Here is a 144,179-nt window from a genome sequence, read left to right as displayed (position 1 = left end):
ATACGGTGTGCAGTTACTGGGTGCATCAGATGAGATCAGAGCCTGCCCGGAGGCTTACGGATCTTCATGTTGAGAGTTCATGGTGTATGTTTGCAGAATCAATGAATGAGTGGCTGTAGCCATCAGCGGTCACTGGTACGGTGAGACGAGGTGGTTACTGGGGCCCCAAGGAGTCACTGTCCAGTGGGGAGAAGGAAAGGAACCTGACTGCAGTGCAGACGACCAGATCCAAGGGAAGCAGCACCTGGAGCTTGACAGAGCAGGGAGCAGGATACCAGGAAGTTCCCCAAAGGAGAAGATGCCTTGCGTGGATTCCCTGGGCAGACAATGGGGAAGGGCATCCTGTGCCGAGCCTGTGCCGTGCGGTGTTCATCTTGGGACTCTGTGCAATCTGATCCTCACCGGCTTCGCCTGTGTCCTGAGCACGAGACATGGACTGGGCCACCTGACATCTGTCTCCTTCACGGACTGTGCCCAGGACAGAGAGCTGGTCGTCTTTGTCTCGCTTTGTTAGCACTCACCACCCAGCCCGGCAGAGCGAATGACCAGGCCAGAGTGAAGGCATGGCTAAATTGACTTAGTGGCTATTCTTGCTACTCAGAGATTAAGACACAAGCCCATCAAGAAACCCACACAGTGCAGCACACATTGGCTCCTGGCATGCTGGACACAGGCAGGTCTGGGGAGCCCCTGGTGGAGCCCTGCACGCACACGTGTTCTGTTCCCAAAGGTCTCCTGTACCTCCCACCCCACTCTGCAGCCCCTTCTCTGGCCCCTCCAGTGGCTCCTTCATCAGCCTGCTGCTCCAAATGCTAAAAATGTAGGCATGAATTTTCCCACAAATCAAATAAGGCTTTTGTCTTCCCTCAAAGGTCTCTCCTGGCCCCTTTAGTGTCTTAGACAGGGCATGGACCCCATCGTGGTGGGGCACCCTGTTATGCCAGGAGAGCCGAGCAGTCAGAGCTAACGAGTGGGTGAATGTCTCTCAGTTACACATCAGCCATTGTCTTTGGACAGATCCTTCATTCACTCGCCAGACACATATCTATTTTTTGAGGGTCTCCAGTGTGCCAGGCACTGAGATGGGTGATTAAACAGTAGACGATAGAGATGGCATTGCTGTCCCACAGGGGAGCATGAGTGCGATTAACACACCGGGTAGGTGGTGTGATGGCAAAGTCCTGGTGTTTCCAAAACCCAAAACCTGTCTCTGGCAGCTGCTTCATCTCAGGTGAGACCTGGGAGTGGAGGCATGCAGCGGGGAAGCTGCGTAAACATAAAGGGTGCACGCGACTGCATGTGAAAGAGAGAGAGAGAGAGACTGCAAGATGCCATGCTGCTGGCTTTAAGGATGGAGAATGAGGCCAGCAGCCACGGAATGCAGGAGGCCTCTAGAAGCTGAAAATGCAAAGGAAGATTCTCCCCTAGAGCCTCCAAAAAGGAATGCAGCTCTGCCAGCACCTGGTTGGCCCAGCGAGACCCGAGACTCATGCTGGCTTCTGATCCCCAGAACTGCAGGATCCTGAATTCATGTTGTTTTGAGCCACTCGGTTTATGGAGATTTGTTAACAGCAGCAATAGGAAGCTAATACACCAACCATCTCTCGGGTTCAGCAAAATGACAGAAATTAAGGTTGGAGTAAATCTTAGAAATTATATAGATCAACCTGCCTGATATTTATGCTTCCTTTACAGCCTCCCTGTCAAATGCTCATCCACAGTCTGCTTGTATACCTCCCTGCATGGGGAACTCATTACCCTTTAAGGCTGCCCTCCAGTTTCTGGGAAGTTCTGACTAATGCAAATTCTTCCCAAGGTGAGGTGAGATGTGATGGCATGATTTTGCATGTGTCATCCTTGACCTAAAACTCCTGAACCTTCTTACACAGGACAGCCCTGTGTTGATAGTAAGCCTACTCTCATTCCTCAGTCTGTCTCTCTGTCCTCTCGTCCCAGCCCTCAAAACAGGGTCAACTCTTTCAGAGCAAACATCACCCGTTCTTTGAACCCTTTGTAATGGGAAGTGGCTGCAGGACCCTACAACTGCATCATGACTGATGTCTCTCTGCCCGGAGCCCTTTCTCCCAGTAGCCATTCCTAAAGCAGACATTCAGTTTTGCCACTCCCTGTTTCAGATTCTCCCTTGGCTCCCTGACGCCTAGAAGATAAAGGCTGAGAATTCAGCCTGGTCCCAGCCCAGCTGCCTAACCCCTGTCTTCTAGACCTTTCTTGTACTTTGTACTCAGGTAATAGTGTTGATGATGATGCCAATAGTAAACTCTCAAAGTGCTGCCCTATTCCAAGTCCTTTACAATTATTAATTCATTTATTCTACTACCATCATTTCACAATTGAGGATACTAAGGCACAGACAGGTTCAGTGACTTGCTCCAAATCACACAGCATTAGCAATCCCTAGCCTTTGTACGTGGCTAGGGCAGGCACGTGGCCTTTGACCTGTGCATATGCCAGTCCCTCTTCTTGGAACATCTTGCCCCGACCTAGTTAGTCTTCCTGGTTTGTTCCTTCTCATTCTTCCAGACTGAGCTTTAATGTCACTGCCTCCAGGAACACTACCTTGATCTACAGAGGCTAAATCAGGTCCTCTCCATCCCGATGGGCTCCCAGGTCCCCTGTGCTCTCCTCTGCTCCACCACAGCACTGCCCACTCTGGCCGTTGTCTATTTGCGTGTCTGTCCGTCACAGGCAGAGAAAGTGTCCTCTGTGTTCACAGCAGAGTCCAGGTCCGACACAGCGTGGGGGCTCAGTAAGCGACTCCCTACTGAGTGGGAGTGACCACCCCACATCCACCCTGTTGTGTGTCTGCGTCTCACCCTACGTGGGGCCCAGCCTGAAATGCAGCCCTCCTTGGGGGGTCCGGTCAGAATAAGACTGTCACCTCCTTGTTGGGGTCCTTCCTATGTCAGTTGCATGTTACAGAAAGCCCAGCATGAGATACCAAAGAGTGGATTTTCTAGAAAGTGCAATTTGAAAGTACAGAGGTAGTATGGCGCTCAGGAACGGTTGGGTCTAGGAAGCCAATGAAGTCACCAAGAAATTATCTTTCTCTCCATCTATTCCATATTGCGACAGTCTTTTGGTGTGTCTCTTGACTAGCCACAGTCCCCCATTATTCAGATATTACAGTGACAGTATTTACAGATGTAATTAGAGTCCTTATTCAGTTGATTCTAAGTAAGGGAGATCGTCTCAGATATTCTGGGTGGGCCTGATCCAATCAGTTGGAAAGTCTTAAGAGCAGAGCTGGGGCTTCCCTGAGGATGATGAAATTCTGCCTGTGGAGCAGTTCTGGCCTGTTCCAGAGAGTTCCAGCCTTTTCTTCCTAACGGCTTCCCTACGGTGCCGAACGTCCTTGGCCATCTCCACAATTGTGTAGGCCAATTCCTGGCAGTAAATCTCTTAACATGTCTCTGTTGCTGGTTCTGCTTCTTTAGTTCAGCTGGAAATGTCACAGGAACCGTCAGCCCCATCCCTAAGCTGGGTCCCTGTCTAGAGAGGCAGCACCTCCCCCAGACCGCTGCGGAACGTCCTGGGCTTTGCACCGCAGGCAGCCCCTGATGTGCGCTGCCCCAGCCCCCAGGCCCAGCTCTCAGGACAGGCAGCTGGACTTGCCTGCCACACTGGCTTCCTGCCTCTGGCCTCCCCTTGGCCGTAGGTGCCACTTTGCCACGGCCAGAATCGCGGGACTGTTCGTGCCCAGGAGCAGCCCTCCAGCGCCGGCTGGTGGAAGTTGGGAGCTGTCTGGCTCCTTCTTGCAAACCTACCTGTGGGTTTTCAGGCCTGACCACAGCGGCGACAAAGGCTTTACCTGGCAGGCCCCACGGGGGCAGGGGAGCTGCCCTGCCCAGCCCAGACCTGGCATGGCCGGAGGTGTCAGGCAGTCTCTGGAGCGCTCGGGCTGGCAGGCTTTTCATGTTCACCTGGCGCCTCCATTCCTGGGCGTGTCCTCTCCACATGGGGAGAGGAGGGGACCTTGAAGGTACTCCCCACCTCTGACTCAGGACCCAGCACCTTCCGCTCCGATCCTCCTTCGTCCCTCCCTCCCCCCTCACCCTTCTGTTTGGGCTCCCTCAACAGAGACGACCCCACCCCACGTCTGTGCTGGTCCCCTGATCCTCTGCATGATGTCCAGGCCCAGGCGGAGGGCGGGACGGGGGAGTGGGGCTTCCTCCCCCTCAGCCTCCTGCGCCCACTGCAGGAGCCCTCCGAGGCGCCGCGCTCCTTCATGCACGTCAACCTGGCTGCTGGGACGCTGTGGCTCTGCGCACCAGTGCGGTGCCCGGTCCTTTGCTTGGTGGCGGCATCTCTGAGGGTTCTGCAGAGCCCCCGGAGTGCCCCAGTGGGATTCAGCCGGGCCCTGCGGGAACCAGCCAGACAGCACCCGATGGAGTCTTGGCGCCTCCTGTCCCTGTCTCGCTTCCCCATCTGCAACCTCGAATAAACCGCTTGCACTCTCAGTCTCGCCTCAGAGTCTGCCTTTGGGAAAACCCAAACTGAAACGACGGGACTGGCGCAGCAGAGGTGTCCGCCCCAAGCTGTAGCGGGTCAGATGGGAGCACACGAGCTGGCACCGTCCAGTCTTAGTCCGAGTCGGCCATGGAGCTGGGACACCTCAGGGTGGTGCAGGTGCAGTGGAGGTTGGGAGGTCGCCACATCGCCCACTATGCTCGTCCTTCTCAGACACTGCCATGATGGTCCAGGGGCTGCTCGTCCTGTGGCCGAGGCCTCTCTAAGTCCCCCTTCCAGGCTGCTGCAAGTCCCCAGCACAGGCCTATCTGCAGAAAATGAAAATCCCTCTGGCAAATACCAGATCTCAGCAGCCTATGACTTAATTCCTGTGTTTCCTGTTTTGTGACCTAGTATTTTCACATACTGAGACTTTTTTTTTAAGCATTTCTGGAGAAAATGCATGTAACCTTTTCCTTCTGACTGTTCAGATGGGTGTATTTCAGTAAGTGACGAGGGTCACCAGGAAAATTGTCTTGGTTCTTAGCCCTGAGGGTCTATGGGACATCCCTGAGCTGACCATAAGGGACAGGAACTCACAGCTGGCTCTGGCCTCTTGAGACTTGGCGGGAACACAGACTAAGCCTCTCCGCCTGCTCCTTGTGCTCCTGTCCTGGGCCCACTTATGACGGCAGCCAAGGCTGAAATGGCCAGTCTCAGATCCCCTCTGTCACCCAACCTCCAGCCAATAGCTATTGCTGCCGGAGACTGGAAGAGTCCGTGGCGGCTTCCACCCTATAGAGAGCATAGCACTGGTCACACGAAGAGTCTGAGTGCTAGTGTCAGAGCCTAGACTGAAGATGTCAATGCTGGCAACGGGGCCACCTAGGGGTCTCCCCGCTCCTGCCTGCATTTGAGGTCAGAAACCAGGAGCCAGTGCCACCTGGACCGCCCTGACCCAGCAGTGACAACCAGGAGGTATTGAGCGGGAGGCGTAGGTAGAGCATCCAGCCAGCGTGTGGCCTCCAGTGTTGCTGTTGACATCGGTATCCGTTTGGTGAAAAGCAGTATATCTCCTCCTGTTTATAGGATGTGTTTTTGAGTTTACTTTTGCTCTTGGCCAACCCAAGTGGAAAGTTGGCTCATACTGTCCAGAGTGAAGAAATAAAGACAAACAGCAAGGTTGAGCTTCGCTTTGGGGCAGGAATTATGAAAAGAGTCCCATGTTTTAGAACAGAGATCTCTCCATAAATAAGCCCCCAAAAGTAGATTCAAGCTTTAATGGGAACCAGCATTTGGGAGGAGCTCTGTCCCAAACATTCCCCTGGGCCTGTTTATGCAGAAAGGACTCACAAAAAGCTGTTTCAAAGAGAACCCCAGCTCGGCTTAGCTGGAAGAGCACAGGCGTTGGAGGGACACAGACTTTGGCTTAGATCTCACTTGTTATGCGCTGGTATAAGTCTCCCTCATGCATGGGGCTTTATAGCATTTATTGCAGAGTTTTTGAGAAGATGATGTAAACATGAAACAGCTGCAGTGACTGTGGTGCTTGCTTTCTTTCTTTCTGACAGCAGACCCTGTGCCTGCACTCCGTCCTGGGCCCGTTCTTGTCTCCTGCTGTGGGAATGGTGAGGACACCTGGCCTAGGATGGGCCAACCAGATCCTTCCCTGGGCTTAATAGATGGGCACAGGACCCGAGCTGCCTTTCATCCCACTAATATTAAGTCTCCTGACCTGGGATGGGCCTCTCTGCAGGGGAGCAGCAAGGGCAGGAGGTACAGGGCGGCTGGGAAGTGGGTGGAGGAAGAGAATCCGACCAGGCTGCAGCCAGACCTAGAGGCCAAGCCCACCCCGCAACTCTTCCTCCGACTCCATCAGCTGCCCCAGGGCCATTTCTAGCTTGGAGCCAACACAGAGTTCCTTTGGCCTGACCTGGTTTCAGTGAAGTTTCACTCTGTCACTTGCAAATGAAAGTCTGACCAGTGCTGCACACAGCAGAATGCCTGGCCCTGAGCTGGAGCTCATAGCAGTTACTTTCTTTCTGACAATTCCCAATTAGTGCCAATCCTCAGTGCGGGTCAGCAAATATATTCAGTCCTCTCTCTCCTGGACTCAGGCCAGGATTGAGCTTCTCTGTCCCATGGAAGTCACCTACAGTCCTATGGGTTATTTTACACAGTGACTCATAAGGGCAGTGATGGGTTTTACTTCTAGGCAGAAGCCTTAAGAGGCTGTGCATCTTTCCTAAATGCTCTGTCATGCTGTTGCTTTCTCTCTACCAGGGGACCATCAAGCCAGAGACAGTGGCTGCTCTATCAGCCTCCGCTGAGGTGGAGAATACCCTGAGTGATGCCCCAGCCAACCTGTGGTGTGGACGAGGGGTTGTTTGTTACTGCAGCATAACCTAGCCCCTCCTGACCATGGGAGACACAATTCTGTGGTGACCCCCAGTGATCCTTGTGGAACCCATCCCCTGAGTGTGGGTGGAGACTGTGCATAGGATGAGATATCCCTCCTAAGGTTAGGCTAGTTACATGGCCACAGGGATCTTGCAGTCATAGTAAAAGGCACAAATCTATTGACATCAAGTTAACTGAAAGAGAGATTATACAGGTGATCCTGACCCAATCACATGGACCCTTTAAAAGCAGGCGGCTTTTGCAGGCTGGTGCCAGGTGAGGGAGTCAGAGAGATTCCAGGTGCGAAGGAGACTTGGCCTGCTGTTCTGGCTTGACGTGGAGGGAGGAGCGGGAGGAGGGCTGGAAGCAGATAGTGGTCCCTGGCTGAGAACCAGCGAGGAATTGGGAACCTCACACCTACAGCTGTGAGCAGCTGAGCTCTGTTAACAATCTGAACCTGGAAGCAGCTTCCCCCGCAGAGCTCCCAGATATGAGCCAGGCCAGCAACACCTTTGATTTTGGCCTTGTCAAGAGCTAGAGCAGAGGACCCAGCTGACGCCACCCAGAAGTTGGTCTCCAGAGCTGCCAGCAAATAAATTGGTGTTGTTTTTAAGCATTCATGTTTGTGGTGATTTTTTTTATTTCAGCATATTATGGGGCTACAAATGTTTAGGTTACATGTGTTGCCTACCCCCCTTCCTTCCCCCCTGGAGTCAGAGCTTCAAGCGTGTCCATCCCCAGATGGTGCCCATTGCACTCATTATGTATGTATGTACCATACCCTCCTCCCCTCCCACCTGGCCGATGCTTGATGAATGTTTGTGGTGATTTGTTACACAGACACTAATTAGAAAATAAATATGCTGCCAATATGTCATTATTTGATGATAATGATTTTTCAAGCTAGTAACATACGTGCCGTATTCCCCATAACTGCCTTCCAAGGGATTGCCCATTTCTTTATCAGATTTGAGATTTCTTGATGGCAGGAGCTACACTGATCATCTCGGGGGAGCCTGGCACGGAGCCCGAATGGGTGCTCTGGGAAGACGTAAGGTGGGCATCTGGCAACACTGTGGCATCGACGAACCTTTTCTGCCAGGCTCCCACATTCGTCCCATCCATGGTTTGGGTACCAGGGAACAGTGGCTGATATGGATGCTCTGTGAGTTGGGTACCCGAGGTCTGGAGGTCTGAGGTTCCCAATTCCTCGCTGGTTCTCAGCCAGGGACCACTATCTGCTTCTAGCAGCCACCAGCACCCTCCTCCTGTGCCTCCCTCCACGTCAAGCCAGAACAGCAGGCCGAGTCTCCTTCATACCTGGAATCTCTCTGACTTCCTCACCTGGCACTGGCCTGCAAAACCTTTCTGGTTTTAAAGGGTTCGTGTGATTGGGTTAGGGTTGCCTGGATAATCTCCCTTTTGATTAACTCGAAGTCTTTTCTTAGGTCATTAGACACTTTAATCAAGGCAATCCTCATAAAAACCCTACCAGGTATGTGCTGGTATTATCACAGCCCCACCTGACAAAAGAGGAACCGGAGGGCGAGACGTTAAGTCAGTTGCTCAGGGTCACCCAGTTGACAGTGGAGCCCAGGTACAAACCCAGATAGCCAGGCTCAATCTGTGTCTCTAACCATGACACTATCCTGCTACTAAAGACAAGGGACTCAATATATTTTCATTGAAGGCAGACAGAAGGCAAGAGGAAAGACCCAATTTACACAGAGGCCAACAAGCTGGTGTATTAGGTTCTCCAGAGAAACAGAACCAATGGAATGTGTGTGTGTGTCTGTGATTAGATGGATAGACAGACAGATAGATAGATGGATGGATGAGAGTTGCAGCTCTACTCTGAAGGCTGTCTGGAGGTAGAATTCTCTTATTCTTAGTGGGTCCCAGTCTTTTTCTGAGCCTTCAACTGATTAGGTGAGGCCCATCCACATTATGGACTATAATATGCTTTGCTCGAAACCTACTCATTTAAATGTTAAAAGCATCTAAAAGTGCCTTCACAGAAACACTTTGAATAATGTTCGATCAAATATCTGTGTACCATGACCCAGTCAAGTTGACAGATGAAGTTAACTATCACACTGTGTGACCCTGGCTGGGCAAGTCCTACCTCTCTTTGACCTTCACTTTCCTTGGAAATGAGGGGTGACTTTGTTTGCAGTGAGGCTTTGGGTCTGTTCTCCATTCTAAATGGGATGATCTGCTGCTTTTAACAGGCCAGTGATTGGAACGCTGAGCCCCCTTTCCCAGGGGACGGGCGCATAAAGGCGCAGGTGCAATGGCCAGAGTATGAGCTCATGGCCAGGTCGGGCTCCACTGGTGCCACCACTTGCCAGGCCTGTGATGTCTAGAAGGTGACCCCAGGGCCTCCGGTCCTCCCCCTGGGCTATGGTGGTGAGGGTCTAAGTGGCTCCCATTTTAGGCAGGGGGATGCTCACTAAAGGCTAGTCTCCCTTCCCAGACCTGTGTCTCCAGCGTGCTTAGAAAACTCCCCAGCTGGTAGTAGATACCACCTTCTATTAGAGATTGCATTTAAAGAGACTATTTTTTTGCCCTTGTTTTTTTCATAGGATGCTGAGGATTCACTCAACAGATTCTTTCCAACAAATTAACAGAATCGATTTAGCTGAACAAAAGTTCGTTGTATCCATATCATGCATATACAACCATATATAGTTTTTTTAAGTAGAATCTGAGACCAGTAGCCTCCTGAGCTACAAACACCCCCCAAACAAACAAACCAAGCCCCAAACTTCAGTCTCCATCTTTGATGATTTCTGTTATAATGAAAGATGGTCCATTTCTAGAGCTATACTATATTCCCAGGTACCTAAGAAAAAAATTTTTACTGCAATAAAATACGAATAACATAAAATTTATCATTTTAACCATTTTTACAATTCAGTGGCATTAACTTTCAGATTGTTGTAAAACCATCACCACTATCCATCTCCAGAACTTTCTCATCTTCCCAAACTGAAATCGGTCCCCAGTAAACACTAGCTCTCTGCTCCCCCCGGCGGCTGCCATTCTGTTTCTCAGAGGCCCAGTTTGATTTAAAGGTTTGAAGTCAACCAGAGAGCCAAGCTGTCTGGGCTCACAGGCCAGCTCTGTCGCTTCCTACCTGTGTGACTTTATCTCTTTGTCTGTAAAATGGAGATGACAGTTTTACCTTCCACACAGGGCTGAGAGTATCGAGTGGTCACTACGTACGAAGTCCCGAGACCGGTGCGTGGTGCGGGGTAAGCACTGGGGACTGACGACCACGGCGTGTGGCGATTCCAGCGCCACCGACACAGCGCCCAGGCCGCAAGCGCACATGCGCACTGGACCCCAGGGGGGCCAGGTCGCGCGCACATGCGCACTGGACCCCGAGGCCCCAGGTCGCGCGCACATGCGCACTGGACCCCGAGGGCCCAGGTCGCGCGCACATGCGCACTGGACCCCAGGGCCCAGGTCACGCGCACATGCGCACTGGACCCCAGGGCCCAGGTCGCGCCGCCCAGGATGGGCGGCCTTGCAGCGGGAGAGAACACTGGCAGCGAGAGTGAACAAATGGCGCCTTTTGCTGCCTTTCTGCTGATGAACAGAGGGCGACCTGCGTCCACAGCTGAGGCTCAGCCACCACACACAGGTGTTCCCCAGCCGGGCCGAACGCTGGAGCCCTCCTTCCCCCAGGCTCCCGTGGACGGGCTCCTGGAAGCGAAGGCTCCCTCCCTTGGGGAGCACTCTGAGTGCTCTGGCCTGTGTCGTCCAGGAAGGCCCGCAGCCTCCCTCCCTTGGGGAGCACTCTGAGTGCTCTGGCCTGTGTCGTCCAGGAAGGCCCGCAGCCTCCCTCCCTTGGGGAGCACTCTGAGTGCTCTGGCCTGTGTCGTCCAGGAAGGCCCGCAGCCTCCCTCCCTTGGGGAGCACTCTGAGTGCTCTGGCCTGAGTCGTCCAGGAAGGCCCGCAGCCGCACGCCGGAGCAGAAGTGGGCGAGAGAGCCTAAGCCTTGGACCAGAGACAGTTCAGAATCTTTCCGTGATGCTGGCACGAGAAGCTGTGTGAAGTGTGATGTCCCTTTCGTTTTGTTTTGTTTTTATCGGAATGGTTCCTCTTTCCCGTCACGAGGAGGCCATGGTTGCTGAGAGCAGGGCTTGCTGTGCGTCGCGCAGGGCAGGCAGGAAGGGCAGAGACGTTCCTGAGCTGCAGCCGCCACCCCGGCCCGCTTTCTCTTGGCAGCCACCCTGAGAGACCAGGATGAAACCTGAGCTTTTGTGAAGCTCTGAGGCTGGAAGAGGCAACAGGACGTGCTGGAGTCACACTGTGGTGACTGAGGGCTGGCCTACAGGCCCAAAGGCTGAGGTTCTTTGTGGGATGCGAAGTCTCTAAACCGTCTTCACATGCTTCACTGAGGATCCCAATGTGTGAAAACTCACACGGGTGTGATGAGTATATCACAAACTTTCAAAAGCTATTTTGTGGGTTGAGCTAAATTCGCTACTGCACGGAAGATGTAAGGCCCTAAACACATTATAAAATTCAACCATGGAAACATTTCAAAACAAAGAAGAAAGGGGGGGAAGCAGATTGAGGAATTTGCACAGGTTTCCAGGCGGGGCACGTAGACGTCACGCTCGCTCTGCAGCTCGTTCTGATTCTATTTCACCCTTGTGGAGCTTCGGGCTTTTATGTAGTTGCTTATTCATTTGTTTAGCAGAGATATTTTTAAGCAGCCACTGCAACTCTTATTACTACAGAATTAGTTTTTAGATAAATGAGCTAGAAAACGTATGGAAATGAATCCTGTCTTTACCACCACTCACACTGTAATGGTGACCGCAGTATGATGCTGATGTCCTTGTGGAGCAGGGACTGGCCATCGTGCACTTGGCCGTGGGGTCTCAGAAGTGCTCTTGGAGCAGGGGAGCACTCCGCACTTTGTCAGTGTTGGGGTCAGGCTGGGGCTGCCTTCCGGCTGAGGAGCCGGCGAGATGAACCTGGGGGCTGGGGAGTCCACGTGGCAGCAAAGTGGCAGCAGGCATTCCAGCAGAGATGCACACTCATCTTCAGTGAGCCCGACACCCTTTTAAAATACTTATATTCAAAGTCTACGGAGTTAGACTGTATTTTCATCAGAAATGCAAATAAGGTAATTGTAAAATAATTTTTAAAATGGTTCTTCATATGTTTTCAAAAATGCAACATTTCACCTGTAACAAATGTCACTCCTGTGTGTCTCCGTTTGTGTGCAACAGTGTGGTGACAGACGCTGAAGCTGTCTGAAAGCTGCAGGGCGCAAGAAGCAAAGGGACCATGGTTGTTTTATTCCCCACCGAGTACCCAGCACTCAGCACAGCCCTGACATACAGTAGGTGTTCAGTGAATATTGGCTGAAAAAATAGTGCTGTGAGCATCACAATTTACACCGGAAATCATCATCATCATCCTCATCTCACTGCTCAATATAGTGGCCCCTTTGCGTTCTGATTGTGCAAATTGGGTCCAGGTGTCTCAGGGCCAGACTGGAAACAGGTGATGTTTCTTGATGAGTAGTCAAGTAGACCCGAGAAATTAGGCTTAGGTTCTCCCAGCAACGATTCATATATGGATGGAAGGGACTAAATATGCTGGTATTTTGATGCAAAAGCTTCCAAAAATCCAATTGACAATCACAGAAATACTGTTTTATAATTATATATTAAATACTAAGGCAAGGGTGGCATTTAAAATTGCACACAACAGATCTCTATCAAGCATTTGAGTGTATCATGTTGAAATTGGCATTTTTGACGGGCTAGAATAGGGTTTCTCAGCACTGACCTACTGGCATTTGGGGAGAGACATTTCTCTGACGTGGGTGGCTGTCCTGTGCACTGTCTGGATGCTGAGCCGTGCCCCTGCTCTCTGCGCACTAGATGCCAGTAGCACTGCCCCCTGCCCTAGTCCACCACACTGGTCACGGCAGTCACAAATGTTACCAGACATTGCCAAGTGTTCCCTGGGTGGGAGATCACCCCTGTTGAGAACTACCAGGCTAAAACAGTATTTCTCATGCTACCAAATCAGCATCAATATATATTTATTGGGCCCTTTGTAGGCAGCAGGCACCCTGTTGGTTATTTTGAATCAAGGTTCACAATAACACTGTGAGATAAGAAAAATTATCCCCGTTTTACAAATGAAGAAAGGAAGTGACTTGTTCAAGCTGAATCACTGAATAAATGAATGAATGTCCAACAGCCAGTGTGGGCTTCAGATTATAACCCACTCTTCCGATTCCCTGGCTGGAACTGGGACCACGCAGAGCCCTGGTCTGTTGTCAGTAAGTGTTGGTTGCTTGCAAACACAGGAAGTGGGTGTGGGCTGAGGACCCCTGGGGGACTCTGAGAAGGCTCTGAGAGACCAACTTCTCCAAAGCAGACCAAGCGCTCCCAGCCCTGTGACAGTCAGTGAAGAAAAAGGTGTTTCTTCCCTAGAGAGCAGCTCTGGGGAGACTGAAAGATTAAAATGTCACTGTGCTTCAGCCTCAGTTTCCACTTAGTGATGGCACTGCTTTTATTTATCATTGCACTGTTTTATTCATTTGTTTGTGAGTGTTGTTGGCATTGAGACCTGTCATTCATTTGTGCCCACTGGTGCCTGGCGTGTAACGGGTAGGTGAGTGTGACCCCTCTTCGCTCCCTCTAAGGCCACCCCAGCTTCTGTTCTCTCTTTGGAAGAAACTTGGCTAAGACAACTCCAGCTGACTCTGTTTTCTCAAGGGACCCCCAGTTCTGAGAAAGCAAATGGCAGAACTTTAGAACTGGAAGAATAGTTAGACATGACCTCATCCATATCCAAGCTGGTTCCTGGGTCATTCCCAGTATTCCTGACATGCCAGTTACAGCCCTTCTGTGGGTCATTTGCTCATTTATTCTTTCAGTTTGCTGAACACCTGCCCTGTGCCTGCCTGCGTTGCTCTGGATGTGAGGGAGGATGGTGCTGATGGCTGTGGCCTCACCTGTCGATGTTAGTTTAGGTGTGGACGACGCTGTGGAACTGCAGGAATCTGCAGATTAAAGCTACAGCCACACGTCACTGAATGACAGGGACATGTTCTGAGAAATGTGCCGTCAGGTGATTTCCTATGTGGACAGCGTAAATTGCACAGACACAAAATGGGGTGGGACAGCCTGCTGCACACCCAGGCTCTGTGGGATGGCCTGTGGCCCCTGGGCTACAAGCCTGTGAAGCACGCACTGCACTGAACACTGGGCCACTGTGACATGATGGTAAGCATCTGTGTGTCTAAACGAGGAAAGGTACAGCACAAACACAGGATAGAAGACAAGCAGTGGTGCAGATGTGTAGGGCATTTACCTTGAATGGAGCTTGCAGGACTGGACGTTTCTCCGGGTGAGTCAGTGAGTGGTGAGTGATGTGCAGGCATAGGATGTTACTGTCACTACTATAGACTTTATAAACACTGGACACTTATGCTACACTAAATGTAGTTTTTAAAATTTTCTTTTTTAAAAAATAAAACTTAGCTTACTGTGACTTTTTAAATTTATAGACTTTTCAATCTTTTTTAACTTTTTGACCCTTGTAATAACACAGCTTAAAACACAAACACATTGTACACCTGTACGAAATAATTTCTTTCTTTATGTCCTTATTCTATTATGTTAGCTTTTTTCTATTAAAGATTTATTTTACCTTATAAACATTTTGGCTAAAAACACAAAAGACACAAACACACACATTAGCCTAGACCTGCCTACGCAGGGTCAAGACCGTCAACTTCACTGTCCTCCACCTCCACGTCGAGCCCCACTGGAAGGTCTCAGGGCCAGGGACACCCTGGAGCCGCTGTCTCCTGTGCTGACGGGGCCTTCTGGGTGCCTCCTGGAGCACCTGCCTGAGGCTGCTTTATAGTTCACTTTTTTTTCATAAGTAGGACCACATGCTAAAATAATGATAAAAAGTATAAGCATAAAAAGCATAAACCAATAACATAGTTGTTTACTATCATTATCAAGTATTATATACTGTACACAATTTCATGTGCTAGGCTTTTACACCACTGGCAATGTAGTAGGTGTGTTTACACCATGTCACCATGGACACGTGAGCAATGTGTGGCACTATGATGTCATGACAGCTGTGGCTCCGCAAGACAATAGCAATTTTTCAGCTCCGTTATCCTCACTGTTGTATATGGGGACCGAAATGTCATGATGTGGTACATGACTGTGGAGTGTCATAACCAAGATAATCAATTATTCTTTTTAAAGAGTCCAGAGGTAGGTGGGTGGTCCAAGCCAGGTAGGGCATTCGGCTCCTTGTGTTTGTCCTGGACCACAGCTGCCTGTCTGATTGCTGTTACTCCCCAGGGTGCTGTCCTCTCTGGCCGGGCTGAATCAGGCTCACCTGGTCCTGTAAGCACCAAAGCCTACAGGAGGGGGAGGTAAGCACCCTCCATGTGCACATCACTTCACAACCTATTGTTGGGAACTTAGTCACATGGCCACTCCTGCCTGCAAAGGAAGCTGGGAAATGTAGTCTCCAGCTGGGTGGCCAAGTGCTCAGCTAAGACTCTGTGTGTGTGTGTGTGTGTGTGTGTGTGTGTGTGTGTGTGTGTGTGTGTGTTGTTTGTAAAAAGAAAGAAGGGGACATAGATACCTAGGAACATGGAGGAGTCTCTGCCATACAGCTTAACTCCTCCATTTTTTCTGTTTGTGGATTGGAAAACTGAGGCCCAGAGAGGGGAAGCAACTTATCTGAGGTCACACAATGAGGCAGTGGCAGTAGAACTTTTAAGTCTTGTCCCTTGCTTCCTGGGCCACACACTTGCCACCTCAATACAGTCATGCATTGCTCAAGAACAGGGATATGTTCTGAGAAGTGCATCATGAGGTGATTTTGTCATCGTTTAAGCATTGCAGAGTGCACTTATTCAAACCTAGATGGTGGAGCCTACTCCACACCCAGGCTGCATGGGAAGTATTTGTGTCTCTAAACATATCTAAACATAGAAAAGCGACAAGAAAAATACAGTATTATAATCTAATGGGACCACCGTCCACATGAAGTCCATCCTGGATGGAAATGTTATGCCGCACATGGCTGTATACAGTGTCTTTTAGTAGATCATTATTATTACTTCTGCTACATGTGGCTCCTGTCTTCCAAGAGAAGAATCTCTTCTCTCTGACAGGGGTTATTATTCTCATCCGTGCTTCTGAGTCCTTCCCTTCAGGGGGCGAGGTAGGTTCATGGAACTGTGAAAGATTTTGACTCTTTTCCCATAAAAATATTCAAGTACATGCACATACACAGCACACACACACACACACACACACGCACACATGCACACTCACAAGTTCAAGTTCAGTTTCAGAGTGTTCATGATGACTCCCTTAAGTCCCTAAGAATCCCTATAAACCCCGGCCAGAGTACAGTGAAACACATCACATGGATGTTGCATCTGGCAGCTGCGGAGCCTTTCTTCTGCTCCAGCCTGACTCACATTACAGCTAGAATTCTCCACAAACACTTAATTTGAGGTCACCATGGAGCTACTATGCAAATTGTTTTAATGTAAGAACAAGAAGTGCAGGATTGCTGGGCTACCAAGTTCTCAGCTATGAAAATGCCTCTAGGGAACTTTTATAATGCCAAGAAATGCAGAAACACCACATCAGCAGCAATTTATGGATCCTAATTTTGAGTGAGCACTCACATGCACACACACACACACACACAAAGACTTAACAATAAAAAGATTGAGCTTGAAATTATCATTTTTTAATCACTAGGGATAATTTGCTGAGTGTGATGATTTTCAACAACACAACTGGATGTGCAAACTATTTCTTAGGTTGGTGTGCCAGAAAACAGCCTGTATCATTTTTTTTCTTTACAATGGTCAATGCTGCCAAACAGAACATATTGAAATAGGGTACAAGCAGATGGTATTTACTCTAAGCAAACCAGACTCAAGTTTTAAATAAAATAGGCTTAACACAAACGATAACAAATCCTGACACAGCAGACTCTAAAATATGGCTTGGCACAGAGACACCCTGCTCCAGGAATCACATCAGCCTCTTACATAAAATTAAATGTTACAGCCATTGGGGTTTACAGCTCCAAACCTCCAAACGCAAGTATGATAACTACTTGATCGTGTTCTCAGCAATAGGAATAGTAGTCACAAGACTCTACTCACGTAAATTTAAGTCAGGAAAATAATTCCAGTTCATATTTATGTACCTACATTTGGGATTTGAAAAGTAACACAGAATCTTGTGCTCAGTCCCTTGTCAGTTTCACAGAGCCTCCAGCCATCACTTCCGCAGAGTCCCTCAGTCACCATTCCAGGAAAGCTAAGCAGACTCAGTGCAGGGAAGTAGATGGTTTCTATTTTATGTTTTGCATAGTGAGAATGCACTATGTTACAAAACACACAGAGTTTTATGCACAAAGTTACAAAACTTTGCTAGCGTGTGAGCCAGGCAAGAGGGCAAGACCTGGAGCTGGCTTCGCCTGGAACACAGCTGACGCCAAGTTCGGCCACTCTCTCTTGAGGAGACTGGATAGCACACAACATTGTGCAGGATATAGAAAGGGAAGGTGCCTACTTCCAAATAATTCATCCATCCTTGTTCCTTCCACATACAAAGGTTTTAAAGGAATCGCCTTCCTTTGAAGAATTTGTTTATTTCTTTTGGTCAGTGAGATGCTTTGAACTTGCTCTGTGACTAACCACTGGTTTCCACTTTGATAGATCTATTCTTGGATAGAATATATGACTGAGAGGTATCCTGATACAGTTTAAAAAATCCAGTTGGATCCTCATTTAGAAGCATCCACTTTATGTTTCAAAGGTATGTTGTAGGGAGAGTCATTGATCTTTCAACTTGAGGGGAGGAATTAATTCTTCAGTGGTGCTTATTAAAACTTGTTTTTTTATTCTTTCAGTTCTGGAAATATTTTTATTACAAATGGTCCTAAACTTTAGTATACAGCTATTTAAAGGTTGGTGATTTACCTTAAAATGTTTTCCTTTAATAATGTGGTGTTGATCTAACAGGGGAAACCCAGCTCTCGAATCAACTCTGTCTCTGTTTATGTGACATCAGATAAGCCATTCAACTTTCCTGGGCTCTGCGCCCGCCTGCATAAAATGAAGGACGTGGTCTAGATTATTTTTCTGGTCCCTGTTTTATTTACACCAACGCCACTTCTGATTGACTTAGTCCAAAAATAAAGAAAAAAAAGGAAGGAAAGAAGGAATGAAAAAAGGAAGGAAGGAAAAAAGGAAGGGAGGGAGGGAGGGAAGGAAGGAAAGAAGGAAAGAAGGAAAGAGGGAAGGAAGGGAGTTATTTGACAAACACTGATACAGCTTTTCTTGTTAATTTTTTTAATTGTACATAATGATAGTACATGTGAGGGGACTTCAGAAAGTCCATGGAAAAATGGAATTAAAAGATAAAAATAAAAACATTATTCAACTCACATCCAGATTGTGTCAGTGTTACATGACCAACTCCTTCAGCCATGAGTGGACATGCTGGGGTTTCCAGACTCCTGCACCCTCGGCTGTCTGCTACAGGGACCCGAGGTGGGAGAGGTGGAGACCCACCTGTCATCCACCGCCTCTGCATAGCTGGAGACTTCCCCATGGAAAATGAACCTTGATGTGGAGAGGAGCCCAGCTTAGGGTGGCCAAGTTAAATGTGTGACCCCATGCCCCTGACGAAAAACGTCTTCACCCAGGCACCAGCAGGAGAATGGAGTTCTTGCCCGTCTTCTCTGGGCAGCAGGCTTTGGACTCTGAAGACCTATTGAGTCTCCTTTGTCTCGGTTTGTCCCAACAATACTTGGAACATTTCTTTCTGTGGATATTTTCTAGACTTCTAAGTAGGAACAGTTAAAAACTAAACCCTCTATTTGGAATGAAAATACATACTGGTACTTAGCTTTCAAGCATATTTACTATGTATCATGGTTTTATTTCTATCTCTCATAATTCTAGAGCTTTGCATTCATGCAGTTCATGCAACAAGTGATGATGTCACGTATGATTAGACACAGAGAAGCATTACCCAGCTCCTTCTCTGCTCCCATGACATGGAGCAACCTTCTGTCATGGAGGTGGTGCGTATATTTATTTATCTCTCTCCTTGGGGCTCCCAGCCCCATACCTGCCTCAAATACAAGCTCAGGGCATGTTGGCCAAAGGAAGAAATGACAGTGAGGATGTCTTTTGCCAGAAACAGTCTAGACATCACCCCCTTTTATCAAGTGCACTTCTTGTGCTGTCCTCAAGGCCGATGACCACCACGTGTTGATGGCCTGCAACAGTGCATGCGCCGCAGCTCTGCGCACTTCCTGGGGTCAGCGCGTCCCGTCCCCACAAGCGGTAGGCACTCCTTTTGGTGTAGTCCATCCTCCTCAAGTGCTGCCCTGCTCAGCCCCGGCGCATCTCAGACTTGGGCTTCCTCTTCTGTCCTGGCTGGCTGCCTTCTCCACCTCTGCAAACTTTCTGATGAGGGTCCTGGGTTTGGCGCTTGTGTCTCCAAGATGGTCTCCCCCAGTCTCAGGCCTTACTCATCGTACGTGCTCCGGACTCCCAAGTTTAAATTTTCAGCTTCAACTTCCCCCCTAAACCCCAGACACTGTGCAGGGGATGGATGCTACTATGCACTCACAACAGACCTCTTAAATTGAGCATGTCCCACAGGGAACTCCCGATTGCCAGCTGTCCTCTCCCGGCCCCATCACGCCAAAACTCAGGGCTCTTGCCCCACCCTCAGCCATCCCCGTCTTTATTCTTCCAGTCGTTCAAGCCAAAACTGAGTCATCTTCCACTCCTCTTTTTCTCTCCTCCTTCAACCAATCCATCAGGAAATCCCATTTGCTCTATCTCCATCCAAAAATGTCCGGGACCTATGGCTTCTCGCTACCAACTGTGCCCCTGTGGACCGGCCACCACCGCATCTCTTACCCGGATGACTGTAGTAGCCACACAGGGGTGCACCAGCCAGTGCCTTAGCCTTGCTTCAGTCTGTCTCAACAGAGCAGCAGGGGCCTGTTAAAAGGTGTCAGTCACACCATATTTCTGTTCAAATCCTCTGATGTTTCCCCATTGAATTCAAAAGAAAGCCTCAGGTCTTCAAAGCTACCTGCCGGGCTCTGCCTGCTAGGGGTCCGCGCGTCTCTGTTTCACTCCTGCTTCCTGCTCGCCAGTCCCCACCACCCTCCCAGCTCCTGGACAAGCCAGGCGCGCTCCTGCCTTGGCTTCATGCTGGCTGTTTCCTCTGCCTGCTATTCCTTCCTCCCTGCCCCCAGCAATGCCACTGCCCCGCCATCTCCCACTCTCCTCTGTGGTCCATCAGCCTTCCCCGATGACCCTGCTTGAAGTCCAGAGGCCTGAGTGGAGACGGATCTCATCACCCACACTGGGGCTTATCAGAGTCTCCATGTCAGTACAGCTGAAACCATCCTCTTTCAGTCATTTTGTCAACAAATATTTGTGGAACAGCAACTCTGCCAGGTATTGAGCAAGACCCTGGGGGCACCCAGCCCTGGCCACCTGGGGGCTCTGTGTAGCAGGCAGGGGTCAACACCCTGTGTGTGTTAGGGTACAGTGCGAGGTAGCCGGTCAATGCATAGCCTGGAGACAGACAGGTTTGCTAGCGGGTAGCTGTGAGGTGTTGAATAGTGCACCCAATAAGAAGTGTCCAAGTCCCAACCTCCAGAATCTGTAAATATGACCTCGTTTGGAAAAAGGATCTTTGCAGGTAGTTAAGGAGATTGTCCTCAAGTATCCAGGTGGGTTCTGAATTCAGCACACATCTTTATAAGAGACAGAGTAGGAAATGACACAAGGAGACAGTAAGAAACAGCCACGTGAAGACAAAGGCGGCGGAACCTGAAGTTCTGCAGCCACAACCCAAGGAGAACCAATCCTCCTTCAGACCCCAGCAGTAACCAACCCTGCCGGCAACTTGACTTTGCCTTCTGATCTCCAGAACAGGGAGAGAATAATTTGTTTATGGTTTTAAGCTGTCAAGTTTGGGGTAATGTGTGACACCAGCCCTAGGAAACAAATGCAATAATTGTGGCATTAGGCACAAGCCATTTGACTTCTAAGACTCCCTTTTCCATCTGTAAAATGGGGACTATTGGCTGGGCACAGTAGCTCACTCCTGTAATCCTAGCATTCCGGTAGGCCGAGGACGAAGGACTGCTTGAGCTCAGGAGTTTGAGATCAGCCTGAGCAAGAGTGAGACCCCATCTCTACCAAAAATAGAAAAATTAGCTGGGCATGGTGCTGCGCGCCTATAGTTCCAGGTACTCGGGAGGCTGAGGCAGGAGGATTGCTTGAGCCCAGGAATTTGAGGTTGCGGTGAGCTGTGAAGATGCCACAGCACTCTACTTGGGGCGATAGGGTGAGATTGTGTCTCAAAATAAATAAATAAATAAATACATAAATAAAATTGAAACTATCGTACCAACACCCTATGCTATATAGCAATTGTAGTGATAAACTGTGAAACAAGCATGTCTCACACAATCAGGTGTATGTATTTTAGTGTTTGTAAAATATTTTTTTCAAAATAAAAATGCTTATCATTGTTTTTAATGATTACTAAAATAATATGTAAAATAATCAGAAATCACTTAAAAAGAGAATAAAAATAATCTGAATTTCGCAACTCCCAACATAGCCACTCTTCTGTTTTGAATTATCACACATATCCTTTATTTCATATTTGATATCTATGTTTAATTTCTGGATTTAAATCTGGCCCATGCTTGCCTCAGCCATTTGACCTTGGCTTAGCCTCTTGGTGCCTTCGTCTGCCTTGGTGCGGGGGTGGTGGCAGCCTTACTTGGCAGGGCTGCTGTGAAGGTAAAAGGGGCGACCCACGGAAACACCAGGGACTGGCCCGTTCTCTGTGAACGGGGAGAGGACGTGGGATTGCCAGGGTCCACACACCCCATGAAGCCTCGGCACAGAGCCGCCATGCACAGAGCTCTCCAACGTGGGCACGCTGTTCCCCACCCTTCTGCACCCCACACTGAGTCTAGTGGGTGGAGCTTCTCCCAGCTTCTGCACAGTGTCCTTCTCCCTCAGCCTGGGGCTGTGCACAGGCCTCTCCTCTTCCCTGCCTGCCTTCCCACTCGGCTCACGCACCTCCCTCGGGGATGCCGCCTGTGACGCTGAGTGTGGTTCAGGTGCTGCCACTCGGCCCTCAGAGGCTGGGGTCCCCCTGCTGCTACGCCCGTCAAAGCCATCCCACACCCTGATAGACTAAACTAAGCTTCAAACTCCACGAAAGCACAGCCTGTCATACCTACCTCTGCAGCCCCAGCGCCTAGCTCAGGGCCTGGCCCTGAGTGTCCAGAAAATGTCTGCTGAGCAAAGGCCAAAAGGGAAGGAACACGGCTCATGACTCAGAGCTCTCAGGGCTGCTGCAAAAGCCTGCTCTGTTCCCAAGCCCTCTGGGATGCCCCCACTGCACACGCCACAGCCATAGCCTTTGTTGGCATGTGTGCCTGTTAAGTTCATATCTATCTATCTATCTATCTATCTATCTATCTATCTATCTATCTATCATCTATCTATCATCTATCATCTATCTATCATATATATCTCATAGATCATAGCGTATCTCATATATATGTATGTATTAGTCAGCTATTTCTGTGACGCTGCTGCAAAACAAACAACTCCTAAACCTCAGTGGCTCAGAAGAGCACACATTTTTCTTGCTCTAGGCCTGTAGCTGCTCCTCTCATTCTGAGAACAGAGGCTACCCAAGGCCAGCTCTGTTCAGGGGCAGCAGAAACACCAGGGAGATGAAATGATGTCTCTTAAGGGCTCACTCAGAACTGGCGCACTGTTAACTTCTTCCCATACACCACGGAGAGGACAGGGAGAGAAATAAGAATTGTGAGCAAACAGTAAATTTACATAACAGCTTGTCACTGAGGATCACAGCTAACACGTGTGTTGTGTCTGCTATGATTCGGGACCAACACCATTCATTTATTCCTCATAACAACTTAGAGACGAAGGTACTATTATTAGCCTCATTTTAAGATGAAGGACATGAGGCCAGAGCGGGCCCAGAGCCCGTGCCTGTCCACCTTTGTCCTGCCCCTACGCGGGGCTGGTAGACTTTCACCCCATCAATGCCTGCAGGCACAATGAAATGCAAGTAATATTTATTGATTATTTATTACATGCCAGACAGTGTTGTCTGCTTTTATAACTATTTCCTGATGCCGTCCTCGCAGCGAGCCTGCGAGCTCACACCAGCCGCCCGCTTCACAGGCGAGAGCTCCCAGGCGGCGCACAGCCGGGCGCGGCAGAGCAGCTCTGGGAATTAGGTGGCTCGGGCCGTAAGCATTTGTTGGGCCATGCGGCTGGGCCTGGCTCCGATCTTCCCAGCGCTTTCCCGCCGGCCCTGCGAGGTGTGCGTGTGTGAGGCAGAGATGCCGGCCCACTCCGCGAGAGGAAGAAAGCGAAGGGGAGAGAGCGTGGGGGACGGGTGTGGGCGAGATAGGACAAGGCTCCGGAGGCACGGCTGCTTGCCGCCCAAGCGCGGGCAGAGTTTCCCGGCGCCGGCAGATGGCAGGATGTGGCCACGGATGCCCGCGCCGGCGAGCGGGGCGACGGGGCTGCGCGGCTTGGTGCCCCCGACCCTGGGGGCGCGCGGTGGCCGCGCTCGCCCCACGCCCGAGTGGCGCGTATCGCCCACCCGGCTCCCCAGGTCCCCGCGGGAGCCCGGGGACCCACAGGCGGACCCTCGCCCCTAAAGCGGACGCTGGTGCTGCAGAGTTTGAGGGAATCCCGAGGCCCACGCCCCGCCATTCCCAGGGAGAACGGTTTTGGGCAAAGCCCTGCTCTCTCGGGCTTCAGTTTCTCCAAGTACAATGACGGGGTCAGATGTGGCCCCAAAGGGTTGACTTTCATTCATCAAACATTCAGAAACACTAACAGGAAGAGCGTCTGTTGGAGAACTGGTCGACACCCCACTGCCCGGTCCCAGTGCGAACAGGCGAACAGGGCCCACGGTGCGTCCTGGGCTCCCTTGGGGCGCTTGCCCTCGGACCTCAGTGCACCGCCTTCTGGGATGGGGACCGTGACTTCCCGCTGTTGGAGTGGGGCCGGAGGCCGCCCCTCAGGCGCCGAAGGTGCTCACCACCCGCCAGCGCCCCGCCGTCCTGGCTGAGCCACGCTGGGGTCGCGGCTCCTCGGGGCGGGTCCCTCGCTCAGCGCAGAGCGTGTGGCCGAGCGGTGGCCCGCGGCACCCCGCCCGGCCGCCTTAGGCCTGCGCTCGCCCGCCGCGCCCCTCGCGCGGCCCTCGCCCGCCCCTTCCTCCCTCCTCCTCCCCCCGCGCCGCCTCCCGCTCCCGCCCGCTCGCTGCAGCCGGCGGGGCGCGCGGCACGCTGGCCCGGCGCGGAGCTCCGGGTTCCCGGGCGGGCACCGGCTGGAGGCGCGGCGGCCGGGCGAGCGCAGCCAGGGTCGCCCGGGAGGAGAGGCGCCCTGCCCGCCCCGCTTGCGCGGCTACAGCCCGGGCTGGGGGCGCTCTCCGCGCCCGCGCCCGCACCCGGCGGCCGGGCGAGTAGCGGCGGCGGCCGCGGCGGAATATGGGCGGGAACCACTCCCACAAGCTCGGCGCGTTTGACGAGAACCAGGAAGGTAAGGGGCCAGGGCGCCGCCGCCCCCCGCTCGGCACGGCCGGGCACCCCTCCTTCGCGCGTCCTCTGCCGCGCCCGCTGCGTGCTCCACCGTGGGCACCCAGGCACAGCCGCGTCGCCGCTCGGCGAGTCCCGACCCCTGCCGGGCGCGGCGCTTTCACCGCGGCAGCTGCTCCGTGTCTGTGCCCTTTAGGGCGGGGCGGATTCCGAGAGGAGAGTTGAACCCAGAGCCTTCTCCGGGGGTGTGGAAGGGGGAGCAAGGGGTGGCCTGGGGGCCGATTGCACTGTGCGCGTGTCCACGACGCGTTTAGGTCCGTGCAGGGCAGGTTGGGTGCATCTCTCCTTCCTCACCCGGGACGGCGGCCTAGGGAAACTTTTCCTGGCCAAACTCCTTGGCTCCGAGGAGGGCGCGGCTAGCGGCGGGAGGAGTGGTGGAGGCCCCAGCCTCACTAGACTCCGGGCCCGAGTCCCTGCTGCTCCGGTCGCTAGAGCTCGGCGTTTAGACCAGCAGAACCCCGTCCCAGTGCTGTGTGTCAGCGGCAACTTTCTGAAACCTTAGTTCGCTCTCCCTCGAGGTGAGAACTACGGCACCACTATCACCTTACGGCGTTGGGTGAAGCTTAGCCGCTCGCGAGTGGAAAGCGCCTCACACATGCAAGCTGTGCAGAGCTGCAGATGCTGCGCGCTCTGCCACCCGCCCCTAAAAGCCGGCTTCCGGCGACGCTGCCTCTGCAGTCTCCACTGTGCCCCGCTAAGGGCTGAGACGATCTGAGCACTGCGTGCCGGCACTGTGCTACGTGTCCGTTGGATCCTCTTAGCACCCGTGAGGCAAGTCCTTTTGTTGTCCCCGTTTTATAGCTGAAGAAGAGACCTGTCCTCGTCACAGCTAGTAAGAAGCAGAGCTGGCCCTGAGGCTGGGCAGTCTGCCTTGCAAACTGCCATCGCCACCCAGGGCGTAGGCCTGCGCGCACAAATCCTGGCTTCTAGAACTCCCAAGGCTGTGGGTGCTGCTCAGATGCCGCCGGGACAGCCCTTCTCGAGAGGATAGATGAAAACAGTGAATGTAAAGCTAAGCGGCACCTGCTGTGTCAGGCTCGCCACCTTCCTTAGAGGACTTCCTGCTCTAGCGGCACTGGACGGCCATCCTTGATGAGCGCGGTAAAGGGCCAGTGCAGGGCTCTGGGGGTTCTGGGGGCCCCAGCTCTTCCTGGTCTTTAGTAAGGAGCACAGGAAGGTGGGGAGTCAGCTGTGGACAGAGGGGAGGTAGGCAGGGAAGTTTAACAGGTTCTTGTGTGTCCCAGTAATGGTTTGAACACCATGTAGCATCACTCCCAATTTTGGGAGTTTGTGGTTCTAGCCTGGGTCCAAGGTTATGCTTTTGGTAATTTTCTTAGCATCTTTCCCTTTTATTTGCAGAGGAAATTCATCACCCTTATATCGACAACTGTTTCTATCCTTTATCGAAGAAAATGTGCTTTATAATATTCATAGGCAAAATAGTTATCTCATTCTGAAAGCAGATCGGGCCTAAGGTTAATGGTCGCTTCAGTGCTTGTTGAAATGCAAGGTTGAGGCTTTCCTCGTGTTGCCGGCTTGCAGCCTAGTGACACATTAACTTGTTTGATTTTGCCAGCACATTTCTCATTTCCTTATGCAGGCAAAACAATGTTATTTGCCACCAACAGATTCATTTATTTCATAGGCGTTTATGGGTCATGTTTCTGTGCCCACCCTGTGCTGGGCACCAGGAATGTGGGGAGGGTGAAGGCGAAGCTCCAGGGCACGCACAGCACCTGGACAGTGCAGGGTGTTTAAGGGCCTTGATGTGGGTGAGTTCAGGGGGCTGGGGTGTCCCAGAGAAGGGCCCCTAACCCTGGGAGCAGGGAGGAGGGATCTGAGAAGACTCCCTTTTAGACTTGAATTCTGCAGAAATGGCAGGAGGAGAAGTGGTGGGTTGGGTGGGGGGAGACATTTCAGGGGGAGGCAAATCGTGAAGAGTAGGCATGGCTCATTTAGGGGGGCGGAGGAACTCAGTATTCCATTAATACATGTGAGGTATGAGGCTGCAAGGTGCAAGAGATTAACCCTGAATACCAGGCTGGTCTTAAAGGCCCAGTGGCCATGTTAAGGTGCTTGGACTTGATCTTACATGCATTCTGGAGTCACTGAAGGATTTTAAGCAGGGAGTGATATGGTCCAGTGAACAAACATGGTTCTCCAAACCACAGTTATTGGGTAGTAGAAGATGCAAACACCTACCTGACCAGAATAAGTCTGATTTCTAAGTACTTCAATGCTCAACTACACCTGAAAATTTGCCATTGCATAATTGTGCCACAATCATCCACATTCGTAGGGCAAAAGTTTAACTTATTGTGGGCAGGTGGCCATAAGCTGTTGATGTTAACATGGAAGTCAAGTGAGAACCATGTCACAGGTTAATTGGCAGATTTCTTTCTTCTTCGTGATACCTAAAATAATGGTGTTTTTACTGTGGGTGGAATCTGAGGTTAGGTGCAATAGGGCCCGTTAGCTGTGCCTCCTCCAGCTGCAAATGAAGGAAAAGCAACACGAAATGCTTTTAAGGGAACCGGTTGGCTCTGGCCATTTCTCACCTTCTCTGTCACTACCACGTGGTCCAAGCAAAGCGGGGGTCACAACTCTCGCTTAGATTATTACAACAGCCTCTTTAACTGGTCTCCTCACTCTGTCTGCTCTTATCCCACTTCAGGGTCACCTCAGGGCAGCAGCCAGAATTACCCTGTCAAAATGTGCAAAGAGCCTGTCAGTCCTCTGCTCAGTCCCTGCCCCCCCAGCTGCAGCTACAACCCGCACCTTGAGAGACTCAAAGCCGAATTCCTTACAGACGCCTGTCAGGCCCCACCCTCTGGGACCACACATGCCTCCTTCACTCCCAGCCCACTTGCCTCCCTCCTGCTTCTCAGACATGCCTGGCACCCTCACACCCTAGCCCTGGCAGCTGCTCTTCTAGCCTGAGGCCACCTCCCCCACGGCCCACAGCACCTCCTTAAGTCTCCATGAAGGTGTCACTGTCTCATGAGACCTTCACTGACGATCCATCTCAAAATGTCACTCCCAACCCCCTTCCTGGCTTTATTTTTCTTTGTGGCAATTATCACTAACATACTATTCATTTTACTTATATTCTTAGTTATGTCTTCTTCTATTCAGTTGAAACTATCTTAAAAGCAGGGATTTTATATGATTGACTCCTCTTAAGGTGTTACAAGCTCCTTAAAAGTAGGGATTTTGCATGACTTATTCACTTCATATCCTCAAGGCCTAAAACAATACCTGGAACACAATAGGTGCCTGATAAATTTTGGGTGAATAAATGAATGAGTGAATGTGTCAACCTCATCAGGTGCAGCTGGAAACAGGTTCCCAAATAATATTGGGGATCTTCCTTCTTGGATTCTCCACTATCCTCTGTGTGACCTTCTTGGGCAGGCTCTCTTCTCAGGGGGCTCCCACCACCTCTGCGTTCACAGCCTCTCAACTCTAGTCTGGAACAGAGAGGATCGGCTCACCATAGTTGCAAATAAGGTGCCAGCTGGGGCTATTCTGATTGGTTCTGACCAAGTCTTGGGCTTTTCTTGGGCCCAAGATTGTGAGCAGGGAGAGAAAAGGCTCTAATTGGCCAGGCTGGATCACATGACCACCCTTGGATTCAGGGTGTGGAGCTGGCTCCAGGTGAAGCACTTGGACTGAGGGTGTATGTGAAAAGTCTTCCCGAGGACATTGGAGTATCAACAAAAGAAGGGCAAGTGGATGCTGGGCAGGTAGGTGAAAACAAACAAAAACCATTCACTCCAGCACCCATTATCACTGTGTCCTTGGAACACAGGTTGGGACACTTAACTCATTTGACTGATTCCATGTCCATCTTCTGCACTAGGGTATGGAGTCTCGAAGAGCAGCAGTCACTGCTTCATGTATCTACACGTGTGGACACATAGCAGCTCTTTGCTGAATGAAAGATGGAAGCAATCACTTATTGGAGGTCAATTTCTTGCATTCCTCTGGGTTCTGAAGCTATTAAGAAAAAAACCACAGGAATTTCAGATTTATTTCCAGTAAAGATGGTTTGGAGATCATTCCTTAGACTTGAGATCAGAATGGCCTCCCTGCTCCTGTCCCTTGAGACTTGCTTGGGCTGAGAATTAGATCTGCAGAATGGACCCTGCACTGCCAGCAGCTTGGTCACTCCCAATCATGGCACACTGATAACTTATGAGAAATTCCTGAAAAGAGTTATGACATGTGTAAATGACAACCTGTAATGATTCGTGGATATCACACTCTTGTGTCTCATGACTTTGGACAGGGGTGGGGAACTTTTTCATGTTGGAAGGTGGGCCACATTAATTTAGCTAAAATAAGGCCACATTCAAGAAACTTCCATTAGATGTACTTAAAATGTACATTATTTTGTAAAAATCTAACTACTATGTACTTAATAATTTCAAAAAATGAAAACTATTTGTTAATTTTAAAGTTAACTAGCCTTTTCATGACTGTGCTGTGTCTGCTTTCTGCTGGAAAGCATTTGAATGTTTGGTTGCAGCAAGGAGGTTTGCAGCTTCAGTTGGTCCTCTAGATGAGTATCATCAGTCTTGATTTGGGTTAGGTAGGAGAATGTATAATAGATTTCCAACAATAAGTAGTTCAAAAGCAAGAAAACATTTTTAGGGCATGTTGCCAAAGGCGTGGGTATTCTATCTCATTTTTCCATATTTCAGTTGGATCTTACCACCAACCAATGACGTTAATATTTCCTTTACTGAGAGCTCAATCAAATCCATCTGTAGTTATTTAGGTGCCTTGATGAACCAACCAGGTAAGGCCAAAATGCTAATTTGAGCGTGATGTCATGAATCTCCAAGTCAGTGAACCTTTCACTGTATTCTCCAATTAATAGGTCTGTAACAGCTGCGTATTCTTCAAATGATTCACATATGCCATCCTACTGATCAATAACCTCTGCTAATGGGGGAAAATGTTCATCCGAAATTTCCTTTTGAAGAATAAGTGTTTTGACAAAAGATAGCTTTTTTTTTGAAATGCTTGAATATTTTGCCACAAATCATACATAGACTTAGTTTTACTTTGCAAAGAAATGTTCGAGTCATTTTGATTTGACATGACATCACACAGAAAAGCTGCATTCCTATAGAAATCTTCTTTCAATAATTCACATTGCCGATTCTCTTCTTCATAAAATTTAACTATTTGTCCTCGCAGAGATAAATTTGGCTAACACCTGTCCCAACAATAGCCAATGCACTTTAGAATGAGGGCAAATCCACACTGAATACCTGATGTTCAACTTTAGCACGTGACGATGCTCTGTTGCGTTTGTACAAATACAGTTAATAATACTTATAACTTGTTGCAAAGTGTCACTTAAAATAGTACCTTTAGCACAGAGATTTTGCTAATGCAAGATAAATGAAAAGAAATGAGAGCATCTGGATCTGTTAATACTTTTTATTCTGTGCAGTAAACCCTTCATGTTTTCCTGTCACAGAAGGTACACCACCTGTACACACACTAAATTTACCAAATTCAGTCCAACTTCATGTCGTTTATCTTGGAAGTTGTTGAAGATATCTATTCCTCTTGTTCTGTTTGCAAGAGTGCCCAACAGGAGTAACTCTTCATGGCAAAGAAAATCTCTGTTATGACCTGAACGAAGAATAAAACCTGTGCCAAGTCAGTAGTATCAGTTGATTCATCCAAAGTGATTGAATAATATATATTTTTTCGTTTTGAAGTATTGCATGAAGTTTGTTCTGTTAGGTCAAAGGTTAATTCATGCTGTCAATGGTTCTCCTTGAGGGGGTAATTGTTTGTACTTTGAAACGTTATCAGGGTCTAAAGCATCCTGCAACTTTCACAACACATTCTTTCACAATTTCTACATCACTGACTGGCTTCCCTTTTTACCTAGTATGGAAGCTACTTTATAAGTTGCTTCAGTGGCATTATTTCTAGGTCTTATTGCTGCTTGAAATGATTGCCTTTGCTTTTGCTTTTCATCCTTTAATTTCTGCAATACAATCTTTTACGCTTCTCCCTCTAATTTAAAATATTTGTGGTCCTTATGAGTGTTATAGTGCTGATGAGCATTGAATTTCTTTAATGTTGATATTGCAGTACCACAAAGCAAGGAAATTATCTTCTCTTTAGTGGAAGCAAGATAATATTGTAATTCCCAATCCTCACTAAAAAAATCTGTTTTCTTCCTTCAGCCTTCTCTTGGTCTTCTTTGACATCATGGGCTGTTAAGCAAACAGAATTAAAAAATATTGTTGAACTGTGCAATTATTCACAAATTCCACTTCAAACAGAAACACAGTGCACTGTTGTCAAAAGCTGATAACAGACTGGAGTACTTGACCTCCATAAATTCTCATCAGCCAGCCACATGCAGTAGTGGTGCCAGTCAGGTTAGTAGTTAGAACTAAATCCTGAGTGTAACAGTTGTCAGTTTAGTTTATTGTGCTGGTCAATCTGGGAGGATTATTTCATTGGAACTTATTTTGTTCTTTGATATTTTAAATATTTTCATTTTAAAAATAAAATGAAAATATAAAAGATGAACAAAAATATATTAATAAAAATAAAATGATTTGTTCTGTAAAGTTGGATTTAGTCAAGGCCACACTTCAGGAACTAGAAGGCCACATGTTCCCCACCCTTTACTTAGGACATCTCTCCTCTTCCCATTGAGAGAGAAGTTTTTCTCTTGTTTTCTGGATGAGATAGAATTCCAGGTCTATAGGACAGCAAAAAGAGAGAGGGGAGGATGGCTCTACCACGATATGGGCTGGAGTGAGTAAGTGGTAGGATGCAGGCAGGATTTAAGTTGAGTCTCGAGGGAAGGGTTTAAATGCCTCAAGAGATAAAGAATCAGTATTTTAGGAGGATCAAACAGCATAAGCTATCATTGAGCTTATGCGTTTTCCTGAGAGAATTGAAAGGAAAAAATATTCTCAGCAGTACAGAATTATCTAAAATCTGGGCTTTGAGAAAGGCAAAGAGAGATGAAGAAACTGTTCTACAAAGAGAATTGAGGGTCCTGACACTCTAAAGGGATACTCTAGTTCACACAAGCATGAGGACAAATAGTTTAGGGTACCAGAAGAGACTTCCCAGTTCAGGCATACTTGAACTACCCAAGAAAAGAAAAACTGTATTAGGCTGTTAAAGGAGGCCATTCCCTTAGCCAGAGCCACCAGGAAATACTTGGAGGTCAATGTTTTTACCAACCCTGGAATCTTTGTCCTTTCAGTCCTTGGTTTTTGTGACGTCCCTGGAGTGTCCTTATTCATTAAAGATTTTGGCCTCTGATTCATCTTCCAGAAGCATTCCACCTGTGAAGTCCTTTATATAAATGTCCCATTCCTTTGGTTTGTGACATTATCACTGTTCATCAATATCCTGTTCCTTTCTTTCATGCATACAAAAAAATTACACCTCTTTGTTCCCTTGGAGTTACATGGGGCTATGTGATGTGTTTTGGTCAATGTGAGCAGAGCTGATATGTATCACATCTTGAAGGAAGTATTTAAGAACTAGTGGGTATCACTTCATATCTCTCTATGTTAGAGCAACCACAGTGATTTAAATCATAGAACTTGTTTCAGCCTGGTTCCCAGAGTGAGAACAAAATGGATCAGACGTCATATCAACTACCCGACAGCCTGCAGTGACATGTGGCTTGAGTGTGACAGACACCTTTTCTGTCCTAAACCACTGAGATTTAGGGTTGGTCATTACCAAAGAATAACCCAGCCTATCCTGACTTGCACACTTACCAAAATCAGCCCTCCCTCAAGCATAAAGCATTCTCTATTTTATAATTAAATTTTATATTATGTCAGCTGTATTGTTATTGTAGAGACCCTTTCTCATATTGAAGACATTTCCTTCTATTCTGATTTGCTGAGAGTTTTTATTATGAATGGGAACTGAATTTAAGCAAATGCTTTTTCTGCATCCAATGACATGCTATATGGCTTTCCTCCTTTTTCTGATCAGGTGAAGAACTATACTGATTGATTTTTAAATGTTGGGTCAACTTTTCATTCTTGGGATAAACCGCACTTCATGAAGTGATATATACTGGGATTTGATTTGATAACACTTTGTTGATAACTTTTTCATAAGATATTATAAGCATTAAGCAAATATATTTGAAACAGATAAAATAACTACCTGTAAAAGTGCAACTTACCAATATTAACACAGGGAAAATTTAAATATCAGAATAACTCTGTATCTATTAAAGAACTGAATATGTAATAAAACTTTCTTGTGAGAAATAGTCTAGATGTTTCATAAGTGAATTCTTCCAAACTTTAGAAATAATATTAATCCTCTGCAAACTCTTCTAGAGAATAGGGAGAGAGAGTATAATTTTAATGGTTCTATGAGGTTTTTGTATTGAGGTTGTACTGGTCTCATTAAAAGAATTGGGAAATATGTCAAGCTGTGGAAGAATCTGTGAAGGACTATTATTATCTCTAAGTTTCATGTGTATTGGCATAATATCATTTTATTGTCTTTCCCAATGTCTGTAGGATCTGTAGTGATGTCTTCTTTTACAATTCTGAGTTTGGTAATTTGTGCTTTCCCTCTCATTTATATTCCTTGATTGGTCTTGCTTGATTTATCCATATTTAAAATTTAAAAATAGCTTTTAACTTTAATTTTTATTGTTTTTGCTTTTTGATTCACTGATTTATATTCTCCTTTTAATTGTTTTCTTCTGTATACTTTTTGGTTTAATTTACTGTTCCTTTTCTAGGTTTCTGAGACAGAGTCTTAGATCATTGATTATATTTACTGACATACTCTACTCTTTATTCTTTATTTCACTTAAGAGTTTTCATTGGAATTATTTTTCTTTGACTGAAGTATTTTATTTAGCATTTATTTTAGCGTATACCTTCTAGTGACAAATTTTCTCACTTTCTCTTTGTCTGAAAATGTCTTATAAATGATTATAAATGATAACTTTGATGGTTATCAAATTCTGTCAGCAGTTCTTTTCTTCAGCATTTTGAAGATATGATTTTCTTGTCTTTTGGCCTCCATTGTTTCTGATTAAAAGAAAGCTGTCATTACTATTTTTTACTCCTTTTAAGCTTATATGTTTTTCTCATCCAGCTGCTTTTAGGATGCTGTACTTCATTTTGAGAAATTTAACCATGATGTGTATGGGCACAATGTTCTGGCTATTTTCTGCTTGTGGCTAGTGCTTCTTGAATCTATGACTTAGTGGCTTTATCAGTTTTGGAAGATTTTTATTTTGTCTTCTGGCATTGCATCTGACATTTTCTCTTTCTCCTCACATTATCAACTCAGATTGCATTGTGTCCCACATAGCTCTGACAATATTTCATATTTTTTAATCCTTTTGTCTTTGTTTTTAGCCTGAATATTTTCTTCTGGCCTATTTCTTTTTTAATCTCTTCAGGTCTATTTTTCTGCTATTAAGTATGACTATTAAGTTCTTACTATATTGTCCTTTTAAGTTCTATAATTATCAATTAGTTTCTTTAATGGCTTTCAAATCTCAACCGAAATTCTCAAAGTGTAGCTTTTAATTTCTTAAACATTGATCAAGTTCATTTCTAAGATGTGTTTGATAATTCTATTTGGTGACCCTATGGGTCTATTTATATTGTCTATTATTTCCTTTTATACATATCTGTCTTCTAATTTGCCTGTTTTTTTATTAGATGCTGGACATTATATATAGGAAATAGTATAGAGATAATTGGAGGCTTTGAATAATATTGTATTTCCTCAGAAATATTTACCTTCATGCTCTTCGCAGGCTGAAGTGGTCAGAATCATGTTTTATCTTAAATCCTTACAGAGACTCAGCTAGTTTGAAATCCTGTATGGGCTGGTCTAAAACTGTTTGACACTTACTGTTAGAGTTTAACTCTTTGGTGTTCTTATAGAAGGCCTGGAGCATTTGCCAAGACTTCTCCTCTTTGGTAGGTTCTGGGTTTTAGTATTTGTCCCCACTCCCCAAACCTGTGAGTTCCTCCAAAGCCTGCCTGGCTTATCAGCCTCTGGGAAGCTGCTCTCAGATTTGACATGTGCCACTTGCTGAGCTGATTTCCTGGAGCTTCATTTTTTCCTGGATGTTTGGCCTCCAGTTCCTTCTTTTCTTTATAGCTCTATAATTCCTTCAAATGGGTTGTTCAAAAATATGTTTTATGTAGTTGTTATAATTCTTCTTAGCAGGAAGGTTGACCAAAAATTCTTCAGTCCACCAGAAGAAGAACTCCTCTCCTTGATATTCAAGAGCCTTCTATTTTAAAATCAAGTCCTCCCTGATACCCATGCCACCTTAGATCCACTACCCAAATCTCCTCACTTTCGTAAGAGCATTTCATGAAAAAACAGTCCTCACTTGGTATCTTGACTTTCTCAATGGTAACTCCTTCCTCAAGTCACTATACCTGCCTCTCTTTGTTGTTTTAGTTAAATAGCTCTGCTAGGGTTATTATGATCCTTCTGTTTTTGGAAAGAGCAGATAACTATAGGTTGTGTCTTTCTGGACACAAAAGAAAATAATTCATTCATGAACTCACCTCCCAGCAGAAGAATGGACATGCCTCCCCAACTCCATCCCCTTTCCTGTAAATTCTCATTCCTAAACAATACAATGTTTAGTTTTTATTGGCTTTGAAGTTTATAAAAATGGTAGCATATTTTACATATTCTTCTGTAGTTTTCTGTTTCCATTCAAGACTGAGTTTCTAAGGTTCATCTATGCTGCTGTGAACAGCTCTATTCTATTCATTTTCACTACTGTTCCCTATGTGACTATATCATAATTCATTTATCTTTTCTTCTGACACCGAACATTTGTATGGTTCCTAGTTTTTTATTATTACGAACAATGCTGCTATGAACAATTTTGCATATGTCTCCTGACACACAATTGCAAGACTTTTTCTGGGATATATTCCACAGGAGAACTGCTGGATCATAGAGTAGGAACATGTCCAACTTTATAAGATAATGGACAATTGTTTTCCAAAGTGATTGTATCAGTTTACACTCTGACAAGCCATGCACAGGCAATCCCATTGCTCTACATCAGCACTGTTGTAAACAAATATGATTTAGTTGACAAATGTGAGCCATATATATAATTTTGAATTTTCTAGTAGTGACATCACAAAAGTAGAAATAGGTGAACTTTATTTTAATGATACATTTTACTTAACCAAATATACCCTAAATATTATCATTTCAATGTGTAATCAATATAAAAATTACTAATGGGATATTTTACTTATTTTGTTCACACTAAGTATTTGAAATTGAGTGTGTATTCTACTCTTACAGCACATCTTAATTTGGGCTGACTGCATTTAAAATGTTCAAAAACCACATGTGCCTAGTAGATACCACATAAGGCATCAGATCTTTATTTCCTTGCCAATGTGAAGTATTACTGAGTTTTTTCATATTTTCCAATTAAATGAGCAGAAAATAATATTTCATTGTTATTTTAAATTGCATTTCTTCACTAATAAGGTTGAAGTTTCTTTCTATATTTATTTCCCAGTTATGGTTCTGCTTTTCTGAAGTGTCTGTTCATAGCTTTGTTAATTTTTTATTAGAAGTCTGTCTTTTTGATTTATTTGTAGTTCTTTATATATTTGTGATGGCACTTCTTTGTCATTTATATGTTACAAATTTTTCTCCTGTTTTGTGATTTCACTTTTTAAATCCTTTTTAAAATCTCTATTGACATCATAAATGTCTTCATTTTAATGCAGTCATAATTACCAACCTATGCCTGTGGTTTATATTTTTGTGTTTAAGAAAACCTACTCCACTTTACGACTTATGTTTATTATTTACTGAAGCAGTATTATCTTAGTTTCTATAATATTACACACTTCTTGGCTTCCTCTACTCTTCTGGCTGTTCCTACTGCGTCTCCTTTGCAAGGATGGCTTTCTCACACTTGCAATAAAGCTTGGAGTTTCTCAAGACTGAGCATTTGGACTTCTTACTTAGCTCTCTGCGCTATCTCCCTAGGTGATCTTGTCAAGCTCTGCATGTTCAACCATTCTGTACCAGCCAGAGTTCAGTCAGGAGCCAGTTTTCAAAAGGGGGAAATGTAATATGAAGAACTATCAATCAGTAGAAAGGTTAACTACTAAATGGAGTCAAAAAGGACTCCAGGAGGTAGAGAAGGTAGCAACTCCAGCAAAACGGCCACTCCATCTGGGGCTGAGGGAGAGTGAACAAAGAAAATAACTCAGAGACTTACAAGAAGGCTCCCCCTACACCAAGACTATGATTCAGATATCTTTGGAGAAGGCACTGTTGCCAGAATAGGCAGCCCACTGGGTGGCTAAGACACTTGCTAGAGGTACTGGCTGCACCTGATCCATGAGCACCAGTGAGGGCTAGCAGGCCCCCTGCACATCAGTCTACTGGATGCCAGTTGGAACACAACAGGTGGGAAGAACGAAGTCCCTTCCTCCCACTCTGTCTTGCAGTGTCTCTCCGGCGCCCTCTATTGGCAGTGCCTAACATGAAGCCAAGGGAAAAGGAGAAATGTCTGGGTCCAGCTCCAGTATCACAAATTTGATTTGGAGCTGAGAGACAACAAATTAATAACTGCCACATATTCCTATATGGCAGGGACTCAATAATTTATTACTTAATTCAGATTTTTCATTTGGTTTCCAAACTTCTGGTTTCCTATTTATAGTTCCTCTTGGATGTCTCGAAAGCATTAATATCTCAAATTCAACGTGACTTCACCAAACTCATTTTCTTCCAGACTTTCCCAATTTAATGTATACTGTCATTATCTATCCAGTTGCAGAAGCCAAAATATCTCTGGTTTTCCTTGACAAGTCCATCTCCTTCTTCCCCACAAATCCAATTAGGCACCTAGATGTGTTGACTTTATCTCCTAAATATTTTTCAAATATGTCCTATCTACGACACACTGCCATCACCTCAGTTTAAACCTCAGGCCTCATTTGGACTTCCACGGAGCTTCCTGGCTGGTCTCCCTTTACTCCCTTGTGCACTTTCAGAATATCTTCTGCCCAAGAGCCAGAAAATAGCTTTAAATCACAAATATGATCATGTCAATTGCTTGCTTAACATTTTTCAATGGCTTCCTTTGTCTTAGGACAAAGATCAGAATCTGTAATATGGTGTTCAAGGCTCTGTATGGTCTAAAACATGCCCACCTCTCCCATCTCATCTATGTTCTTCACTATATGAGTTAAAGTCGTCAGTGCACTTAACGTCCTTAGCCCAATCTCTGGCACATGGCAACCTTACCATAGTTAGCCATTTTCTTCCTCTTATGATCAATGTTATTACACTCTTCAACCACACAACCATTCTTCAAGATTACTTGAAGTTTCTTCAAGATTTCTTCCAGATTACTCCTGCCCCAGGGCATTACCACATGTTGTTCTCTCTGCCTGCATGCTGTTTTCACACTACCCCATTTGGCTTAGTCGTCTCCCATTCATTCCTCTTCAAGGTGCCTTACCTGGTTCCTAGACTGGGTCTAGTCCCCCAGGAGGCCCCCTCAAGTTGCCACATGCTCCTTCATTTCATTTATCACAGTTGTCATCCTTTATTTATTCTTGTGAATGTTTTGTTAATGTCCTTCTCCCCTGCAAGACGGTAGACTCTGTGGGGACAGGGCCTGCGGCTCTCGTGGTATCTAGTGTGGGTGCCACTGCTTTAGAAAGTGTCTCGTCATACCTTCTTGTTCTTGAACATTTGCCAGAAAAGACAAAGAAAAAGCATTCTGTAACCTTTGAAAAGTCACAGCTCCAGTATCTAAAGGAGAAAGGCTGGTGAAGAGAGGAGCAAAATTATATTTAATAAACACTGGTATGATGGGCCAAACATCGTTCATACCCAATGTTACCTGGTCTTCAGAATGACAGTGGAGGAGGGGTACTGTTAACACCATGTTACACCTGGGGACATTGGGGGAGTTCCAAGAGGTTAACTAAGTAGTCTTAGGCGATAAAATTGCGGTGCCTGATCTTACTTATTTCTGCATAACTGAAAAGCTTTTTACCACATCAGCCTTTCCCAAGACTCAATAATTTGCATCCCACTTGCAGAATTGTCTTTACCACAGCTATGTAACCTGTACTGTTATTTAATACTTTTCTCTATCTTGACTATTACATTAATAGAGCTTTTTACAGGGTAAATTTATATCTGTGTTAAATTGGACATGGTTTGCAACTTCTATAAATAGGAAGTAAGATAAAGTACAGATCAAGTAAGATGTATGCAAAACAACGATATTCAGTGCTTTGTCTAATTAACATATTCATCACATTACCGTGTGTGTGCTGAGAACAGAAAGTCTATCTCTCGGCAGATTTCAAGTATACAGACATTATTATTAGCTACAGTTATTAATGATATTGTTAACCTTTTTGTGAACTCTCAGTTTGCGACTTGTTCTATGGGTGATTTTGGGATGGATTTGTCAATGAGTGAATGACGGAGCAGCAGTACCGGATGGCAGGTGCACGGACGCAGGGGCGGAGCTGTGCAGAGCTCTGCGGGCATGCGCAGCTCGGGTGTTTATGTGTCAGTTCAAAGGAGCAGCGGGCTTTGAAGGCGCGTGTGCAGCACGCTTTCCTCCCGACATTACAGCTGCAGCACGAGGTTCTTTTACGCAGTTCCCTAAAACCACACCCCACCTTCCAGCCTAACTTAGAGACAGCTATTGGCCTTGGGCTTATGTGTATCTGGGATGTGCCAGGACTTCTGCTCAGCTCCGTCATGGACTCTTCCAGCAGGGATGCCCCTTAACCTGGCACAGTGGTTAAGGGCACAGGCCCTGGAGTCAATGCTGACTCTGCTCCTCGCCAGCTCAGGGACACCAAGTTGGGTTTCTTCACTTCTCTGACCCTTAGTCTCATCTGTAAAATAGGGGTTAAGTGGTACTTACTTCATAAATTGATGTGAGTAGTAAATTGAGTTAATATATGAAAATGCTTACACAGTCTGGCAGTAATAAGAGCTATATAAGCTTTATTGTGATTTTGTGACTGGAGGTCATTACACGGAGGTTAAAAGCATAGCTTTTGGAGTTGCACAGGTCTGGGCTCAAATCTTGCTTTTTCTCTGTATTGGCTGTGGCACCTTGGGCCAACTCGCAGCCTCCCTCTGGAGAATGGGGTGCGCTCTGACGCGGCCCTGGAGAGGAGGGGCGGGCAGCCACGCGTCCGCGGCTCCCTCGCGCAGTGCGGGCTCGCGACGGCGCGTCAAGGCCGAGGAAGGGCTGCCGCCTGTTCCGCAGGAGAAGAGGGTGGCTGTGCCTTCCCGCGGCTGATTCTCAGTCCCTGCTGTTGAGGTTCTCAGTCACGTCCGCTCTCCCGGGAGCAGCCTGTCCTGCGGACTCCGCGCTCAGTCGTCGCCGCGTCCTCATTCCGCCCTTGGCGGAGCTGGCTGCGGCTGGCGCGGGACCGCGGCCGGGAGACGGGCCTCGCGCGCATCGGCCGACTGGGGCGGCGGGCCGCGTTTCTTGGACTGTCGCGGGGCTCGGGGCAGGAGAGCGAGGCAGGAGAGTGGGACCGGGGCGCGGGGCAGGAGTGCGGGACCGGGGCGCGGGGCAGGAGAGCGGGACCGGGGCGCGGGGCAGGAGAGCGGGACCGGGGCGCGGGGCAGGAGAGCGGGACCGGGGCTTGGGGCAGGAGAGCGAGGCAGGAGTGCGGGACTGGGGCGCGGGGCAGGAGAGCGGGGCAGGAGAGTGGGACCGGGGCGCGGGGCAGGAGTGCGGGACCGGGGCGCGGGGAAGGAGAGCGGGACCGGGGCGCGGGGCAGGAGAGCGGGACCGGGGCGCGGGGCAGGAGAGCGGGACCGGGGCGCGGGGCAGGAGAGCGGGACAGGAGTGCGGGACCGGGGCACTCGGGGCAGGAGAGCGGGACTGGGGCGCGGGGCAGGAGTGCGGGACCGGGGCAGACACCGGGCCAGTCCTTAGCAAACGCCCCGCGTCTGACTGGGCCGAGGGGAGGTGCGCGCCGGGCTGACGGCCCTTGCCCTGCCCTGGGAGTGCGGCCTTGCGGGAGCCGCGAGGGAGCCCGGGTGACACGCGCGGTGGGCCCATACCGTGTGAGCCGCGTCCGCGCGGGGCGGCCCGGGCGCTGGGACCTCCGGCCCGTGCCAGTCGGTGCTGGCCGGGCCACAACGCGCAGTGCCCGGCCGCGCAGCCGTGCGCGAGACCCGTGCACCTGGCGCCGTCTCGGCGTGGCGCCGACCCCACACGTCGTGGTGCGCAGAACGCTGTGCTCCGGAGCACCGCAAAAGCACGTGACCGAAGATGGCAGCAGCACAGAGACCACGTGTGCCTCGCGTCTGCGCGTGCGCCATCGTCATTGCTCCCAGAGTGGAAGTGCAAAGGTCAAAGAGCAGCGGCGCCAGGCCCAGCCCAGGCCCGGCGGGCTGCCGGGGGGCGCACGGCCGCGCTCCCAGGGGGCCGCTGTGGGCAGAAGACGAGGGCGCACTCGTGCTTTCCCTCCGGGGCGCGGGGTGACCGGTCGTTTAGAATGACCGCGCTAGCGGCACACTAAGGGAAGGGCTGGCCGGGGGAAGCGGCGGCCAGGAGGGCGTTCCAGTCCACAAGGAAGGGAGGAGGTCGTAAAGTGCGTGCTGTCGCATGTGTCCCCATATGTCTGCAGTTCTTTGTAATCACTGTCCACTGATGTACGCGCGGGCACAGGCACACCTGCGCGCGCCTTACGGTCGTCCGGCGCCGAGTCCTGCGGGAGAGGCCGGCGAGTCCCCACTTAGGGCACTAGAGCTCATCGAGCCAACGGCGTCGTGCTGCGGCACAATGCTCCACCGTTCACTTAAGTGGTCTAAGATATTCATAAATTCCATTGAAAATGTAATTATTTTTAAGCACACTTTTCCAACAAAATCGAAAAGTCACTGCATGTCACATTTAATAAGTTTCAACACAGTTTCTTAACGCTCCTCTCCAGAGTATAATTACGCCATCAGTCTTCCCGGAGAATCAAAGGGGCTTAGTAGAACACACCTTTCATGCGTTACCAAGAATTATGCGTGCTTTGGATTTGCATTTGAAAATGATTTGCATTGGCATTTTATTTCTTCCAGAAAATAACAGATGTTTCTGATCTTTCTGAGGCATCATTATATTAAACTATGGTTATAAATTTTTCAGAAGTTCTCGTTTACTCATTCCTTTAATTTCTGTGATGTGATGGGTAGGGAGAGAAACAAAACTACAATTTATGATTATTTTTTTCTTTCTCAGCCAGTAAATAAAACACAAGGTAAGGCCCTGCTCTTCAGGCTGGCAGTTTGGTTTGTTTCTTGGCCCGTGCCTCTGGGTTACCCTTGTGGGAGATACCCCACCTCAATCTCTCTGCATGCATTTATCCAGTTGTAATTGATGGGAATACTGTGCTAGATTCCAATGTAAATTTATGGCTAAAGACTACAGGGAAAAGGTTCTCAACTAGGGTGCTAATTTGAGATGAGTTGAAAGTAATATGTGTTTAAAAAATCACTAGTGTGAATATGCCCACCCTCTCCTTCCCCCTCCCACCTGCCCCACACTTGATGAATGATGCTTCCATATGTGCATATAAACCCTGTGTTGAAACGAAACTGGACTTAATTCCCAGAAACTTTAGTTTCCTTCATAAATGCAATGTAATGCTTCTAAAACCCCCCCCACTGATGTGTTATATGCTGACGACCCTCTTTGTTGTTGTCATTTGTTTGCAGGCTCAACCTGTACCCTGCAGACTCAAATTCTTAACTGGAAATCCCAAGTTTTTACCTGAATAGCTATTAAAACTTCATATTCTGTGTCCTCCAATTGAATTCTTGCTTCTTTCCCCATTCCCAAATCTGCTCCTGCTCCAGTCCTCCTTACTTCAGCAAGTAGCAGTTCCATTCTTCCAGTCAGTCAGGATGACACTTTGGGGTCGTCCTTGACTTTTCTCTTCTTTGCCCATCGCACATACTCTTTTTTTTTTTTTTTTTTTTTTTTTTTGAGACAGAGTCTCACTTTTGTTGCCCAGGCTAGAGTGAGTGCCGTGGCGTCAGCCTAGCTCACAGCAACCTCAAACTCCTGGGCTCAAGCGATCCTCCTGCCTCAGCCTCCCAAGTAGCTGGGACTACAGGCATGCGCCACCATGCCCGGCTAATTTTTTGTATATATATTATTTGGCCAATTAATTTCTTTCTATTTTTAGTAGAGACGGGGTCTCGCTCAGGATGGTTTCGAACTCCCAACCTCGAGCAATCCGCCCGCCTCGGCCTCCCAGAGTGCTAGGATTAAAGGCGTGAGCCACCGCGCCCGGCCCCCATTGCACATACTCTTACCTGAGCTCCTCTGGGTCCTGTCCCTGTACTCTCACCTTTCACCCCTACCATTTCAATACCAAGACACTGAGAAATCTGGAGCAGGAATCCAAAAAGACTGACCTCTCTCTTGATCTCAATTCTGTTTACTTTCAATCCTTTGGAATTTATTGATGCTTGTGACTTAACATTTGATCTACATTGGTAGACATGCCATGTGTACTTGAGTCCTATAGTTATTGATGTAGTGTTCTATAAATGTCACCTGGGGGGGCTTAAGTCTCCTATGTCCCTTAGCGAGTTTTATTGCTTTTTAAAAAGTTAATTATCAAGAGACGATTGTTAACATCTTTATGTATGATTGTGAATTTTTCTTTTCTCTTTAGTTTTGGCAGTGATTATGTATTTTTGCATTATGTTAATAGTTATATGCACATTTAGGATAATTATATCTTCTCAAATTGACCATTTCATCATTGTAGCATATTCTCTTTATATCTAGAAACACAAGTTTTTTTGAATTCTCCATGGCTGCTATAAGTATGGTCACAGCAGCTTTTTAATTCAGTTGTATCTATAAATTTAAATATCACTTTAAACAGAATATAGTTGGATCTTCTTTTTGTACTTTGCCTGAAAAACTCTGCCTTTTAATTGCAGTATTTAGTTCATTTGTGTTTAGTACAATTATTGATGTAGTTGGGTTTAATTCTACCACCTTACTATATGTTTTCTACTTGTTTCCTCTGTTCTTTGCTCCTCCTTTGCTCCTTTTTGTATTTTTTTAGTCTAATATTTGTTTTTCATTCTCAACTATTGGCTTTTTAACTAAATCTCTTTGTATTTGTTAAGTGGCTGTTGTAGGGATTACAATATACATCCTTAATTTATCACAGTCTAACTTGCATTGTTATCCCACTGCATATGTAATGAAAGAAATTTACAACAGTGTAATTCCATTCCCCAATTTTTCATCCTATTTTGTTATATTTTTATTTCTATATGTGATACAAAATTTATGGTATGTGTTTATTATGTTTTCTTTAAATATCAGTTGTTTATAGGAAGAGAATACCCACGTATGTTTCTAGTGCTCTTAATTACTTCCTGTAGATTCAAAGTTTTATGATATGCTATTTTCCCTTCAGCTGGAAAAATGTCCTTTACCCTTTCTGATAGTGCAGTCTTGCTAAAAACAAATCATTTCAGCTTTCATTCAATTAAAATATCTTTATTTCACTTTTGTTTTTGAAAGGTATTTTCACTGGACATAGAATAATAAATTGACAAATATTTGTTAGTACATTAAAGATAAAATTCCATTATCTTCTTGACTTTTGGTTATCATTCAATAATTGTTCTTCTGTATGTAATGTGTCTTTTTATCCCTGGAAGTTTTGAGGGTTTTTCTTTACCTTTGACTTTTATCAGTTTGCCTATGATGTGTAAAGGTGTGGTTTTCTTCACTTTTATTCTTTGCTTTTATTCTTTGCAGAGCGTTTTTGGACTATGGATTGATGTTTTAAATAAAATTTAGAAAACTTTGGACCAATATTTTTTCTATTTTCTGCCATATTCTTTCTATCTTCTCTCCTTTCACCTCTCCTTTTCTCTCTCTCCTTGCTCCTTCTTCCACTCCAGTAACATGTTTTTCAGGCCAATTGATAGCATTCCACAGGTTATTGGAGATTCTGTTCATTTGTGTGTGTGTGTGTGTGTGTGTATCTGTGTGTTAAATATATTTTCTTTTCTTCAGTTGGGATACATTTCTATTGCTCTGTCTTCAAGTTCACAAACCCTTTCTTCTATATTATTTAGTCTGTTCTTTCCATTCAATGAATTTTAAAATTTAAGACATTATATTTTTTTAGTTCTGGGGCTTACATTTGTTTCTTTTTCAAATTTTCCTATCTATTCTGAAATGTCTCCTGTTTCTTTGTGACTATATTTATTTACTTTTCCTATAAGCTCTTTAACAGTTCTGCAAATTTCAACATATTAATCATGTTGGGTTTGTTTTCTTTACTATGGAACACATTCTTGTGTTTGTTCACATATTTAGTAATTTTCTTTAGACATTGTAGAAGATGGTAGGCACAAAGCACTAAACACATGCCTGACAATAAATATTAGCTAGCATTATTATTTCAGAATGTTTTTATGAATACTACACAATTTAATCCAGTGAACTTTTGAGTTCAGGTATTGCATTCTTCAGTTATAGGATTTCCAGTTGGTTGTCTTTCTCTGAAGAAAGTTGAATTTTATTCCACTGGGAAATTAAATTACTGGAAGTTTATTTTGATCTTTAGATCTTTGGTTTCAGACTTTGTTAGGATGGATCTATTTTGATTTTGATTTTCATTCTGGATTATAGGCTTTGCTTGGCACTTGCTCCTACTTGGTACTTACTCTTATTGGGACTTGTCACTTGTCACTTACTGGTCTTAATTTGAATTCCAAACTCTGTGACCCCAACACCAGGGAAGCTGCTGAAATCTCTGCTCAGCTCTTTCAGTCTTTCACCTGTTGTTTCACAGGGTGCCTTGGAGTCTCATCCCACTAGTGCCCATTTCGGGAGTCAGCCAAGGATTTGAGCAGAGTTGCATGCACATATGGGGGCACTAAAATTAATTCTTTTCCTTTTATTTCTTTAGTATTAATTCCAAACAATGTGATTATTGGAACAAAGGGAGTGTCTTTATAATTTATAACTCATGAGACATTGTCATTCCAAACATCTGTCTTAAGTTTTGTTGCCACCAAGCACAGCACAATTATAATAATTCTACCATATCTTCTCTTCGAAAAGTGTTAGCATTGTTGATTTTGTTTTCCTAATTTAGTGGATTTGAAATGAAACTTTCAAGTTTCATTGAACATCCCTGATATTAATTCCTGGACAATGTGACTTTTATTCAATTTTTTATATGTCCTTTGTGAAAATTGAACATTGCCTTTTTAATGTTTGCCCATTTTTTATGCTGTGGCTTTGATTTTTAAAAAATATGTTTAAGTGCTCTTTTAGGTCAGGTACAGTGGCTCACGCCTGCAATCCTAGCAATTTGGGAGGCTGAAGTGGGAGGATCACTTGAGGTCAGGAGTTCGAGACCAGCTTGAGCAAGAGCAAGACCTATCTCTACAAAAAATAGCAAAATTAGCCAGGTGTCTTGACACTTGCCTGTAGTCCCAGCTACTTGGGAGGCTGAGTCAAGAGGATCGCTTGAGCCCAGGAGTTTGAGGTTGCGGTGAGCTGTGATGAAACCATTGTACTCTAGTAGCCTGGCCAACAGAGTGAGACCCTGTCTCAATAAATAAATAAATAGGCTTTTAATTCATTTCAGCTATTTACCCTTGTGTTTGTCCTGTAACCAATTTTATTTTCTCCTCCTTTTAAGGTTAGTTTATCTATGGATAAATTGAATGTTAGCCAAATTCAGTTATGGTGTAATATTTTAATTGTTTATATTGTTAATAAATGCTTATTAAAACACTGAGAAATTTAGAAAACTTGAAAATTTTCTCAATGATCATCATTTTGATGGATTTCTTAGTATTTTCTTTTCAAGCACAGGTCTTCTTTACACTGCAAATACAATTTTTATTCTACTCTTCACTCAACAATGTCACATAAACATTCTCCTGTTCCTTTAATAAATATTTATGACTCTGTCTCTACCTTGCACAGTGCAAGGGCCATGTAGCCACACATTTCCCTAATTGTATCAGTCAGTTCTTGATGCATAACATACCAACCCAATACTCAGGGGCATACAACAATAAGTATTTATTCCTTGCTTGTGCATCTGTGGGACTGCAGCCCAGGCTGGAGATGCAGAAGAAACATGGACTAAGTCCTTCTCATGGCAGAAGTGCAAGAAGTAGAGCCTACCTGGACAGGCACATTTCACATTCTGCTTGTGTCATGTCTGTCCCCACCCCATTGTCTGCAGAAAATCGCATGACCAGGAGACTCCAAAGTGAATATACTCTGCTGACCAAGAGCCCATGACATCCATATGGATGCAGAGTACAGCTATAGGGGAGGGAAGAATTTGGATCAATAATCCAATCTACAACAGTAATAGACAAATGTTACATTTTAACAATTGCCTATTATTCCATCATAAGGATGTACTATAATTTTAAAAATTTGTCCCCTATTTTGTATTTAGCTTATTCCAATTTCCTTTTTCTCATAAATTATGCCAAATTGACCATATTTGCTTATAAAATTTTTACTCTGCATTCAGGATTATTTTCTTACAGTTGTTAATTCTCCAGAGTGGAATTACTGGGCCAAAGCATAGGGGCATTGTTAAATGTCTTCCGAGTCACAATTTGTTACTCTCTGTAGCTGACAAGCACTTTTCTCTTGTTTTTTTCATTGACTAGTAAATACTGCATATTTACAAGGCTGATCTATACTCACATAATTTGCATTTTGCATCTTTTCAGCTAATGCTGTGGAAAACATGCTAAAAAGATGTCAAATTTTAAGCTGGTGAACTGTGCATATGGTAATTGCAGGTTGCAAAATGGTAGTGATGATAAACTCTGCATGTGTAAATCTTCGCCATGGTTACAGTGGCCACAGTTATGGGAGGAGATACTGATATCATAGGGTACTTGGAACTATTTTGTTACTAAGTCTGGGTCAAAAGAGAAATCTTTATTATTTCATTGTAAAATTTTACCAGGCAGTGATCTTTCTTTGAATTGTTATGAGAAGGCTATGTCACTGGGGGAAAAGGCCGAGGAGAAGAGAGACGGGGTGCTTCCTTAGTTCAGGCCTCATCTTCTATAGTGATAGCCTCAGGCAGACTGCTCTCTCGTGCGGGAGGACTCCAGAATTTCTGGGCTGCATCCCTGAACTGTAAGCTCGATGTGAGCAGGGACCTTGTCTGCCACATTTCTCTCTGTACACTCATGAACTAGAACAGTGTGTGGCACAGAGTGGTCCTTCCATAATGTTTATTAAATGAATAAATGAGCCTGCGTCTTACATTTAGTATGATCTTCTCAATGTCAATTTACCAATGACAGAGGCAGAGTAGCAAAAACATTATATCTCATTATCTTGTCCTTCTCTCTGTTGCACAGAGGCACTTACTTTCACAGTCCAGCCTTCCTGTTAGTGCTTCCCTATCTCCCACCCCAGGCACTAAGATGTCGCTGCTGCGTGCCATGGTTTCCCCAGCTGGCTATGAGGGAAGACAGCACTGAATTCAGATCAGCTTCAGAACCCTTAAGACTCTTCTAGGCAGCTTCTTTGCAATGATCAGAGTGGGCACTTGAAGTGATGGCTCTCTCTGGCCCCCCGTTGCTTAGCTTTCCTGCAGGGGCACCCCCAGCCATCTTTCCAAGACCTCTTCCCTTCCCTCTTCTGCCCAAGCCAGGATGCTGGAAATACCTGTTGCTTACTTCCTAGCCTAAGACACCTGGAAGCAGTTTAAGACTACACATTGCAGACTAGTCAAAAATGTCGGACTAGGGGTGACCTCCTGGCTCTCTGCTCCCAGAGGAGGGGGTGAAGAAGGCAGACAGCTATACACGAGAGGATTGCTCTCCCACAGGATCAGCATCATGAATCTGCAGAGAAGCAGTGCGGGACTAGCAGCGCCAGAAAAAACAAAGGTGAATTGGAGAATCGACCGCAAAGTCTGGAGAGTGGGAGATACATAATAGGGAATAGAGTGTGGGTTGGCCATGCCCATCAGCTGGCCAGGGCAGTGTGATCTGACCCACAGGAGGACGACACTTCCTCCACTGACCTCCACATCCACCCAGGAGGGAAGTGCCTGAAATCAGTGCAAAGAGGTAGCATGGGATGACAGGCTGTGTGGAGCAGAGAGAGGAGCAGGAAGCGTTTTGAACTCTCCATTTGCTCTGTGCTGGGTCTGCTGTGGGCAGGGGAGGGACTTGTCCAAGTGGACACTTACCAGTTTTGTGGGAGGAAGCTTGGAGGCAGGCTTCTCACTTCTGGAGGCCGCCAAGATCAGAACAAGAGAGGCAAACGCCCAAAAGGAGGCTCTGCCCTTGGAAACCGCTGAAGATTCCGGTGTTGCAGGGTGGGACAGAGTACAGCTCCCTCATACTGAACGGTCATGAGTCAGCGAGTTAGGGAAGCAGTGGGCTCAGCAGGCAGGTCTTAGAGAAAGCAGGCCAAACCCAGCATCCACCCTCTCTTCACTGAGCAGTTGTCTCCAGTGCTGGCTCTCTGTGGGTGGGCAGCCACCATCTTGAGTGTCCATAGCCTAAAAATTCTATGGCATGTTTCCAAGGCAGTGGACTCAGGCCTGGAAGACCAGGTCTCACCCTTACTCCTGCCTGGAAGACCAGGTCTCACCCTTAGAGGAGGGGAGTAATGAGAGAAGCTGCTCCCAACCAAGCTGCTGGCCTCTTTGCACCGGCAGGTCAAGCCTCACCATTGAAGGGGCAGAATAACAAGAGAAACCACTTTCCTGGCTGAGTCACCAGGCAGTCTTGGGAGGCCCCATCCCACCCAGACACCTGCAGTTTTGTACCAAATGGACAGACCCTGTGTCTAGAAGGGCAGAGCAGCAAAGGAGGCCGCTTTTCACTGAGACCCACGGCCGCCTCCTTGCTCTTACTCGATTGCCAGTGCCCCTGGCCAAAGGGTCAGACCCCACCCTCAGAAGGTGGAGTAGCATAGGAAGCCGCCTTCTGGGCTTAGACCTGCTGTGGTGGTCAATGGCCCTTGGCTGCGACCAGGCCATTGGTATTTTGCACCAAAGGGACTAACCCTGCCCCTGGAAGGGAAGAGTAATGAGGCAGGCCACTTTCTGGCCTGAGACCCTCATTGGCCTTGGGCAGGGCTTCTCCGGCAGCCCTCAGGTGTGTACTTCATAGTACTAGATAAAACCCGCCCTTGGAGGGGCGGAGTAATGAGAGTAGCCACTTCCTGGGCTGAGACACCTGGTGACCCCAGGAAGTGGCCATGCCCCAGTCTGGTGGCTTATCTTCCCCTCTGCAGAGCAGACCCCGCCTTTGGAAGAGGGGAGAAACGAGAGAAGATTTTTCCAGGCTGGGACTTGTGGCAGTCTCAGCCAACGCCCCTCCTCCAGCCTGTCAGGACAGAGCCAGCCCTTGAAGGCAAGGAGAAAGGAGAAAAGTCACTTTCCCTGTGTGACTGGCTTGAATCCATGGGACCTTGAAACTAAGCAAAAGGGGAAAGATTGTTGACTCAGTCCAGTGGGTTAGTTTTGATCATCTGATAAGATTATAACACAAGGGCTTGCCCTTGTTGCCCAGGCTGCTGCCAGTCAGAGGCTTGTGGTCTGGGAAGGAAAATCTTGACCAGAGTCCTTAGCAATTGCACCAATTGACACCACCCATCAGGAGCTGCTTCACAAGTGTGGCAAAAGAGCCCTGGATAACATATTAGCAGCTCTCACCTAGCTGCAGATCAAGTAACCTCTAAAGCATACACTCTTAGGCTCACCTGTACCTGTTGCTCTTCTCATCCCACCTAAAGCAGGAACAGGGTTGAAGTAACCCTTGGGAGTGGCATGACATTCCCTGAAGACTGAGGCACCTGTATATCCAATTGGGGGTTTAGAGCTCAATGCAAGCGTATTGGAATACCTTGATAACCAACTCATCTACGAAAACTGCAAGCAACAAAAGAGCAGGTAACCTCATAGCCCGACACAGTGTCTTCCACCTCGAACTAGAGGTCGGCAGCGGAGTCACACACAAGAGTGATCCAACTACTGGGAGTCTAACCAAAGGATCCAAACTCACTAATCTCCTTAAGCAGGAGGTGAAGTCAACAGATCAGAGATAACCCAACTGGTTAAAACACCTCTAAGACAATACAGAATCAGATCGCATCTCCCCAGCATTGTCAAGAAACGTCACTTTGGGTACCCAGAATTAAGTCCATAAACCAGTCCCAGCACCCCCAGTCCTTGACAAAGTAGCATGATGAAAAAGAATCAGTGAAAGAATACAGGAAATATGAAAGATCAGAGAGAAAAGTCACCTCCAGAAGAAAACAGTTGGTCTCCATCAATAGATACTAACTTACACGATATGATTAAACTGACAGAGGAAGAATTCTGACTATGGAGTGTAAGAAAACTCAATGGAATTAAAGAGAAAATAGAATCCCAACATAAAGAAACCACAAGATTAATTCAGGAAACAAATGAAAAATTCTCTAAAGAAATTTAAATACTACGGAAAAACCACACAGAAATCTTGGAAATGAAATAGGCATTCAAGGAACTTTGAAACACAGTGGAAAGCCTCAAGAATAGAATTGATCATGCAGAAGAAAGAATCTCAGAGCTTGAAGACAATGCCTATGTGCTAAACAAATTGTATGAAGAAAAAGAACACAGAAACGAGACAAGACCAAAACATACAAGAAATGTGGGCTTATGGAAAGAAGCCAAATATAAGAATAATTGGCATCCCAGAGGATGAAAGAAGAAAATACATAAGGGCTGGAAAACTTATTTTGTGGAATACTGGAGGAAAATATGCCTGGCCTGGCGAGAAATCTTGATATCCTGGTACAAAAAGCACACAGAACTCCTGGGAAACTCAATGTGAAAAGGCAGTCACCATGTCAGGTAGTTACTAGGCTGACCAAAGTAAACACAAAAGAAGCAATTCTCCAAGCAGTGAGGCGAAAGCAGCAAATAAGCTACAAAAGAAAACCTATCAGACTAACTGCAGATTTCTCATCTGAAACTTTATAAGCTAGAAGGATTGGGGACCTATCTTTAATCTTCTAAAACAGAATAATGTCCAACCTAGAATTCTTTATCTTGAAAAATTAAGTTTCATCTATGAGGGAGAATTAAATTCCTTCCCAGACAAGCAATCACTGATGGAATTTGCAAAGATCCGACTAGCCATCCAGGAAGTAAGCAGACCTGCATTGCACACTGAACAGCATAATAGACACTCTTCAAAGTGAAATCATTTAAGAGTTAAAGGCTAGAACTTTGACTTCATGATGGTTCAAGGAGTAAAACAAAACAATTAGGATTTCACCCAACAATATGAATGGAAATCTACCTCAAATTTCAATACTCTCAATAAATGTGAATGGTTAAACTGTCCTCTGAAGAGACATAGACTGGCAGAGTGGATAAAAATACACAAGCCTAGTATCTGCTGCCTACAGGAAATGCATCTGACCCACAAAGATGCCTTTAGGCTCAAGGTCAAGGGATGGAAAACAATCATTCAGTCAAATGGAAGCCAAAAGAAAGCAGTGGTAGCCATACTATTTTCAAATAACATATGCTTTAAAATAGCAAAAGTGAAAAAGGACAAAGATGGCCACTATATAATGGTGAAAGGGAAGATCCAACAAGCATATTTAACAATTTTTAATATTTATGCACCCAACTCAGGAGCACCCAGTTACATAAAGCAAACCCTGTCTGATCTAAATAGCATGATAAACAATAATGCCATAGTAGCAGGGGACTCAATACCTTGCTGAATGAACTAGACAGATCTTCCAAACAGAAAATAAGCAAAGAAATAATGGACATAAACAGCTCTAGAACAAAAGAGTCTGACAGACCTCTACAGAACATTCCACTCAAATAAAGCCCAATATACATTCTCATCAACCCATGGAACTTTCTCCAAAATTGATCATATACTAGGCCGCAAATCAGACCTCAACAAATTTTAAAAAGTAGAAATTATACCGTGTATCTTCTCTGATCATAGTGGTGGTATAAAATTAAAGTTCAAGTCCAACAGAAATACTCAGCACCTCGCAAAGTCATGGAAACTAAACAATCTATTGTTGAATAACTATTGGGTCAAGGAGGAAATACAGAGGGAAATAAAGAGTTTCTTTGAACTAAATGATAACAGAGACATTACTAATCAAAACCTGTGGGATACAGCAAAAGCATACCTGACAGGAAAACTAATAGCATTAAACACTCATATCAAAAAAACCCCAGAAAGCTCAAAAATCAACAATTTAATAAACAGTCTCAAGGAATTGGAAATGGAAGAGCAAATCAATTCCAAACATAGTAGAAGAAAAGAAATAACTAAAATCAAAGCAGAACTAGATGAAATTGAGAATAAGTGAACTATACGGAAGATCAACAAAACCAAACGCTGTTTTTTGAAAAGATGAACAAAATTGACACCCCTCTTGCAAGACTGACAAGAATTCGAAGGGAAAGGACTCTAATAAACTCAATTAGAACTGAAAAAGAAGAGGTAACAACAGACACCACAGAAATACAAAACATTATTTTCAATTAATATAAAAACCTACATATCCCAAGACTATATAATGAGGAGAAAATGGGCAAATTCCTAGAAACATACAACCTAAGTTCACCCAGTAAGTAATAGAATTTCTGAATAGACCAATGTCAAGCTCAGAAATTGGAGCAACAATTAAAAATCTCCCCAAATGGAAAGTCCCAAACCAGATGGCTACATAGCAGAATTTTACCAAACATACAAAGAAGAACGCATACCTATGCTATAGAAATTGTTGCACAACATTGAGAAGATGGTATCCTTCCTACCTCATTCTACGAAGCCAATATCACCTTGATACCAAAGCCAGAAAAGGGCACAACAAAAAAAGTAAACTACAGACCCATGTCTTTCATGAATATAGCTGCAAAAATCCTCAACAATATTTTAGCAAATTGAATTCAGCAGAATATAAAAAAAAAAAATTCACCACAACCAGGTGGGCTTTATTCCAGGGATGCAAGGCCAGTTCAACATATGCAAATCTATAAATGCAATTCTTCTAATAAATAAAAGCAAGAACAAAGACCATATGATTCTCTCAATAGATGCAGAAAAAGAATTTGACAAAGTCCAGACACCTATATGATGAAAACTCTTAACAAAATAGGTATAGATGAGTCATACCTTAAAATTATCAAGTCCATTTCTGATAAACTCATGGCCAATATCACACTGAATGGGGAAAAATTGAAACCATTCCCACTTAGAACCGGAACCAGACAAGGTTGCCCACTATCTCCACTTCTATTCAACATAGTGCTGGAATCCTTGCTAGAGCAATTAGACAAGAGAGGGGAATTAAGGGCACCCAAATAGGGGCAGAGGAGATCAAACTCTCACTCTTTGCCGATGATATGATATTATATCTAGAAAACTCCAAGGATTGCACCAAGAGACTCCTAGAACTGATAAATGAATTCAGTAAATCTCAGAATACAAAATCAATACACATAAATCAGAGGCATTCATATATGCCAATAACAGTCAAGCCAAAATTCAAATAAAAAATGCAATACATTTTACAATAGCCTCAAAGAAAATTAAATATCTAGGAATATATTTAACAAAAGATATGAGAGCCATATACAGGGAGAACTATGAAACACTAAGAAAAGAAATCGTAGAAGATGGAAACAGATGGAAAAATCTACCTTGCTCATGGATTGGTAGAATCAATATCGTTAACATGTCCATACTACCTAAAGTGATCTACAGAATTAATGCAGTCCCTATCAAAGTACCATCATCATTCATTAAAGATCTAGAAAAAATAATTCTATGCTTTGTATGAAACCAGAGAAGACCTGGTATAGCCAAAGCAATCTTAAGGAAAAAGAACAAACTGAGAGGTATCAGTCTACCAGACTTAAACCTTTACTACTAGGCTATAGTAATTAAAACAGCATGGGATTGGTTCAAGAATAGAGACATAGACCTTTGGAACAGGACTGAGAATCCAGGGATGAAACTATCTGCATATGGTAATCTAATCTTTGACAAAACAGACAAAAATATACAATGGGGAAAATAATCTCTTTTCAATAAATGGTGCTCGGAAAACTGGATAGATACATGCAGAAGATTGAAACTGGATCCCCACCTCTCACCTCTCACAAAAATCAATTCAAGATGGATAACAGACTTAAACCTAAGGCATGAAACCTTCAGAATTCTAGAAGAAGATGTTGGGAAGACCCTTTCAGACATCGGCCTAGGAAAAGAATTTTTGAAGAAGACTCCCAAAGCAATAGCAGCCACAACAAATATAAATAAATGGGATCTGATCAAATTAAAAAGCTTTTGCACAGCCAAGGAAACTATCATTAGAGTAAATAGACAGCCTACAGAATGGGAGAAAATATTTGCTCGCTACACATCTAATAAAGGGCTGATAACAAGAATATATCTAGAACTTAAAAAAATCAATAAGAAAAAAATCAAACAACCCGTCAATAAATGGGCTAAGGAAATGAACAGAAATTTTTCAAAAGAAGACAGAATGATGGCCAGCAAACATATAAAAAATGCTCAATATCTCTAATTATTAGAGAAATGCAAATCAAAAACACAATGAGATATCACCTAACCTCAGTGAGATTGGTCTCTATCAAAAAATCCCAAAACAACAAATGCTGGAGAGGATGTGGAGAGACAGGAACACTCTTACACTGCTGGTGGGACTGCATATTAGTGCAACCTCTGTGGACAAGAATTTGGAGATACTTCAAAGAGCTAAAAATACAAATACCATTTGATCCAGCGATAGCACTATTAGGTATCTACCCAAAAGAGCAAGAGACATTCTACAATAAAGACATCTACACCGGAATGTTTATGGCAGCACAATTCACTATTGCAAGCATGTGGAAACAACCCAAGTGCCCATCAATTCATGAGTGGATTATTAAAATTTGGTATATGTATACAATGGAATGTTACTCAATAATAAGAAACAACAGTGATCTAGCACCTCTTATATTTTCCTGGATAGAGCATTATCTGAAATGAGGCAACACAAGATTGGCTCACAACACAAGAATAGGCTGCACATGTACTCGCCATCAAATTTACACTCAGTGATCAACACAATGGCGCTCACATGGTAGTAATATTCTCCAGGGATTAGGGGGTTGGAGGCGGAGTAAACTCACAACTAATGGACATGGTGAGCATTGTAGAGGGGAAGGGCATGCCTGTATTCCTTGCTTGGGTGAGGCAAAGTCATAAAATGTAACCAAAACGTTTGTACCCTCATAGTACCCTAAAATAAAAAAAAATAAAAACATAAAAAAAAAGACACCTGGCAGCTTTACAACAGCTCAAGTTCCATGCAACGCTTAGCAAGGAGGCTGCTGGGAGGGCAGGAAGTCGGTTTTCCCTTTAAGCACCAGGGGGTCTTTGGGTCCTGGGGAACCTCAAACACCCCAACAGTTTAACATTTGCACTTGGTGGTGCATCTGTCCACGTTCTTCTCCCAGACACTTGCATGACTGGCTTCCTTGCTCTCTTTAGGTCTTTTCTGAAGTGTCATTTTCCAGTGAGGCCTTCCCTGGCCTTCTTGTCTCAACTTTTCACCCCTTCCAGCATTTCGCCACCCCCTTAGCACTATTCAGCTAATATATGTTTTACTTATTTATTTTATTTGTTGTTTATAACTCCACTAAAATTAGGCTACCATAAGACAGAGATTCTTTCCAGCTTTATCGACATGACTAACAAGTAAAAATTCTGTATATTTAAGGTGTACAGTGTGATGTTTTGATACACATAGTGAAATGATTACTACAGTCAAGGTAATTAACATCATCTTACATAGTTGTCTTTGTGTGTATGCAATGAGAAAACTTGAGATCTAGTCTCTTGGTAAAACTTCAGGCATACAATACATTATTATTAACTCTAGTCACCATGCTGTGCCATTAGGTCTCCAGAACTTTTTCATCTTACACCTGAAAGTTTGTACCTTTAACTCAGCCTTCCCCACTTCTCCCACCCTCATTCCCTGGTAACCACCATTTTACTGTCTTTTTCTATGAGTTTGGCTTTTTTTGGATTCCACATATAAGTGAGCTTGTGCAGTGTTTGTCTGTCTTTGTCTGGCTTCCTGCACTTAGCATGATGTCATCCAGGTTCATTTATGTTATAGCAAATGACAGGATTTCCTCATGTTTTTAAAAGGCTGAATAATATTTAAGACTGAAAAGTATGTATATTACTTATACATACTACATTTTCTTTATTCATTCAGCCATCAGCGAGCACATAGGTTGTTTCCATCCCTTGGCTATTGTGAATAATACTGCAGTGAACATGGGAGTGGAGATATCTTTTCAACATGCTGATTGCTGGATCAAAAGGTAGTTCTATTTTTAATTGTTTGAGGAATCCCCATACCATTTTCCTTAATTTCTGTACTAATTTATGTTCCCACCAACAGCGTACAGGGTTTCCTTTTCTCGACATCCTTGCCAACGCTTGTTGCCTTTTGTCTTCTTAGTAACAGACATTCTGACAGGTGTGAGGTAATATCTCATCTGGTTTTAATTTGCATTTCTCTGATGTTTACCAATGTTGAGCATTTTTTCATATACCTGTTGGCCATTTGTATGTCTTCCTTGGAAAAATGTCTATTAAAGAAAGTCTTTAGCCCATTTTTTAATTGGGCTATTTGTTTTTTTTTACTATTGACCTATATGAGTTACTTATATATCTTGAATATTAACCTCTTATCAGATGTATGGGTTGCAAATATATTTCCACACTCCGTGGCGTTGTGTATTGATGACACCTTTGTCAAATATTCGTTGACCATATTTATGGAATCCATTTTGGGTTTATTTCTGGGCTTTATTTTGTACCATTGGTCAATGTTCTGTTTTTACACCAGTGCGATAGTGTGTTTTGTTGATTGTCCCCTATGCTGTATAGAAGCTTTTTAGTTTGATGTACTCCTGCTTGTTTATTTTTGCTTTTGTTCTCTGTGTTTTTGGTGTCATATCCAAAAAAATCATTGCTAAGAACAATGCCAAGAAGCTATTCCCCTATGTTTTCTTCTAGGAGTGTTACGGTTTCAGGCCTTATGTTCAATCTGTTTTGAGTTGTTTTTTGTGTGTGATGTGAAATAAAGGTCTATTTTCATTCTGCATGTGAGTATCCAGTTTTCCAGCACCATTTATTGAAAAGACTATCCTTTCCTCGCTGTGTATTCATGTCACCTTTTATCAAATATTAGGTGACCATATTTTTGAACTCCATTTGGGGTTTATTTCTGGGCTTTATTTTGTGCCATTGGTCAATGTTCTGTTTTTACACCAGTGCTATAGTGTTTTGATTACTATATTATTGTAGTATAATTTGAAATTAGGAAGTGAGATGCCTCCAGCTTTGTCCTTCTTGCTCAAGATTGCTTTAGCTACTCAGCGTCTTTTGTGGTTTCCTATGAATTTAGGATTTTGTTTCTGTTTCTATTTGATTTCTATTTCTGTGAAAAATGCTATCAGAATTTTGATATGATTGAATCTATAGATAGCTTTGAGTAATGTGAACATTTGAACAATACTGATTCTTCCAATCCATAAAAATGAAATATCTTTCCATTGCTTTGTGTCTTCTTGGATTTCTTTTATCAATGTTTTCTACTTTTCAGGTGCAGATCTTTTACCTCCTTGGCTAAATTTATTCCTATGTATTTTAATCTTTTTGATGTTATTATAAATGGGATTGTTTTTAATTTCTTTTTCAGATAGTTTGATTTAATGTATAGAAATATAACATTTTTATATGTTGATTTAGTGTCCTACAAATGTAATGAATTCATTTATTAGTTTTAAAAGTTTTTGCTGGAGTCTTTAGCGTTTTCTATATATAAGATCATGTAATCTGTAAACACAGACAATTTAACATCTTTCTTTCCAATTTGCATGCCTTTTATTTCTTTTTCTCATCTAATTGTCCTGGCTAAGACCACCAGTACTAAGTTGAATAAAAATGGTGAGTGTGTTTCTAAGAATTTATTCATTTCTTTGAAGTTATCCAATTTGTTGGCATGTAATTGCTCATGGTAGATATTTGATATGGTTTATCTTCTTAAATTAGTTAAGACTTGTTCTGGGACTCCCATATCCTCTGTCCTAGAGAGTGTTGGATATGTGCTTGAGAATAATGTGTATTTTTCTGCTGTTGAAGGGCATGTTCTGGAAATGTGTGTTAGATCTGTTTGATCTAAAGGGTAATTTATTCATAGCTTCTATATTTATTTTCTGTCTGATCGATTTATCTATTATTCTACATATTTGTGATTGTGAATTGTGCTGCAATAAACATTCAAGTGCAGGTGTCTTTATGATAGAAATACTTCTTTTCCTCTGAGTAGATACCCAGTAATAGGATTGCTGGATTGAATTGTAGGCCTACTTTTAGTTCTTTGGGGAATCTCCACACAACATGTTTTCCATAGAGGTTGTACTAATTTGCAGTCCCACCAATAGTGTATAAGTGTCCCTTTCTCTTTGCATCCATGCTAGCTGCCAGCCTACTATTTTTGGACTTTTAAATAAAAGCCATTCTATCAGGGGCAAGGTGGCATCTCGCTGTGGTTTTTATTTGCATTTCCATGATGATTAGTGACGTTGAGGATTTTTTTCACATGTTTATTGGCCATTTGTCTATCTTATTTTGAAAAGCTTCTGTTTATGTCTTTTGCCCACTTTTTTTTTTTTTTTGAGACAGAGTCTCGCTTTCTTGCCTAGGCTAGAGTGAGTGCCGTGGCGTCAGCCTAGCTCACAGCAACCTCAAACTCCTGGGCTCAAGCAATCCTGCTGCCTCAGCCTCCCCAGTAGCTGGGACTACAGGCATGCGCCACCATGCCCGGCTGATTTTTATATTATATATATTAGTTGGCCAATTAATTTTCTTTCTATTTTTATGGTAGAGATGGGGTCTCGCTCAGGCTGGTTTTGAACTCCTGACCTTGAGCAATCCACCCGCCTCGGCCTCCCAGAGTGCTAGGATTACAGGCGTGAGCCACCGCGCCCGGCCTTGCCCACTTTTTAATGAGATTATTTGTTTATATCCTTGCTGATTTTTTTGAGTTCCTTGTAGATTCTGGTTATTAGCCCTTTATCAGATGTATAGCATGTAAAAATTTTCTCCCATCCTATCTATTGTCTGTTTTCTCTGTTGATTGTTTCCTTAGCTAATGGAATGTTTTGAAGGCATAAAAATGATGTTTATGAAGAGTTTTTAATGGTATAACAATTATAGTAAAAATTATATTTATGGCAGGATTCTGAAGATGAAAAGAAAATAAGAGCCCCAAAATGCTAGAAAGAGAAATACTTACAGAAACTGGCTCTGGTCTAAAGGTGTTAAGGTTTTTATTTTTTATTCCTTTCCATATTTTTGTTTTCTCTTCGAATTTTTCTATACTGAGAAAAAATTACTTTCTTTGTTGGAAAAAATAACTTCTGTAAAAAATCGAGGAAAGCAAATCTTTAAGATGGACTTAGTACACTTTGTTCTTCTACGGTTTCATAAATTAAAATTATGATGTTAAACCCTGTATCACAGGAGAATCTTCTTTTAAAGACAACCTTTAATGCCTACACCAGCAGAGACACTAAAATTCAGAAGCTCCTATATATTGGTAATCTATAGGTTAAGGGACTCTCTGTGCCATTCCTCAATCGATATTTAGTGTTGTAGCAAGGGCCAATAGCATGATTTGTGACAGTAAAAGTGTTGAAAAAAGCACAAATCAGTTCCCCAGTCATTAATTGTGCTTTAGCTCCGCGTTTTTCAGAATATAGTCTGAGTGACATTAATTCTCTAGATTCTCCGTGAACAAATGTTTCTGTGATCAAATTAAGTTAGGGAAATCCTGCAGTATGGTGTACTGGCTTAGGGCATGGGCTGGAAGCTACTTTGATTAGATTACTGACTCTGGAAATTACTAGTAAGGAAAATTTACTTAAACTTTCTATGCCTTTGTTTCCTTATGTATAAGGTGGAAAATACGTTGTTTGACGGTACGAATAACAAATGAGATAATAAATATAAAATGTCTAACCTACGAGTTATCTGATCTAATTATTTCTATACTCTGTCCTCCTCTTGAAGTTGAGTAGATTTGATAAGGTAGATTCTGAGAAATCACGCAACAAGGAAACAGGTTTACCTTTATTTAAGGAACATGTCACAAACATTTCACTGTGGGGTGCCATACCAGTCATCTTTCATGGACCTGGTGTTCTGGAGAACACACACTGGAGGCATGGCTCTGGATGGTTCTACAGAAGCACACTGTAAAGTGCAAGTGCACTTTCCACCATGTTCCAAACAAACACCAATAGGACAATAGCAAAAATGGCAAAGTACGGAACTGTGAAATTTACTCTTCCATAAAATCAATGAAAAAATTGATAAAATGTGCCAGAAAGAACTTTTTTTAACTGTGGAAATGAACTAAAGGCTTGCAAACCCCAAAGGGGAACTTATTCAAGAAAAGCAGCTGAGCCTCGTCAGGAACAGTGAGCCTTGTGATGTCTAACTTGCCCAGTCTTATTCCTCACTTCTTAGCACATCAATAGCTTTGAAAGTAATAGTTCACATTCATTGTGCCAGAGAGAGCAGAACAGACCTTATTCATACAGAATTGTAATTATTTTGTATGTATATTGGCTCTCTGGAAGAAGATTGGTTGGAAATGCTTATCTTTACTTCACCTGACTTGGAACTTGCCCATTGCTACCTGGGAGGAGAAAGAGGAATTAAAAAAAAAATTTACAGGAAAATGTTTCAGTCACTGCTGCAGGAAGTGATAGATAGTAGTTGGTGCAATCAGTAGACTAAAAAACTCTGGAAGATAGGCTGGGGAATGTCATGCTTAGGGGAATAGGATTTCAAAAGCTCCTGCCTATTCTTGGGGCGCTATGGGGCCACATGCATGCCCAAGGCTGTACACGTACTCAAGAAAGACTTGAGAAAACCATAAACTCTCATCTCTGGCTAACCTTGAAGGTCTATGCCAGTAGAAAGTGAAAGCTAAGGCAAAGCTGTCAACTGTCTGTCTTAGTGTTGAAGGTATACTCCAACACACATACAAAACCCTTCTGCAAAGACTAGATTTTTGTTGTTGTTGTTCCAGGAGTGTAAGTAAATCTCCTCCCAGTTATTAGATGACCACTAAACTAGTGGGATAGAGAATTCAGTGTCCACACATAACAAAGAATAGACTTTATAGAAATAGTTAAGAAAAGTCACTAAACAAACAAACAATTACTACAGCAAACAACAATAACAGCAAATCTTAGGAAGAGGAAATAATCTGATTTTCAGAGTTGTCAAATCATAGTATTCGAAATGTTCAGTTTCCAACAAAAAATCACCAAGATCACAAAGAAATAAACATAGCATAGAAATAAAATGCATAGGAAAAAATGGAATAGAAATGGTCTCTGAGAAAGCCAAGAGATTGGCCTTTCCAGGCAAGAACTTTAAACTGGGCATTTTAAATATGTTCAAAGAAATTAATGAAAACCAAAGCTAAAGAACTAAAGGAAAGTATGAGAACCATGTCTCACCAAACAGAGGATAGCAATAAAGAAATAGAAATTATAAAAAGGAACCAAATAGAATTTCTGGAGTGGAAAAGTACAATAACTGAAATGAAAAATTCACTAGAAGGGCTCAACAGCAGATCTGAGCAGGCAGAAGAGAGAATCACCAAGTGAAGATAATCTTGGTGAATTTAGATTATCCAATCTGAGGATCAGAAAGGTAAAAACAATGAAATTAAAACAGATCTCAGAGACCTGTGACGAGCCATCAAGTGTAGCAACCACATAATGGAAACCCCAGAAGGAGAGAGGAAATAAGAGGGGGCAAAGGAATATTTGAAGATATGTCAAAGAAGATATGTCAAATATGTTGAAGATATGGTCAAAAACATTCTAAATTTTATGAAAAGCATTAATATACATATTCAACAAAAAGAAAACTACAGACCAATAACCCTTAGGAACATAGATGCAAAAATCCTCAATAAAATACTAGCAAACTCAATTCAACAGCACATCAAAAAAATAATCCACCAGGACCAAGTGGGCTTCATACCAGGGATGCAAGGATGGTTCAGCATACATAAATCAATATATGTGATACACCACATAATAAAAATCAAAAACAAAGACCATATGATGATCTCAGTAAATGCATAAAAAGTATTCAACAAAATACAGCACCCTTCATGATAAAAACCATCAGCAAACTAGGCATAGTAGGAACATACCTCAAAATTACAAAAGGCATATATGGCAAACCCACAGCCAATATCATACTGAATAGGGAAAAGTTGAAAGCATTCCCTCTCAGAGCTGGAACAAGACAAGGATGCCCACTGTCACCACTTCTATTCAACATAGTACTGGAAGTTTTAGGCAGGATAGTCAGGCAAGATAAATAAGTAAACGATATGCAGATTAGGAAAGAGGAGGTCAAACTGTCACTCTTTGCTGATGATATCTTCTTTTATCTAAAAAACCCTAGAGATTCCACCAAGAGTCTCCTGGAATTGATAAATTCAGAAAAGTCTCAGGATACAAAATCAGTGTCCATAAATCAATAGCTTTTCTATATACCAATATCAGTCAAGCCGAGAGTCAAATCAAAGACTCAATACCATTCATAATAGCTATAAACAAAGTAAAATACCTAGGAATATGTTTAACCAAAAAGGTGAATTATCTGTACAAGGAGAACTATGAAACTCTGAGGAAATAAATCACAGAGGATACAAACAAATGGAAAAACATACTGTGCTCATAGATAGTAGAATCAACATTGTTAAAATGTACACACTACCTAAAGTGATTTACAAATTCAATGCAATACTCATCAAATTGCCAATGACATACTTCATAGCTCTAGAAAAAATAATTCTATGCTTCATTTGGAATAAGAAAAGAGCCCAAATAGCCAAAGAATTCTAAGCAAAAAGGACAAATCTGGATACATCATATTACCAGACTTCAAAGTATACTGCAAGGCTCTAGTTACCAAACCAGCTTGGTATTGTTACAAAAATAGAGACATAGACCAACAGAACAGAACAGAGAGCCCAGATATAAAACCATCTACCTACAAACAAATGGTCTTTGACAAACTGGACAACAACGTACACTGGGGAAAAGAAGTCCTATTCAATTAATGGTGCTAAGAAAATTGGATAGCAGCATGCAGAAGAAGGAAACAAGGCCCTTACTTCTCAACCACTCAGAAAAATTAATCCAAGATGGATAAAAGACTTAAATGAAAGGCAGGAAACCATAAGAAATTCAGAGGAAATGTAGGAAAAACCCTTCCAGATAGTGACCTAGGCAAAGAATTTATGATTAAGAACCCAATGGCAATCATGGCAGTGACAAAAATTAATCAATGGGATTTTATTAAACCAAAAAGCTTCTGCACAGCTAAGGAAATAATTCACAGAGTAAATAGACAACCTAGAGAATGGGAGAAAATTTTCACAAGTTATACATCCAATAAAGGGCTAATATCCAGAATTTACAAAGAACTTAGCAAAGAGAAAAACATAACCACATTAAAAAGGGGGCAAAAGACATGAACAGAAGTTTCTCAAAAGAAGAAAGACAAATGATCAATAAACATATGAAAAAAAATGCTCAATGTCACTAATCATCAGGGAAATGCAAATTAAAACCACAATGAGAGGCCAGGCTGCTCATGCCTGTAATCCTAGCACTCTGAGAGGCTGAGGCAGGCGGATCACTCAAGGTCAGGAGTTTGAGACTAGCCTGAGCAAGAGCGAGACCCTGACTCTACTAAAAAATAGAAAGAAATGAATTGGCCAACTAAAACTATATAGAAAAAAATTAGTCAGGCATGGTGGCGCATGCCTGTAGTCCCAGCTACTTGGGAGGCTGAGGCAGGAGGATTGCTTGAGCCCAGGAGTTTGAGGTTGCTGTGAGCTAGGCTGATGCCACAGGACTCTAACCCAGACAACAGAGTGAGAATCTGTCTCAAAAAATAAACAAACAAAAACAAAACAAAAAAACAATGGGATGCCACCTTCCCTTGTTAATAGCTTTTATTAAAGAATCCAAGAACAATAGAGGCTGGCATGGGTGCAAAGAGAAAGTAACACTATACATTGTTGGTGGGACTGCAAATAAGTACAACCTATATGGAATACAGTATGGAGATTCCTCAAAGAACTAAAAGTAGACCTACCATTTGATCCAGCAATCCCACTATTGAGTATCTACCCAAAGGAAAAGAAGTCTTTCTATCAAAAAGACACCTGCACTTGAATGTTTATTGCAGCACGATTCACAATTGTAAAGATGTGGAATCAACCCAAGTGCCTATCAATTCATGAGTGGATTCATAAAATGTGGAACATGTTATACCATGGATACATATGGTTTACTCAGCCATAAAAAGAAGAAATAATACCTTTTGCAACAATCTGGATGGACCTGGAGACAATTCTGCTAGGTGAAATACCTCAAGAAGAGAAAAACAAACACCGCATGTACTCACTATTAAATTGAAACTAACTGATGAGCACACATGCACAGAGGGAAGTCAAACTCAGTGGAAGTCAACCAGGAGGAAGGGGTGGAGAGGAGGGCAAAAACTTATCTAACAGGTACAATGAACACTATTTGGCCGATGGACACACTTATAGCCAGGACTCAAACATTACAAAAGTGATCCATGTAACCTAGAACATTTGTATTCCCATAATATTTTGAAATAAAAAAATAAAAAGGAATAACAAAACAAGAATGGGCTGGGCACAGTGGCTGTCACCTGTAATCCCAGAACTCTGAGAGGTGGGAGGATTGCTTGAGGTCAGGAGTTTGAGACCAGCCTGAGCTAACCCCATCACTACAAAAAATAGAAAAATTAGTCCAGTGTGGGAGCGCATGCCTGTAGTCCTAGCCACTCTGGAGGCTGAGGCAGAAGGATTTCTGGAGCTCAGGAGTTTGAGGTTGCTGTGAGCTAGGCTGATGCCATAGCATTCTAGCCCAGCGACAGAGCAAGACTCTGTCTCAAAAAAAACCAGACAAAACAAAACAAAGCCAAAACTTTTTTCTTTGAAAAGATCAACAAAATTGTCAAGGCTTTAGCTAGACTGACTGAGAAAAAACTCAATACTAGAATTAGGAGTGAACGTGGGAACATTGCTACTGACTTTACAGAAATAAAAAGAATTATAAGGGAACATTATGAATAATCTTATGCCAATAAGTTAGATAACCTAGATTAAATGGACAGATGCCTAGAAATACAGAAACTGCCAAAACTGACTTAAGAAAAAAAAATCTAGGTAAACTTATTACAAGTTGAGGTTTTTATAACAATTAACAAACTTGTAGCAAAGGTAAAATGCAGGGATTTCCCCTGCATTTTTCACTGGTGGTTTCATTGGTGAATTCTACAAACATTTAAAGAATTAACATTAATCCTTCTCAAATTCTTTGAAAAATATAAGAGGAGGAAACACTTCTTAACTTATTCTGAGGCCAGAATTACCCTGATACCATCACCAGACCTTCAGTTGGGCAACTGTTTCTTATTCATGATTTGAAAAACACAAATAACCAAAAAAGATAAATTGGATTTCATCAAAATTAAACATTTTTGTGCATCAAAGGGCTGTATCAAGAAAGTGTAAAGATAACCCCTAGAATTGGAGAAACTATTGACAAATCACATATTTGATAAGAACCTAGTATACAGAAATATGCAGAACTCTTGTAATTCAATAATAAAAAGACAAGTAACACAATTTTAGAATGGGAGAGGATTTGAATAGACATTTCTCCAAGAAGATATATAAATAATCAATGAGCACATGAAAAGATGCTCAACATTATTAGCATTAGGGAAATGTAAATCAAAATCACAACGATATAGCACTTCATACTAGGATGGAATGGTAATAAAAATGATGATGAGGAGCAGGACAGATGTTGGCAGAAATGTGAGGAAGTTGGCATTCCACGCATTGCTAGTGAGGATGCAAATAGTGCATCGGTGTGCCCCTCTTCTCCAAGCGTCAGCGCGAAATTGGGAGAAAGAATGTCCTCTTCATGGAGAGGGCTGCTGGGGAGGGGACACAGCGAGGCCACCCTAGTTGGTGGCACACAGCATGTGCCGAAGGTTCTAGAACTCTCAACTTTGAACCTAGAGAAATAGGTGCTATAAACAGGAAATTAAGCCAAAAGTGGTTGATACTGATCTTTTCATTGTCTTAATGTTTTTCTATTATCGAACTACAAGCTGTAGGTTTCATAGTTCTCACAGAACTTCTATCATTTTGAACTGACCTGTATATTTAAAAAAATCTTACGTAGGATGTCTTGTACTGTTGCCATACCCTCTTCTGTGATGTGTGATGAAATGCATTTGATTGTTTGAAATTTTTTGTTTTTAAAAATGTACCACTCGATTTTTTGCCAAAGGAAAAAACATATTATTCTAGTGCAAAAAAAAAAAAATGGTACAGGTGTTGTGGAAACAGTTTGACAGTTTCCCAAAAAATTAAAGATAAAATTACAATATGATCTAGAAATTCTACTCATGGGTATATACTGAAGAGAACTGAAAACACGTGTTCACATAAAAACATGCATCAAAAAGTAGGCAAAGGACTTGAATAGAAACTTTTCTAAAGAAGACAGAAGAATGGCCAACAGACATATGAAAGATGCTCAACATCTCTAATCATCAGGGAAATGCAAATCAAAACTACAATGAGATATCACTTAACTCCAGTGAGAATGGCCTTTATCAAAAAGTCCCCAAACAATAAATACTGGCATGGATGCAGAGAGAGAGGAACACTGTTACACTGCTGGTGGGACTGCAAACTAGTTCAACCTCTGTGGAAAGCAATATGGAGATACCTTAAAGCGATACAAGTGGATCTACCATTTGATCCAGCAATCCCATTGCTGGGCATCTACCCAAAAGACCCAATGACACTCTACAAAAAAGACACCTGCACTCGAATATTTATAGCAGCACAATTCATAATTGCAAAGCTGTGGAAACAACCCAAGTGCCCATCAATACATGAGTGGATTAATAAAATGTGGTATATGTATACCATGGAGTACTATTCAGCTCTAAGAAACAACGGTGATATAGCACATCGTATATTTTCCTGGTTAGAGCTGGAACCCATACTACTAAGTGAAGTATCCCAAGAATGGAAAAACAAGCACCACATAGACTCACCAGCAAACTGGTTTTAACTGAGCAGCACCTAAGTGGACACATAGTAACTACAGTAATTGGGTATTGGGCAGGTGGGAGGGGGGAGGGGGGTGGGTATATACATACATAATGAGTGAGATGTGCACCATCTGGGGGATGGTCACGCTGGAAACTCAGACTTGTGGGGGTAGGGGGAGAAGGGCATTATTTGAAACCTTAAAATTTGTACCCCCATAATATGCTGAAATAAAAAAAATGCAGACTTATTGACAATAGCCAAAAAGTAGGAACAACGTAAATGTCCATTAACTGATGAATATATAAACAAAATGTGGTTTATCTGCAAATAGAATGTTATTGAGCCATGAAAAAATGACGTACTAATACATGCTGTAACATGGATGAACTTTGAAAACATTATGCTACGAGAAAGAAGTCTATCAGATATTGAGGCCAGATATTGTATGATTTCATTTATATGAACTGCCTAAAATAAACAAATCCATAGAAACAGAAAGTAGATGAATGTTTGCCGAGGGATGAAGAATGGGTTGGGATTGGTCATGACTTTTAACAGGTCCAAGGCTTCTTTTTGGAAAGATGGAAATGTTCTGGAATTAGATAGAGGTATGGTTGCACAATATTATGAAGATACTCAAATCCAGTGAGTTGTACACTTTAAAATGATGAATTTATACTATGTGAATTATATCCCAATAAAAATATTATAAAATATAATAAAGAGAGAACAAAGAAAAAAATGAACATGAACAAAAGCCATATACAATTGACTCTTGAACAACACAGATTTGAATTGTGCAGGTCCACTTATATGTGGATTTTAAAAATAAATATATTGAAAAATTTTTTGGAGAGTTGCAACAACTTAAAAAAACAGATGAACCACATAACTTAGAAATATAGACAAATTAAGAAAATGATATGTCATGAATTCATAAAATATATGTAGATACTAATTTATTTTATCATTTACTACCATCAAACACACATATCTATTTTAAAATGTTAAAATATATTAAAACTTACAGACACACAAACACTTAAACTATATGCATGGTGCCATTCAAAGTTGAGAGAAAAGTAAAAACATGTAAAGATACAGTATTAAATCATAACTAATGCCCTATTCTGGAAAAAAATTCCATAAAGGACATTTATTAGTAAGTAAGAGAAGTGAGCAATAGGATTTAAGGCAGGAAGGGATAGGCCAACTCTACTGATTTGTGCAAAAGTAGTAGGGTTTATGATCAGCACTTTCCTTTTCTATAGAGCTGCTGATCTGAGCCTTGAAGGGAAAAGACAAACACCAGCTTCCAGCCTTCGGTTGTTTAAGAAGGCCTGGACAACGAAAACACTTTTTCTGAATTGGTTCCATTGGTGCTTTGTCCCTGATGTCAGGAAGCATTAATGTCTTGCTAGGAAGGGACTGCCTTTTAAAGTTCTTTCAATGTTGGGCAATGCCCTGGGCCACCTGGAACCTCATGAGATCAACTCCGAAGGTGTTGAATGAATTCGACTACTTTCCCCAAACACATCATCTCTAATTCAGCCTCTAGATTTAGGGAGTTAGAGGATCTTTAAAGCTCATTACACATGGGCACTTTATGGAAAGGATTGTCAATGCCATGAAAGAGAACTCCTATAAAGACAGCATCATGAAAATCTGGAAGGATTACACCATTGAAGAGGCTGTTACTTTTATAGAAAAAGCTATGAAAGCCATCAAGGCCCAAATAATTTCTGCTGGAGAAAACTGTGTCTGGATGCTGGGCATGCCTTTGTGAGGTCTGCAACAGAGGCAATCACGGAAATCATGAAAGAAATTATGCATATGGAAAAAACGTGGAAATTGAAGGGTTTTGAGATACGGGTCTTGGAGAAATTCGAGAGCTAACAGACGCCACACAGAGGAAGGACAGCAGACCACCTGAGGGAGATGGGTGCTTTGCAGTGCCAGCTGGTGGGGTTCAAGAAGACGTGGAAAAAGCAGTGCCAGGAAACACATTCACATTAGACAGTCCGGCAGAAAGGTGCTGATTATTCAAGACTGCTTTGGACTTCTTTTATGACATGGACCTTTCTATGATTCAGACACTGAAGCTGAAGCAAACAGTGGAAGAAGGATTGGTGCCATACAGAAACATCTTTAGAGAAATGAAAAGGCAAAACAAAAAAGAGACAGAAATTATGATGTATTTCTGTGAAAGGACACCAAGTGTGCCTGCCCTCCTGTCTCCCCTCCCACCTCCTCCACCTCCTCTGCCTCTGCCACCCCGGACAGCAGCCCTCGCCTTCCTCCCGCGCGGCCCTCGCCTTCCTCCCGCTCGGCCCTCGCCTTCCTCCCGCTCGGCCCTCGCCTTCCTCCCGCTCGCCTGCTTGACAGGAGGCCCTCGAGGATGAGGACGAGGCCTTCGTGGTGACCCACTGCTGCTCCGTGAGTGTGAATACATACTCTCTTCCTAATGATTTTCTTAATAATATTTTCTTTTCTCTAGCTTACTTCATTGTAAAAATATAGTGTATAATACACATCACATATAAAACATGTGCGAATGGATGGTTTATGTTATTGTAAGGCTCCGGTCCACAGTAGGCTGTTAGGAGTTGAGGTTTGGGGGAGCTAAAAGCTGTGCGTGGAGTTTTGACTGGCGGGGAGCCGATGCCCCTCACTCCCACACTGTTCAGGGAGCCGACTGTGTTTATTTTCTGCCCCCAAGTTTGTCTGAATCGACAGTGCCATCTTAAGGTGAGTACTGCCATTATTTAAGCCATCCAGCCTGCGTTTCTTGTGCGCCAACTCGTCGCCAGCCCTGAGCCGGGCACTGGGGTGCAGAGGGAAATGAGAGCCCGCTCCTCCGCGCAGAGCTCACTGTCTGGCGGGCGAGACACACATAAGGCTGAGTCTAATGGCACTGAGGGCAGGCGCTCCTGTGGGGCTGGATTCGGGGCGGCAACAGCACTGCCTGGGAGGGAGGTGGCAGGAATGAGGGCCGGGGACATCTTCACAAGGACGATTGCATAGTTGGGGTCCAGGCAGAGGTGATGAAGGGCAGGCTGGGAAGAGAGCATGCAGACCCGGACATCAGCCTGGAGCTTTACACTATGATGGAATGCTACCCTTAAGGTGGTATGGCTTCAAAATACTAACACATTAACTGCCATGTGAGTTGTATTTAACTCATGCTAGCTCTGAGCCCGGGGCTCCTGGAGCACAAGTAACTCACACGTCTCTTTCCCTTGGAAGCTGTGAGAACTATTTGCAAGTTGCATATACCTCACGCACAAAAAACAATAAAAGATAATACAATTTTCATTAAATTAGGATTGTTTTGTTTTTGAAGTTTTTATTCTATTTTCATAATAAAACATTGTGGCCCCAAGGAAAAATTTTTTTCCTAGGGTGGCAGTCAAGTAATAAAATTCTGTTCTAAAAATGTAACAGGGTTTGTTTATTAAAACAATATGTATTGACCCCTATTGGGTTCCAGGTACTGTCCTTGGTTTGGGGCAAATGTTGGTGAGTAAAATGTTGCTCCTTGGCAGATTCTTAGGGTCTTGCCAAGCCTCTCCTTTCTCACTTGCTGTCCTTGACGCTCTGGCTTCTGAGCACTGGAGTACAGCCGAGAAGGGGAGCTCAGGACCTGGGGCCTTTTTTCATGAAGTGACATGTGAATCTTAGGTTCTTTTCAGAGGAGTCATTTTTATAGTTTCTGAAGGCTTTAAAGATTAACACTCAAAATGAGACACTGATCACTCTCTCAGTGGTCATGCTGATATGTGCTTCAGATATTTCTCCAGGTGCTAAGTAAGGAGGGGAAGGTATCAGTTAGCCATGGCTGCATAACAAGTCACACCAAACCTAGTGGCTTAAAACAATAAGCTTTTGACATTGCTTATGTGTCTATAGTTCTGGTAACGTGGGCTGGGCTTACAGCATCTCAGGGGGTTTGCAGTCAGCTGGTGGGTCAGCTAGCTACTTACAGGTTTAGGATGGCCTTGGCTGGGATGAATGATTTCTGCTCCTGTCGTCCTCTAACTGGCTAGCTTGTGCTTGGTCATAGACAGAGGCAGAATTCCGAGAACAAGGGTGTAATAGTACAAATCCTCTCAACGCCTGTGCTCGGAACTGACATGACATCATCCCTGTTGCCTCCCTGTTGCCCTGTTGGCCAAATCAAGTATCCAAGTCAGCCTAGATGCAAGGAGCACAGAAATAAACTCCTGCTCTCTCGATGGGAGGACCTGAAAAGGAGCATTGCAAAGGGCGTGGTGTGGAAAGCAGAGAGAATGTAAGTTAAAGTCAGTGATTTGGAGCAGAGAGAGTTATGTTTACACCAGTGCAGCAGAAGAAACAGGGAGTTAGGATCTACATGTATTATTTCTGTAACAGGAGGACCCTGGGAACAAGTATACCCTGGGGCTAATCACCCCAGTATCTCTTGGCTGAGAACCAGAGCTATTTCCCTGGTTACAAAACCCACTATCAGCAGAAGAGAGAGGGTAGAAATGTCACCCTAAGAGTTTTATCATACATGTCGTGTGTGTGCATGTGTGCACGCTAAGCATTTGAAATAAATCTCTTGACCACATGCTTAGAGTGTACATACCAGTTATTTCTCACAGTAATTCTGTAGGGAGGTACTGCTAGCCCCATTTTTCAGACAAGGAAATTGAGACTTCTCAAAGTGAAATAACTCACTTAAGGTCCCCATCTCTAGGTGGTGGACCAGGATTCTAACCTCCATCTTCTGATGCCAAAGGCCATGCCCTCTTCCACTCCCCAGCTCTTATCCCTTTTACAAGCTGGTTCTTATTAGGGGTGCAGCTGTGTGCCCCAGTAACTCAACAGTGCGGGGCCATGTACAGCACAGCCTTGCTGTGACGTGACTGTGGGCCCAGGGAAAGAAGATCATAGACTCAGCATTGTAGGGATGTGTTGAACGCCTGCTGTGTGCAAAGAGGGTGTATTAGTTTCCTGTTGCTCTCATAACACATTGCCATCATCAGTGGCTTAAAACAGCACAAATTTATTTTCTTGCACTTCTGGAGGTCAGAAGTCTACAGGGGGTCTCACTGAGGTAGTATCGGTGTCAGCAGGGCTAGTTCCTCCTGGAGGCTGTAGAGGAGGAGCCACTCCTTGCCTTTTCTAGCCTCTGGAGGCTGTCCACACTCCTTGGCTCATCATGGCCTCTTTCTTTCTTCAAAGCCAGAAATGGCCTTCTATTGAGTCCTTTGTACGTCCCGTCACTCTGACTCGGACCTTTATGATTGCATTAGGCCCAGGCAGACCATCCAGCATGACTCCCATCTCAAGGCCAGCTGATGGGCAACTTCAATTCCATCTGTAAACTCAGTTCCCCTTTGCCATGTAATTTAACATTTGCAGGTTCCAGGAAATAGAATATGGGCATCTTTGGGGGCCTTATTCTACGTACCATAGGGAGATGGTGCTAACCAGGGAACACAGATGAATTAAGGCCTCTGTCCTCAAGACTTCTATAGTCCGGTGTGTGTGCTTGTGTGTGTGCAACTAAGTGGAGTAAAAGGCTGGTCGTGAAGAGTGGCATGGCAGGGCTATGCCTGGGAGTTACAGAAGGCAAGAGGAGGAAGACTGCTTCAAATTGGGTGGGATAAAGAAAGGTGGAGGTGGTCTGTAAACTTGGCCTTGAAGGATGGATAGGATTTCAAAGAGTAAAATTGGTTGGGAGGACGTTTTAGGCAAAGGGAATGGCACAGAAACACAGTTGGTAAACAGGATGAGGCTGTCCTACAGACACGCATGTGGTGGTCCCCAGCTCAGCTGCGCTCTGGGAACAGAAGCCACAGGAATGAGAGGAGCCCCGCTCCACGTGTGAGCTCCCCTGTTTGCAGGAGGGGCTGTCCTGGCTGGAGAGGGCAGCCGTCGCCCAGCTCCAGCAAACCGTCGTCCTGCAGGGATCTGTGCCAGGTGGTGGCCAGATGATTAGTTTCTGAAGAAGCCAGGAATCTGGATCTTTATGTGAAATGTTCAGATTTTAAAAGTTTATGTCTAATTCAGTTTTGTTTTGTTTTTTAGCATGGAATAGGTCAAATAGAAATCAGAGAGTCTCCATTTGTAGCCTGTGACATGAGGCATAGAAGAGGTTGAGTGACTTGCCAAGGCCACACGCTGAGAAGCGGCCAAGCCGGTGTGTCCAGTCACCAGGGCCCTTGACGCCACGCCGCAGATCTCATGGCTGAAGGAGCATCCTCTGGAGCGGTGGACAGCTCCTGTCCCCGGCCACGGGAGGCTCAAACAGAGGGAAGGTGGCCACTGGTGCGAGAGGGCAAGACTGCCTTCAACCCGAGACGAGACGCTGTCACTGCGGGGAATTTGGGGCACAGGCCGCAGTTTCCCAGAGGCTCACGCTGTTCTGCAGTGTGAGATCTGGTGCGCTGATTTAGGAAGTTAGGTCCTGAAGGGAGGGAAGAAGAAGTAGGAGAAAGAGAAGAAGAAAAAGAAAGAAAAACTAAAATTCCCTCTTCTGTCAATGCCCAAAGAAAAGGCATTTGGCTCATAAAAAGGGGATGGGTACTTAAGACCATCATTGATATGAAAGTTCATTGGAAACTGTTATTTTTTTCAAGAATGGAATGATAGAAATTATTCCTTTGTCATCCTTGATACAATAGAAATTTTATCCCATCTTGTACCCTAATTACAGAATATAATGATGTAGGCTTCTGAAAGAGTTTTTTTTTTTTTTTTAATTCAAAGCATTTCTTTAATTTGCATTTCTGCCCTCTGGGGATGAATAACAGACTGTGTGATGATAAAACTGCAACCAAAATTGCTGCCCAATGTGGATTGTTATAGATTACATTTAGGAGCATGCTTTCTAAGCAAATGCATCCTGTAAGTAAAATCCAGTTTGGCAAATACGCCTTCCTCAATATCATGTGGTGGCTAAAAATCCAGGCCTCGAGCATGCCATGCCTGAGCTCATACATTCAGCAGATATTTACTGATAAAGCGACCTTACATCCTGGTTTGCCCAGGACTGTCTTGTCTTTCTAGTGTTCCCTCCAGCTGGTGTCCTCATTTATTCTCAGAAGTGCCCTGGTTCAACGATAAAGTGTATGGTTGTGCTCTTTAACTCTGGGCCAGGCACTGCTCTCAGCTCAGAGGTAAGGGGTGAATGAGGCAGACATTCCCTGCCCTTTCCTGATATAACCACCTCATAGCTTTGTGACATTACCGTGCCTCAGTTTCCTCTGTAAAATGAGGTAGTTGTAGATACAACCTGGCAAAGTTGTCATGAGGACTAGGTGAGCTATCTCATACAAAATGCACAGCCGAGTCCCTGGCACAGAGAGGACTGGATAATTGTATTAACAGTTATCAGTGCCAGTTAGCATTTCTCCTGCACGGAGGGGCCGTTCCCAGTACAATGTGTGTGTAGGAGAGGAGGGCACGCTAGGGTATGCTGTTGACTAGCAAAGGAGAAAGGAGCATGCACAATAAATGACAGAGAATAATGTACATTACTTGTCAAATAAACAAAAGCACTTTTTAAATTCATTTGTTTATTTGACAAATAATTTACATATTCGACAAAATGGCTTCAGGCTCTAAACTAGATTTGGGGGATTTACTGGTGAGTGAGAAACAGACCACACTGCTCCCCCCCTACCACGCCAGAGCTCTGAGGCCTGCTGTCCTGTGAGGCAGGCAGGCTCCCTGCTGTATAGGCCAAGAGGAAGGTCTGCAGCTGGGTTAGGGGAGTTGGGAGGCATTTTGTTATGGGTTGAATTGTTTCCCCCAAAATTCATATGTTGTAGTCCCACCCTTCCATACCTCAGAATGTGACTGTATTTAATAATCAGGTTAAAATGAGGTCATTAGGGTGACCTTTAATTCAATATATCTGCTGTCCTTATAAAAAGTGCAAATTTGGAGACAGGGAGTACTTCATATAAAGATGAAGGCAATAATCCGGATGATGCTTCGACAAGCCAAGGGTCGCCACTGAGGTTCCTGAAGCCAGGGGAAAACCCAGGACAGACACTCTCCTAGAGCACCATCCAAACCTTGATCTAGAATTTTTGGATTCTGGAACCCTGAAACAGTGAGTTATTGTTGTTTAAGCCACCGAGTTCATAGTCCATTGTCAGGGCAGCCCTAGAGTACATAGTCCTTTCTTAGGGCAGCCCTAGAGTTCATGGTCCTTGTTAGGGCAGCCCTGGAGTTCATGGTCCTTGTTAGGGCAGCCCTAGAGTTCATGGTCCTTTCTTAGGGCAGCCCTAGATTACATAGTGCTTTCATAGGGCAGCCCTAGAGTTCGTGGTCCTTTCCTAGGTAAGCCCTAGAGTTCATGGTCCTTTGTAAGGGCAGGCTTGGAGTTCATGGTCCTTGTTAGGGCAGCCCTACAGTTCATGGTACTTTGTTAGGGCAGCTTTGGAGTCCTTGGCCTATATAGGGCAGCCCTGGAGTTCATGATCCTTTGTTAGGGCAGCTCTAGAGTTCATGGCATTTTGTTAAGGGCAGCCCTGGAGAACATGGTTCTTTGTTAGGGCAGCTGAAAAGTTCATAGTCTTATATTACAGCAGCCCTGGAGTTCATGGTCCTTTCTTAAGACAGCCCTAGAGTTCAGGGTCCTATGTTACAGCAGCCCTGTAGTTCATGGCCCTTTGTTAGAGCAGCCCTAGAGTTCATGATCTTTTTTTAGGGTAGCCCTAGAGTTCATGATCCTTTGTTTGAACAGCCCTGGAGTTCATGGTCCTTTGTGAGGGTAGCCCTAGAGTTCATGGTCCTTGTTAGGGCAGCCCTAGATTTCATGGCCCTTTGTAGGGCAACCATAGGGTTAATGGTCCTTTGTTATGGCAGCCCTAGATTTCATGGTCCTTTGTTAGGGCAGTCCTAGAGTTCAGGGTGCTCTTTAGGGCAGCCCTAGAGTTCTTGGTCCTAGTTACAGCAGCCTTAGAGTTCATGGTCCTTTGTTAGGACAGCACTATATTTCATGGTTCTTTTGGAGGTCAGCCCTAGAGTTAATGGCCCTTTTTTAGGGCAGCTCTGTAGTTAATGGTCCTTTGTTGTGGCAGCACTAGATTTCATGGTTCTTTGTTAGGGCAGCCCTGGAGTTCATGGTCCTTTGTTAGGGCAGCCCTTGAGTTCATGGCCCTTTGTTAGGGCAGCCCTGGAGTTCATGGCCCTTTGTTAGGGCAGCCCCAGAATTCATGGTCCTTTGTTAGGGCAGCCCTGGAGTTCATGGCCCTTTGTTAGGGCAGCCCTGGAGTTCATGGCCCTTTGTTAGGGCAGCCCCAGAATTCATGGTCCTTTGTTAGGGCAGCCCTGGAGTTCATGGCCCTTTGTTAGGGCAGCCCTGGAGTTCATGGCCCTTTGTTATGACAGCCCTAGAATTCATGGTCCTTTGTTACTGCAGCCCTAGGCTTCATGGTCCTTTTTTCGGGAGCGTCTAGTGTTCATGGTCTTTAGTTAGGGCATCCCTAGAATTCATGGTCCGTATTAGGGAGCCCTCACAAACTTTTGCCACTTTCCAGAAGGTACCGGGTGGCGGCAGGTCTTTCTGGGGGATCCAGTCGCATGGTGCTACTGCTGTGGCTCGAGGGCTTTGTGGGCTGCTGTCCTCCCTCATCCTCAAGTATGTATTGGGTTCCCCTTTCAGGGCTCCATTCCAGCCCAGTCACGTGAAGTGGCTCCAAGAAATCAGCATCTTAGTATGAGAAAGAAGAGAAAGAGCTCCCCAAGCTTGTTCTGAAGGAGAGAGGTGAGATTGGCAGCCGCTCAGAGCCACGCTGCTCTGGGAGCAGCTTCAAGGGGGAACAAACACTTGAACCGCGGATCTGAGTTCTAGGAACCGCAGTTGCTGTGCCATGTGCCTTAACCATTTCACATCTGTGTTTCTGCCGTAGTCCCGTGAGCACCATTGTAAGCCAGCGTCCGTGGCTGGGTGTTTGCACTGACTCACGGGCAAAGAAACGATCCCATGTACATTCCCGTGTCAGCGTAAATTGTGAGATCTCACGTGTGACCCGCTAGAACTGACCCTTGGCATTCGCAAGGGATGTGCCTAGAGTCCTTTGTGAATTTGAGTATCCATGAGTAAGATCACTCTTTTGTTAAAGAGTTTTTTTAACGAAATGTGTCAAATATACACATAAGTACAAAAATAATATAAAACACACCAGTGTACCCTGCCCCCAAGCTTAGGGGATGAAACATTATAGACACAGTTAAAGTCCCTTGTCTGCCACATCCCAATCCTCTCCCTCCCCACAGTTTGCCTTGAACATTTCCAAGTAGGTTTTTGTTCCTTTTTTCTAATGTTGTATAACTCAGAGTAATATGTCCTATTTTCAAACTCTGCCAAAGTGAAATGAGACCGTCCTGGACCTGGTTCTCCTCGTGCATCATTATCTTTAATGTGTATACAGAGGGTCAGTCCATGCAGTGTCACTGTTCCACATGTGGCCTGTGGGGTGCCATGACTTGCCGTAACTTGCCGTTGCCTCCTTGGTGACAGATGGCAGCGCCCTTGTTGGGACTGCCCTGGGCACAGCCGCATGCACCGCAGGACGCGCACTGAGAAGTGGTGGAATTGCTGGGCCGTGGAGTTTGCACATCTTGGAATTTACTAGACAGTGACAGGTCACCCCCAGAGGAGTGATTTGCACTTCCGCCTGCTTTCTTATGGTTCCTGTTTGTCCATGGCCAGCCTACACTTGGTATTAGCAGACTTTAAATTTTTCATCAGCATGATGAGTATGGAATGGCATCTTACTATCTATGTTTTAAATTGAATTTCCTAATACTAGTGTGGTTGCGCCTCTTTCGAAATGTTTATTGTCTACTCAGATACGGCAAATGGGAAAGGACATTGGCCATTCATACCTTGCCCATTCCCCCATAGGTGGAGTTGTTGAGTAGTGTAGGGGCCACAGTCCTTGGCCCCTGTGGGTTCACTGAAAATCACTGACATGAGGCACATTGATTAATAGGAGAAAAGCCATACAAATGTATTTAACACGCATGCAGGAGCCTTCAGAATGAAAACCCAGCCCTACAACGGACTTGGATCCTAGCAGAACAGGTTACAGGAAGGGGGGAAGAGGGAGAAGAGGGATTCTGTTGGGGGTGATAAATGACTACTAGGGAGGATTCAGTGGGAAGAACATGCAGAGGTCTGGGGCTATGTCTGTGGGGCCTGCAGAGTGGACAGTGGTCTGCGACAAGAGTCTGTCCAGGTGTATTGGCCGATTTTAGTTTCCTTTCTTCCTTAACGAAAACTCAGGGAAGGAGCCAGAGGTCACTGTTTTCTTCCTTGGTCGGTCCAGACTTTAGGCAGGTAAGGAACTTCGGAGAGCAACCCCACCCTGTGTTTCAGGACAGATGGTGGTTGGGGGAGGCCAGAGAAACCTCCAGGCTTCTGCTCTTCAGCATGTCAAAATTAGCATTGTTGATAGAGGGCATCCTTGCCTTATTCCTGACTTCAATGAAATGTTTCTAAAGTTTTAATATTAAGAATGATGTTTGTTGAGGCTTAACCATTAACTAGGTTAAGGAAGTTCACTTATTTCCAATTTGTTAAGGGTTTTGTAAAGCATTATGAATGGGTATTAATTTTAACTTTTTAACAAAAATATTACATGTGTGAAAGTGCACAAGGTGTAAGTATAAAGCTCGATGTACTTTCAGAAAATGAACATATCCACATCATCAGTGGTCAATCAAAGAACAGAATATTAATGATAACCCAGGAACCCCTTCATACCTCCTGCTCTGTGTTCTTCTCAGAGGTAATTCCTGTCATGATTTCCCACACCACAGATTAGTCTGGGTCCAGTTTTTGAATCTTCTATAAATAGAATATATATTATTTTGTGCCCGGCTTCATTTCCTCAACACATCTGTAATACTCATCCATGTTGTTGCATGTAGCTTTACTTTGTTTGTTTTCACTGTTGTTATGTTCCATTGTGTGGCTATACTACATTATATTTTCTATTCTGATCTCAATACACATTTAATAGCAGAACAGCACTAGTTGTTGGGCATAGGCCTAAGAGTGAAACCCCTAGGTCGTGGGATAGGCCTGTGCTCAGTTTCTACAGCAGTTAGTTGCGTTAATTCACATGAACACCCCTGGTGTAAGAAGGGTCTGCTTGCGCCACACCCTCCCGGACGACTGTGGTCGGTCACTGTAATTTCAGCTAAACTAGTAGGTGTACAGTGATATTTCATTGCCATTTTGATTTACATTTCCCATCATTAATTATGTGAAATACCTTTTTATGTGATTATTTGCTGTGAGATATTATCTTTCCTGTTCAAATCTCTTCACAATTTTTTTCTATTGATTTTTCTCTTTGACTAATAAGAGTTCTCTGTGGACTCTGGGTATAAACCCTGCCACAGAGTTCTTAGTTATGTGATAGAAAGATCTTGTGTGTTCTGTGTTCTCACTCTCTTACTGGTGCTTCGGTGGACAGAGATTCTTCAATTCAGCGTGATGTCTTCGTCTTTTCCTTGATGATTGCTCTTTACTTGCTCTGCGATCAGGAAGGCCCCACGTGGCAAAGTCCTGCACGTTCAGAGCCTTTTCCTCTTTTGCAGTAGGGGATTGATGAGCAGCTCCAGCGCCCCTGTCTGATCACTGACTGCAATGGAAATACTTCAAAAGTTTTAATCTTAGAAATGATCTTTGTTTAAAGTTTTTGACTGTTAGCCATTACCACATTAAGGAAGTTTACTACAGTATTAATACCGTTTTCCTCTAGAAACCTTATAGTTTTACCATCCATACTCAGGTCTATAACCAACGTGGAATGGTTTTGCATGGGTATAAAGCGCAGGTCTCGATCACACTGATGAAGTCAGCAGCAGTTACTTCCTATCATTCGGCCCGTGTCCAGTCTCTCCCCACAGCCAAACACGCCTTTCGCGGGTAGTCTCTGAGCAGTTGCCGTCAAGCTCATTCATTCTCTGTTTCTTAGCTGCTGTCTCATAATTTTCATTGTCTCTTTTAATTTATAATAGTATCTTTTTTTTTTTTTTGTCTGAGACAGAGTTTCACTCTGTTGCCCAGGCTAGAGTGCAGTGGTGGTGTCATCATAGCTCACAGCAACCTCAAACTCCTGAGCTTAGTCGATCCTCCTGCCTCAGCCTCCCGGGTAGCTGGGACTACAGGCATGCACCACTACACCTGGATAATTTTTTCTATATATTTTTAGTTGGCCAATTAATTTCTTTCTATTAATAGTAGAGACGGGATCTTGCTCTTGCTCAGGCTGGTTTCGAACTCCTGACTTTGAGTGATCCGCCTGCCTCGGCCTCCCAGAGTACTAGGATTACAGCCATGAGCCACCACTCCTGGCCAATAGTGTCTCTTTAAAAATTACTTTTCCACAATATATACTTTTGAAGGAGATCAGGTGTCCTAAAAATATGCTTCATGTGCTAGATTTTATTATCGCTACCTTGTAGTGTCACTTAATTTTTCCCTTGGCCCTTACGTGTCCTGTAGATCCTAACTAATATATAAAGTATGGATTAGATTTAAATGGAATAATTTTTGGCATGAATACCTCAGTTTGGTGCTCGGCACTGTGTCCACTACTGGGTTGCATCATCTTTAGTGATGCTAAGATTGATCTCCGGGTTAAGGTAGTGACAATCTCATGCGGGGAAAATCCCTCATCACCCTTCCACCTAGTAATTTCACCACCCATCAACAACCGTTGCCAGGAATGATTATTAACTGAAGAATTACAAAATGGTAAAATTTAATTCTGTTATTCCTTGTTTATTTAGTTAGAGAAAGAACTCTATCTTATCCTCTGCTCTTTGGTTATCCTGAAATAAAATTCATTCCAGAATGGCAAAATAAATGCTTAAATCTTTACTTTTATTCATCCAATTTCAAAGGAGTTAATGTCTTTGCAAATTCCAGTGTTATCCTGTGAATTTTGTTTCTCTCTCCCTTTTTTAAAACTGAGGTTCATGTGAACTCATTGTTTTTTGTAAATTCCATATATTTTAATAAATTGAAGTCTTATTTTTATATACATTTTTACTGAAGCATAACAAACACAGAGATGATTGCACGAATTATTAATATGCGGCTTGATGTAGTCTTCACAGGGCAAACACACCTGCACGACCCCTGCTTATGGCAATGAAGGCAACATTGCCAGACCCCAAGAAGCGCCCTTCCTGATGCCTCTACTCACCCACTCCCAAAGATAATCACTGCCCTGACTTTATAGCCATCATTGAGTGTCTTCTAGGTTTGGAACTTTATGTGCTATGTCTTTTGTATGTGATGTTTTTATTCAACGTTATGACATTTCCAAGGATCACCTATACTATTTCAGGTAGTTGTAGGTTGTTTATTCTTGCTGGCACATTGTATTCCAGTGTTTTAGCATGCAGTGGTCTATCCATTTTGTTGATGATAGGATTTGGGTTTCTAGTTTGAGGCCAGAATAAGTCTTGAATATGTCTTACACATGTTTTTTGATGTACTGCAATTTTCTGGATATGGGCTTTGGAGTGAATTGCTAGGTCCATGTGAATGGCCAGGCTTGGTTGGCATAGTTACATAGTTTTCCAAAGTGTTACTCTCATGTTTTGGGATCAAGGTTTTTGTAAATTCATACAACATGCTGGGAAATGTTCTCCTTTTCCGTTTTCTAGAAGCGTTTACTCAATTTTGGTGTTCTTTCCATACTTAAGTGGAAGAGTTTGCCATTGAGACCATCAGGACCTAGAGATTAATTTATGGGCAGTATAGTTAATTGTAGATTCAACTTCCTGTTGAATCTAACAGAGCACTGTTAGATTTTCTTCCCATTCTTTTGTTAAGTGGTCAAGTGACGCGAAGAGCGGGTGATTCCAAGTTCATGTGGCATTCCGCAGCTTTGCGTGTCTCGGGTTCCACACCCACCTGAAACCTGCAATCTGCCCGTGCTATGGGTCTGCTGTCTCCATGAAGTGGGTTCATTTTCCACCTTCTAGAATCACAAGTGGAGATCAGGAGGAAAAACAGAGAGTGAACTAAAACAATAATTAGGAAAGAATAGTTATGTTTAAGCCTGCTGCACTCATTATAGTCTTGAAGAATGGAAGCCTTAGAAGGCAATTTGTATGCAAACATTCCCGAGGCTGGAGCTGTGCGAGGCTGCACTCCGTTCCTGGAGCACCAAAGATCCCCGCTAAGGAGAATTTCTGCCTCTCCCCCCCTCCCTCCTAATTGCCCTGGTCTCCCCAGCTTCCTTGTCCAATTAATGCAGACTGAAGCCACATTCTTATCCAGAGCCTTGTCTGGCAAAAAACTATGTGCTTTATCATCCTGAGAGCACTGACATTTCAGAATCTCAGGATGTGTGAGCCAGAAGCAACCTTCCAGGTGCCAGGCACAACTGCCTCATTTCCCTAACGAGGAAGCTGACATAGGGGAAGGGAAGGCGAAAGTCCAGGGCTAGTTACTCATTCATCGATTCACTCAACAGGTATTTATTGAACAGCTATTACATGCTAGACACAAAGGACACACAGATAGACAAGTGCCCTTGTCACAGACAGATGATAAGCTAATAAATGAATGCATAAATAATTACGGAATATGATATATGCTAGGAAGCACACAGGGCGCTGTGATAGGAAGTGGTGTGCATGGACCTTCTTGATGGGGATGTCTAAGTTTGGGCTTCTCTAGAAGCAGATCCAGAGACAAGGATCCACATGCAAGTAGGTTATTTGAGATGTCCCAGGAAACAGAGATAAGGAGGAGAAGTGAGCCGGAGAAGGGAAAGCAGCCGATAAAGGATGTGTTATCATGCAAGTACCACTTGGGCACCTGCGGACTTTGGTAAGCAGTGTAGAACACGCCAGAATCATCCCAGCCTCCATGTAAGAGACTTGGCATATTGACCCACCTATTCCCCCAGTCATGGGGTGAGAGCTGCTCCCAGAGTACTTGAAATTCTGGGCATTTACCACCTGCTGTGCAGCGCAGAGAAAGCCCCACAGCAAAGAGACACAGGTTCTTGTGGCGTGTGGACGGAGGCAGTAAGGACAGGGGCAGGCAGGGGGCACCAAGTGTGTGCTGCAAGGGTGCATTAGTGGCTTCTCCAGAGAAACAGAACCAACAGGGCATGGATATAGAGAGACAGAGATTTATTACGGAGACTTGATTCCTGCTTTATGGAGGCTAGGAAGTCCCAAGATCCACAGCCAGCAAACCGCAGAGCCAGGAGAGCTGCAGGTGTAGCTCCAGTCTGCAGGCTGTGGCTCAACACCGCGGCGAGCTCAGGCTTCAGAGCTGAGTTCAAAGGCACCTGGTGTCCAGGGGGTGAGGCAGGAGAGTTTCCTCTTATTCGTGGGAAGGTCGCCTTTTCAGGCCTTCAATTGTTGGATAAGGTCCACCCTCATGGGGAGAGGAATCTGCTTCACTCAGTCTACCAATTCAAATGTCAGTCCTATCCCAGACACCTACTGAGACACACCCAGAATAATGTCTGACGAAATATCTGGGCACTCTGTGTCCCAATCAAGTTGATGTGAAAGGAGCCACCAAGAAGGTGGTTCAAGAAAGCGGCTTTGTGGGGAGTTCTAAGCTGAGCTGGGGAAATGAGCCAAGGTGGTTCACAGAAAGCTGGAGAACAGGCCAGGAGTAGGGAGGAGAGGAGCTTGGCTTGGCCTGGGGGTTGACGGGTGAGTGTGGCAACCGAAGTCAACAAGATTCGTTCATTCAGCAGATATTACTGAGTGCCTGCACTGTGCCTGGCTAGGGTGAGGGAGAGAACAAAACAGATTAAGGTGCTGCTTCTTGAAGAGGTGCTCAGCAATAATCAAAGAAGTGAAATATATGGTGAGTGAGATGGGGCCTGCCAGCCTGAGTCCCTCCCAAATTCCTATGTTAACACCTAATCTCCAGTGTGATGGTATTAGCAGGTGGCACCTTTGGGATGAGGTCATGAAGTCATGAGGCCATGAGGGTGGAGCCCTCATGGATGGGATTAGTGCCCTTATAAGAGAGGTGGCCCCAGATAGACCCCTCACCCCTTCCACCCTGTGTGGACATAGCAAAAAGCGGCTGCAAGTGAACCAGGGGGCAGCCCTCACCAGACACTGTGTCTGCTGGTGCCTTGATCCTGGACTTCCAGCCTCCAGACTGTAAGCAGAAACTTTCTGTTGTGTGCACGCCCCTTGGTCTGTGGTATTTGCTATAGCAGCCCAAGCAGCCCAAGGCTCTAAGTGCAGTAAGCAGAGTGGCTGGCTGACCTGTGTGGACACGTAGTACAAGGGGAAAATAAAGATTTCTCATAAGCCATTAAGATCCTGGGTTTGTTTGTTATGCAGCATAGCCTAACCATACTGACTGATAAGCTGTCTTGTTAAATGGGAACATGGACCGCATCACTCCTCCCCTTTAACACACACACGTGCTTTCACCACCCAAACCCCGTGGGGCTCCCATGGCCTCAGGATAAGGAGCATCTTTGTCAACACTCCGTGGCCCAGCCCCGCTGCCTCTGCAGTGTTGTCTCGCCACCACCCCGTTCTCTCCGGGGACCTGTCCCACCTGAACATGTCAGCCTGCCCCTACCAGGTGTCTTTGGACCTGCTGTTCCTTCTGCTTGGAATAATCTCCCCTGTTCTCCCAGTTCCATCCCTCCTGCCCATCCTTCTGAGCCTGCCCATGCCTGCACACCGTCTGCAATCCGTGCAGAGCTCCCTTCCCCACAGGAGCCACCCGGCCCAGGTGCGCCCTGTCGTGACGCGCCCTCTGACGGCACCTGGCGCCTCTCCGAACTTCAGGGCAGGCTCCTGTCTAGTGTCCAGATTCTGGTGAGATGTCAGGCCCCCCAAAGACACGGATGTGTCTGTCTGTCTTCTTCTAGTGTCCCCAGCGCATGGCACTGACAATGACAAAGAAGGAGCTCCCAGTAAATGTGCATTGAAAAGATAAATAAAAGGTCTTTCTGACGCTTTCCCTGAGAGTGCTTTTATTAATTGCCAGATTTTCTCTTAAAAGGAGTCTTGAGTAGAGGCATAGAACTTACCTTATTCAGATCACATCTCTTGAAATAACTCCTTCCTATCATCCGATAAAAAGGAGAGACGCTTGTATCCAAGAAGTACTTCCCCTCCAGCACATGCCATTCCCCTGCAGTGGCCACGTGGCTGCACGGGAGACGTGGAGTTCTCTCACTGGGAGCAGCGCAGGCTCATTATTTCCCAGGGTGGTGCCTGCTGCATGTCACAGGGAGCGTGTCACTTGTTTGTTCTCACTCAGCAGCCCCATCTGTCCTCACACCCCAACCCCATGTGACGAACCAAGTCAGGGAGAGACAACCTCAGACAACTTGGGGAGGCTGTGGGCTGCAGGACACCTGCCTGCGTGAGAGTCCCTGAGACCGCATCATCCGTCTGCAACGGCAACAGTGAAACTGTGACTTCAGTTGGTCGGAAACAAAGGGATTTGAGCAGTTCTCAGTGGGTGTCATATCTCAAGCCATCCTGTATTTTTGGTTGGCTCTTCTGTGTTGGTGTATCTTCCAAAAGTGACTGTGAGTCTCTAGATGGGAGAGAGTCCGTCTCCTGCTCTCTCGGACTCTCTTGGTGCCCGAGGGCCTCACATGGTGGTTTGTGCACAGTGGATTGGGCCCAACCCAGTTCCAATCGCTGCACCATAAAAGTCCAGTTTTATAGTTAAGGTCACTATGCTCATTTTACAGTTAAGACACCTGAAGCTCAGAAAGGTTAATACAATCAATTTCTTTGCAGTAATAATGTCTCATGCTTGCAGTTGTTTCTTGTCCAGGAAGCATTTTTACCTTTATTGGACCCTTATGGCAGCCCTGGGAGGGGAAGAGCAGAGATGTTTTTCGCTTCCCCAAAGCCCCTGCCCTGAAAAGGATCAGAGCACGTCTGGGAAACGCACACTTGAAAAACTGCCTTCCTACCTCATTCCGGGAACGCTCAAGTCGGCTCAGCAGGCACCTGAAGTCTCACAGGTCTGAACCAGAAAGAGCACAAATGAACACGTGCACAAAGACAAAGGAGAAAAACCTTCGTGCTGGGGTGAAGCGTGAAATGTGTACCTTAAAAGATCTCACACGGGTTCGTGCTCCCTCGGGGCCAACTTGAAAAGTACAACCTGAGCAGGTATCCGTTTCAAAAATCTATGCAGGGAAACCAGCCCGAGTGCGGAGGAGAAGCACAAGGACGCCCAGCCCTGCGCCCAGGCAGTTGCCGAGGGGCACCACGGGGTGAGTGGCCAGGAGAGCTGGCGCTTTGCTGGTTCCGGGAACTTGGCCAAGTCACTCCAATCCTCATTAAACCATGGCCAAGCATCTCTGCTCTTCCCCTCCCAGGGCTGCCATGAAGGTGAAGATGGTTTCTGAACCAGGACGATCTCCACGAGCATGAGGCATTATTATCTCTAAGAAATTGATAGTATTAATTAACCTTTCCGAGCTTCAGCTGTCTTAACTGTAAAATTGGGCGTAATGACAGCCTCACTGGGTTTTTGTAGGAATGCAGATCTTCTGACACGTGGCAGGACTTCTAGTGATCTTCATTCTCTGACCCCAGGCTTCCTTTCTCTCACTGAGCAGGAGGGTCAGGCCCTTAGACTGGAGAGGGTGCGTGGATCCAAATGATAGTGACATGGTTTTGATTTGAGTGTTTATTGACTCGGTTAAACACTGCAATCCTATCAGCTGCTCTACACACTCGCCCAGATGTTACACACACACACACACACACACACACACACACACACGGGATGTGGTGCTACATTACCTGCAAGGAAGGCCAGCTTCATGGGCCTGTGGTGGGGCAGTCACACAGGCTTCGTGTTAGGAACGACCCACACTCGCCTCAATACTCTATCACCAGCTTGAAATTTTTAATAATTTGCTGTTTTTGTTTTATATCACATTACATTTTATTTTATCATTATTATTATTATTTGTTTAAGACAGGGTCTCTCTCTGTTTCTCAGGCCAGAGTGCAGTGGCGTCATTGTAGCTCACAGCAGCCTCCAACTCCTGGTCTCAAGCGATCCTCCTGCCTCAGCCTCCCCAAATGCTGGGATTACAGTAATGGGCCACTGTGCCCAGCCACATTTGATTTTATTTTTTAAATTGACAAATAAAAATTATATATTTTTATGGTGTACATGATCTTTTCAAAAATGTATACCTTATGGAATGGCTAAATCAAACTAATTAACATATCCATCACCTCATATACTTATTTTTTTGGAGGATAGAACACTTAATAGCTACTCTGTTAGCAATTTTTAAGTCTGCAATATATTGTTATTAATTGTAGTCACTGTAATATACAATAAATCTCTTGGACCATTCCCACCCTCCCCACAACCTTCTCCTCCAGCCCTGGTAACCACCGTTCTGCTCTCTGCTTCTATGACTTTAACTTTTTTAAAGATTCGTCTAAGTAAGATCAAGGGTATTTGCCTTTCTGTGTTTGGTTTATTTTAATTAACATAATGTCCTCCAGGTTCATTCATGTTGTTGCAAATGTCTTATAGTTTTCAGTGTTCAAATCTTTCCACTCCTTGGTTAAATTTATTCCTAAGTATTTTATTCTTTCTGATGTTGTTGTAAATGGGATTTTTTTAACTTCTTTTTTTTTGGATAGTTTCTTGTTATTGTATAGACACACAATTGACTTTTGTATGTTGGTTTTATATTCTGCAGATTTACTTAATTTATTTATTAGTTTTAATAGTTTTGGTGACATCTTTAGTATTTTCTCTATATAAGACAGATGTCTGCAAACAAAGACAATTTAACTTCTTCTTTCCCGATTTTGATGCCTTTTATTTCTTTTTCTTGTCTAATTGCTCCAGCTGTGACTTAGGACTGTGTTGGATAACAGTGGTGAGCATGGGCACCTTTGTCTTGTTCTGGTCTCAGTGACAAGGCTGTTAGCTTTTCATCATCGAGACGTTAGCTATGGGCTTGTCATGTATGGCCTTTATTATGTGGAGCATATTTCTTCTACACCTAATTTGTTAGATGTTTTTTATAATAAAAAATATTGAATTTTATCAAATGCTTGCTCTTCATCTGTTGAGATTATCATACACATAATTTTAATTCTTCACTCTGTTAATGTGGTGTATCACATTTGCTGATTTGTACATGTTGAGCCATCCTTGCACCCAGGGACAAATCCCACTTGATCATGAGGTTTGATCCTTTTGTTGTGCTGTTGACTTCTGGTTTCTAGTGTTCTGTTGAGGATTCGTGCATTTGTGTTCCTCGGGGATATTGGCCTTTAATTTTATTTTCTTGTAGTGTCCTTGCCTGCCTTTGATATCAGGGTGCTGCTGGACTCATAAAATGAGTTTGGAAGTATTATCTTCAATTTTTTTGGAAGAGTTTGAGAAGGATGGTACTAATTCTTCTTTAAATCTTTGGTAGAATTCACTACTGGAGATCCTAGATCTTGGGCTTTTCTTTGTTGGGAGGTTTTTTGTTTTGTTTTGATTTTTAGGTTACCGATTTAATCTCCTTGTTATGGATCTGTTCAGGTTTTAAATTTTTTATGATTCTGTCTTGGTAGGTTGTATGTTTCTAGGAATTTTTCAGTGTCTTTGAAGTTATCCATGTGATTGTTCATAGGGGGCTCTTCCGGTCCTCTGTATTTCTGTGGTGCCAGTGATCATGTAGACACTCATGCTTTGTGTTAGATTCTCAGAAATAACAAACTCACCCCTGCCCTGGGCTGTGCATGTGCTTCTCCCGTGCTGAACATGAATGTGCTTCTCCTTCAGCCATGGCTGAGGTTCTGCCCCTCTAGGTCTTGTTCCAAAAGCCATTTTCTCAGAGGGGCCTGCCCTGTCCCCTGTGGGGGCCACTTCTCCTGGCTGACTTCACTGAACAACTCCACCACTACTTTACCTGCTCTATGCCGCGGTTCACACTGTCCTTCTTCTTCGCTTACTTTTCTGGGTCTTCCTGGTTGGAAGGTAAATTCCCTGGGGGACTGGGGGCCTGCTCTCCCCTGGGCACTGCTCCCCTGGGCACTGAGTGCCTCCTCTGTGTGTGGCGCGGGCGGGCCCTCTGTCAGGCTGAGCGCGGTCACCAGTAGCCAGGGCGGCTCTCACGCGTCGGCCTAGGGCAGCAGAGCGCTGCCACAGCGGGTCCCCTCCCGTGCAGCCTGCGCCCTGCAGACCGTGCCTGTCACCTTCTTCCGCCGCTGCCCCACCTCCGGGAGCCTCTGCAGACATGTTGTCTTCCAAGCTGTCTTCCGCGACCCCACGTGCCCTGAGGCCTTGGCGCCAGCGGCGTGGCACGCGGTCTGTGCGCTCCTGCCGCGCTCTGCTGCAGCGGCGGGCAGTTTCCAGCCCGCAGCGCTCTTCCCCTTCCCGGGCCGGCGGCGCTGTCCCCCCCGGTTGGCGGCGCTGTCCCCCCCGGTTGGCGGCGCTGTCCCCCCCGGTTGGCGGCGCTGTCCCCCCCCCGTTGGCGGCACTGTCCCCCCCCCCGTTGGCGGTGCTGTCCCCTCCCCCATTGGCGGTGCTGTCCCCCCCCCCCGTTGGCGGCGCTGTCCTCCCCGGTTGGTGGCGCTGTCCCCCCCGGTTGGCGGTGCTGTCCCCCCCCCCCGGTTGGCGGCGCTGTCCTCCCCGGTTGGCGGTGCTGTCCCCCCCCCCCGTTGGCGGCGCTGTCCCCCCCCCCGTTGGCGGCGCTGTCCTCCCCCCGGGCCGGCGGCGCTGTCCTCCCCCCGGTTGGCGGCGCTGTCCCCCCCGGTTGGCGGCGCTGTCCTCCCCCCCGTTGGCGGCGCTGTCCCCCCGGGCCGGCGGCGCTGTCCTCCCCCCGGTTGGCGGCGCTGTCCCCCCCGGTTGGCGGCGCTGTCCTCCCCCCCGTTGGCGGCGATATCCCCCCCGGTTGGCGGCGCTGTCCCCCCGGGCAGGCGGCGCTGTCCCCCCCGGTTGGCGGCGCTGCCCCCCCCCCGTTGGCGGCGCTGTCCCCCCCCCCCCGTTGGCGGCGCTGTCCCCCCCCCCGGGCGCCGTGCCTTGCGTGCGCGAGACTCGGAGGGCGCTGGAGGGAGAAGCTGCCGTCCAGGTGGCTGGAAAGGCTGCAGGAAGGCACGAGCTCCTCTCACCCGGGCGGCAGAAGCACTTTCGCGCCAGCCCAGGCGCTCCCGTTTCCACGTGGAAAAGAAGGAAACAGTTTGGCCTTTTCTCAGCGACTTCCCGAGAATGAGAAGGGCGCTCTGCGCCTCCAGACGGGTGGCCGCCCCTCTCGGGCCTCGCCCCCAACCCCCGCCTCCTTCCGGGCATCTGACAGAGCCCAGGCCTATGCTCAGTGATTTCTGTTATGGCCGTTGCAAAACGTTCCACTTTTTTTCTTCTGCTTTTAAAATTGATTAAGTAGGGACATTTTCAGTTCTGAAGGAAGGTACTGAGCTCATAAATATGAGGAAGGAGCATCACAGGCGAGCAAACCGAATTTCAATGACATGCTTTTGTGTTCTGAAGCTACCGTGCTGACTAGAGTCACAAAAGTGGCTAATTTTTTTTTTTTTGCATAGACTCCTTTTTTCCTTGAAGTTATAATAATTTTTCTCCCCTCCATGTGCATTTGTTTCAATATGCGATCATTTTCTAATCCCTTCGCATAGACATCCAGGACTTGAATACAGTAGCCCCCAAGTCATGGTTTCCTTTTCCTTGGTTTCAGTTAAGCTCAGTCAACTGCACCCCGAAAGCATTAAATGGAAAATTTCAGAAACGAACAATTCACAAGTTCACATCGTGTGACATCCTGAGTAGTGTGATGAAATCTTGTGCCCTCCCTCCTCAGCCTGCCCGGGCCGTGAACCCCCCTTTGTCCAGCAGGCCCACGCGTAGACGCTGCCTGCCTGGTGGTCAGGCAACCAGACAGCGACATCGCCATGGCTCGATGACCAGGGTCACGGAAGCAGGTGGTCTTCCTTCTGCTGCAGACCAGAAGGTTGACAGTGGCCCGCCGATGCGGCACACACCTGCCCTCACCTCGCTCCATCTCACGCAGGGGCATTTGTCTTCTCACATCATCACAGGAAGAAGGGAATGCAGTGCAGGAGGGTGAGGGTCTTGGAACCTATCTCCCTGGGACCGGGGTGGCTGCTGCACAAATAGACATTTGTGGGATGAATGGATGCAATGTTTAGAGTTGATGTGTGAAGTCATGAGGGATTTTTAGATTTCCTGTTTGTTGTCGACAAATCACAACTGCACAACTGATGACTGGCCAGGCTTGTGCTAAGCACTTGACACACATTCAAGAATTTTATCCTGCAACAGCCCTTTCATGTGGCTGCGCTTGCGATTGCCCTAGGACAGCATGAGGAAGCAGGTCAGAAAACTGGCAAGGGGGAAGCTGACCTCAGACTCTGTGTGTGCAGTCAGGACATTATAATATTAATGATAATAGCACCAGCCAGTAGTGATAATAATTATGACTCCAGTAACACCACGAGCAGAGGATGACGGCAAGCATCATTTATTGAGCAGGTTTGATCTGCCAGGGAGTATACTGTCTGGGCATTTTCTGTAAATCATCTCGAATTTTCACAACAACTTCTGTGTAAGTGGTGTTATTGTTCCCATTTTGCAGGCATGGACACAAAGCCCCAGTCACAGAGGTGGAGGGCCCGGGGCTGGAATGGGGCCTGCCTGGCACCAAAGTGGCCAGGTCTCGCTGCAAGAGCCAAGAAAGCTGCTTCCCCAGTGCCAGGCAGGGACAGCCACTCCATTCAGGAGACCTGTCCTGGATACCACTTGGCAGCAGCCACCATGGAGGGGCCAGGAAGGCTGAGGAGGACACAGCCCAGCCCGGCTGTGCAGGTCTCACAGTCAGTGGGGGGATGGCAGGAGAAGGGGTCGGCCTCCACAGACCCATGGCAGAGTCCACGTGTCCACGGTGCCACCCACCCACTCATTCGCTCAGCCCACCACTTACCACTGCCTGGGGTGGCTCCCGCTGGGGCACAGCGCCCACCAGGCCTGGTGCTGGACTTGCTGGACCCTCCCTTGCTCCACTCTGTCCTGGGTTCCATGGCCTTCTCCCTGGTCGGTCCTCTCCCAACTCTCTGAGTGCCCCTTCTCGCCACCTGCAGCTGTCGGGATCCTGCTAGGCCTGTCCTCACTCCTACCTCGACTCTCTGCAAGCGCCACCTGACCTAGCTTATCCGTCCCCCTGTGGCGGTTGGGCCCAAGTCCCAGCTCCCCCACCCTGTTCCTCACCTGGGGCCTCCTTCCTTGTCAGCTCGGGGATCTCAAGCTCAGGAGGCCCCAAACCAACCTTACCACCTTGTGCCACAGGTGCCTGTCTCTCCTGTGTTCCCACGTCCCGCCAGTCTCCCTCCGGCTGTGCCCAGTGGGCTGTGCCCAGTGAGCTGCTCATCGCTTCCTGCGCGTCTCTCCGGTCGTCTGCTTCTTCCCCGCCGGGCTCTCGGCCTCCACGCCCGGCCGCAGCTCCACAGTTGCTCTCTGTTCCTGGCCTCGCCTTCCTCCGACCCTCCCTGGCCAGCGGGAACAACGATTGCAGGTGGAGCCCCCTGTCCCCCAGAGTCCTGGGGGTGCCCGGTCCGTGCTTTTCCCTCGAGCGTCCGTCGGCAGTGCCAGCACGTGCCAGCGAGGCGGCGGCCGCTCAGCTCGCTCCTCCCGGCCGCGCAGGCCGGTCCGGCCAGGAGTGGCAGGCCGGGTCCTCCCGAGGCCTCTCTGCTCGGCTGCAGACAGCCGCCTTCTCCCCCCGTCCCCGCGTGCCGCCCCTCTGTGGTGTCTGCGCCCCATGTCCTCCTCCTATCGGGGCGCCAGGCAGATTGGATCCGGGCCTCAAATTGTTGGCCCCTTTAATCGTAATTATCTCCTGAAAGGCTACATCTCCAAGTACAGCCACACGCTGCGGTGCCGGGGTGGGTTCAGCACGTAAGTCTTGCAGGGGACACAACTCAGAGCACGCCAGCAGTGGCTATGGCCACCGCCGTCACCGACTCCTCGTCCTCCCCAGCCGAGTCACCGGTGTCATCAGGCCACCCGCCCGGCACTGTTTGGTCACGGCGGTGTGTCGGGCTCTGCCCAGGCCTTGTGCTTTTCCATGCACAGCCTCACCGAATTCTCGCAGCACACCTGCCATGCGCGTTTCACAGGAGCCGAGAAGAGCCGTGAGGCGACTCCCACGCCACCACTCAGGGAAGTAGCTCTCTCCTGCCGGGTCCTGCCAAAGCATCTTTGTCCCCTCAGTCTGTAGGCCAGGGCAGCTGTCCCCGACCCCATCAGCCCTGAAATGAAACCCAGTTCCCCAAATTACATTATTTTGCTCTCTTACAGAGAACATCCTGAAACCCTTGGCTACTCTAAGTTCGTCAGATGCCCAGCGAGCAAAGGGTTTCCCCATCTTGCCAGGAGCTGTGCGAGCCCCACTCCTCTCTGTAAACCCGACAGTGCTTTCTCAGCTTGGAAGTCTCCCTGGCCCCCAGAGGAGGAGGACAGTCCCTGCTCCATCCCCGGCCCAGGCCTGAGACCCCTCCTTTCTTCCACGCTTCCTGAAGCGTCTGTGGCATGCTGGGCAGCGAGAGCTGGGCGGCCAGGCAGGACGGGGCGTGGCTCCTTCCCAGCCCAGGTGTGCACGGTGCTCAAATTCGCGCGTTTGTACAGGATGTGGCCTGTGGGTTCCTTTCCATCAGAGATTGTCAGAAAGAGTAACCAGCTGTCTTGAAAATGTTCGCTTGGCTCTCTGAATAAGCTGCTTCATGAATATTGCAGTGCTGAAGAAGTAACTGGCCCAGTGGAAATGAGAAAGATCCTATGGGCACACAAGGTAGAGCAAGCAGACTTAGCCAGTGTGACCCGTCACCGCCAACTAGTACTTCCGGCTGTATCACCCATGGATCTTTTGTCATGATTTAATCAGACCAGCACTGAGTCACAAGGATGAAAAATGGAGAAAAGTCACTAATTCGGAATAATATTGATAGTAATACCTAATACTTATAGCCATTAGTTCATGCCTAGCACTCTTCTAAATACTTTATCTATATTAATTTATAAACTATTTGCTGAAAGGATGGCCTTGCTTGCTAGCAAGATAACAGAAAAATTATCGGACCCATATAAGGGCTAGAGTCAATCATAAGGTTATACTCTCTCTCCTGCCTCCAGCTGACAGGCATCCTGGGGTTGTCTTCACGACATCTGAAAAGACTCAAGCAGACAGAAAGAAAATGTAAATCTTTCTCTTTAGTTGGCCAGAAACTGCCTTTTAGAACTTTTAGAATTTACTTTTTTCAGCCCACAGGAGTTCCTGAACCAGACAGGGGTGGGGGTGGGGTGCACACCTCAGGCTCCCATTCCTGTTGGAAACTATATCTCAAGGGCAGAATCACTGAGAAGATCACAATCAAGTGACAAGTCCGTCTCCAAAGGAAAGGCTTCTGTTATCTGTCTGCCACCAAGAAAAGAAAAAGAAGCAGACACAGCAGTTAGCAGTACCCTATTATTTTGGCTACAGCCGTAAACCTTCTTCACCCCCTTTATAACCCTAAATAAAAGCCTGAGTACCTCTGGCAGCATTATCTCCCACTTTCCCAGTTCCATGTTGGCTCTTTTTCATCTGGAAAAGTAAAATAAAACTTTTTCTTCTATCTATCCTAACGTTTGTCTGGAGAATTTTTCTCAAAACTCATGTGCGCTAGCTCACACCTAACATTCACAACGACCCTGGAGGCGGTGTCTCGTCATACCGGGCACAAGGACAGGAGGCTTCCCCAAAGTCCCCAAGCTGCCAGGGGTGGAGACAGAATTCATATTCAGGCAGGCTGGCCCCTATGTAGTTTCCTCAAACAACTCTTGTTTTTTTGCCTCTCAGCAAAATCACAATGGGGCTGGAAATCCAGCAATAAAACAGACAGCATTTGCTGAGCCCCTGCAATGCGCCTGCCTGGCTTTGCATATCAGAAAAGAAAGTTTCTGGTTTCTAGTAATAGCAAACCTGACCCGCCGAGCAAATATGATTGTTTTGTTCTTTTTCCTAACAGAGTGAGTCCCAAGGCAGGTGGCTGCTGGCAGGGCTTCAGAGGCTCACACACAGAGTGGCGTCTCTGCATCTGCCTTGGCTTTTTGACTGTTTGCTGCTTCATAGTCACAAGGCAGCTGCTGTAGCTCCAGATAGCATGCTCACATTCCAGGCAGGAAGAAGAGGGAGTGTTGAAGGGCCACTCCAGCTTTATCTGTCCCTTTTCATCAGGAAAAACTGCTTTCCTCAGAAATACCCCATCAGTCCTCTGCTTGGATCTCATTGACTAGACCTGGGTCACAAGGTCCCGCTGGCTGCAGAAGAGGTTGGGAAAGTGGGGACACAACTGCGCAGACCAAGGAGTTCGGTGGCACTCAGTGTAGTTTCTGAACCATCCGCATCACCTGGGAGCTTGCGATGAAACTCAGGAGGTGGAGCCCACGCATCTGTCTAAACAAGGCTCCAGGTGATTTGAGAAATGTTTGGCTTTGATCAATTATGATTTTACTCAGATGGGAAAATTGTGATTCATTGCATGGGCCACACTGACCCCCAAACAGAGCTGGGGTTTTGTTATGGAGAAAGAAGGGAGAGTTGAGCCTGGCTGAGCAAACAACACACTCACTTGGTGAGAAAACAATGCCCTCCCCCCGCCTTGCGTCCGTCACTGTCTCTGCGACAGCTCTCAAGGGCAGGTGTCCTTGTGTTCCTCCGTGAGGCCGCTGTCAGTCACTCCTCAGCTTTGCCTTTGGTGTCGCCCCTTGCAGCTCTGAGTGTGCGGTGGTCCAAAAGACACCGCTCTGCAGGGCGTGCCTCCCTGCCCACCAAGCACCCTGCAGCACCCTGTCTTGTTCAGGCAGAGCAGGCCCATGATCAGAAACAAGCACGGCCAACTGCCCTAGATTTCCCCAGACTGGGGAGGTTTTCAGGCCCATAGGACTTTTGTGCTAGAACCAGGAAGGTCCCGGGCAAACCAGGACTAGCTGGTCACCTAAGAAACCACTCTTGGACCCTCCCAACCCCCCAGCCAACTCCTCTTGCTCTGGGCAAAACAACCCCATGTGACAATGTGATTCTAGGACCCGTCTTTGGCCTGGCATTCTCACTAGCTGAAGCCGTCTCCATTGATGTATCAATCACTTGTTAACTTTGTTCAAAATGTGCTCTTTTAGGCACTATTATGCAACTATCAGTGCATCATGTCCCAGGGAGATGCCAAATAAATAAGAAACACAAGCCACATGATCAAAGTCATTTAAATCCAATATAGTCCAATAAGCAAACAAGCATTCATTACCTTTTGTCCCATAAGTTATATTAGTCTCCCTCAGGAACTCACATTTTTGCAGGGAATATGGATGATATGGATGAGTGGGAATGTTTACAACATTATAACACTAGCCATTAAAATAACAATGGTTTCTGGCATTTGACGGTTTGCTCCATAATTATCACACCTTCTGCTTAGGACACAAGACAGAGGAGGCAGTAGGTGGAGAACCAAGTCCTACCTCTTGAGTCCTGAAGCTGGGCGTGGGGAGTGGTGCTCAGGAGGGCAGTGCCCTGGCTCCCTCGCTCGTGCTGAAGCCCAGGGTTAGCTAGACTCGCCCAGCTGGTCAAAGACTAGCCTGGCCCACACACACCTTCCACGTGGCAGCTGGGCCAGAAAAGCTCTTGGCCAGAGGGGCAGAGGAGAGGCCTCCTCCCCAAAGACTGACACCCTCAGAGAGAGGGCAGGACCAGCCTCCTGTGCCAGTCCTTTTCCAGCCCACACCACCTTGGATGTGGCAAGAGGCCACAGGTGTTGACGGCAGTGTCCCTCCTAGAAAAAGCCAGAATAGAGGGAGATGGTCGCCCCTCACCCCCAATACCAATAGCTGGCACTTTTTGAGAGGTTACAGTGTGTCAGGCACTGTTCTGAGCTCTTTATAGAAGGTGGGTGCCGCTTCCCCTTTTACAGATGGGGTAACTGAGGCACACAGAGGCTAAGAGACGTGTCCAAGGACACTAAGACTGTGGTAGAGCTGGATTGTGGCCCTAAGCAGTCTGGCTCCGGGACACGTTCTCCCAAACTGCTGGGCACCTGCAGAAGGTTTAGAGAGGGCGCTAAGGAGAAAGCGCTTAGCGGGGCTGGGCTGGGGTGGAAAAGCTGCACAGAGGGCGAGCCTTGGAGCTGCACATCAAAGGTCGGTGAGGAGTGTTGGAGGAGCCGCCTTCCAGGCCGGGCACGTGCAGCCAGGCCAGGGCCGTTGCACAGGGAGGCAGTGCTTCCTGGCCTGAGGGCAGGAGGGGTCCCGACAGTGCTGCCTGCCGCAGTGCACCCTGGGCCTTGCTGCAGGACATGCCCAACTCCTAGCCCACTGCTGGCCACAGGCCAGCTGCAGTGCAGGTTCATTGCTTTTCCTGTCCCTTGACCTTTGGTGAGTGGGTGAGAGGTGAAAATATGGAATTTCTTTTCCTGGAAACTTATTCTGAGAAGAAACAAATCTAAGTGTCAGAAACAAGATTTTGCTAAGCTAACCATTAACCCCGTCTCCCTATTCCAAGCACGTTGGCACTTGATAGCATGCTGGATTCTGACTTTGGCTTGGCAGGGACACAACTCAACATAATTATCCTTCTTTGCATAAGTTTAATATACAAGGAACCAATTGTATGCATTCACTTCCCCACATCCTTGCCTCTGTTATGTGGTACACTGATCAATTCACTTCATCTTTCGTAAATAACGTGTCTTTCCTAGCTATTGGAAACTGGCTGTAATTCAATCTAATTCAAAAATATTTACCGAACACTATTATGTACCAGGAGTTGTGTGTGGCACAATATGGAGAAGAGTTCATTCCATCATTTCTTCAGCTAATGAGTATTCACTGGATACTGTGTATCAAACACTGTGCTCAGTGCAAAGGGTGCAATAGCAAAAAATAAACACGGCCCTTGACCTCAGGGAGCTTAGAGTCTGGTAAGGAAAAGTGAACATAATGAAATGTACAAATGCAAGTAAAATATGCACAACAATGCAGGTTGAGAGCAGTCCACAGGGCTGTGAGGGCTGTCCTAGGGAGCGGGACTCAGTCTGGAGGGCAGAGGACAGGCCAGGCCTGCAGGAGAGCCCTAAAGGCTGGGCGTGGGGTGGGGGAGGGGAGTGGTGGGGCCTCGCTCCCCGGGCAGGGGTTTGCACTTTCCACGGAGGGCAGTGGAGGGTCACTGGAGGGGAGTAAGCAGGGGAGGTGCAAGGCCATCCCCTAGTCACACGTATCCCAGCCTCAGAGGACATTGGGAGGCCACTGTAGTGGTCTAGGTGAGAGAAGATGGTGGGATGGAGCAGAGGGGTGGCCACGGGAGTGAGGCGAGGGACGCTGAAGAGGCAAAGTGGACCTAATGAGACGAAGGGCTGGATGTGGGTTGGGAGGGAAAGGGGTCCGGGAGGAGTCCCAGACTTGAGCGTGAGCAGTCGAATGTTGGTACCACTCATCTCAGGCTCTGCTTTGGATCTGCCACGTTCAAGGCGGTTTTGAAACCTTCAGGAGGAGCCGTGGGGTAGGCCTTGGTCTATACAGCCTCGAGGCTGGAGATGCCGTGGAGAGTCACGGGCAGTTAGATGGTGACCGATGCCACTGGAGCCCACAGGAAGAGAGTGGCTGAAGGACAGGGCTGGGCAGACTTGACTCCTGGCTGAGTGTGGACACGGCCCAGTGTGCAAAGGGGCTGAGGGCTGGGGCAGAATCCAGAGGGAGCACCGCCAGGGAAGCCTAGCGAGCATTTCAAAAAGGAGGGAGGAGCCAAGCAGAAGGAGGACAGGAAGCGTCCACGCGGAACTTGTTGACCTGTCTTGGTGTCGGGAGGGCGTGGAAGCCAGACAGAGCGGAGTGGAGGGCTGGGAAGCAGGCACGGCTGGCCGGAGGGAGGGCGAGCGAGCGGCAGCGGTGTGCGTGCTGCCCACGGTGGAGGCGCGACCGGCCTTGCGCACCCTCGGGTGGAGCCTATGGCGGCAGATGCGGGGCGCAGTGGGACCCGGGCCGGAGCGCGGTGGGACCAGGGCCCGAGCGCGGTGGGACCCGGGCCGGAGCGCGGTGGGACCAGGGATGGAGCGCGGTGGGACCAGGGCCCGAGCGCGGTGGGACCAGGGCCCGAGCGCGGTGGGACCAGGGCCTGAGCGCGGTGGGACCAGGGATGGAGCACGGTGGGACCAGGGCCCGAGCGCGGTGGGACCAGGGCAGGAGCGCGGTGGGACCAGGGATGGAGCGCGGTGGGACCAGGGCAGGAGCGCGGTGGGACCAGGGCAGGAGCGCGGTGGGACCAGGGATGGAGCGCGGTGGGACCAGGGCCTGAGCGCGGTGGGACCAGGGATGGAGCGCGGTGGGACCAGAGATGGAGCGAGGTGGGACCAGGGCTGGAGCGCGGTGGGACCAGGGATGGAGCGCTGTGGGACCAGGGATGGAGCGCGGTGGGACCAGGGATGGAGCGCGGTGGGACCAGGGCCGGAGCGCGGTGGGACCAGGGATGGAGCGCGGTGGGACCAGGGCCCGAGCGCGGTGGGACCAGGGATGGAGCACGGTGGGACCAGGGATGGAGCGAGGTGGGACCAGGGCTGGAGCGCGGTGGGACCAGGGATGGAGCGCGGTGGGACCAGGGCAGGAGCGCGGTGGGACCAGGGCAGGAGCGCGGTGGGACCAGGGATGGAGCGCGGTGGGACCAGGGCCTGAGCGCGGTGGGACCAGGGATGGAGCGCGGTGGGACCAGGGCCTGAGCGCGGTGGGACCAGGGATGGAGCGCGGTGGGACCAGGGCCCGAGCGCGGTGGGACCCGGGATGGAGCGCGGTGGGACCAGGGCCCGAGCGCGGTGGGACCAGGGATGGAGCACGGTGGGACCAGGGATGGAGCGAGGTGGGACCAGGGCTGGAGCGCGGTGGGACCAGGGATGGAGCGCGGTGGGACCAGGGATGGAGCGCGGTGGGACCAGGGCCCGAGCGCGGTGGGACCAGGGCCGGAGCGCGGTGGGACCAGGGCCCGAGCGCGGTGGGACCAGGGCAGGAGCGCGGTGGGACCAGGGCAGGAGCGCGGTGGGACCAGGGCAGGAGCGCGGTGGGACCAGGGCAGGAGCGCGGTGGGACCAGGGCCCGAGCGCGGTGGGACCAGGGCCCGAGCGCGGTGGGACCAGGGATGGAGCGCGGTGGGACCAGGGCCCGAGCGCGGTGGGACCAGGGCCGGAGCGCGGTGGGACCAGGGATGGAGCCCGGTGGGACCAGGGCCTGAGCGCGGTGGGACCAGGGATGGAGCGCGGTGGGACCAGGGCCTGAGCGCGGTGGGACCAGGGATGGAACGCGGTGGGACCAGGGCCGGAGCGCGGTGGGACCAGGGATGGAGCGCGGTGGGACCAAGGATGGAGCACGGTGGGACCAGGGATGGAGCGCGGTGGGACCAGGGATGGAGCGAGGTGGGACCAGGGCTGGAGCGCGGTGGGACCAGGGATGGAGCGCGATGGGACCAGGGCAGGAGCGCGGTGGGACCAGGGCCGGAGCGCGGTGGGACCCGGGCCCGAGCGCGGTGGGACCAGGGCCCGAGCGCGGTGGGACCAGGGCAGGAGCGCGGTGGGACCAGGGCAGGAGCGCGGTGGGACCAGGGCCCGAGCGCGGTGGGACCAGGGCCCGAGCGCGGTGGGACCAGGGCCCGAGCGCGGTGGGACCAGGGCCCGAGCGCGGTGGGACCAGGGCCGGAGCGCGGTGGGACCAGGGATGGAGCGCGGTGGGACCAGGGATGGAGCGCGGTGGGACCAGGGATGGAGCGCGGTGGGACCAGGGCCCGAGCGCGGTGGGACCAGGGATGGAGCGCGGTGGGACCAGGGCCCGAGCGCGGTGGGACCAGGGCCCGAGCGCGGTGGGACCAGGGCCCGAGCGCGGTGGGACCAGGACCAGGGCCGGAGCGCGGGGCAGGCGCATAGGTTAGGATGTTCAAGAAGCAGTGCCAGATTGGCAAATTTGACTTGTTTTCTTTTTTTTTCTTTTGCAGTCAACTTTGACCATTTCCAGATTCTGCGGGCCATTGGCAAGGGGAGTTTTGGAAAGGTAAGAATGATGAGCTTTTAAAATATTCATGAACAAAATACAAAAGTTGAGCCCACTGGGCTTAAGCAGATGTGCATATTTGTGAGTCTGATTTTGTGTCGGTTGCTGGGCACTGGGAATTTCCTGCTTGACAGAGAGATTTCAATTTGACAAATTTGGAACACGAAAGGCAGGCTGAATAGTTTCCTTTGGATCTGGTGTAATTTTATTCTGAAAGTTAAATCACTAGAGCAGCCCTGGTTTAGGTGAATCACAATGGTAATTATTTCAAGATTGCTAATACCATTTCTTCCTTGAAAGTCTAAATGAGGAAAGTGGAAAAAACAACCCACAAACTCACCACAAAAGCAGCTCTTTCCAGCAACAGAGGCATTTGTTGTTCTGGAAGGTTCACATTTGTGATCCTTGATTGTCTTTGGTAAAAGGCTATAGAAAACTATGAGAAGAAGGCAGGGGTTTTTAGAAAACAAAAAGGTTCCCCCAACTAAGCCCCAGTATGTTCCAACTTAGAGATTTCCTTTGGCAAGAATTGTTTTGAGTGCCTATTGACTGCCAGATCTCCTCTAATGTTTTTCCAGAGCTACTATTATTTCCACTGTACAAAAATGGAAAAATGTAGATGCATAGCTCAGTCTCAGTAGCTCAGGAAGATGGAACAGTTTGCCTGTGCACAAGTGCCCAACTGGGAATGGAACCAAAGGCTGACCATGCACCTGCTGTTCCGGCAACCCAAAGTCTTGATTAAACCATTGAAAACTCATGGAGTTAAACTGAGACATTTGACCTAAGAAGTTGGATCACCTCAAACAACCTCCCTACTTTGATTAATCCACTCTCTGAATACTAACTGAATGCAAACTCTGTAGCAGGCACTATTTTAGACTGTCTTGATCAGTGGTAACCAAAGCAGACCCGTGTGCCTTTTCTCTTCCGTTTAGAAATGAGAGAGATAACAAATGTGCACGTTTATGGAACATTAGATGAGGATAAGTGTACTAAAAGCACAATACGGTAAGGGGGAAGTTGGGTTCTGTGGAGAATGGCCGACGTTGCTATTTTGCAGAGCTGAGTTGTCAATAGGGCAGCCACCAACCACATGTGGATATTTAAATTTAAATTAGTCAGCATCAAATGAAATGGCAACAATTCAGTTACTCAGTCGGACTAGCCACACCAGGAGTGCTCAGTAGCCACGTGTGGCCAGTGCCACCACCTTGGACAGCTCAGATTGTTATAGAACGTTTCCATCACATGGACGGTTGTACCAGACAGTGCTCTCAGTGATAAGGTGACATGAGACAAGGTGAGCAGAGACCCAGAGGCAGTGAAGGAGGAAGTCAGACCATCCCAGGCAAAGGGAACCGCAAGTGCAAGCACCATGGAAGGCAGTGTTCTTGGCGTTTTTGAGGAGCCTGCAGGCAGTGGGGGTGGGGGAAGACAGGGTCAGCAAAATCTGCAAGGACCAGACCATGGAGGACTTCATCAGCTGTGGTAGCAACTTTGGCTATTCCTAAGAGTGAGAAGGGAAGGAAGGCCCTGGGGAGTTCTGAGCGGAGGAGTAGCATGATGTTTGGAGAAGTCTTGCAGGTCCCTTCGGCTACCATGCTGGGAGCATCCTGGGAGGGGCCCAGGCAGAAGCAGGGAGGCCGGTGAGGAGAGGGACTGTGGCTTGGATCAGGGTGGCAGTGCTGGGAGTGGTGAGTGAGTCAGAGGTGGGATATATATTGAAGGTGTCACCAAATCAAGTGGTCCATGGGTAGGGGGAGTCTGCAGTAGCATATTGGGTCTCTGATGTCATCATGGTTTCTGTCTCTTTCCACCCACCCCCTCCAACCCGCTCAGTGGGATGAGATCTTTCTCCTCAGGCTTCTGACCTAATGGTGTTAAGGGGTTGCCAAGTTCTTCACACAACTGCTACTCACCTTTGTGACTTTGTCAGGGAAGAACATCCCTTCCAGAATCTGCCCAGTTGACGTCTCCTTCCATTTCATTGGCTATAATTAGTCACATGACTGCCTTAGCTGCTGAGGATGCTGGGAAAATAAATATCTTCAGTTTTCAGCCTGTAGTTGGGAGGTCTGTCTTCTAGTAGAGAAGGGCAGGAGAACAGCTTGTGCGGGACACAAAAGTGCAAACTATATATCCAATAAAGGATACTGGGGATGTCCAGTATGGGATGCCCAGTATTTGCAAACTATACAGAGACCTCAAATCAGCAAGATAAAAACAAATAACCCCATTAAACAGTGGGCAAAAGACATGAACAGGAGCTTTTCTAAAGAAGATGGACAAATGGCCAACCAACATATGAAAAGATGCTCCACATCACTAATCATCAAGGAAATGCAAATTAAAACCACAATGAGATATCACCCTACCCCTGTCAGAGTGGTTATTATTAAAAAGGCCAAAAATAATAGATACAGAGAGAAAGGAACACTTATGCACTGATGGAGGGACTGCAAATTAGTACAACCTTTATGGAATACATTATGGAGATTTCTCAAAGAACTAAAAGTAGACCTACTGTTCGGTCCCACAATCTCACTACTGGGTATTTATCCAAAGGAATAGAAGTCATTTTATCAAAAAGACACCTGCACTATAATGTTTATTGCAGCACAATTTACAATTGAAAAAATCAATTCATTAATGGATTAACAAAATGTGGCCTATATATACCAGGGAGTACTACTCAGCCATAAAAATGATGAAATAATACCTTTTGCAACAATCTGGATGGAACTGGAGACCATTATCCTAAGTAAGATATCTCAAGAATGGACAAACAAACACCAAATGTACTTTCTAATAATTTGAAACTAATCAATAGGCACAGGGAGAAGTAAAAGCCATTGGAAATTGAGCAGGAGGGAGGGAGAGGAGGGGAGAGGTAAAAACCTACTGAAAAGATACAATGAACACTATTTGGGTGATGGCCCATTTATAGGTCTGACTAAAGCATTATAAAAACTATCTATGTAACAAAAACATTTGTATGCCCTTAATATTTTGAAATTAAAAAAGAAGCTGTGATGCCCTTGCTGTAGAGGGCAGGGTTGACTGCATGCTCATATGGTTTTTTTTCTATCACTTTAGTATTAAAATTTTTAAGCATATAATGAAGTTGGAAAAAATTTACAATAAACACCCATGTCTACCACTTATATGCTATTAATACAATAGCATGTTACCAAACTTATTTTATGAAATGCCTATTCTTCTACCCATCCATCAATTCATTTTATTTTTTAATACATTTCATAGTAAATTGAAAATATCTGTACACTTCCCCCTAAATGTGTAAGCATAGAGATCTGCCTATAGTTTTTCTTTTGATGTAAAATGTACACACCCAAATGCACAAATCTTAAGTTTATATTTGTTGAGTTTTAAGAAATGCATGCACCTGGGTAACCTAACACCCTACCAAAATATAGAATATCACCACCATCCAAAAGTCCCCTCTTCACTCTTCCCAGTCAAAATATACCCCTAATGCTGCCACTGTATTCAGTATAGATTAGATTTGCCTGCCCTAAAATTTAATATAAAATGGAATCATTACAGTAAGTACTCTTTTCTTTAAAGCTTCATAATGTTTTGCATTTTACATAATATTTTTGTGCATAATGCTTTTGAGATTCATCCATGTTGCTGTATATTTTTCTCTTCTTACTGATGAACAGTATTCCATTTCATTAATATATCATAGTTTGCTAATCCATTTTCATCAAGATAAACTCCAGGATTATTTCTAGTTCCGAATATTTTGTATAGTAAAGTTGCTATGAAAATCTGTGAGGAAGTCTTTTTCTGTAGACATATGATTTCATTTCTTTTGGGTGAATATCTAGGATTGGAACTACTGGATCATAGAATAGATATCATTTAGTTTTATGTAAAACTTCCATTTTTTTCTCCTACTAAGAGTTTCCTTGTTTCATATCCTTGCCAACATGGTGCTATCAATATTTTTAATTTTAGTTGGTTCTGATGAGTGTTTTGTAGTATCTCAGTGTGGTTTTATCTCATGTTTACCTGATGACTCATGACAATAATTTTTTTTTTCATGTGCTTAATGGCTAGTTGTGTCTTCTTTTGTGAACTGCCTGTTTAAAACTTTTTGTATATTTTTTAAAAAATGGGCTTTTGTCTTTTTTTATCACTGAACTGTGGGATATATATCTAAATACCAGTGCTTTATCATATATGAGAATTTCAACCAGACTAATTTGGCTATTAATTTTATTAGTGGTATGTTTTGATGCATGGAAGTTTTAAATTTTGGTGAAGTATAATTTGTGGAGTGTTTTGCTTTTTAAAGGCCTTGTTTTGTGTAAATTGCACATGAAAACTTGGCTCAAGAGAGTGTACTGAAGTCACAGAGCTATTTTCTTATGTTTCCTTTCTAAAAGTTTTACAGCTTAGCTTATAGATAGATAGGTTTAGTTCTGTGTTTCATCTTAAATTATTTTCTTGTATGATGGGAGGTAGGCTCAAGATTCATTTTTCCCCACATATGGATATGTATTTCTTGAAAAGGCTTTTCTTTGTTGATCAGATTGCTTTGGTGTCCATGTGAAAACTCAGATAACTTGTGTAAATGGGAGGTCTTCTTCTGGGCTCTTTATTCTGTTCATTTTATGCACTTGTAAATATTTATGCAAGTACCAGACTATCTTAATTACTGCATGTTTCTAATAAGTCTTGAAGTCAGGTAATATCATCCTTCATTTATTATTTTTGAAGATTGTTTTGAATACTGTAGGTCATTGAATTTTCATAGATATTTCACCTATCAACTTCTACAAAAAACTGATAGAATTATAATTGGTATTACACTACATCTATATATCAATTTGGAATTATTGACATCTTTTTTTTAATTTCAGCATATTATGTGGGTACAAATGTTAAGGTTATGTATATTGCCCTTGTCCCTCCTCCCCCCTAGAGTCAGAGCTTCATACGTGTCCATCCCCTAGATGGTGTGCATCTCACTCATTATGTATGTACGTGCTCATTCCCTCCTCCCCCTCCCATCTGCCCAACGCCCGATAAATGTTATTCCTGTATGTCCACTTAGGTGTTGATCCATGAAACCAATTTGCTGGTGAGTACATGTGGTGCTTATCTTTCCATTCTTGGAATATTTCATTTAGTAGAATGGGTTCCAGCTCTATTCAGGAAAATACAAGAGGTACTATATCACTGTTGTTTCTTGTAGCTGAATAGTACTCCATGCTACATATATACCACATTTTATTAATCCACTCATGTATTGATGGGCACTTTGGTCATTTCCATATCTTTGCAATTGTGAATTGTGGTGCTATAAACATTCGAGTGCAGGTGTCCTTTTTTTTTTTTTTTTTTTTTTTTCTTTTTATAAGACAGAGTCTCACTCTGTTGCCCGAGCTAGAGTGCCGTGGTGTCAGCCTAGCTCAGAGCAACCCCAAACTCCTGGGCTCAAACAATCCTTCTGCCTTAGCCTCCAAGTAGCTGGGACTATAGGCGTGCACCACCATGCCCGGCTAATTTTTTCTATATGTTTTTAGTTGGCCAATTAATTTCTTTCTATTTTTAGTAGAGATGGGGTCTATTGCTCAGGCTGGTTTCTAACTCCTGACCTTGAGCAATCCGCCCACCCTGCTTTTGCTGTACAGGGTCTTCTCTGGTTCCATATGAAGTATAAAATTATTTTTTATATATCTGCGAAAATTATTTTTTTATATCTGTTGGTATTTTAATAGGGATTGCATTGAATCTGTAGATCACTTTGGGTAGGATAGACATTTTGTATGGTTTTCCACCTGTTTATGTACTCTGCTATTGGAAATATTTGACATCTTAAAAGTAGTTAGTTTTCTAATCCACAAACATGGTAAATCTTTCTGTTGTTACTTATATCTATATTTTCTGAGTATTTAAAAATTTATTTTAGGAATGTTTTGTTGTTTTAAGGATAGGGGCTTCTGCCTTTTTGGTATTAATGTTTTTCCTAACTATTTTCTGAGGTTTTTTTTTTTTTTTTTTGACACTGTTGTAATGAAATTAAATTATTTTTAATTTAGTTTTTAATTGATTGTTGCTAGATATAAAAATACAATTGATTTTTATGTCTTAATCTTATATCCTGAAACCTTGCTTATTAAATAATTAGTTGGAATAGTTGTTTTGTAGTTTCCTGGAGATTTTCTATGGCAATAATTATGCCATCAGCTAACAGAGTAGTTTTCCCTATTTCCCCTGTCTTTATGCTTTTAAAATCTTTTATTGCAGTGGCTAAAACCTCCAGCACAATGTTGAGGAAAAGTCACAAGTTAAGCATCTTTGCTGTGTTCTTAATTTTAGGAGGAAAAAAGCATTTGCTGTTTCGTCACTGAGGATGTGGTTAAAACCAAGTTTTTCTGAGATGCCCGTTACCAGATTGAGCAATTATTTTCTAATCCTAGTTTGCTGGAAATGATTATTATGTCCACTTGTTAAATCCCATCAAATGTTTTTTTCTGCACTATTGTAATGATCATACTGTTTTTCTCCTTATTTTCTTACTATGATGAATTACATTGATTGATTTCCAAACTTTAAACCAGCCACATATTACTGAGATAAATCCTACTTGGATGTAAAGTTTTATTCTTTACATATATTGTTGAATTTGATTTGCTAACATCTTATTAGAGAAGTTTACATGCATGTTGTTAAGGAATGTTAATCTGTAATATCTTTGTCACATTTGTTTTTAGGGTTATAGTAGTCTCTTGAAATGAGTTGGGACTTTTCTTTTCCTATATATTTCCTCTTTCTGAAAGAGTTTGTGTAAAGTTGGTGTTACTTCTTTAAATGTTTGATAGGATTTACAAATGAAGTCATCTAGGTATTGAGATTTGTTTCTGGTAAGACTTTTGACTAAGAAAGCAACTTTTAAAGAAAATTTTGCTAAATTTTCTGGGGGTTTTTACATGAATGTTAGTAAGTTATTTTTCAAGGAACTTATAAATTTTCTCTATATTGGCAAATTTGTTGGCATAAAATAATTCATAATATTCTCATATGATCCTTTTGATTCTGTGGCTTCTGCAGTGATAATTCCTCTTTCACTTCCAATGTGACTGATTTGCCTTCTTTCTCTTATTTTCTTGATCAGTTTATAATCTTAGCTTTTCAAGGTGGAAACTTAGATCATTGATGATAGACATTTCTTTTTTCTAATATAAGCCTTTTAAGCTTTAAGTTTCCCTCTAAGTACTGCTTTAGCTACATTTCACAAAATTTGAAATATTGTATTTTAATTATTATCTAGTTATAATGTTTTCTAATTTCACTTGTGATTTTTTCTTTGAGTCATGAATTATTTAGGTATGTGTAATTTAATTTCCAAATATTTGGTGTTTTTCTAAGTGCTTTGTTTTTATTGATTCTGATTTTTTTCCTTTGTGTTTCAAGAACATGTTATGATTTCAATCCATTTATATTTATTTAGAGTCATTTTATGCCCAAGTTATGGTCTATCTTAGTAAACACACTATACCTGCTTGAAAAGAATATATTTCAAAGTTATCAGATGTAAGATTCAATAAATACCAGTTAAGTCAAGGTGATTAATAATGTTATTCAGATCTTTTATGTCTTTGCTTATTTTTAAAATTTAGTTGTGTTGTCAGTTTCTGAGATGGTTGCATGAAATATCCAACTATAATTGTGGAATTTCTTCTTCCTTTAAGCCTATCAATGTTTGCTTCTTCTATTTTGAGGTCTTTTCTTAGATGTGTACACATTTATGATTGCTATGGCCTCATGATGGATTGGCTCTATTATCATTATGAAATGTCCTTCTCTTTCTCTGCTAATACTCTTTATTTGGAAGCTTATTTTCTCTGAGATTAATATAGTCATTCTACCTTATTTATGCTCTTTTCATGGCACATATTTTCCTATGCATTAACTTTCATTCTATCAGTGTTTTTATATTTAACATAAATCTCTTAAAGACAGTATATAGGGAGGTCTTGCTTTTTTTAAAAAAATCCATTCTGACACTCTCTTCCTTTTAGATGGATTGTTTAATCCATTCACAATTAATGCAATTATTGATATGATTTAATTTAGGTCTACCATGATTTTATTTGTTTTCTTCTTCCCTCTGTGTTTTTGTTGTTGTTGTTGTTGTTGTTGTTGTTGTTCTCTGTTTCTTCTTTACTGTATTGTTTTGGATTAATTGAATATTTAGAATTCCTTTTAAATTTATCTATTGACTTTATATTATAATGATACTTCCTTTTATTATGTTTTTAAATTGTTGCTCTAGAGATTATAATATTCATCCTTAATTTATTTCATAGTGTTCCAAGAGTTAATATTTTATACTTTGCATAAATTTTAGAAACTTTGCAACTATAAAGGGTCATTTACCACCCTGTCAGCCTTTACTATAGTTGTCAAATGTATTGTGGCTTCTGAAATTATAAATCATATATATATATTTGTTTTCAAAAAATTAAGAGAAAATAGTTTTTGATATTGACCCATACCTGTTATCATTTCCATTCAGCCTGAGAAATTTACTTTAGTATTTCATATGGTGCAGATCTCTTGTTAATTATTCCCTTTATTTTATTTTAGCTGAAATATATTTGTATCACCTTCTTTCTTGAAGAACATTTTTGCTGGATACAGACTTTTAGGTTGAGACGGTTTCTTTTTTCCTTCATTACTTTAAAGATTTTGTTCCATTGTCACCTGACTTCCATAATTTCTGATGAGAAGTCATCAAACTTTGACTCATTATTATCTGGTATGTAATGTGTCACTCCTTTCAAAAATTTCCCTTAGTCTTTGACTTTTAGAAGTTTAGCTATGATATGCCTGGGTGGAAATTTTTAATTTTTAAAAAATAGTTTATCTCTCTTTGCTTAGATTTCCTATCTTTCCATCTATTTCAACCATATTGTTCCTTTATATCATGTAGCATAGTCATAATAACTGCTTGTTCTTTATGCTAATTCTAATGTCTAGGACATCTTAAAATTCACCTCCATTGATTATCTGTTCTATTGAGAATGGGTCACATTTTCCTGGTTCTTTATGTTAAGTAGCTTTGGGTTGCATCCTGGACATTTTGAATATTATGTTGCAGAAACTTTGGATCCTAATGTATTTCTTGGAAAACATATTTTTAACAAGCAGTTAACTTAGTTGGACTTACACCACATACTCTGTGTCTCAGGCCGGCATACAAATCTCAGTCCACTTCTTTTTCTTCTTAACTGGATTGCTTTTAGTCTGCTCCATATATATGACCTCTAGGAGTCAGCAAGAGATTTGGGCAGAGGTTATGTACCACATTTTAGGCTCTCCTTCTCTGGATTTTTCAAAAAGTAGTTGTGGCCCAGTGAAGTTAGGAGGCTTGCCCATAATCTCATGGATAGTGGCTGAATTTAAAGCACGCCAAAATAAAAACAATCCCGTTAAACCTATCATTTATGTTGATTCTCATCCTAATGTTGGGATTGTCTGGCTTAAGGAAAATTAAAGCAAAATTGACGTTTTAAACTACCACGGAGTTGGCATTACATGGGAGCACATCACTTTTAGTCTCACGTCTTTGAGGGTTTTGGTCCTAAACCTTTTGTGCCCTTTCATGACATACTACCAAATCTATGAACATGTGGCCTCACGATTTTTAAATTGGTTATAGCCTGTCATCATTCCTTGAATATTTTGTCTGCTTTTTCTGCCTTTACCTGTGACAGTATTTGGCTGCTGGCTTGGCTCTCAGAACCTGTAGTCTAGGGCATAAATGTTTTATAGCTATGGTTTAATAGATCTTTTTGAAAAATCCAAGCTTTCTAGAGTGTCTATTTTTAAGTTGCTTGTCGGTTGTAGCAATATCTTGATGACATGCAAATTCATGTAGAATGTACACAAATGTCCAGTATTCAGAATGAGGTTAGCTTACTTTAAGGGAATAGAATATAGCTTTGTTCTGGCCAAAATACCAAATAATCCCTGCCATTCATGGTAAATGCTGGTGAAGTCTGCATGGCTATTAATACACTTAAGGTGGAGGTGGGCTGGCTTAATTCTAACTAGAAATGAATATTTTGGCTTTGATTTCTGCCTTTGGCAGGTTAGATCCAGCATTTATTAAGAATTTTCAAGAAGACATGTCATTGTTAAACTATGACAGTAGCCTTGGTTATCAGGAAAGAGCACATGTGAATTCACAAAAATCTCATTTTATTTTCATGCCTCCCAGTATAGCACCAAAGGAAACAGCTACAGGTGATCCATTGATTTTAGCAAGAATTTATGGCATTTTTCATAATCATTTTTTATGACTAAATTCTGGGACACTTGAGGCTAAACATGTTAATTTCTGTGTATCCAGTAGAAAGACTTTAGATTTTGGAGTCAGGATGACTCTGACATGTATTAGTTGTGGATATCTGGGAAAGTAAATTAACCACTCTGAAGCTTAGTACTGTCATCTGTGGAATGGAAAGGGAATGGCGACCCACAGTAGACAGTGGTGGCTGCTACGTGTGACTGTCCAGCTTTATTGTCATAATAACATCCCTTTCCTTTGGAGAGAACCCTCTCACTCCACGGGGGCCCAGAGTGACTGTCGATCACCCACTGCGGTGGGCGTGTGCCGTGGCACAGCCAGACACAGAGCTTGGTCCAAGGAGTGGATACGGATCCAAGGCCAACCAGTCAGATGCCTCCAGGGAATCAGAGGTGAGAGACGTGTCCTCTTCCCTCCTGCACCACGTCCTGCAGGGACACGGGTCTGCGTCTGCTGCCGGCCATTTTCCTCCTGAGATCTTGTGGTGCAGGCTTGGCGCATGCTTCCTTACATTTTGCACCCCTGGCACCTCGCCAGCCTCACCCTGGTCCTGGCCGTGCTGATGACTGTCTTAGCTACGTCGTTCCTCCAGAAGCTAGTTTTGCGGGAAGGAATTGAGTGCCAGCTGTTCATCAGGACGTGGCCCCAGGAAGCGCGTGTAAGAGCGGGGGAGCGAGACAGAGAAAGGAAGGTGGCCGACAAGCGGCGTTTGGTGAAGCCCCTCACCACCGCGGGCACCTGGAGCGGTCTCTGTGGGGGCGTGTAGGAGACGGCACAGAGCATGCTTGGGGGCTGCAGCTTGGGGACGCCGGAGCAGGGATGCGTGGTGCTCGTTCCTGCTGGGAGGAGGCTGCGCAGGCAGCACCGCCTTCCCACACTTTGGGCTTTCCCTGTGCAGGGCAGGAAAGGCCTCCTGCAGAGCCACAGGTGCTCACGGGAGCCCTGTGGGTGGAGGCAAGCGAGGGGACATGGGCAGACACAACAGTGCTGCGGCCTTAGTCTTCCGGCCTCCTGAGTTATCCACTGTCCTTACCAGCTAAGGGAGCAATATCCTTGTCTGCCGATGTGAGATCTTGTTGGGCTTCCAAAATTTGCAACACAATAAGTCCTGACTAATCAGAAACTGACAATTACTATCCTGGGGACTGGACACCCACCATCTCCCTTGTACTCGCATTATCATGCCCATTTTACAGATGATGAGCTGAAGGTCTGGAGAGAACCCACTGCCACACACAGCCTGTTTCATTTCCACAGGTCCCTCCCAGATACAGAAGTTAGGCTGAAGCCAAGCTTAGTCATGTGCACATCAGCTGTAAACCAGGGACAGGTGGAGAGTGTGCATCAGTGTCCAACAACATTGGACGTTTGGTTTTGGAAGCAACAGAGCATGGAAGAGTGCAGGCTTTCGGGGGCAGGGCTGGGCTCCAGGCATGAGCCTGCTGCTGCTGGTCGAGTGCAGCTGGACCCGAACCCTCCGTTTCCTCTCCTGAAAGAGAAAAGTGACTAGAATGGACTCAAAGTTTTCACACAAAAATAAGGGGACAAATGACGCACAGCCCTAGTATAGCACCTGGCATGCAGCTGGCCTTTTTCAGTTGTTTTCCATGTCTTCTTGAAGCCAGCATGGCTAAGGCTTCTAGAAAGATCTGAGTATGCACACAGAGGGACATGTCCGGGGAGAAGACTCAGTGGCTGAGCCCCTTCCCGTGTCTAGGCTCAGTGTCGCCTCCGCCCCTCTTGCACACAGCTGGCCACGGGCGGCTGTCAGGTCACTCGTCTGCCTTCCCCCCTGACCGTGGGACTCCGGGGGCTGGGACCGGCCATGCCCACCCGCCTGGTCCTGGCGGCACCAGCTCAGCGCTGGGCACGTACGTACGTGGTAAAGGCTCAGCAAACGCTGGCTCAGTGAGCGGATAGGGCGCGGGGAGGAAGCCGGCCCTGGGCCGCGGCGGCAGGCGTGTGCACGAAGATCCGCGAGCCGCCTGGCTGCTGCCTCCCTCCGGCTCGGATACAGGCCGGTCTCGCGCCGCCTGCCAGGCCGCACCGCCGGCATAGCCGTCGTTCTGGCTTCCCCTCCGCCCTGTCTTCCTGCTCGTTCCATCCCAGCCCTCCCTCTGGTCTCTCAACCGCCCTGAACTTAGCCCTCACTCAGACCTGCGCTCGCTGTTCCCTCCACCTCGCTCGCCCTGCCCCCTCTCGCCAGGCTCCCTCGAGGTGCCAGGGCTCCGCTCAGCTGTCCCTCCCGAGACCTTCCCTGAGGGCCACCCCACGTGGCTTCACCCCATGCCTTCATAGCTCCTTCCGCTTTCCTCCACAGCACCTGTAGCTAACCACAGCGAGCCTCTTACGTGTTTGCCCATCTCTCCTCTCAGTTGGGGGCCTCATGAATCACAGCATAAGCTCTTTGCGGGTAGCAATGTTTCCCTGTCGTTCACACACATGCATGCACGCACACACACACGTGTGTATATACATACATCCCCAGCAGTTTATAGATATACACACACATATGCACACCATATGCTATGGATATACATATATATGTGTTCCCACAAAACAGTACATATACATACACACATGTGTGTGCAAATATATACCTACCCACTAAGCTATATATACACACGTATATACATATACACATATATATCTCTATATGTAATATGTACATCCACTGAACAGTGGATATATGCACACATGCATATACACCCCACACAAAACACACAGTACACACACACATACATGTGCATGCATATGTATACACATACCCCCACTACGCAGTGTGTATATATACACATATATGTATCTATACAGCACACATATAATATAAATGAACGAGTGTAATAGAAGGAAATATATAGAGATGATGAAGAACTTAACAACGGACCAGTCAATAGGCAAGTGGTCTGCACTGCCTGTCTCAGGGCTGGGCCGCGCGTCTCCGCCTGTGTACACCCCCTCCGTCCCCACGCCCCTGCTCAGCCTCCCTCCTCACTCCTCATGGTGCTCGGCTGCTTCGCTGGCCGAGCCAGCCGAGAGAGTCCAGGGTGCAGGGTTCCACTCTCAATTAACTCTGAAGTCAGCAGGGCTCAGTCACCCTCAGGGAAGGAGGAGGGCACCGCTGGGAGACCTCCAAGGGTTTCCTTCCAAAGTCTCTCTTGGTCGGCGCGCGGCCGTCTGTGCAAAGAGCTGCAGGGTCAGAGCAAGATAAACAGGGAGTTCATTAAAATTCATGCAACAGCCAGAGGCGTCTGCACATAAAATAGCAGAAAAACGGCACAGAGTTGTATGATAATAGCTCTTTATGTCCCTCAAAGGAAGATTCTAGATAAAATTGAGCAAGAGTTGCACAAATGATAATTCCAGACTCAACAACACTGCCTCATTATGCAGTGATGCCCGTTTCCCAGCCCGAGCATATGATTAGCTGTCTCATTCCACACGAGAATGAGGAAAGCCTCATTCCAGGCTTTCACAGCTGCATGTGGCTTCATAGTGTGAAAAAAACACATTTCATTAATAGCAGACGAACCAATTTAGCGCCCAGACTGCAACAAATCCATTTGGGAATTAAGCAGGGATTAGATTTTGCATGTATGTTTGTAAGTTTGAATGTTCAGAAACATTTGGCTTATCGGGTTGTTTTTTTCCTTAACATTTATTCTTTTAGGATATTTTTGATCTTTTAAATGACTGGGTCTCCAGGATAACAGTAGCACGGCAGAACACACTGCAGGACGCTGAGTTGGACAGTAAATGTTTATGGACAACTGGCTCTGTGCTGGCATTAGTCTAGGTAGCTGTGAGGGTGGTGAGCTGGCTGCGCAAGGTCTCTGGCTCAGAACCGACAGTTTAGCAGGAGAGACAAACACACAGTAAATGAGCACGATCGTTTCCACTGATGACAGCTGCTCTGCAGAAAGTTGGGACAGCGTCACTGGGGACCAGGGTGGCAGGGGCGGCCTCTCTCGCAGGCACGTTTGGCCGAAGGCCTACTGCTGAGAAGCCCGTTGGGAAAAGGACATCGCAGACAAAAGGGGCAGCAGATGCAGAGTTCCTGTGGCAGGAACAAAGTTAGCTGCGGGGCAAATGGCAGCGGACGCACATCCCATACCCCGCACTGTCTGCCGCAAGTGGGCTCTTAGAACATGCGATTGCTCTTTTTAGGGAACTGTATGAGTCAATTACCTTGTAGTATAATAGTTTAGTGGCTTTGACTCTTGACTTTGACAGAGCTGAGTTGGAATTATGACCCAACTATGTGACTCTCAGAGAAGTTACTTAACTTCTCTGAGCCTCGCCTTAGCTGTTACTCTTTTGTCAGAATCATTTTTAGAATTCTTGACTATGATGCATTTACAATTTACTAGTAGCCTTCGTTGTTCATGCATTTTTATGAAGGAAGGAATCCATTTCTTTTTAATGAAATATTTATTCATTTCATATCAATTAGTTTGTGTTTGCCTTGAGGCATACTTTGGAGGAATTTTCCAGCTTCTGCGGCTCACTTTCTTGAGAGCTAGCTATCACAGGAGGTACAGGCTCACTCGCGAATGGTTTTCAAGCATCAGCGGAGCAAAGGCTAGGAGGACTCCCTTGCTCGCCCGCGTTGCTCGGCGTGTTCTCCCGCGATGTCTGGTTCTGTGCAGCAGACGGGCATTGCAGGCCTTCCCACACCTGCAGAGTGCGCCCCTCCCTCCACCCCAGAGGACACTGAGGGTGTCCAAGGCGTCAGGGGTGGTCCTGGGGCCCTTGAGCCCCACTTGCAGTTTTCTGTAGTGACTCCAGAGGGGGTCACTGTGTGGGTGTGAACAGTGGCCTTAACTTATTTTTAAGACACACTATCACTCTTAGAATGGCCTCCCAAGCTCTCCTTGGCCAGGGCCCAAGACCTGTGGGCGCCTGAGAGCGTGACGGCACAAGGGCGGCACAGAGGTTGGTGTGGGGAGTGGCAGGGGCCTGGGCTCAGGCCACCTAGGGCCTGAGGGTCCACAGTGGGGACTTCACCTTTTCCTCTTGTGCATTATCTGATTACCCATTAACTTTTGGGTTGCTAGGGGGGTGCAAGATCTTCATGGCTAGCTGGTACTAGGCCCATGGCAGGTACTTAATAAACGTTTATTGAGTGAAATATTCATCTAAATAAGCATTTTTCTTGAAATCAAATTTTGACCTCTCCAATGAGGCCACCATTTATCAGAGCCCACATGGGTTTTATGTTCAGTGAAAAGTCATCTTTTAGTTTGTGTATCAGTTGAGATGTACTCAGTAGTGAAGAACAGAAAACCTGCCTTAGGTGCCTTGAACAGAGAAGTGTTCATTTTTCTCACATAGCAAGAAATCTAAAGGGAGGAAGTTCCATGACATCAGGTTCAGCAACTCTGAGACTCTGGGCCTCGTGGTCACAAGAGGCTGCGGTAGCTCCAGACGTTACATCCATGTTCATGGTGGAGAGGACAAGAAGGACGGTGTAAAGAGAAGGATAATACCACCTATAGATACTCCCCTTTATGCAGAAAGCAAGACTTTTTCTAGGAACTTCCAGCAGACTAACATGTCCTTGGCTGGAACCACGGCAACTCTGGCTGCAGCTGTGTTTGCAGCAGATCACATCGCCTCTCTGAGGAAGCTGTCCTGTTATAAGAGAGGACAGGGGAGGCTGCAGACTGAGTGGCCAAAGCTTCCCCCGCCAAGGACAGGCTTCCTTCAGCGAATTGAGCAATAGTAGCCAGCGTGAGCACTCTCTTTGGTAGCTACATTTCATTCTGATTTTCTTTCTTTTTTCCCCTTAACTGGTTGTTTTCTGGAATCTTCCTCCTACAAGCATAAATGGTGTCCTTTAATGTCGCTGTTTATTCATTATTTGCTAAGGCCAGTGATGCTGGGGGTGAGGGGAGGCGAGGAGGACCAGCCCGAGGCCAGGTGACAGTGAGGTCCGGGCGCAGCTGCCCCGCAGCCTGGTAGGAAGGGGTGCAGGCTCGCCTTGGAGAGGCGGCCGCGCCCTCACCCCCTCACAGCCCGGGGCCAGCACCGCCCTGGCCCTTCTGCTCTGTGGCCGCCCGTCTGTCCCTCCAGAGCCTGAGTCGCCTGAGCCGCCAGCCAGGGATTCGAGCCTCGGCCGTGAAGGCCACGGGAAGATGCAGCCAAGAAGGACCTTTTGAAGATTCCAACAAAGTCATTCTCAACCTGGGCCACACACTGGCCTTCCCTGGGGCATCTCGACAAAGCGCGGGTTTCCAGGCCCTCCCGCGCCTCTGGCTGAGCTGCAGAGCCGGCGTTGTCTTGCCCTGAACGGCCGGTGAAGTCAGGACTGTGACCACGGGACGCCGGCATGTTGGAGGGTCTCTGCTGCCTTGTCTGCTGGCGTGGGATCCGCTGCCGGCTTCTGGTGCTCAGTGTGCCGCACACGCGCCTTCCTGCGGCACACCAACGGAGATCCACACTAGCTAGCAGCTCTGTATTTGTCCCACTGGGTTGTAATTAATAATGATGACATCGGGTCCTAATTGAATTAGACTGATGAGGAATGTTAATTGGGTGCTTGCCTTTTAGCAGCTTGGGTGGCTTTGGCCAAATTGCTTGTTTTCACCTCATTAACTGTGATTTCCTCTGGAGAAGGGCTCTGAGCCACCCTGCTAAGGAGCACTGGTGTCCCTTGAGACCCAGCTTTTCTTTTTTTTTTTTTTTAATTTTTTTTTTTATTTTGGCATATTATGGGGGTACAGATTTTAAGGTTTCGATAAATGCCCATTTCCCCCCCTCCCCCCAAAAGTCTGAGTCTCCATCATGACCATCCCCCAGATGGTGCACATCTCACTCATTATGTATGTATATACCCGCCCCCCTCCCCCTCCCACCTGCCCAATACCCTATTACTGTAGTACCTATGTGTCCACTTAGGTGCTACTCAGTTAATACCAGTTTGCTGGAGAATATATCTGGTGCTTGTTTTTCCATTCTTGGGATACTTCACTTAGTAGTATGGGTTCCAGCTCTAACCAGGAAAATATAAGATGTGCTATATCACCATTGTTTCTTAGAGCTGAATAGTACTCCATGGTATACATATACCACATTTTATTAATCCATTCTTGGATGGAGGGGCACTTGGGCTGTTTCCACAGCCTTGCAATTATGAATTGTGCTGCTATAAACATTCGAGTGCAGGTGTCTTTTTTGTAGAGTGTCACTGGATCATTTGGGTAGATGCCCAGCAATGGGATTGCTGGATCAAATGGTAGATTCACTTGTATCGCTTTAAGGTATCTCCATATTGCTTTCCACAGAGGTTGAATTAGTTTGCAGTCCCACCAGCAGTGTAGGAGTGTTCCTCTCTCTCCGCAACCACGCCAGCATTTATTGTTTGGAGATTTTTTGATAAAGGCCATTCTCACTGGGGTTAAGTGATATCTCATTGTGGTTTTGATTTGCATTTCCCTGATGATTAGAGATGTTGAGCATTTCTTCATATGTTTGTTGGCCATTCTTTTGTCTTCTTTAGAAAATTTTCTGTTCAAGTCCTTTGCCCACTTTTTAATGGGGTTATTTGATTTTTTCTTCCTAATTTTCGTGAGTTCTAAGTATATTCTAGTTATCAGTCCCTTATCGGATGCATAGGATGCAAAAATTTTCTCCCATTCTGTAGGTTGTCTGTTTACTTTCATGACTATTTCTTTGGCTGTGCAGAAGCTTTGTAGTTTGATCATGTCCCATTTATTTATTTTTGTTGCTGCTGTGATTGCCTTTGGGGACTTCTTCATAAACTCTTTGCCCAGGCCGATGTCTAGGAGAGTGTTTCCAACTTTTTCCTCTAGAGTTCTAATAGTTTCATATCTTAGGTTTAAGTCTGTTATCCAGCGTGAGTTGGTTTTTGTGAGAGGTGAAAGGTGTGGGTCCTGTTTTAGCCTTCTACAGGTGGCTATCCAGTTTTCCCAGCACCATTTATTGAAGAGGGATTCTTTTCCCCAGGGATTCTTTTCCCCAGCGTATGTTTTTGTCTGCTTTGTCAAAGATGAGATGGCTATATGAGGATGGTTTTATATCAGGATTCTCACATCTGTTCCACTGGTCAATATTCCTGTTTTTGTGCCAATACCATATTGTTTTAATTACTACAGCTTTGTAGTATAGTTTGATATCTGGCATATTAATGCCTCCCATTTTGTTTTTGTTGCCTAGAATTGCTCTTGATATTCGGGGTCTTCTTTGGTTCCATACAAAGCGTAAAATTATTTTTTCTATATCTGTGAAGAATGCTGATGGGATTTTAATAGGTATTGCATTGAATCTGTAGATCAGTTTGGGTAGTATAGACATTTTGATGATATTGAGTCTGCCGATCCATGAGCATGGTATGGATTTCCATCTGTTTACATCCTCTGCTATTTCCTTCCTCAGTGTTTCATAGTTCTCCCTGTAGAGGTCTTTTACCTCTTTGGTTAAATATATTCCTAGGTACTTTAATTTCTTTGTTGCTATTGTGAAGGGAATTGAGTCTTTGATTTGGTTCTCAATTAGATTGTTGTTGGCGTATATGAATGCCTCTGATTTCTGTGTATTGATTTTGTATCCTGAGACTTTACTAAATTCATTGATCAGTTCCAGGAGTTTCTTGGTTGAATCCTTGGGGTTTTCTAGATACAATATCATATCATCAGCAAACAGTGAAAGTTTGATCTCTTCTGCCCCTATTTGCATACCTTTGATTCCATTTTCCTGTCTGATTGCTGTAGCCAAGACTTCCAGCACTATGTTGAACAGAAGTGGAGATAGTGGGCAGCCTTGTCTGGTTCCAGTTCTAAGTGGGAATGATTTCAATTTTTCCCCATTCAGTATGATGTTGGCTATGGGTCTGTCATATATGGCTTGTATCATCTTTAGGTATGTCCCTTCTATGCCTATTTTCTTAAGTGTTCGTATCATGAAAGGGTGTTGAATTTTGTCAAAAGCTTTTTCTGCATCTATTGAAAGAATCATGTGGTCTTTGTTTTTGCTTCTGTTTATGTGGTGAATTGCATTTATAGATTTACGTATGTTGAACCATCCCTGCATCCCTGGGATGAAGCCCACTTGGTCGTGGTGGATTATTTTTTTGATAAGTGTCTGGATTCGGTTAGCTAAGATTTTGTTGAAAATTTTTGCATCTATATTCATTAGGGATATTGGTCTGTAGTTTTCTTTTTTTGTTGCATCCTTTCCTGGTTTTGGTATCAGAGTAATATTCGCTTCATAAAAGGTGTCGGGGAGGTTTCCGTTCTTCTCGATGTTGTGGAATAGTTTCTGCAAGATAGGTACTAGTTCTTCTTTGTAAGTATGGTAAAATTCAGGTGTGAAGCCATCTGGACCGGGAAATTTCTTTTTAGGGAGATTTTAATTGCTGTTTCTATTTCAGCTGTTGAGATTGGTCTGTTCAGGGAATCTATTTCTTCCTGGTTGAGCCTAGGGAGGCTGTGTGTTTCTAGAAATTTGTCTATTTCCTCCACATTTTCAAGTTTGTGTGCATAAAGATTTTTGTAGTATTCATAAATTGTATCTTGTATCTCTTTGGGATCAGTTGTGATATCTCCTTTTTTATTCCTGATGGAGCTTATTAGAGATTTCTCTTTTCTGCTTTTCGTTAGCTTAGCCAATGGTGTGTCAATTTTGTTTATTTTTTCAAAGAACTAACTTTTTGTTTTATTAATCTCCTGAATAGCTTTCCTGTTTTCAATTTCATTTAGTTCTGATTTGATCTTGTTGATTTCACTTCTTCTGCTGGGTTTGGGGTTGGTCTGTTCTTCTTTTTCCAGCTCTTTGAGTCGTTTCATTAGATTGTCTATTTGTGATCTTCTTGTCTTTTGGTTATAGGCATTTATGGAGATAAACTTTCCTCTCAGAACTGCTTTAGCTGTGTCCCAGAGGAGTTGATAACTTGTCTCTCCATTGTCGTTTTCTTCATAGAAGTTTTTTATTTCCGTCTTGATTTCTTCATTTACGAAGTAATCATTTAGTAGGAGGTTGTTTAATTTCCACGTTTTTGTGTAGAAATGTGAGTTTCTGTTAGGGTTGATTTCTAGTTTTATTCCACTGTGATCTGAGAAGGTACATGGTATGATTTCTATTTTTTTAAATTTCTTGAGATTTTCTTTGTGTCCTAGGATATGGTCAATCTTAGAGAATGTCCCGTGAGCTGATGAGAAGAACGTATATTCAGTGGATTTTGGGTAGAATGTTCTGTAGATGTCTGTCAGACCCAATTGTTCTAGAGTTTTGTTTAAGTCCATTATTTCTTTATTAATTTTCTGTTTGGAGGATCTGTCTCGTGCCGTCAGTGGGGTGTTGAAATCTCCGGCGATTATGGAGTTGCTATTAATGCATTTGCTTAGCTCCAGTAAGGTTTGCTTTATGAATCTGGGTGCACCTAAGTTGGGTGCATATATATTTAAAATTGTTATCTCTTCTTGTTGGACTGTGCCTTTCACCATTATATAATGACCCTCTTTGTCTTTTACTACTTTTGTTGGTTTAAAAAGTAAATCGTCTGAAATTAGAACTGCCACACCAGCCTTCTTTTGGCTTCTATTTGCTTGGAATATTGATCTCCACCCTTTTATTTTTAGTCTATATGCATCCTTGCAGGTTAGATGTGTTTCCTGAAGACAGCATATACTTGGCCTGTATTTTCTTATCCATTCAGCCAGCCTATGTCTCTTGAGTGGAGAGTTTAAGCCATTCACATTTATTGAGAGAACTGATAGGTAAGGTAGATTACTGATCATTCTGTTGGGTTGGATGTTGTTGCTATGATTTCTGTCTTGAGCCATTGTAATATCTGGCCTTTAATATCTTTGGGTTTTGGTTGTTTTTATATTCGTGGGTTATTATTATGATGTTCCGTGCATAACGCTGTTTTAAGTACTTCTTGTAGGGCTGGTCTTGTCTTGGTGAATTCTCTGAGTCTTTGCTTGTCTGAGAATGTCTTTATTTCTCCTTCATATACGAAGCTTAGTTTTGCAGGGAATAATATTCTAGGCTGGGCATTGTTTTGTTTCAAAAGAGTGAGAATGGGGCCCCAGTCTCTCCTTGCTTGTAAAGTCTCATTAGAGAAGTCTGATGTTATTCGAATTGGCTTTCCCTTGTATGTTACTTGCTTCTTTTGTCTTACAGCTCTTAGAAGGGCCTCTTTAGTTGATACTTTGGTCAGTCTGATGACTGCATGTCGTGACGTCTTCCTGTTTGCGTTGAATCTCCCAGGGGTCCTCTGAGCTTCTTGAACTTGTATATCAAGATTTTGAGCAAGGCCTGGGAAATTTTCCTCTATTATATCTTCAAACAGCTTGTCCAACCCTTGAGTGTTGTCTTCTTCCCCTTCTTGTAAGCCTATGACCCTCACATTAGGTTTCTTCACATAATCCCACAGCTCTTGTAGGCTTTGTTCTTTTCTCTTGTTTCTCTGCTCTATTTCTGTGACTGATTTATTTAATTGGAGGGTGTTATCTTCAAGCTCTGAGATTCTTTCTTCTGTTTCATCTACCCTGTTCTTGAGACTTTCCACTGTATTTTGTAGTTCCTTGAATTGATTCTTCATTTCCAGGAGTTCAGTTACACTTTTCTTCAATGTGTCTATTTCTTTTCTCATATCCTGGAGACTTTTTGTAGTTTCTTGGTGTTGGTTATTGAGTTGTTGTTGCAGCTGGGTGAGTGTTCTTATGTTCCACATACGAAATTCCTCTTCTGTCATATTGGTTGCCTGATTTTGGTCAGTGTCCGTTTCTAGGGGGCTGGTGCTCCTCTTTGGGGGTGTGTTTTCCGTTTGGTTCTTCATATTTCCTGAGTTCTTTCGCTGATTTCTTCCCATGTCGATCAGTTGTTGTTTCTTTCCTTAGGTTATTGTTTGGGTATTCACACACCTTGTTTAGTTTCTGAGGCGTTAGGTGGTGCCTGTGGGTGAAATTGGACCACTCCCTGTATATTGAGTCAGTGGGTGCCGTGGAAAGGCTGTGCAAGATGCCGTCCCTGTCGGTAGGTGGCGTTTGCTTGGAGGAACAGGCTATGGTGTTGATTTTGAGTCCTGTTATCAGCTCTCGTTCTGGGCAGAGCTGGGTTGGGTAAGCCTGCCCTCAGGCCGTTAGCAGGGGTCAAAGTTCTGTTCTCTGCTTTCAGGGAAAGCTGTCAGGGCGGGGATGGAATGGTCCGGCTCAGCCAGAAAGTGTGGGGGTGGGGCTGTCTGAGACCCGCAGTCTGCAGCAGGCCTCGCTTCTTTCCACCCTCCCCAACTCCGCAGCTACTCCTGGGCCTCTGCCAGCAGGCCAGACCACAAGCCACCAGGCCTCCCCGGACTGTGATGCCGGCGGGGAGGTTCCCTGCACAGGAACGCCACCTGGGTTGGGCGCACGGCCTCCTCCTGGGAGGAGGGTTGCTCTCTAGGATGCCGATCCGCCCCTGGAGGCACACAGACCTCAGTAGGCTGTTCACGTATAACCCTTCTGTGCCCTGGGCAATGCTAGCCCTCGGTGCAGGGGATCTGGTCTGCAGGTCCGACCTCTGGGTCCCAGAGTTCAAACTGTATTCCCACCAGGGAGAGGATTTCCGGTCCTAATTCACCCACAGGGAGCCCAAGCTGGGTCCATGTCTCTCAGCCTCTGAGTTGGCACCGTTTTCCTGGGAACACGGTGCCAGCAGCACCTGGGAGGACGGGCGGGGTCCCAAACGGGAAGGTCTCGTTCCCTGGAGGTGCCTCCGGCTGGTGGCTGTATTGTCTCTCTGGGCAGCCGTGGGTAGGGTCAGCGGAGGGGAGGAGGAGGCAATATGGCGCCTGCCGCGCGGCTCGGGTCCGTGCACACGGAGGTGCCCGGAGGAAGTTGGGAACCTGGTGCCACGTCTGCTACAGGCTCACCGCTGGCTGGCGGCGGCAGTCCACCCGCTGGGGAGCCCACCAGCAGTCCCGAATGCAGGGGAGGGGAAACGGCAAATCCACCTACCCTTGCCGCTGGTCTCCGGGCTGCTCCGGTGGTCTCAGCCTCCAGTTCTCCTTCGCAGCCTCCTCCCGTGGAGTCTCCCGGGGTCTCAGGTATCCCTCCTTCCGGCCCTTGTCCGCTGTATGCTCGTCTTCTTGCTTCTTTCCTCTAGTTTCTGCTAGAATCTGTCTTTTCTGCAGAGACCCTCTGTCTGGCAGTGTTATTCGTCCGCCATCTTGCTCCGCCCCTCGAGACCCAGCTTTTCTATTCTGAAGGTGCCCAGGGCCTGGGCAGAGTTGGCCACTGGTGACACGTGCTCAACTTCCCTCTAGAACACCTGTAAGGAGCTCAGGAGGCCAGAATGCTGCTCGTGCGGCGGACTCTCGCAGGCACATGGTTGCCACGGGATTTCGAGTGGGAGCAGCAAGCCTCTCCTCCCACGCTGGGCATGCGGGGCACCAGGACCTCTGACCTGCTATGGGCCGCGTGGGACGTGGCAGACCCAGTTGCGAATGAAATTCAGCTCCTTTGTGGACTCGGCCTGGAGGTCGGGGCCAGGGAAACCTTGAGGCCGGGCGGTGGTGCTCCCAGCAAGGAGTAAGTTGGTGAGGCTGCAGGAGGGTGGTCCAAGCACAGTAAGTGAAATGGACTAGTTTGGGGTCGGGAGAGAAGGTGAGGAGTTCATACAGATGGACCCCTGCAGAGGGAACCTGGTAAGCCTGACTTCTGCCTTTAGGGCGCCTGGGGCTGAGTGTCAGAGAGCCACAGGGTTATACTGCAGCACACGCAGCTTTGCAGCAGACACGGGCCCTGACTGCCCGGCGGGGCTCGCTTCCCGGGGAAGCTGCCTGGAGAGTGATGCCCAGGTAGACACGGAGCTGGCCAGGCTGGGAGGGCCAGGCTGGGAGCAGGGGACGGGGGAGGGCAACAGGGTAGGAAGGGGTTGGTGGAGAAATTCTTCAGCAAAATCCTAAAGGGTTTGAGGTAGTCATAGCGAAAGGGGTGTGTGCGTGGGCGTGTGCGTGTGTGAGCATGCACATGCATATGTTTGGGGTGACACAGGCAAGGAGGGCTTTGAATGCCAGGATACTGACCTTGAACTTCTTTTTGAAGGCAAAAGAACACCCTTGCAGGCTTTGAGTCTTTGCTTTTCTAGAGGTTTCTACCAGGCAGGAAGACATTTGCAGAGACCAGAGTAGCGGTGGAGATGGCCAGTTAGGAAGCTACTGCAGTGAGCTCTTCCTGCCACTGAAATTTCAACATTAAACTCTGAAATCCAGAAATCACTGTAGTTGCAGGACTCAGAGAGGACACTTCGCCAGGGCCACAGGGGCTGGGTCCAAAACATCGATCTGTCCGTCACTGTGCCAGCCCGTGTGTGCGGGACCCCGCATGGGCCACGTGCTCTGCCGGCTCCTTCCACTCCGAGCCCTGGATACCTGACTGTAGACCCGGAAGGGTCAGCCCTACAGACCCACTTTACAGTGGAGGAGAGTGAGGCCACCGAGCCCCTGGCCGAGCCGTTCAGCCGTAGGCGAGTGGCAGCGGTGGGCATTTCTGGGCTGTGTTCGTTTCCTAGGGAATTCTATAACACATCGCCACGAACTGGGCGGCTTAGAACAGCAGAAATCTATTATCTTACAGTTCTGGAGGCCGGAAGTCTAAAATCCAGGCCTGGGCAGGGTAGCCTCCTTCTAGAGGCTCTGCAGGTGAGTCTGTCCCAAGCCCTTCATTCCGCTCCTGGCAGGTGCGGCAGCCCTGGGGCTGCCCGCGCCGTCTCTGCCCCACTGTCACACGGCCTTCTCCTGGCCTGTCCCCATTTTCTTCTCTTCTGAGGACACTTGCCATTCGATTTAGGGTCCACCCTAATCCAAGATGATCTCACCTGGAGATCCTTAACAATCACAACTGCAAAGACCCTTATCCAAATAAGGGCGCTGCTTTGGCATGTTCGGCTGCTGTAACTAAAGCACCACAGACTGGGTGGCTTCTGCAGCAACATTTGTTGATCACAGTTCTGGAGGCTGCAAGTCCCAGATCGAGGTGCCAGCACGTTGGGTTCTGGTGAGGGCCTCTTCCAGGTTGCAGGCTGCTGACTTCTCACTGTGTTCTCACGTGCTGAACAGCTGGTGCTCCGATGTGCAGACTGGCGCTCAGAGAGGGTGAGTGAGTTGCCCATGATCACACAGCAAAGACCTGGAGTTTAAGTTCTGGTCAGAGTGGCCTCTGAGCTCAAACTCTCTGTGTGTCTGACTTCCCGGCAGACGCTCTCTCCATTCAGTGGAGAGAGCGTCTGGAGCACAGGGGTCCGTGCAGAGCAGCCCCCGAGTCTGCGAGAGGGCCGGGGTCAGCTCGCCTGACCCTACACCCAGCCTTCCAGCAGGTGTCCCTGAGAAACGTGCTCCTGCGATGCCGTGGGGAGCACAGGGCCTAGCCTTCAGTTTACTGAGGAGGGAGCCCAGGCCCAGATGATCGTGGGATCCCAGCCACCCTCAGGGCCCGCACTAGCTGGCTGGAAGCCCTGTGCCTTGTTCTCGCCTCTTTTTCTCAGCAGTCTGAGCTTCCCGGCTATATCCGACCTCCTGTGCCAGCCACCTTCTTGTTCGTGCACTGAAAAGCCAAACTTCCAAGCTCTACTGAAATCATTAGCTCTACTTTGGAAGCCGGAATTCTAATGTGATTTTGGAGCATACCTGGCACAATGATTCCTAAACTGTCCCTGAGCTGAGGCGAGAGCCACCCCTCAGCACCTCTGTGTGTCAAACCCAGGAGCGCCGCACAGCCCGTGTTGGGAGGACGCAGCCGCGGCCAGCAGGGCCCGGCCCGAGAGACAGTGCCCGCCGCGCCCCTTCTGAGAAGGCAAATGAGAAGCCAGAGAGATGAGAAATCCTGGTTGGGGGCTTTATCCTCACGGCACGTCTGCCTTCAAGGCGGGCCTCAGGGCGGTGCCCGGGGCTTCGGAAGTCCCTGCTCCGATCCCACAAAGCCCAGCTCCCTAAGCTGCCTTTGGACGTCACACCGTGGCCTCCCGCATTTTGCATTTTCAAGTTCCCTGGAAATGGAAGTCCCCGGGCCTTCAGCCTCGTGCCGCTGCTCTGACTGTGTAGGAAGGCATCTTCGTGGCGGGTTATGAAGCGCATTATTTAATACATTGACATCCGGGTGACTTTTACTGTCCCCTCCCCCCAGCGTTTCCAGGCACTCCCGCTTCCTCGGTCCTGTCCAGTCCCCACCAGGGGCAGGGTAGCTTGCTGACACAGCTCAGACAGATGCCGGAGCCAGGACCCAGGCTTTCCCACGTGCTGGGTCTGCGGAGCTGAAAGGGGTCTGGTTCCCAACGGAGGAGCAGCCTGTGAGGTCAGGACAAACCCCAGCTCCGCCACTGGGCACCCCGGCCCACTGCCTCATTGCTGGATTTTTCCAACATGTCTCTTGTATCAAGGACTCCACGCTGTGGGTGAGACGTGACAGCTGAGAGGCACAGAGCCTGGGTTTGAGGCTTGAGAGCCCTGAGAAAGGCCTGGAAGCTTCCAGGGCCTCACTGTCCTCTATCTGCACCAGGTAGTAATAGTAGCTGCACCGGGTTGAAACTGTCCCCTCCCCCCCACCACCAAAAGTTCGCAGCCTCCTGGAACCTCAGAACGTGAGCTCGTGGAAGTAGGCTCACTGCAGATGTCAGTAGGTAAGATGAGGCCATGCCGGAGCTGGGTGTCCTGAATCCACGGTAAATGGTGTCCTTATAAGACAAAAATTTGGGATCAGCGACACAGCTACCAGGAGGAGGCCACGCTGCAGTAGAGGCAGGGACTGAAGCGCTGCAGCTGCAAGCCACGAAGAACCAGGGGCTGCTGGCAGCCACCGAGGCTAGAAGGGGCAAGCGGGGACCCCAGGGCAGCCAGAGCGAGTGTGGCCTGTGGACGCCGTGATGGGATTCCAGCCTCCAGCTGTGAGATGGCACGTTTCTGCTGCCTGAGCCACTCATCCAATTTGTGACCCTTTGTTCTGGCAGCCTGAGGGACTGTTGGGGCAAACAGATCATGCAATCCTTGTCGACTGTCCAGGTCACACGGCGCACGTCAGGCCTGGCGACTGTTTCCCCCACACCGTACTGCTCACAGCGCCTTCTCGGGCTCCTGTCTCCTCCCTGACGCTCCCTTTCCCGAGAAGCCTGCTCCTGCGCCCTTGCCGTGGGGGAGCGCCGCTGCCTCTGGCACTCCTTCCGGAAGCCTCTCCCACCCTGGCCCTGCGCCCCCAGGCAAGAGAGTCACTCAAAAGTCAGGCTTGTGCGCTGAGTCCTGTCTGCCATTTAACTGGGCAAGTTAATATAGCCTCCGCGTACTTTATCCAGAAAGTTCTCGCAGGGATTAAGTGAGATCACCAAGGAGATGACTTGCTCAGTGCCCGGCCTGCAGTAGAGTGCTCAATACAGGCACTGCTGTCACCACTGTCACAGCCTCTCCGCGCTCCCCTGAGCCCGTGTGCCTGAGCCTGGGCTTCCCCAAAAGCAGCCTGCGACGCCATGGTTTGAGCACAGGGACCTGGAGAGGTAAAGAGAACACAAGTGAATGAGTTGGGAAGTGAGTCAGGGAAGGGTACGCCGTCCAGCCCTGTGGAACTACACACTCTGGGGCCAGCGTGAAACCGCAGCCTCAGACCTGTCCCACCCAACGGGCAAGGTGCTGACACCCCTTTTCTATCCGTCACGGGCCGAGTGCTGCTCCTGGGGACACTAATTCCCTGACTCTGCTGGTCTGTTGTATGGGCAGCAGAGGGCCCTCCTGGCAAGAAGAGGCCTCAGGCAAAGTGACACATGGCTGGTGGCTGGAAGGCAGGCAGGGGTGTGCTGAAGTGGGAAGCGAGGACATTCAGTGAGCAGAGTGGCCTGTGGCACACGGCACCCCCACTCCCAGGGTCCTGGGCACTGTGCGCCTTGCTGGCTCCCGGCCTGTGAGCTCCTCATGGGCGGGGCTGCTCCTCCCAGCTCGTGCGTCTGCAGCTCCTTTTCCACACTCAGGCCAGGCCAGTCCTAGTGTAAATATTTGGTAAACGGACGAATCTGGTACAATTCTCCGTTTTACAGATGTAGAGGTTGTGGCACCAATTTAGCCAGAGCTGCTCTGCTAGCAAGTTTTCAGAACAGAGACTTGAATCCAGGAGTAGAATTGTGGAGGGGATTGACTTTTCTTCTTTTTTTAATTGTTGGCCTGAATGTTCTCCCCTTTGGCTGTCGCTCAGGTGTGCATTGTGCAGAAGCGAGACACGAAGAAGATGTACGCAATGAAGTACATGAACAAGCAGAAGTGCATCGAGAGGGACGAAGTTCGGAATGTCTTCAGGGAACTGCAGATCATGCAGGGGCTGGAGCACCCCTTCCTGGTCAATCTGTGGTGAGTGAGTTGTTGGGGCTCGGGGGCTCCCCCAGCTGCAGGCAAGTGCTGGAAGGAATCGTCTGCAAAGGGAAAGGAATGGCATTTCTGGGTTCAGAGAGTCTTAAGTGTGTCGTAGGGTACATTTCTGATGGAGCTTCAAGGGCATGCTTCATTTTAATTCTGTGCTCTTATCTGATGAATCAGAGTTGAAATGGATTCAGAAGAGAAGGTTTTGTATATTTGAGAAGCTGTGTGGAATGTTCTAAGGGAATGCCAAATAGAGCCTGCTAAAGGGAGTTCAGTGTTTTGGAAAATCACACCCACGGAGCTGATGGCAAGAAGGGCCACTTGGGACCCATGCTTTGTTCCACTCAGGATAGCTGTCCAGCATGGACACGCTAAATTCTGAGTTCTGAATGCAGCCCACGAGGCCTACCATGACTCATGTTCCAGAACTTTCTCTCCTTTCCATCCTTGGCTATAACTCCACGTTAAACTTGCTTCCGAAAACAGCCCTAGCTCTGTGCCTTTGCACATGGCATCTCCTTTTCCTAAAACTCTCCGGTCTCCACTACCACCAGTGTCCCCTATCCAGTTCCTCTGCATTCTGGGCCCCGGCTTAGGAAGCCCTTAGGCCACAAGCCTCTGCCAACCTGGCGATGTACCTCGTGGTCGCTGCCTCACGGCACACTTGACCCAAACAGCCTTTACCACAGTGAACCGAATTATCGGATTGCTCGTCTGTCCTCACTAGGAAATCACTTGCTGCTTGACACCCAGCTCTGTTTCTGGGGCCTCACACAGTGTCAGACATGTTGGAGGCACTTGGAAAATGTGTGCTCGGCTGGATTTTGTTGAAGGGGAGAGGATAGGCCACTCTAGGAGACAGATTCCAACTGTTCCATTCAGCAGCTCAGCTGACTGCTTATCTTGAGAACAACAGCAGTGACCCTGGCGGGGGACGTCTGTCTTTGCCCATGTTCCTTCCTGTCACCTCTGATTCTGTTTCTTCATACTTAGAAGCACTTCGAACATTGGTGATAGGAGAACAGGAGGAATACAGTTATCCTGTTTGAGAAAATCAACGTATGCAAGGCAGATGCACAGACTCAGGCATTTCCCTGGGGAAAAAACAAACTGATGTTGTACATCCCAGTCTGAGTAACAACTGAAAGTTTTTCATGTCTCTGGGCAGTGACCTAAACCATCGGACCCCAACCTTTTTGGCACCAGGCACTGGTTTTATGGAAGACAATTGTTCCACGGATGTGGGGGCCGGGGGGCTGGGGAGCGGCGGAGAGTGGCTGTAAACACAGACGAAGCTTCACTCGCTTGCCCTGCTCACCTCCTGTGCGGCCTGGTCCCAACAGGCTGTGGGCCAGTGCTGTTCTGCAGCCCAGGAGTTGGGGACTGCACAGCTAAACACTTCAATTGTTTGGAAGAAATGCACCCCTTTGTGTTTAGATTGCTATGCAAGGCAATTTTTAAAAAGTGTATTTCTAATCAGAAAAGCAACACATGTTCATTGGAAAACACAGAAAATAAGATACATAAGAAAGCAGCAAATATCCAGAATCTAATCATGTCCAGATTACATTTGGGTTCTCATAATCCTTTTCTTGTATTTTTTGTATCAATGACATATGACTGTGTATGTCATTGGTATAAAAACCATGCACAGTGATTTTGTCTTCTGCTTTTTCAAATTAACAGTGTGGTAGGAGCACTGTCTCCTCATTATTGCAAACTCTTTGTCTGTCGATTTTAATGGCTACATAATAGTCCACTTTCGAAAAGTACATAAGCCATTAAGCCCTTATCCTGTCTTATAGGTTACTTAGGGCTGTTTCTAATTATTTTGCCAATGTAAATACTACTTAGATGAATATCTCTGAGCCTAAACATTTTCAGAAGAGTCTCCTTAGAGAGGATGAGCAGGATCAGGGGCACAACTGAGTTTGTATGTTAAAGGAGAAAGACTATGTTGGAGCACCCACTTGTTGGGCACTTTTTGATGCTCTGTTCATGTTCTCTAAGATACCAACAGATTAATGACAAATACCTGTTGGTTACATGAAAGTGTTATAAATAAGAAAATTCTCTGCAAGTGTTGGCTTCTATTGGCATTGTATTTCCTTCATAAACAAAATGGATGAACCTATTGCTGGATTTTGGAGTCACTTCCCAAACTCTTTAAGCCTCAATTTCTCACTTGTTAATGGACATAATAATGCCATATTTGTGACTGTTTCAAGAATCAAGTGAAAAGAAAATATATGAAAGTATATTTTCTGTAAATAAAATTTTGTTCACTTTAAGAGGTTATATATGTATGTATTCGTATTATAATAGATGAATGATAAGCTGAGTAGATGATAGATACATAGATGATAGACAAATGATGGATTTGATATACATGATGGATTATAGATGGATAGAGATATTAATAGATAGATAGCAGATATAAATAATGATCCTTCAAGCTACAGGTTAAAAGAGAAAGGTCATCATTCCGTTGGTCAGTACTGAGCACTGTTTATACTGTATGGGTCAGGATTTACTTAGTTATAGGGAAGAGAAACAAATTTGCTTAAGCACAAAAGGGAATTTCTTGGCTTTTATAACTAAAAAGTCAGTTATGGCTGACTTTGGTCTCTCTCTGTCTCCCCTCCTTTCCCCATATCAGCTTTATTTTCAGAGCCATGACTCTCATTGACACTGGTAAGTCCAGTGTTTCCTACCAGCTGACCAGGCCCCAGAGGCTGAAGGTCACGGGCAGTGACCCAGCTTGGGACACGTCCCCATCCCTGCGTAGTGGAGGAGGGGCAGGAGGTTGCCCCGTGTCCCATGACTAGAGTGGGGGAAGGGGATCTCCAGGGAGAAATTCAGAGCTGTTTCCACAAGAATACAGGTAGAGTCTGTTCTAGCCCCATGGTTGGTACCTGCTACCCGCACATTATATCCTTGTCTAGGAGTCTTCATGTCAACTCTGCCCATGTCTCAGCGACAGAAAGCAGGGCCCAGGCAGCTCATTACCTGGCCTGAGCCAGTGACTCTCGATTCAGACTCAAGACCATCCTGCTGAACTGATATTTTCAGTTCTTATCAGGAAATTACCTCTGACATTTACTGGATACTTGATAATGTGTCTTTGAACTTCTTTGATGCAGCCTCATTAATTTTGTGCTGTTATCTTAAAAGTATTGGTCCTATTTTACAGATGGGGCAACTGAGTCATGCCACTAGTAAGTGGAGGACATGGGGTTAGAAGCCAGGCTGTCTGGCTTAGTGGCCCACACTTGTCCCCTCTCCCACAGCCACTATGATGGGGCCTGCCCCTTCCCTGCTGAGCCCGCTGCAGCCCCCCCTCCCTGCTGTACACCTCCCGCCTGGGCTTCTCTTTGCCTGCTTCTCTCACTTGCTGTGAGAGCACACCATGTGGAGTTATCTGTCAGGTTCAAAAGGACACCACCACTTTATATGAATTATCTGTCAGCGTTTCATCTCATTACGTGGAGCGTGAATTATTGTAGCCTTGGAAACCCTGACTGCACACCTTATCATTGTTCCTTTTTGCTGACATGCTGTGTAACTGGCACAGGCTAAGGCTCTGCACTGATTAGTTTTCATGACAATTTTGCCTCAAAGAATGAATGATTTGTGCTCCCAAGCCTGTGCTGATCCGAGTTGAATTGTCAAGTGCGATACTTTCACCTGTTCTAATGAAAAGCTGTTTGATTCTCTTGGGCTTAAGACAACCAAGGCAGAGGAGAAAGAGAAAGAAAAATCACAGCCCAGAGAGTGAGGGTGGCTCGTTAGTGGGAGTCCTGGTGGGGTGGGGAGTTGAAGGTCTGACCTCCTGGATTCTAATCCCAGCCCTGCCTCTCTCCAGCTAAGAGGCTGCTATGACCGAATTGTGTCCCCCAGCTCCAAGTTCATATGTTGGGGCCCTACCTCCCAGCACAACTGGAGACGGGGCCTTGTAAGAGGTAATTACTGCTAAATGCAGTCATGGGGTGGGTGCTAATGTTATAGGCCTGTGGCCTTACAAGAAGAGAGAGAGAGTGATCTGACTGAGGGCACAGCAAGGAGAAGCTGCCGTCTGCACGTCAGCAAGAGCGCCCTCACCAGGACCCTGCGATGCCGGCACCCTCACCACCACTTCCAGCCTCCGTAACTGTGAGAAGTAAATTACTATTGTTCAAGGCCCTCCGTCTGTTTTTTGTGTGTCAGCCTGAGCTGACTACTTCGGAGGCCTCGAGAGAAGCAGATTGGCCCTGCACATCTCAGGTTGCTTATTTGTAAGATGGAAACAAAAGGGTCAGGACGTCGTAGTGTTGCTCTAAGGATCAAACGGGGTAATACCTAACAGGTCTTGGACATTGGTGACCACCCCATAAAGGGTCCACCTTAGTACTGGCATTACAGGCACACCTCGGAGACATCGCAGGTTCAGTTCCAGACCACAGCAATAAAGCAAACATTGCAATAATGGGAGTCAAACAAATTTTTTGATTTCTCAATGCAAATTAAGTTGTTTACATTATACTATAGTCTATTTTTTTTGAGACAGAGTCTCGCTCTGTTGCCTGGGCTAGAGTGCACTGGTGTCATCGTGGCTCACAGCAACCTCAAACTCCTGGGCTCAAGCGATCCTGCTGCCTCAGCCTCCTGAGTAGCTGGGACTACAGGCCTGAGCCACTGTGCCCAGCCTAATAGTCTATTAAGTGTGCAATAGAATTATGTCTAAAAACAATGTATATATCTTAACTTTAAAATACTTTATTGCTAAAACATGCAAATGATCGTCTGAGTCTTCAGCCAAGGCAATCGCTCTGCTGGCGGAGGGTCCCCCAGTGCCCATCGCTGCTGACTGGTCAGGCGCTGGTCACCACAGGGCGGGCCAGCTGTGGCAATTTCTTAATATAAGGCAATAATGAAGTTGGCCGCACCATTCGACTCTTCCTTTCACAGCAGATTCCTCTGTAGCATGTGATGTTAGATAGCCTTTGCCACAGCCGAGCGTCTTTCAGTGCTGGGGCCAGTCCTCTCGACCTCCGCTGCTGCTCTCCCACTGAGTTTATGTGCTGCTCCGGATCTTTTGTGGCCATGTCAACAATGTCCATGGCATCTTCACCAGCAGAAGGTTCCATCTCTAGAAACTATTTTCTTTGCTCACCCACTAGAAGCAACTCCTCATCGAGTTTTATCATGAGATTGCAGCAATTCAGGCAGATCTTCAGCTCCGCTTTGGGCTCTAGTTCTGCTGCTGTTTCCACCACGTCTGCAGTTCACCCTTGGGGGTCAGAAGCAACTTCCTCCAGACTCCTGTGATGTCGGTATTTTGACCTCCTCCCATGAATCAGGAATGTCCTTAATGGCACCGAGACTGGTGAAGCCTTTCCAGAAGATTTCCAATTTACTTTTCCCAGATCCATTAGAGGAATCATGCTCTATGCCAGCTATAGGCTTAGAATAGATACTTCCTAAATAATAAAATTTGTAAGTCAAAAATGACAACTGGATCCACGTGCTACAGAATAGATGTTGTGGTAGCTACATGAAAACAACACCAGTCTCCTTGCACATCTCTGTCAGAGCTCTCGGGTGAGCAGGTATGTTGTTAGTGAGCAGTATTAATAATATTTTGAACAGAATCTGAGTGTTTTTTTGAACATTAGATCTCAACAGTTGGATTAAAGTATTCAGTAAACAATGCTGTGAACAGAGGTGCTGTCACCCAGGCTTTGCTGTGCCATTTGTAGAGCACAGGCAGAGTAGCTTCGGCGTCATTCTTAAGGGCCCTGGGATTTTCAGAATGGCAAGTGAGCGCTGGCTTCAACTTCAAGTCACCAGCTGCACTAGCCCCTAAGCAGAGAGCCAGCCTGTCCTTTGAAGCTTTGGAGCCAGGCACTGACTTCTCTCTAGCAGTGGAAGTCCACGATGGCTTCTTCCAGTGGAAGAAGGCTGTCTTGTCTACACTGAAAATCCACTGTCTAGCGTAGCCACCTTCACACGTATCTCAGCTGGATCTCCTGGGAGACTCGCTGCAGCTTCTCCGTCTGCACTTGCTGCCTCACCTTGCACTTCGTGTTATGGGGACGGCTTCTTTCCTCAAACTGCTGGAGGCACACTCCGCTAGCTTCCAGCTTCTCTTCTGCAGCGTCCACGTCTCTCTCAGCCTTCACAGAATTGAAGACTCGGGGCCTTGCTCTCAAGTAGGCTCTGGAGTAAGGGAGTGTTGTGGTTTGAGCTTCTGCCCGGACCACTGACACTTTCTCCATATCAGCAACAAGACTGCTTTGCTTGCTTATCATTGGCGTGTTCACTGGAGGAGCACTTTCAATCTCTTTCAACAATTTTTCCTTTGCATTCACAACTTGGCTAACTGTTTGGTGCAAGCTTTTGGCTTATCTTGGCTTTCAGCAGCTTTCTTAAGGCTTTCACTAAGCTTAATCATTGCTAGCTTTTGATTTGCAGTGAGAAATATGTGACTTTTCCTTTCACTTGAACACTTAGAAGCCATTGTAGCATTATTAATTGACCTAACTTTAACGTTGCTGTGTCCCAGGGAATAGGAAGGCCCAAGGAGACGGAGAGGGAGAGGGGAACAGCTGGTCGGGGGAGCAGTCAGAACACACACGACCTTTATCAATTAAGTTTGCCATCTTATATGAGTGTGGCTCATGGTGCCCTAAAACAATTACAGTAGTAGCATCAAAGATCATTGATTACAGATCACCATAACAGATATAATAATAATGAAAAGGTTGAAATATTGCAAGAATCCCCGTAATGTGACACACAGACACTAAGTGAACACATGCTGTTGGCAAAATGACACCCTAGACTTGCTTGCTGCAGGCTTGCTTCAAACCTCCAACGTGTGAGATGCACAGTACCTGCAGAGTGCAACGCAAGCACAGCGAAGTGTCATACGCCTGTGTTAGCACGTGTCCTTTGAGGCTGACCGAGCACTTGAAGTGCGGTCACTTCTCGTCTCTGCATGTGGACTACCTGTTCTGTCTGTCTTCTCTGGCATCATACGTGAGGACATGCTGACTTTTGGAAGACATGTCTTAAGTTTTTAGCATTACACTATTATCCTAATTAAATGTTTTGGGGTAGGTGGTTCAATTGTGTTTTGGGACTACATTTTAAAAACCTATTTCTACTTACCTAATTGACTATATTTATTTATTATACTAGACTCACTGTTAAAATGGTTTGTTTAAAATTGGATGAGGGAGGCACCAGCTACTGTCTACTGCCTAAAAAACTGCAAGCATGCGTAGCAGGATGGGATGAGAGAGATACCTGGAGTCCATTTAAATAGCTCTCAGAGCAGGTGTAGGTTTCTAGAACCTTCTTTGAGTGGCAATGGAATGAGTCAACTCACAGGTGTTTACATGCCATTCTAAGCCAAGAAAGAACCACTTAGATCAGTGGCTAAATTTAAGCATTGAGATTTTTTTCATTACAATAAAACGTGAGTATTTAAAGGCGGAGCTGCTCTGGCAGAAGCAGGAGGGCAGGGACAGACGTTGGAGGAGAGCGAGGCTGGAAGCCCCCAGGGGAGCCTTTGGCAAAGGACCAAGCCCTTTATGACCAGCTGTAGGAGGCCGAGCAGCGTCACTCCCACCAAGTCGCCTTCGCTGGCCTTCACCGCGGTTACAGCCTCCTGACCAGCATTTCGGTGTCGGCCACAGCTACGGTCACCAGTTTGCCCTTCCTACACCAGGTCTCATCCAAGTGTGACTCTGCACCGACTACTCCTCTGCACAGAGCACCGCGATGGCTATCCAAAGCACACAGAATAAATGTTTTCCACAACCTGGATTCTCACACTACGTCCAGTCTCATGCCTGACACCTACTCCTGCTGCTGTCTTCGGGCCCGATTTTGTTCCGGCTGTGGAACCGCTGATTCGTGGCGTCCACAGTGTGTCTTGCTGCCCTCATCTCTCCGAGCCTTCGCACTTGCTGTGCCTTCTGCCTGGAGCGCTGTCTCTTCTTTGCTCACTGTGAGAGCTATTCATCCTCCCACAGGAAACTGTTCATGAAGCAGACATTTTCTGGGCTCTCCTGGGTACCGGGCACTGTCCTAATTTCTAAGAGTACAGAGATAAGAGAAGTGGCGTGGCCCCTGCCCTCCTGGAGTGCTAGTCCAGCTGTAATCTCCTCCCCTGTGCTTCCTTGGCACACGTGCCACCACCTGCACCTGCCGGTGGCCTCTCCAGGACCCTGCGATGGTACAAGGAGGCTCTGTTGCATCCATCTGCTGACGCGTCTGCATCCTCCATGGCAGCGAGCTGCGTGGGGAAGGGGACCAGGCCTTACTCATCTCTGCCTCCCGTCATCTGACGTTCAGTAGATTCATTCACTAGGTGCTGCTAAGGGCCACCGACATGCCAGGTGCTGCACTCGGCCCTGGTGGCAGAACCATGAGAAAGACAGTCACCCCGGTCTTTCCAGAGCTAGCAGAGGAGAGCGGACACATGCTACCTGACAGGTGCCTATGCTTCTCTGCTCTCTTCCCTCCGACCTGAGTAGTCATGGTGCTTTGGTGTCCTGGGGTAAGTTAACAAATTATAGAGATTTCAAATATCTGCCATTCCCTGGGGAGCAAATGATGTCCTGGTCCATCACCGACACACAGAGATGGAGAGTGCTCATGGGAGTCTTCCCATTCTAATCAGTAAGGTCTTCAGTCTCCTGGGATGCTCCCATCACCATGGCAACTTCTGTAATAAAAGGGGTAAGAGGTGAGCTATCTTGTCCTTACAATTCCAGCATTCATAGCACCATGGTAACTTCATCGTGTGCGTTAAGGATGCCAGATATCCAGCATTTGCTTCGTAAGTGGCATGGGTTTGTTATTCTTCCGAGGGCAGGGTTGGGGCTGTGAGTGTGGGTCACAGGGTGTACTCGGCTGCAGCCCGACACTCAGTGGGCCGGCACCGAGTCATGTAGAGGGCTGCATGAGGAGCCAGAGGTCTGGCTGTGCAGAAACAGGGCCCAGAGGAGATTTTGGCTTTGCTGTGCCGGGCAGTTCCTGCAGGAGAACGGCGGATGCCACGGTCAGTCGGGACCACGGGATTTGCCACGGTCACATGGAAGAGCCAGGACTCCTCAGACCTGTGGGCTGTCTTTGGGGTGCTCTGCTGCTACAGCATGACACCTTCTTGTACCCACTTTTCCAACTGCTCCTCATGTTTTCCCGCATGTTTTTCTGAAACGAAGACTCTCTTTGGCCCATGGGAGTTGTTAAGTTCATCTCACACTATGCAGTAATAGTAACAGCACTATCTAATGATCACCTATGGTGCATAGCTCTTTTCATATTTTATCATGATTAATCCTCAGAACCATCTGGCAAAGTGGCTGCTATTATCTCCAGTTTACAGATGGAGAATCTGAAGATTCGTGGGTTATTTGTGCAAGACACATAGCTAACAAGAGTAGAAGTAATGGGAGTAGAAGCAATGGTGTGCTGGTAAATGCTTAACAACCAGCTCTTCTGAGGTAGGGCTGGACTAGGGGAGGAACAGGCCCTGATTTTGTCACATTTGCTGATTTTTGTGCTATAAATATTCTTTTAATGGTTCATTTCAAACTAACAGCATGATGTCAACCAGCTTGCAAAATTTCTGAAAATTTAGTGTTCGATTACTATGAACTGATCTGAGCTCGCTGCAGCACAACCCTGCTAGACTCAGATCTAACACCAAAGCCTGCCTCAGGCATATCAGCTTGAAAAAGCAAAAGGCCCTGCCCTCAAAGAGAAGGATGTGTTGCCATATGACAGAGAGGCATGTGGTGATTATATGCTCCATATGGAAAATGGTCCTTCCTCTTCCTCTGTAAGATGGGACAATCCCTCCTTCCTTCCATGCTTTGTAAGCTTCAAGTCAAATGAGATCCAGTGGATGAAAGCCCTGTGGAAATTATCATGTGTTGGAGAGATGTACATTATTATACTTCCTTCTGAGAAACCCCAAAGTATGAAAAATAACCCATGAATTTGCAGGACAGATAATTTGCATGAAATTGCTAATGGAGGCAGTGAACATGCAGATTAAGCCCACAAAGCTTGAAGACCGAGCACTTTTGTGCAAAGCTCATATCCCAGAGAGCCACAGACATTGCATTAGGATGTCATACATTTTAATAGGAAGTGTCCACCTGCTGTAGTGAGCTGAATTAATTGGAAACTGTGGCACCCTCAAGTGTTTGAGAATCACATGGCACCTCCCCCAGTTCCTCTGACACCCCTGTACGTCCCTGCCCCTGCCCCCCAGGTCTTTGTACTCGCCGCTCCCTCTGCCTGGGGCGACTTTCTCTGGGCGCCTGCACTGCATGGCCCTTCTAAGGTCTTCATCAGATGTTACCTTTCACCTGGGGTCGTCTCTGACCTCCCAGTTACCTCCGTAAGCCCCTCGCCGTCTTGGCGGTCCCTAACCCACTTCTTGCGCTGTGACCTTTTCACCTGACGTGGCACAGAGCATTCCACGTATTTATTTCCTGCATCCCTTTCCCCCACTGTAGAGGAAGGCGTCTCTTTATGAGGGTGACAACTGTCACCTGAATTTCTTAAAAGGCTTTATTTTTGCCTCAGCCAATGTCTAGAAGAGTATTTCCAACATTTTTCTCTAGAATTCTAATAGTTTCACACCTAAGGTTCAAGTCTGTTACCCAGCGTGAGTTGATTTTTGTGAGAGGTGAAAGGCGTGGGTCCTGTTTCAGTCTTCTACATGTGGCTATCCAGTTTTCCCAGCACCATTTATTAAATAAGGATTCTTTTCCCCAGTGTTTGTTTTTGTCTGCTTTATCGAAGATTAGTTGGCTATATGAGGATGGTTTTATATCTGGGTTCTCTGTTCTGTTCCACTGGTCAGTGTCCCTGTTCTTGTGCCAGTCCCAAGCTGTTTAATGACTATCGTCTTGTAGTATAGTTTGAAGTCTGGTAAATTGATACCTCCTATTTTGTTTTTATTGCCTAGGATTGATTTTGCTATACGGGGTCTTCTCTGGTTCCATACAAAGCATAAAATTATTTTTTCTATATCTGTGAAAAATGATGATGGTATTTTGATAGGGATTACGTTGACTCTGTAGGTCACTTTGGGTAGTATAGACATTTTAACATTGTTGAATCTGCTCCTCTAGACATTGGCCTAGGCAAAGAATTTATGAAGAAGACCCCAAAGGCAATCACAACAGCAACAAAAATGAACAAATGGGACCTAATGAAATTAAAGGGCTTCTGCACAGCCAAAGAAACTGTCAAGAGAGCAAACAGACAACCCACAGAATGGGAGAAAAATTTTGCAAGCTACACATCTGATAAAGGGCTGATAACTAGAATCTATTTAGAACTCAGGAAAATCAGCAAGAAAAAAATCAAACAACCCTATGAAAAAATGGGCAAAGGACATGAACAGAAACTTCTCAAAAGAAGACAGAATAATGGCCAACAAATATAAGAAAAAATGTTCAACACCTCTAATCATCAGGGAAATGCAAATCAAAACCACAATGAGATATCACTTAACTCCAATGAGAATGGCCTTTATCAAAAAAGTCCCCAAACTACAAATGCTGGCGTGGATGCGGAGAGAGAGGAACACTCCTACACTGCTGGTGGGACTGCAAACTAGTTCAACCTCTATGGAAAGCAATATGGAGATACCTCAAAGCGATACAAGTAGATCTATCATTTGATCCAGCAATTCCACTACTGGGCATCTACCCAAAAGATCAAAAGTTACTTTATGAAAAAGACACCTGCACTTGAATGTTTATAGCAGCACAATTCACAATTTCAAAGCTATGGAAACAACCCAAGTGTTCATCAATTCATGAGTGGATTAATAAAATGTGGTATATGTATATCATGGAATACTACTCAGCTATAAGAAACAATGGTGATACAGCACCTCTTGTATTTTCCTGGATAGAGCTGGAACCCATTCTACTAAGTGAAGTATCTCAAGAATGGAAAAACCAGCACCACATGTACTCACCAGCAAATTGGTATTAATGGATCAACACCTAAGTGGACATATAGTAGTAACATTTATCGGGTGTCGGGAGGGTGGGAGGGAGGAGGAAGGGATGGGTATATACAACCACAATGAGTAAGGTATGCAACGTTTGGGGGATGGACATGCTTGAAGCTCTTACTCGAGGGAGGAGGGGGGCATGGGCAATATAAGTAACCTTAACAGTTGTACCCCATAATATGCTAAAATAAAAAAATAATAAAGAAAGAAAAAAAGACTTTATTTTTTTAAAAAACAGATTTATGTTCACAGCAAAATTAAGAGGAAGATACAGAAATTTCCCATTTCTCTGACTACGACCCAGAGCCCATAGTTTTCACTAGGGTCCACCCTTGGTGCTGTGCACTCTGTGGGTTTGGACGGGTGTGTAAGACGTGTGCTCTCCACTGTATACCACGCAGGGCAGCCTCACTGCCCTAACAGTCCTCTGTGCTCTGCCTGCTCATCCCTCCCTCCCCACCCCAGCAACCTCTGATCGCCATAGTTTTGCCTTTTCCACATTGTCACGTGGTTGGGATCATGCAGTGTGCAGCCTGTTCACACTGGCGTCTTCCACTCCGCAGTATACATTCACTTTTCCTCCATGTGTGTCCATGGCTTGATGCCATTTCTCTTTAGTGCTGAGTAATACTCCATTGTCCAGAGGTACCACAGTATTTATCCACTCGTCTACTAAAGGACATCTTGGTTGCCTCCAAGTTTTGGCAATTGCCAGTAAAGCTGTTGTACATGTTGATGTGCAAGTTTTCTGTGGACATGTTTTCAACTCCTTTGGATAAATACCAAGGATTCCTGGATCTCATGGTAGCAGTATGTTTGGTTAGTTTTGTAAGAAACTGCCAGACTGTCTTCCAAAGCTGCTGTACCACTTTTGATTCCCATGAGCAATGACTGAGAGAGAGTTCCTGTTGCTCCACATCTGTGCCTGCATTTGGTGTTGTCAGTGTTCTGGATTTTGGTCATTCTAATAGCTGTGCAGCGATGTTTCATTGCTGTTCTGATTTGCATGTTGTCTGCATTTTCACCACTTTATTCCCAGCTCTCAGAACTATGTCTGCATCTAGTGGATGCTCAGTAAGTGTTTGCTCAACGAATGAGTTGAAAGAATGGACGTCCCTCTCTCCCCTGCGAGCCGTGTGCAGAGAGAGTGAGCCACACGTGGTCAGCTCACTTGATTCTTCACTCACACTGACCCACATTGAACTGGAAACCAAACCCCAAATACAACCCTTTAGTCCTCTAAACACAATATAAATTATTTTGCTGACCCGTACATTAATTACAAAACATATTTCAGCTCCTCTACCTCTGATCCAGAGTAAGCCTGTGAAGCTAAGG

The 144,179-nt window shown here is 46.0% G+C and overlaps 1 protein-coding gene across 2 annotated transcripts; it reads left to right on the top strand.

Moving 5' to 3' along the window:
* The first annotated feature begins 24,286 nt into the window (after window positions 1–24,286).
* On the top strand, window positions 24,287–143,137 carry LOC142861078 (serine/threonine-protein kinase 32B-like). 2 transcript variants are annotated; one of them, XM_075992957.1, is made up of 4 exons: window positions 24,287–24,568; window positions 102,064–102,119; window positions 130,644–130,795; window positions 141,946–143,137. In XM_075992957.1, coding segments are annotated over exons 1-4 (261 nt in total). In that variant the 5' UTR covers window positions 24,287–24,516; the 3' UTR covers window positions 141,947–143,137. The 2 variants fall into 2 exon arrangements, with proteins under 2 accessions (XP_075849072.1, XP_075849071.1); XM_075992956.1 differs by lacking the exon at window positions 141,946–143,137 and having other exon boundaries at window positions 130,644–132,399.
* Window positions 143,138–144,179: the final 1,042 nt, after the last annotated feature.

Source organism: Microcebus murinus, chromosome 16 (genome assembly GCF_040939455.1).
Source record: "Microcebus murinus isolate Inina chromosome 16, M.murinus_Inina_mat1.0, whole genome shotgun sequence".
Taxonomy (NCBI): Eukaryota; Metazoa; Chordata; class Mammalia; order Primates; family Cheirogaleidae; genus Microcebus; species Microcebus murinus.
Note: the sequence above shows the minus strand (reverse complement) of the source record. Positions and strands in the feature narration are given on the sequence as shown.

Excerpts from the sequence above, each read along its gene's own strand:
- LOC142861078 (XM_075992956.1), top strand. The coding sequence starts at position 24,517 with ATGGGCGGGAACCACTCCCACAAGCTCGGCGCGTTTGACGAGAACCAG. Across the intron at positions 24,569-102,063 it reads GTTTGACGAGAACCAGGAAG|TCAACTTTGACCATTTCCAG; the intron begins GTAAGGGGCCAG and ends TTTCTTTTGCAG. Across the intron at positions 102,120-130,643 it reads GCAAGGGGAGTTTTGGAAAG|GTGTGCATTGTGCAGAAGCG; the intron begins GTAAGAATGATG and ends GCTGTCGCTCAG.